Source organism: Rhipicephalus microplus, chromosome X (genome assembly GCF_043290135.1).
Source record: "Rhipicephalus microplus isolate Deutch F79 chromosome X, USDA_Rmic, whole genome shotgun sequence".
NCBI lineage: Eukaryota > Metazoa > Arthropoda > Arachnida > Ixodida > Ixodidae > Rhipicephalus > Rhipicephalus microplus.
In genome coordinates this window covers 415,301,052-415,445,230 of record NC_134710.1, presented here as the reverse complement: position 1 = coordinate 415,445,230, position 144,179 = coordinate 415,301,052, and the positions used below count along the sequence as shown (strand labels likewise).

The 144,179-nt window shown below is 44.1% G+C and overlaps 2 protein-coding genes across 3 annotated transcripts in view; one reads left to right on the top strand and one right to left on the bottom strand.

Moving 5' to 3' along the window:
- LOC119161893 (tachykinin-like peptides receptor 86C) overlaps positions 1-20,120 on the top strand; it is a 705,859-nt gene extending 685,739 nt beyond the window's left edge. The window contains exon 5 of the mRNA XM_075880290.1: positions 19,691-20,120. Within this exon, the coding sequence (XP_075736405.1) occupies positions 19,691-19,940 (250 nt within the window). The 3' untranslated portion in view covers positions 19,941-20,120. The remainder of the gene's footprint in view (positions 1-19,690) is intronic.
- Positions 20,121-88,445: 68,325 nt separating this feature from the next.
- On the bottom strand, positions 88,446-143,928 carry LOC119161892 (uncharacterized). Of its 2 annotated transcripts, XM_075880288.1 has the most exons (8): positions 143,759-143,886; positions 141,420-141,524; positions 129,456-129,588; positions 128,999-129,104; positions 117,620-117,857; positions 106,163-106,451; positions 101,505-101,853; positions 88,446-90,183 (listed from the first exon to the last, which is right to left on the bottom strand). In XM_075880288.1, the coding sequence occupies exons 3-8, from the start codon at positions 129,562-129,564 to the stop codon at positions 89,775-89,777; spliced, it is 1,500 nt and encodes a 499-aa protein (XP_075736403.1). In that variant the 5' UTR covers positions 129,565-129,588; positions 141,420-141,524; positions 143,759-143,886; the 3' UTR covers positions 88,446-89,774. The 2 variants fall into 2 exon arrangements, with proteins under 2 accessions (XP_075736403.1, XP_037270294.2); XM_037414397.2 differs by lacking the exon at positions 141,420-141,524 and having other exon boundaries at positions 143,759-143,928.
- Between the last annotated feature and the right edge of the window lie 251 nt (positions 143,929-144,179).

Genomic DNA, 144,179 nt, shown 5'->3' with positions numbered 1-144,179 from the left:
TCCTTATTTTTTGCATGCTTGATGTTTCCAGAAATGTCTCCGAAACCCTAAGAAAGAAAAACAATATTTCCTTCATGCTTTCCCAACTACTTTTGTAGCCGCAGTCATCTTCGGGTGGCTAAAACATCATTTTAGACAGTACTTACAAACTTTGATTTGGTAGCCTTCTGTTTGAGGGAATTCGGTGGTTGTTTCAAGAAGTAAAATTGTAGTCCTTGATATGAAAAACGCATTCCAGCTTTGGCACTTCAAAGAAGCAGCCTTTTATAATGGTTGTGAAGTAATGCATTGAACCCAATTTCAGTGACGAAAGCAAAATAAAAACGTGGAAGAGTGCAGTTGCCTTATTCATCTGAGACGTCTAGAATAAGTGAGCTTCGTTATATCAACCATCAATTGAAGTCGTCAAGTGGGTGTGCGGGAGGCGCTTGAAATCACAGCACACATGGCGCACAAACGTTAACGAAGGCGAGAGAACAGCACCTCGGTAATCGTTGTCTTGAACAGTGGCGTCATTCTGGTTATCGGCAGGTAGCGCTTATTCGTGTGTTCGGTTTCGGGTTCGTTCACTATTAAAAAAAATGGAGTGACGTACTCTCCATTTAGGGAGGAATGGCGATGTCCCCAATGTTAATCTTTAAATAGAGAAACGTTGCTCCCTCATTCACGGAGAAACACGTTCCTCCTTATGAAAATCAACATGGCTGCCCCCCGGCGAAGCGAGTAGGCTTAGTAAATGCAACGATTCTCGACTGGTAAGGAGTACACGGCACTGAAAGTTACAAAAAACGGTCCCGCTGAGCTTGATATTGAACGAAATGATTATAAAAACAAGCAGACGAACCTGTGGCGGTGAACACATCGCGAAAGAGAACGACGGAGCAAGTACGTTTCGTTCGGTCAGCGAAGCCACGTTCACTCCGAAAGACACGGATTCTGCAGAGTCCTCACCTGAAGAGCGCATGCTAGGCTTGCTGTATTTATTTCTCGCAGATTCACATAGTGTAGCGACGTTATCCATGCGTTTACGGGTCCGCAGGTCACGAGATGCGCCTCCAAACCGTACACTCGATCGCAGCGAAACCATTCCGAATCCGTAGTGCAGCATTGATAGATAGATGTTCAACGTTATATAAATGACTGGAGGTGTGAGAGCGTCATAGCAATGAAGTAGGTGATAGGTGGCGCCATCTAGAGGGATTGAACAAAACTAAAAAAAGTTGAATGCCGCGACGTTTGTTGGTATTACCCACTATCACGGCTCCCTTGCGGATTGTTAACGCATGAACCCATTCAAGACCACTTACGGACACCGAAAGCCTATTATGTGCTGATGCAATCCAAATAGCTACACATGCACACATGGTCACATGGTAAACAAATAGTACGCAACAAGTACACAAGCGTATACGCTAACGAGTACGCAACAAGAGCACAATCAACCATTCAAACCAACGGCTCACACCTCGCCGTGTTTACTCACATTCTACTATGAAAGCGCATCAGCTTATATAGGGATGAATTTCGACTGACCTGAGTGGCACAAGTTACAAGTACGTTTTCTTACACTTTTTTTACGTTTTGTATCAATACCACAACATGCGCACCCGTAAATATATTGTATCTGATGGTTAGGCAGACCTTAGTTAATTAATGGTTGCACAATAATGAACGGAATAATTACTAGAGCTTATCAGGTTTTCACGAAGACAAATACCCCCAAGCCCACGGCATTTCGAACGCTGCGCCATCTGTCGACCACTGCCACAGTTACTTTTTTTTTTCTTGAAGCCTCTGAGAGTGGAAACACTTGCCGCGCGTTAGCCATTTCGGAGGTCACGTTTTTTTTTCTTCTTGTTACTTGGAGAGGGCGCAGCATGCTGACCAAAGTTTGTCTCCGTCGTGGTAGGTGTTCTGTGGTCACGTCGACCTCGTTTAGTTGTTTCGTCTTAACGTTTGCTTATATTCTTTTTACGTGCGTACCACAAGTATGACTGTTAGCCATGGATATAGTACACCACTAGCCCTTCAACGACAATGTTTTTGATGCGGTAACGACCGTCCTAGCAGTGTATACGTACGTTACAACGCTGGTCTTGCGAGAGAAATAAGTGATGACCTCGCATCCGACGGTATTTTTTCGTGAGCTATGACAGTGGCTGTTGGCATCGCGGCAGCTCTCATACTTGAGTGGAGGAACTATCGCTGCAGTGCGCAAGTTTACTATAACTTTATAGAATGTTGTGCCTGCATACTTTTCTGCTTCAGATGCCTCTCGCTATTCGCCTCGCGTGTCAACTTGCAATCATAGCGCGTGCCACAATATTGTTGTTAGCGCTGTGGCTGTGGTGGTTATTACTCTGGATTCGGAATACTCTTTTCACAAAGGTGAGTGAGCGTTAGTACTTATTTGCTGTGCACAGTTGTTACTAGAAGTGCATTTTGTGTTGAGTTTCTCGCGACAAAGGAGAATCATGGACGAGAAAGGCGTACTGCTCGCGTGCATAATTCCTTCCTACTTCTCAGTGCTGGCATGGGCAATTCAAAACCAATGCGATTGAGAATTTGGTTTAACCTACAGAAGTCATTGGTTCACTTTTCACAAAAGTTTAGTTATGATGATGTTTAAAATGTTTCTGATGGTTGTAATCTAGTCTGGCGAATAAACGCTCGGTGAAACTTCGCAGCCTGTTTCCCTTTGTGTTTTCACCTGCTGTGGTAGCATAGCCTTATTGGGTGTCGTGTGACTATGCTGGAGGACGCAGATTTGACTTCCGGCCACGGCGGCCGTATTCGAATGGGGGTAAACTGCAAAGAACATCCACATGGCGGTAGTGGCACGTATAACTCTATCAATTGTATATGATCGTACTTTCACGCATGGACTGTAGAGTGGTATCAGGTTTCCTACAATGTTGAAAAAATAAGTGTGATGCTTTTTTTACGCGCCTCGTTGAATTTATGAGTGTTGTTGGCGTGGAAACTAAAAATGCGTGGGCTTACCAAGTAGGTCGACACCGAAAAAATTCATTATTTGTTTTACACTCTAAGGTAATCAATAAAGCAAGACTGCTTGGGAAGCAGAGCTCCTTGTATTCGTGACAAATTGGTAGGATGAAACAACACGATACACACATGGAAGTGTGCGGAGCATCGTGCGAGTGCCTGACGATAAAAAAAGAGAGGCTTTTACTTTACACTAATAAAACAAAAGAAAACGTCACTCCTGCATTGCTTACAACAATTTCAGGTAAAAGCAATCGCTCGCGACTGGCCGCGGCCGGCTATAGGCTTGGCGTGCACATGTGCGCGAGCAAGACCCCCGTGATTGAGGAGAAACTTGAACGCTGAAGGAGGAACGTTGCTCCTTTGGTCCTTGCCGCGAGAGGGCGCGACGGGTAAAGCGCCCGAAAGGGAGGAAGTCGCTGCGCCGAAGGAGAAACGGAGCCCGTTTCTCCATTCTCGCTCCCTTTTTTTTAGAGTGTTGTTTACTTTCATTACGCCGCAATAATTACTAGAGGCCACTTTTTTATATCGGAAAGCGGTGATGGGTTCTTCGCATTGAGAACTTTAATTATCCCGTAGGACATGACTGCCTCACTCCGCTAATGAATGAGTAATTAGTTGAATTTCTTCCTTACTTTCCCAAAAGATGTCTTTGCCCTTCTTAAAATGCCTGCTGCTACACACAAAACAATTGTGAAGGCAGTGAGCAAGCATCACATTCTGCTGCTTGTTGAGAATTTAGTGCACATAATTCAGGAAAGACATTGTCGAGTCGCTTGAAATAACCGTTTGCCGACCGAGTTTCTGGCTCAAAACTGTGAAAAAATAGGAATTGTAATTCGCCTATTTTATTCCACGTCTCTCGAAACAACTCAAAAATATTTCTAAGCGCTTTGTTCGCAAGACACAAGAAAAATATTTTTTTCTCAAAAAATGCAGAGGAACGGATTCACTGTTCACTACCAGAAAATGTGCCATAACGAGGCTGTGGCACAGGAAATGTCTGGAAATTAATAAAAATATAGCCCGGGAACTGGCGCGTCCCTGAAAATAACGCATGTACGTGCCCTTGCTCGTTTAATTACATCTAACGGCGTCCTCTGCTGATAGACCGAAGTGCGGTTGTCTTTTGCATTCGTTGACTAAGAGAAAATATGCTGTTCAGTGTAGTCACTGCGACACACGCAGGAGAGCTCAATTTTCAGCCATTTTACGAGACTTTCGCAGACTAGCACGCTTTTCGTCTTTTTTTTCTCAAAAGAGTTGTTTCCGGTGTATACATGCACCGCTCTCACACAGACGAAAACATCTGCCCCAAGTTCCTTCTCATCCAAATTGCAAATTGTCTCATCTGTTCAAGCCAAAAAGAAAGCATCAACGCGAATTTCGTTAAATGAACTATGGCATCACAAAATGCTTGAAAGTAAAACAGGTATGCAAAAATAAACACCACTAGGACACGCATAACGGTAAACAGGGGGACAAGTGAAAATTTTCAACCATCAGTTATGGTCACCCTTCAATATACAGGTTGTTTGTAGAAATGTGTCCAATATTATTTAAAAATCACGGAAAGGAGGTATCTGCGTCCTACTTGCACCGTTGCCTTTCCTGTGACAGAAGGTAACTTCAGATGAGTACGAACCATGATTACGGCAGTAATTATAAAAATTAGCTACACAATTACCTTTTTAAGCAGCGGTAACAGCCAGTCGAGTCAAATGGGCAAATTCAAGCCCTTCCTAAGAAAAGCCCACGATCGGTTTGAAGTATTGGAAAAGCGGCCACAGGTGATTACCGCGGTGCGATGCAATGGGGCCAATTTACCTGGCGAAACCAAAACCGACGCGCCGAAATGCGAGTCTACAATTTACTTTGACAGAACTCTCCATGACTATTCTGTTTTCCTCGCAGTGGGGGAGAAAAATAAGCGAGCGTAAATAAGTGGCCTCGAATAGAAGTGTCAAAATCGAAAGTTGATAACGACGAGGGAAACAGTGTCGTCATTGAGGGTGTTGCCGAAGTGAATGATAGATGCACTGCGTGCTGCGTCGGTTTAGGTTTCTCCAGCTAAATTAGGCTTATTGCATCACTCTGCGATCATTACCAGTGGCCGATTTTCAGAAATTTCAAAGTGGCTATGGAATATTCGTAAGAAGGACTTGAATTCGCCTGTTGGACTTCACCAGATATCACCACTGGTTGAAAAATTAATTTGGTTAACTTCTGTATTTACTGCCATAATTAATGTTGTACACATCTGAAGGTGCCTTCTGTCAGGGGAAAGGCAACGGTGCATGTAGCGGCAGATATCTCGTTTTTGTGATTTTTAAGGAATATTCGGCACATTTCTTGAAACACCCTGTATACTCGTGAAACATTCGTGTGTAAGTGAAAGTGGTTTCGTTCATACGCTGTTGTGGACTTCGGGTTTCGGATCTCGACTACTGACCAGTAGGTTCGAATCCCGGCCGTGGCGACCGCATTTTTGATGGAGGCGTAAAAGCTTGACACCCGGGTACTTAGATTTAGGTGCTCGTTAAAAATCTCCAGGTGGTCCATGTTTCCAGAGTCGTCGTACGGTGTCGCTCATAATCCTACCGTGGTTTTGGGGCTTTAAACGCGAGAGACTATTCTGTTATAAACTCCAAAGCGGCACGACGACACAAAAGAAAAGTGTCGTGAGACTTATTTGCGCACGCCAATGAAGTAAGTGAACCTATCAAATCAGCACTCATGGAAGTCTACAAAAAATTATAACTGTTAAGATTTGATTTCTTTTTGTGAAAGCTAATTAACACTTTACTTAAACATGCACTGCCCGTATTATCATTATGTAATGCATTAATCATTAGACACGACACATTTTTCATTCCTTCACAGGAAGAATTTTTGACTTCATTAAACAATGGTTTTCTAAATGACAATAACTGATGACTTTAGTTCGCATAGAGCAAAATATTTTCAGCGGTATATTGTACGCTGCTCTATTATATGTGATCAACTGTTGTCATTAGTGCAGTTAAAACACTTATGTAATGTTATTGCGTATTGTAAAAATATTTGCGTCGTTAGCACTTTCATGATTCTCGGTATCACAAAAATAGCTGTTGGACGTGTTCGTGTGCACGTGAAGCCGCCAATGTTTAGATAATTTGCCATGGGCGTGAGCAACAAAGTATTATAGGCTTGCCCTAACAGCTAAACCATGATGAGGTCTTACACGACTAATGTAAGCACCTTTAACAGCCGCATGAACGCTCTTCTGAGGGTTTGCTGGGCCCTCGGTAGGTGCTTTGGTTGAAGCGTGACTCCGCACTTAATTATGCACGCGCTTCCTACCCGCCTAATTTTAAGAGTCCCTCGCCATTTGGTGTCAGATTTTTGCTTTAACTGAGAGACTTGATGAAGAGCAGGCGCTGCACGCTGGGGTGTCACGCAATTACGGAGACAGAAAAAGGGGAAATCAGATAAAAGCAACATTTAATTAGCTAGACTGGTGGCGCATATATCTCAGCGATTTCCAGGGCAACACAATAAAAAAAAACCGGTAGTGCTAAAAACGGTGTGTACAGCCCAAGTTAACGGTTTCTTGCTGTGACTAATTAACCGATAATTGTACCGCTAATATGGGTAAATTATTTTTCATAATGTTTTGGACTTTGCTTGATGAGATGGTGCTTATGGGGACAAAAAGCGCTGTTTAGCACACTTGATGACCTCGCCGTCATCTGTTGTAGATGGCGGCTTTGACCGCGGAACCTGGGGTGCTTTAGATTATGTAAATATAGACGAAATGATTAATGAACTAGATAGACAGTATAGAGAAACTTTTTGCTGGGTATAGTTTCTCAAGTCTTTCGCTGACAATAATGTACGAAGAACTGTAATTAGAGATCAGGAGAAGTGCCACCCTTTAGGGCGACACCGTGAGCTGCCCCCACGGGGGGACAGTTAGACTTAACCTAACCGCCACATTGCAGGATCTCTGGACAGCCTAAAGTCAATGCTGATATTTCAAGCTTCATTTGTGCTCTGCGAGGTGTTTATTTGCACGTAACGAAGAACACTGCCAAAGCATGTGCTCTAAATCACATGATCCCCCACAGCGAAGGTACTGTGAGCTGAAGTCACTTGAAAATAAATAGTGAATGCAAGCAAAATTCGGATAAGAATTAGTTTGTCGCACCCTAAGGGCCATCACCTGTGGCCTCGTGACCTTTTTGTGTAATGAAGGAAATACTCTTCTCTCTATATTGTAAAGCTTTGTGAATTCATTAAATATAAATAAAATGTCTCGAAACTCTTGAACTTTGCACTGTGACAAGGCTTCTCATTCCGGGTGAACAGTTATAACGCGCGCTTGGGAGTGGGCGATGCCAATGAGATAGGATAGCGTGCACAAATTTCGACCTAATTGTGCCGGGAACCAAGTGATCGTGTGCATAGTTTTGGTCCTGTTCTTAAGGACGTCATGTGCCTCTTCCGCTGTAAAATCCGAGCCAAACGTTCTGACTTCCAATCTAGAACCTGAGTAGATTCGCGTCTTCTCGTCATGTAAGGGTGCCAATGCAATAGCAACCTGCTGTTCTTTAGAAGAGGTACTCTCAGAGAGGAAGGCTGACGAGATGATTTGACCTGTGTTTTTTTATTGAGACCACGGCATAGTTAGATTAGCGGCGATATTGTGCCGCTTCTGCGAAGCAAACCAATTGGGGATCATCCTTGATCCTATTGAGGATCGCAATCTCTCTTGTACGCCTTCCCTCATTTAGCTCTGGACGCATATTGTGAGGAATTGGTAGATAACTAGAAATAGTTCCATTAATCGTCTTGTATGAGCAAATGGTTAGTGAACGGTGCCATTCTTTGAAAAGTGTGTTACGAAGTTTGTCTAGAAGAATTTGAGTGCTATTTGCAAGATGTATTTTTGTATTTTAGTAACACGCGCCTATTTAAGTTTTCTAAAAAATTGTTATGTTTAATGTATCGCACCCACGGATGACAATTAATTTTCTTATCACGTTGAAGCTACGCGGAATTCATTAGACGCTTTTATAAATTTTGACTTCACGGTATTTGGTGCGGCAATATTAAGGTGGCATCGCCACCAAACTTTTTTCTTTTCGCCCGTTTTCTCGCTTACCAAGACTCATCTTGTGGTAGGAGTGGTGGTTTCTCCACTGCAAAACTCATCATTATAAATTGTTTTTCTCTTTAGTGTATTTACGAGGCAGAACGTGCAGTAACGGTTGTGCTTTTTGTATTGGGTGCACAGCTTTAAATCTTGCATTCGTAATGATAATCACATGTTCTGACTTCCTATGGCAATGTACGCTTGTACCATGCAATATCACTGCAATATTACATACGTTGTGAACACTGCGTACATCACATGTGTCTTTGTAAAGCCCTTTATAAAAGCAGCGGTGTAAGCGAAAAAAGGCGCCAAATAATATTAACGCCTGTGGCTTGTTTTTCTGGAAGATAGATATTTCACACTGCCGGGCAAATTTATTGTAACTTTACCAGAAATAACTTTGTGTAGGAACGTTAATAAAGTGATTTTTTACGAGTTTCCAGTGTTACGATGTTTTGATTTGCATAAGTTGTGTTGGCAGATCATATCTATCACATTTACTAGAAATATTTCTGACAGCCTTCCGCTGAATTTTTTCAATCAAGGCATTATCTTTTTTTTACATTGAAATCCTAAACAGGGTTACCTTTTGGTGGCTAGTTTGCGACCCTGTCTGCAGACAACAATTTCAGATTGGCGCCATAACAACTTTTGGCAGAGCTGAGCAGTATCGCGCGACAGGAGTATACTGATAGTATTTGAAAGGTACTCGTCTCTGTATTTTTGTGTCGAGTTACATTTAAAACATGTATTTTTATCTAAGTAGTGGCGTACTTTAACGTTGTATCGATTGTACTGCGGTACTATGCAGGATCCAGATATTGCGTTGCTATTTTTCGGTCGGTAATCAGCTGATGCATGTTTCTAAAGGAAGATGAAAGTACTCGTTTGCACCAAAAGAAACAAAAGTGCGCCGTCGGTGGGTGATATTGCAAGGTTAGTAATGGTTTCCCATCAAGTCCAGAATGAATCATGAGGTAAAGCGCGCGACGCCACTGAAAGCGGAATCTTTGTTGCAGCCTCTTCCAACACACTTTGTCGCGAGATCAGTGCTTCGCGTGTAATTTTTACATGTGGGAAGCCATTACTTCTTTAGAGGCTTTGCAGCACTTTGCAAGCGCTCATTTCTCAATGCGACGACACTTTCAATGTGATTATTACCACTTATGATTTTTGTAACCTCAATCGACCGTTAGTGCTCTATTGGCGCTGAAGGTGCTGCACCAAACGAACAAAAATAAATAAACAACAGCCTGTAATGCACTACAACTTTATTTACAACATTATTCTGCACTGAAAAATGTCTCTGCAAACTACGAGCATGCCCTGAAAACAAAAAAAGTATTCCAGTATCTATATTTCGGTATCTGTATTCTGCAATACTTTTTTAGTTTTTTGTGAAAGTACCTCGAAAATTCACCATTTCGTGAAATGCAAATGCATCTCAGTATTTGTGTTTTAGGCTTTCAACCTATCTATTTTGATATTTGTATGCCATAATACTTTTCTGATATCTGCGGCCAGCCGTGCTTTGTGGCTATTTAGAACTTATATATCGATAGATTTGCTTGTCAATTCTGCATAATAGTTGAAGGTGAAGCAGGAAGTAAATATAAATTATAAAAACCATTATTTGCAAGCTTTACAGTCCTGTGGGCCTATGCGCTCACATGCCCTGGCCCCACTATAGCCTGAGTGTGTGAACCAAACGAGCGTACACCTCCGTCTGAGAACAATGTGGGAAGCGGGCATGTAAGCAAACGTGTGCTTTTATGGCACAATGGTGCTCACAAGAGGTTTTCAATCTCAAACACAACTGGTCAAAAAGATTCCTGCAAGAAGACTAATATAGACTGTCCATCTTCGATCATACTTCACTACTTGAAGCCCAGTGGGTTAGTTTGTTGCTTTGCACCAGTGTTAGTCTACCGCGTCATAAAAATAGGCTTCAACGTTTATTGTTCCTGCTGAGTTACTGGCTAAGAGCTCTGCTCTTGATGCACCTGCATGCAGTTTGTATATCTTAAGTGTAATATTTCATTCATTTGCTTGAAACTTAACTGCGGCTTCAAGACCAAGCAACACTGAAAAATATTGGGCGTGCTATACTGATTTCTTGCTTACTGAAAACGATAAAGTTTGCTGTTGAATACTAAGAACTGTGTATATACATCACGTTTTTCTACTTCGTTTAGATTTGGCGGTGATAATATATGTGATGGCTACCTTAAGAATATTTAGCTTGAGTTTTAACTGCTTTCAAAATTTACCCTACGGTATAACCCTAGTCCAAAACAACCAAGGCATACTCAAGTTTTAGTGTAATATAGGGGTTGTATAAAAGTGTTTGTTCTCCTTTATTTAGTTCTTTACTTAACGTTTAAGAGACCAGTTTCCTATGGGCAGCCGCGCATATGCTTTTAATGGTGCCTTACTACTTAAGTGGGCTTGTCAAAGGTACTCCAAGGTATTCGTAATTTTTTACATCTCAGAGCTGATAGATGCGGGGACAATAAGTATAAAGGCCGGGAGCTCGCTATACTGTTGCTCTGAAAACAACTGTTTTATTTGTATTGCGTTTCATGCCCCAGTTTTGACACCAGTCATCTATATGTGTGAGAGCTTCTTGGAATAGCAAGACGTTTTCCTCGGAACATAGTTGGTTTAAAACAAAGCACAATCAACCGCAAATAATTGAATAGATGTTTCTTTATGTACAACATCAAATGAATGTATAAGAAAAATTAAGAATAGTGAGCATACACACTACTTTGTCGCACACTGGAAAAAACACTTAGAGAGAAAGCACAACCCATAGCCTCAGCGAAATAACTTCTGTTTTATATGTACGCGTGAATACACTTAGCAATACCCGAAGAAGCCCAATAATTTTGAACTTAAACAAAAGTTTTCTGTGAGCCACTTTGTGAGAGGCACCACTAAAATCTAAAGAAAACCCATCAGTCTGCATATTTTTATCTAAAACCCGTGTGAATTCAGGCACGTTTGACACAAGCTGAGTTACTGTAGGTGCGTTTTTTCGGAAACAGTGTTGATATGACGATCAATTGTTGCTTTCCGACAAAAATATCTTGGCACTATTTACAAGCATCTTACTGCAGCTACAAGGGATTAGAAAACGATCGTCAGTTTTTTGTTAGCTACGTGGTAAAACACTCATTCTTTCATGGTCTGTATGAAGTCCTAATCGATAAAATTGTCTTATGAACCATGTGTGCCCCGCGCGAGTAATGGCGCGCAGCGCTGGGCACTAACGCGGCTGAAGCTTTGACGAAACGAGCCGACTCCCTCCATCTCGGCGGGAATGGCGGCTCGATTCATCTCGGCTTCAGCAGGAGAGGGTGCATGCAATACAATCTACACGCGTGCAGGGTTTATCGTTCTATAAGGAGGGATAAAGAGCAGGCAGGGCACCGGTTGTAGAGGGGGATGAGGGGGCAGGGGGACTGCCTAGCTTCAGTAGAAACTGAAAACTTTCATCAAATGGACGTGGTCACCAGTGTTGGTGCACCCGCTGTCACGACAGGCATTATTGCGTAGCTTGCTGTAGCCCCTGTACTCGCTGTCTACTTCTCGTTGATACAACAGGTAGCAGGAAATACGCTCTGCTTGCTCCCTGGACTGCCCGTATTTCCTTTCACCATCGTTTTGCAGAGTTGTGAGAGATCAGGTGTAAAAGGGCTAGCCTTCCTTGATATTACTTTCTATCCGTTGCAGAGACGCGCGCGGTGATTCTGGTAGTTATCGTTCTCCATTGCTGAACCGTAGGTTGCGGCATCGAGTTTCGGCTGTGGCGGCCGCATTTTTGGTCGAAGCCAAAACCTTATAAGGCATTCTTTTTTTATTTATAGGCGCTGACATCTGATATTTCTTGACCCATATTTTTTTATGGCGCGACAAAAACTACACCTTTCGTAGTGTTTGCAGCTCCAGTAGATAAACCAAAAAGCACGTACTTATTTTACAAGCAGTGTTTTCTATCTGAAAGGCTCCGAACCTCGATGTACATTTCCCCAACTGACACTAAGAGTTTATAGCAACGCTGTCAGCTTTCCTCGAGATTTGTGAAAGCAGGTGTCGTAGTGTTTCGCAGGTGTTCCTGTAGCTATGCAAAACCACCTGTATTTTTAACTTTTCTCCTATTTTGGAAAAGAGCAAGCTCTTTCATTGAGATTACGTGGCATTATACACTTTCCCTGTGTTTGTACCATGCTGCGTGCGCCCGAGTCTAAGGTAGCCTGCGCCTGTGTCATGAACGGTTTGTCCTGGTATCGTGACTCTCGATACTAGAGGTAAAAGAAGTCACCGAAGACATCACTACGCGTATGTATGGGTGTGCCTAGTAGCAGTGCATGTTCTGTCTGAGACGAGGTGTAGGTAGTAAAACTATGTCCTTCCAAATCATAACGACCTCAGAACTGCATGCACACGTTGCATGAGCACGCTCAAAAGTTGTTCAAGACGTAGTGGGTGCATTGTACCATTACGTCACGCGAAGGCAGCGCCAATTTCTCGCGTATTGTATAGATGCGATCGGTTTATTTATACGATGAAAGTATTAGCGATGCGTTGTCCAGCACAAAGGGCAGGACGGTCAGCCCCGCAACTGCTCGCTCTTCGTGCCCCCTTCTTCTTCCTCGTCTTCGTGGCTCCAGTGAATTCCTGCGGCGTAACAATTTGCCTCGGTGCAGACGAAGCTCTCAGAACGAGTTACGTGGACTGGTGGCGGTAATTTTTCAGCCGGGCAACGTACACTGCTTGGATTTGACGTAACCGCCGGTAGTCAGAGGTCACTTTAACAATGACAAAGGTTACGTCAAATAAACGCTGCAATATGAAGTATGGTCCAGTATATACTTGGGCTAAAACTTCGTGTATACACATTTTTCCGCAAAGGTGTCCAAAGCGAAACAGTCTCGTGTGTCAAATGTTGCAGGCATGTGTCGAGCGTCGTAAAGAGTTTTGGCACGGTCCTATGATGAAATAGTCTTGAGGCGAGGCAATCGAGGAGCTTCTTCAGCGCGACATATAGTCTAGGCTATTCAGAAATTTTCGTGTGTAGACAGAGCCAGTATCGCGTCAATGAAACATTGCGGATGGCGAGCGTAGAGCAAGAAAAAAGGTGCATACCCAGTCACTTTGTGCTTGGTTGTATTGTATGTGTACGTAACAAACAGCAAGATAAGAGTGCCAGTTTTAGTGATCAATAGACACATACAGGCAAGCATTTTGGTCAATGTGCGATTCCTGCGCTCAGTGAGGTCGTTGGTTTGAGAGTGGTATGTGACGAGTGTCGATAGTAAAACCCACACAGTCGTAATAGTTCCTCAACAACATCCGCTGTAAACTGCCATCCTCGGTCACTAATTACCGCACGTGGACCACCATGGTGGAGAATGACAGATTGTAGAAGAAACAACGAGACGTCAGCTGCTGTAAATGAAACAAATGCTGCGGTCTCAGTGTATCGCGTAAGGTAGACCACGCACACCATAGTACAGCACACCCGGTAGACGACTTTGGTAAGGGGCCAAGCAGGTCAATACCAATCTCTTTAAAGGGAAGGGTTGGCTGTTTACTTGGCTGCAAGGCACCTGCTGAAGGCATCATTGGTTGTTGTGACCCTGGCGTACAGCACAGCTGGCAACTTACTGTTTTGTCCTCTTCCGGAGCTTGACTGATTTATTGATTGATTGATTGATTTGTGGTGTTTAACGCCCCAAAACCACCATATGATTATGAGAGACGCCGTAGTGGAGGGCTCCGGAAATTCCGACCACCTGGGGTTCTTTAACGTGCACCCAAATCTGAGCACACGGGCCTACAACATTTCCGCCTCCATCGGAAATGCAGCCACCGAAGCGTGGATTTCAACCCGCGACCTGCTGGTCAGCAGCCGAGTACCTTAGTCACTAGATCACCGCGGCGGGGCGTCTTCCGGAGCTTGGGCCAGCAGAAACGCTGACGCACTCGGTGAAACGTTCGAGTAAAGCCAAGGTGACCTGACATGAAGTCATCGGGCATGGCGTGGAGGATATCGCATCTAAGATTCAAGGGCATGACGAGAAGCGGAGCACCATCAGTGGTGTAGTTTTCTTGTAGAGTAAACCTGCGAATATGCTGAAAGGCGAACTTTGTGGTGGTGATCGAATGACTTCAAGAAATGCCCTTATTGAAGTGTATTGCTCCTGCTCACGCTTGAAGGTTACCACATTAGAAAATTTTGTGGATATCGCGAAAATATATTTTTCCAAGTCGTCAGCCCAATCTCTTGTGCTCATTGATGGAAGCCTTGATAAACAGTGAGCGTCGGTACAACAACGATTACTTTTATAGGTGACAGAAAAGTCATATTATTGTAGCTGTAGCGATGAACAAGCTTAGCGGCTGGTGGGGTCGCGTAATCCGACCAACCAGCTAATTTAATCGTGGTCAGTGACTATCCTGAAGTGATGGCCGTACAGGTATGGTCGAAACTTACGAATAGCGAACACGATGGCGAGGCATTCCATTTCGGTGACATTGTAATCCCGTTCTGGCTTTGTAAGTGTGTGGCTTGCAAAAGCGATCACTTGTTGGCGCGCACTGTGTATTGGTGCAAGCATCGCTCCTATTCCTAGACGACTAGCATAGGTGTGAAACTCAGTTGACGCTTCGGGATGGAAATGGCGTAAAATCGGAGCAGAAGTGAAAAAAAATTTAGATCGCTGTACGAAGACTCGCACTTAGCAGTCCATGTGAAAGGAGTGTCCTTGCGAAGCAGCGACGTAAATGGATGAGCTAAACGTGCAAAGTCTTTGATAAAACGACAGAAAAACGAGCGTAACTTCTTTGGTTGATCAAAGTGACAGACGGGAGCAAGTTTGCCAGGGGCGGCATAGATATGGTTCTTGTCGACAAGAAAACCCAATAAATGCGTTTGACGCTCATCAAAAGGGCACTTTTTGAGTTAGGGATGAGTCCCACATGGCGGATGCAGTCAAGAGCAACTTCAAGCCGTTCAATATGCTCTTGAAACCACCAACCATAGGTGTACAGCTGGTATAGGTAGCACATGCATATTTTCTATCGGAGTCCACGAAGAATGGTGTCCATGAACCACTCGACGGTCGCCGGAGCATTACACACACTAAATGGTATCACAATAAACTCAAAGAGGCCATCCGGGGTAATGAAAGTGGTTTTTTTTTACTTGTGGGTTCATAGGTATCTGCCAGTAGCCTGAGCGCAATCTGACGGACGAGAAGTGCGAAGCGGAGTGCAAGCAGTCTATAGAATAGTCTATTCGTAGAAACGACAGATGCTTGGGCTAGTTCGTGATTGGTAATCAACATTTTTGCACAGCGCAAGACTACGAGTCATTACGTCCTAACTACTCGTAGTCTTGCACTGCACAAATATGTTTCTTCGGGGAAGCTGGTAGACGTCCTTTTCAGTTACTGTGTTCAGACGTCTGTAGTTGACGCAGAATCACTACGAATTATCTTTCTTCCTCACAAATATAACTGGAGCAGCCCAAAGACTACAGGACTCTTGAATGACATCTTTTTGCAGCATATCCTTTACTTGGTGATCGATTACTTCCCTTTTTTTTGGGGGGGGGGGGACGCGATAAGGCATTTTTCGAATGGAAGCCACAACTACAATATTGATGCAGTGGTGCACTCGGCATCGTGGTGGTGTACGCATCGGTTCAGTTTGAAAAAAGTCGAAGATGGCGGAATAGCGCACAAGCAGCTCTTGGAGGATGCGTTGGTCAGACGAGGGGATTTGTTAATCATGCCTTTGAGCTTCGACGTGTGGTCAGACGGAGACGGAGTTTTGTTGGTCGTGACAGCAATTGCTCGAATACTCACAGCCATATCTTCTTCAAAGTATGCTAGCTTAAACCCAGCAGGTAAGTCAACCGACTAGGATGACACGTTCAGCGTCCATATGTGAGTATAGAACCGCCAACAAGGTTGACAAGTAAACGAGGCACAATAACCTACTTTTTCAACGTGTTCGATTAGACTGGCTCAATCAATATACAAGACAGATCCTCACGGGGGGGAGATGAAAGACTGGAACAAACGTTCCTGTTTCAGCAGGCAAAATAAGTCCATCATCCAGTATGGAAAATGCCTTAAATGTAAGGAATGGCACATTGTTGAACGCATGTGGCATTGTATCATCTCTCATATAAATTTCCCCAGCTCCGCAATCTAGTGTTGCTCCACAGGCTTGCTGAAAATTAATACCAAGAGTTATGCCACGAGTAGCATTTCCTAGTACGGCGAATTTAGATTGGAAGGCCTGTTCACCCAGGTTAGCCAATACTGAAAACACTCCGACAAGTCGTAAAATCTCGCCACTAACTCCTGAAAATGTAGAGTACCCGCTTCAAGCAAACACAACTTTATTTCCTAAGTGATTCTTGAAATGAAGGGACATCACAGACATAGAAACACCAGTATCTACCAAGGGAACAGTGCTAATGCCATAAGCACAAACACAAACTTTGTTCTTTGACATAATGACAAGCGGAAGAATTGGTAAAGAAGACCGTCCGGCGACCTCCCCTCCATCGGTCTCACCAGCTAGTTTCCCATCAGGAACGGTGTAGGCAGCCGGCGACGTGGCGATGGTGATCGATGCATCCCGGACGGAGGCAGAGTCAGGCTGGAGACGCAGTCCTGGGCATGTAATCTTGAGGTGGTGGATTAAAAGGGGCAGATGGAGCAGACGGTTGCAAGGCTTCGACGCCTTGCATGCGAGACGGGTACGCAAGACCTCTTGCATTGCGTTGTGACTTACGTCTGTGGTACCTCGAAATGTGTTTAGAAATTTCGCAATTAAAGTAGACAGGTGGGTTGTGGTAGTTTCCATTGTTGTAGAACACAGACCGTCGGGACATTTCATAATCGAGAGGCAATCGCCGAGGTGGCATGTCTTGGCGACATGTAAAACCCATCGCGCGAAGCTGCGTCACGGAGTCCTCCATGATGACGTCATCACTGACTGGTTGGTTGGTATATGCAGGTCGCGACCAAGTGACTGGTACTTCCGAATAGCGTTCATCCAATGTACACTTGTGATACGAGTTTGGCATCGGCAGCGTAGAAGTTAGCTAGTTCGTCTCTGACAACGCGCTGTACCATTGCGGCGAAGTCGGCAAGGGGAGAGGTGTCCACAATTGCTATGCTTGTGACGTTGTCAGTTCGACCAAACTTCGGAAGTGTCTGCCAAGTTGTAAGCGCTTCAAACGCACGACAGTGACGCCTCAATTCGGATGGCGTCTTGGCGTCTTCCTTGGAGATAATAAAATTATACACATCTTCGGCAATTCCCTTGAGCAAATGACCGAACTTATCCTCGTCTGTCATGTTTGCATTCACTATTTCGCAGAGCTTCAGAATCTCTTCTATGTAGGTCGTGCAGGTCTCGCCAGGTAACTGCGCTCACCAGGAAAGTACCTGCTCGGTCTTTTTCCTTTTCAAAAGCTAGGTGCCGAAGCACCCTTTCAACTCGGTGACAAAGTTTTCCCAACTTGTTAGTATACTCGAATTGTTGTCGAACCACAGAGGTGCAGTTTCCGCGAGGTACAACACAACGTCAGAGAGTTACGCAGAGGTATTTAGTTCATTGAGATCCTTTTATAGTGTTTCAGCCCGTCATTGTCGTCATCAGCTTCCCTTCCTGGAAAGTGTGGGGCTCCCGATTAGGTGTGCCGCCCGCCTGTCTTGGGTGAGCACTCTCTTGCGCGGCTCCTTCATTCGCGTCGTTCATGGCAACACCGTCTGGTGGTATCCTGGCCAAGCATTTACTGCGTCGAGGGAATTAGAGGTTGTTCGTCCATGGTGATTTACCTAGCTCCTCCACCAAAACTGTAACGATGCGATGAGTTTATTTACAAAATTCAAATGTTAGCGATGCGTTGTCCAGAACAAAGGGCAGAACGGTCAGCACCACGATTGCTCGATCCTCGCGCCCCCTTCTTCCTCGTCGTCTTCGTAGCTGTAACGATCTCCTGCTGCGTTACAATGTTACTAACACGAACCTATAGGAGCATTTTTCTGTAAGCCTGTGTGCTCATATTTGGGTGCATAATAAAGAACCTCACGTGGTCGAAATTTCCAGACTCCTCCACTACGGCGTCTCTCGTAATTGTATGTGGTGGTTTTGGGACGTTACACCCCACATATCAATAAATCATATAGGTGCATTTGTATGAAGTAATATCTTTTATACAAAGTAACCAACCATATTTCAATGAAATCGTTGACCGCGTAGAGCAATCAACGGTCAAGTAGCCAGGTATATCGGATCTTTCATGATTTTGCCACCAGAGGCACCACAGTTCAATTTTGGCGCCATTGAATGAATAAATAAAAAAACACAACTTCACCTCTCACGAAAAAACAGCGTTGGTTGAGTCAAAGCGGCGGGCCATCTTTCCATTAGTTGAGTCTTCTTATTTCAAGTTTTGGGCTGTTATCTGTCCCTCGAAGTGCGCGTTAATAACTGCAGATAGCCACAATTTCCGTAGCTTACCGCTACAACGCCTTTCCTCGAAATCATTTTACATGCCATGTTTTGGAACATTAAACCCCAACGATTATTAATATTGTCAGTGTGGCATGCATTGATTCATTCTTCCAGAAAAATTGTTATCTTTTTTTTCTTTTTCCGCTGCCCACAAGCACTATTGTCCATTGCCTTGAATGCCGCATTTTCCAAAGGTGCTACAGTGGTAACCAATAAAGCGGTATATATTACTACCTTGTTATTGGCGCCTGCAAATTTAGTTCACAGAACTTATTTCACAGTTGTGCAATAAATGTGACCAGCTGTTTCATGAAAGCTTAGCGCTGCGCTTACGGTCTGGTAATGCCCACTATAAAGAATGAACAGGTTTCTTTATTTTGATTTATTTATTTTATTCCCGTTAAACTCAATCCCCGAAGCATTACACAGGGAAGTGGGTTACAACATGAAAAATACGGAACAGCAAAACAAAACGTTCTATATATGAATGAGACTAAAGCAAAATAACAACTCTATTCAGTGAAACAGAACACAATGAAACGTAAAAAGAGGTGCTGTTTAGTCTGTTTTTTTTAAGTTCTGTTTATTGAGCACACGCTGTCTTATTGTGTCGTGTCCATTTGAAGTTTGTGTCAACCCATATCAGTGCCTCACTAAACATATATGCCATGTACGTGTGTGTGTGTGCTTGTGTGTGTTTGTCGTGAGGGCAACGTACATTTTTACGTTTGTGAATAAACGATCACGGCCTCATCAACCAAAAGAGATTTTTTTTTTATTTTTGGTGGAAGCTTTGTAAAGACAATTTTTGTTGCCATTTTTTTTCTAAACTTCTTCTTCCTTGCAGCCCGAAGTTTTTTGTTTACATGTCAGTATATACTAAATACCGTCCTGTAAAACGACCTTTTTCTGTGCTTGTGTCAGGTAGGGTGTCTGCTGTAAACTTTTCCAAAAGTGCTCTAATGCCAGATACCGGACTTTCTTTGTGTGACGCAGGTTCAAGGGATACTTCCGCGCATTCCTGTGTGGCCGCTGCTGGTCGAAGGCGGGAACCGCGGACAATCAAAGCGCAACCACAAGCCCGCACGGCCAGCTGCGTTCTGTGCGCTGCTCGTCAGCGAAGGGCACGCAGAGCTTCAAGCTCCACAGTTTTCCCACAAGGGCTGCCCTAGTGGACCGACGACGGGTCACGTGCCGCAACGGCACCACGACCCAGCCTTCGAGAGTGGCCATCAACGACGGATGAGGGCAAATGCTTTGCCCCTCTGGAGAGACCAAGCAAGAATGGGCAGCGCGAAGACGCGGCGCGCACTCACTTAGTGATCCGTGCTTTTAGAAGGCACCCTGTAGCGAGTGTGTTTGGGCGTGCGTGAAATAAATTGATGTAGAATAAAGAGCATCAAGAGTTTTATATTTTTTTGAAAAACGCACTCAACTGGGGGTTCTAGCAACCCGCCGCGATGGCAGAGTGCATACATTCTGCTGCCGACATCGAGGTCGTATAGGTCTGACTCTCGACGATGCTGGCAGTGCTATTTATTGGCAGTGCCGATGCAGGATCCTCTTGTGCACTCAGATTTAAGTGAGAATCATCGGTGGGAGCGAGTGCCCAGTGCTTTCAAAAGCGCAAGCACATTTTAAGTTTTCTGACGTTTACTGACAGCCTCGCTACATTAAAATCGCCTTAGCATTTCGTGCAAATTTTCTAGATGCGTCTAGGCACACTTCGGAAGCACAATTTTGGAACCTAATGATTGTAATTGCAGGCTACACAGAGTAAATATAAACACATTTTTGTATTTACTCGCTTAATGATGTATAAATGACTCTTGCGTAAATACGATTACATGTAATCACAGGCTACACACAGTTCTGTATTTACTCGCATATTAGTGCATAAATTACACGAATATATACGGACTAGTTCATTTTTGCATTTTTAAATTATTTCGCATGTTAATTTCCAAGAGCACAAAAATGTTATGCGCGAAACTATTGTGTCTGTTTACATAGGTAGGCGTACTTCTACATGAGATGGAATGGAAAAACTTCAATTATGCCCTGCAAGACACACTTGCCCCACCGCGGAGTCCTAGTGGCTAACGTACTCGGCTGCTGACCCGCAGTTCACGGGATTGAATCCTGGCTGCGGCGGCTGCATTGCCGATGGAGGCGAAAATGCTGTAGGCCCGTGTGCTACTACTTGTGTGCACGTTAAAGAGCCCCAGGTGGTCAAAATTTCCGGACCCCTACACTATGGCGTCTTTAATAATCATATGGTCGTTTAGGGACATGAAACCCCACATATCAATCAATCAATATAAGATGCACATAGCGTGTAGTGGGCGTTTCCTACGTAGGGACCGACAGGGAATAGCTGGCGGCCGCTTTGTGTGCCTGCTGGACGTCTCATTCCTGCTCGGCGAGAAGTGAGCTTTTGTAGCACGTCTCCCATTTGTAGAGTCGGATGAGCGTTTCTATACTCCAATAGCATCAATAGCATATGTGTGAGTGTAGCGGTGTGTCCCCCCGACGGGCACGTGTTGCTGGAGTACGCATCGGGATTAAAAATGTGAAGCTTTGAGAGGTTTGCGCACGTGTGCCTTTGTAATAAGCGTTTGGTTAGCGCCAGCAGTCTGTTAAATTTGGGATGTGGGGCAAAAAGGCGGCGTTCAAGGTAAAGGTGCTTTGTTATGTCGTTGTACGTAATGGGTGCATAATCGGTCTCTAACTAGGCGAGCTGAGATTGTCCTGTGATGGCGTGGTCGGTGATTGCGCACGCTGCATCATAGGCAACCTTGTTGACATCAAAACTTAGAATAGCAACTCTGGTGTTCACTGGGATGCAGTGCATTGCACTTGAGAAAAAACTGCCTGGTCGGCTTTCAAATGGGCGGTGTTGCATTTAAGGGACAATCGTCTGACCACGTTTTCTTCTTCCATGAAGCGTAGAGGTAGCAAATACCTGCCAGGATCCCTTCAGTGTTCTAAAAAACGAGTCACTATTAGTCCAGTATTGAGGCTGACTCTGTCAAAAAGATGAATATGAAACACCACAAAGTGCAAAACTGAATGCATACGCAGAGAACATGACGATGACACAGCTCATCTGCAAGAGGGAAAGCTCCCCTTCCACTCCCCAGGCTGTTTGCATAATAGGGAGAAAGTTTAGATTGCGGTGATTGCGCCGGTATGTAATATAATATTGTTTACAGTGTCACAGGAAAATCTGTTATGAGAACACACAAAGGGTGCCATATAAAAAAAAACATGGCTGATTCCTCAGCAGTAGGAATCGGTCTATCATAAAAGTGAAACGTGTTTTCTTAGATGTAGTTGCACGTTTATTTGGTATTGTTTCGCCTCAAGGGCAAAGAAGTAAATGTTGCACACAACAAATCGCAATGTCTCACGAAGAGCAGCAAGCCGCTCAAAACTTGCAGCACGCACCTTAAAAAGAAAGCACACACAAAATGAGCATACACAGCACGAGCGTGCACTGACAACTGCCACTGCTCGACAGTTGAAGCGCACTTCTCAAACAAAACGAAGGACGCTCGAAAAAAACGCACAAGTATTTACAGGAGAGGCGCGAACTGCCCCAGTTGTTAGTTTTTGTAGTGTGAGCAGCACGCATCTATCGCAAATGCGGTCGCTGCAGTGAGCGAACTGACCATGCTTTCTGTAACTTTAGCGAAAACTTGGGCGGGGGAAGCAGAAGGCGGACAAAAGTGCCCCCGCTGGCCACAGAGATAAGTGCACGTGCATGAATGACCATGCTCAAAACAGGCGCGCGTGCCGCACGCGCAAAACTAGCTCTAAGCGCACCTTTGCTGCAGCCAAGTCATAACGCTAGTGGTGACGTAAATGCCCAGAAACTCTGAAGCTTTGAGGACATCCAACGGTATATAGTGTACACAGATAGATTGCCGTTAGCGAGCTGAGGAACGAACACTCTGTGGCCTAGTGGTATCGCGCCGCGCGCGGTGGAGCGAGATGGCGTAGGTTCTCGACACGAGGTGGTGGATTTATTGCTCTATTTTTTGTAATATGTCTGCTTACAATTTATATTGTAATATCCGTTTAGGAACTACGTCAGTAGAACCATGGAAGAACCCAGCATAAAACAATTTTTTGTTAAAGAAGGCGCCAAGTCTGTGCCAAGGGCGCAGCACAGTCACAGCGAAAGCTAGAAGATCAGTCTTTGCGAGTCTTTTCTGAATATCCATTGGGTAACTGCTGCAAGCACAGTTCCTGCGTACCCACTACAGCCTTTATATTCATATGTCTCGGTAGTAGGCTGTCATTACCTATACTATTCTTCGTCGCTCTTCTGAGAAGCATGGTATCCGATAAACACAAGCAAGAAATTTCGTGCCAATTGTGCATGCAGTGGCTGACCTTTATGAAAATGCACATTGAGTTTTAATAGACCTGGATGTGAGCGCATATTGAGTCAATAGCAGGTCAATTCAACCTTAATATTTATTGAGTCAGCTCAGTAGAGAGTTTATTGACTATAGATAAGAAATCGTCCATTGATATAAACTATATATCCTTTCAATTAACTTCAGGAGCCTAAGTGTGAATTGACTCACGCTGAATGTAAGCTGTATTGGCCTGCTATTGAGCCCTCTCAATATATAGGCTGGCCAACATAATTTTAGCCATGACTGAAAATAAAAGACCCTTCACAGGCCATTTTAATCAAACAAATACTATTCGCATTAGCCAATAGATACTCAGGAATTATTTTTTATTTTTCCTTAATCAAAATAAATTTAGTTACATAACTTCTTTTATCATAGGCTGAAACCCCAAATATTAACACTGCGAAGGAGATCCCTTCCAGAAACCACCGATTGAATTTTTTCCTGTACAATACGTCTCACCTTGTTATTTTTTACGTGTTTTAAAGAACCTGTATAGCAGTGCGCTAGTAGTTTTTTAACCATTCTGAGGGCCTTCTTCACAACGAGAAAAAAATTCAGTCAGTGGTTTCTGTAAAGTGCTCAATTGTAGCCCAGGCTTCATACTATGGATTTTCAGGCAATATTTAAAAAGTTAGGTAACTAATTAAAATTGATTAGTTTAGGGAAAAATGAAAAATAGTTTGCGTTTGGTTCAATTTGCCACTGAAGTGCCTTTCATTTTCAAAGTCTTGGCTCTAGTTATGAGGGGCAACCTGTAGAATGGGAAACCAGTAATTTTGCATCACAGAAGGGTGAAGTCTTCATGTCCCTTAAGCTAGTTTTCTTCTTTGTTATTCGAGCTACAGAAATACCATGAAGCCCTTATGCTTGTGCATGGTTCTGCATCAGGTGGGGCCAAGTTTTTGTTGCATGTCCTCCTCCCCCCCCATACTATTTATCTCACCCCCCCCACAAAGACAAAAAGTATGTATTGAGTGCAAAAACGAAAGGTAAGCCCTCAGGGCCTGCTGCCATTGGTCCAGCCCAGTTTTCCAGGGCGAAGGTGCGAAGTATTATGAACAGTTTTTGAACGCAACATGAAGTGTTTTAGTTCACAGTTATTGTAAAAATGCATGCATAGCCATGCCCTTAGCTATTAGCCAAACACGAGAAACGTACGACTGTAAAGCTATGAGGCTAAGTTATTGCACCCTGTTTTGACAGTTTGTGTGGGCGTGGTCATATATTCCATCTACATCAGCATCACTTCTTTTGCAGCTCTCTCCTGCTCCTGATGTATTGCTGATGATTATCACAAGTCTACAAAAAGGAGCCATGCTTTGTTTCTACTCTCGAAAATTCCGACGAGTTTGCTTTAAGTAGCCTCTTTTTCTCCATGTTTGTCACAGCATTCATTGCACGTGCACAAAGAACATGCTGCATTGATTTATATGTGACGCTTAACGTTCCAAAACAAAGGACCATGCTGCAATGAGTCTCGTGTCAGGTGACTGTCAGATTTTCAGGCCTGCACTTCTTTATTATTGCTTAGGATGACAACTAAACACAAAAGTAAAGCTTTGTCTATTCTTATCCTTCCGAGTACACAAATTGAAGTGAGAAGATTTATTTAGTCCACTGCGTTTAACAGAAATATGTTAGACATTGGTAGCTAGTGGGTATGGAGAATGAAGAGCATAAGTACTAAACGATAATTCAGCGTCGCTAAAAAGCTCAACAGAAATAAGAGCACCTTAGCACACCACAAGTCCAAGGCATTCGTGACACAAAGTAAGCGAGAATATTGGCTTGTTACCGGCTGATATCATCGAGTATTGAAAGCATACCTAACAGATGTAATATGGCATAGTTAGCACAATCTGAGTGATAAACAAAAGTGGCAGAAACAGAAGTGTAGATTCATAAATGTATTCCCCAGACGTGCCCCCCGGAAGAGAGGTATGGAGCATACTAGTACACGCACCACACCTTGTAAGCGAGGAGAGACAAAAAATGGAAGTAAAACAGACAAACAATAATAGAATAGATAGAATAATTGGATCACTTTTTGAATAGTGTTGTTGCATTTGCACTGTGCAGCCAGGAATATGTTGAAATTCCCAGACTCAACCTGCAAGAAGATGACGATGAGGTTTGTGAGAGCAAGCGCGTGCGCTTATTTTACAAGCTCCACGCTGCTATTTTTGTTTCGTTCTGGGCTCATTGTGACGCTTAAAAACGTCGGTTTGAGTCCCTAAGTCAATTTCGGCTGTTCTTTTTGCCAATATTTTTATTTGGTGCCGTTAAACCTGGGAAGTGACAGCTGGTAACTACCGTCAAAGAACATCGCTGATGGCTAGAGACTGGATCAACAGTTGCGAACTACAGGGGTCTACCAATCGGCTGACCGCTACTGACAAATTCAAGATGAAGAGGACCACGTGAAAGGTCAGGAACACCATGCTCTTTCATGAGGCAAGTGCGCTACTTGAGCATGACTCGACCGTCCAACAAACTGAATTGATGTACGAGAGACTCAAGAACAACAATTACGAGCTGAAAAAGATTAATGATATGTCAGAGAGCCACAAAAGTGTAAAGACCTTCGAAGCGGAAGACGCAACTGTTGTTGAGTACGAAAATAATGTGACCCGCATATTGGCTAAGCTCCAGACAAGACGCCGCCAGCATAGCGGTATATTCGCTGTTGCAGCACCTATCAAAGTTCGCGAAGTGCCAGTGGCTATGGGACAGGCGGAAAAGCCAGGAGCCAAGTTACCAAAGCTGACAATATTTTCACTGGAGACTAGTGCAAATGAAACGATGTTTTGGGAACAATTCGGTCAGATCACCAACCAGAACATAAGTCTTACATCGACCGACAAATTCAACTGCTTGTATGCTATTCCGGATAGAGACGCGGCGTCAGCTACAGTGGGGATTCATACCACCGAAGCGTGTTAAGCAGATGCTTTAGACATGCTGAAGCAACATTTCGGCGACAAAAATTGCTTGGAGCAAGAGTACTCGAAGCTGCCAAGGCTCACTCCTGTGTGCTCTTCCAATAAAATTTCCTAACTGGGGAAGCTGTATGACCACGTGCTATTCAAAACATGATGCCTGGAGGCACTTGGCGTCACAAAGTCGTCTTTTTATTCGATGCTATGCAACGTTGTGCTGAGGGCATTGCTACGTGACATTGTTGTCGCCTACCAAATATTTTGCGTCACACATCCTACATGTTTCATCTTCAATTACCTGAAATTCAGCACACCACGGAACTAGATCATCTTTTTCAGTTCGTCTCCGTTGAAGTTGAAAGCCTCGAAAAGAGCGACTTCGAGGAACAGAAAAGATTCGCCGAGGCAGGTCATTCTACGGACAGTAGGCTTTTCTGTTGCATTGCAGAACCAACGTCTTCAGTGCTTCACTGCCAAGTTGCTATGACTCCAACGAATTTGAACTGTTAATTCTGCAAATCAACACAGCATTTCACGGAGTCATGCAACCTGAACTTGCCGTTCCTGGAGAAAAGAAAAACATCTTTCTGCCGACATGCACTGGTTTTGGTGCCACATTAAAGATAATCAAGCAAGACACTGCAGGCAAAGAATTGCGTGCTTCAGTCACAACGATTGCCATGCGTCCAGTGTGTGCTACGCAGACAAGCCAAGACAAATGCATCATGAAAACGTCAAAGTGACCGTTGAATGCTTGAGACCTGGAAACGAGAATGCACAGACTATGACGGAAAAGTTCCGGTGGGCGATTCAAGAGACCTGCGAGCCTTCCCTGTCAAAACCGTCAGACTACCGCTTCATGGAGATTACCACCGTACCTGACAAGGCGAACCGCAGAAAATTGCATGAAATTATGCACAAGAAGAAAAGAAGACTTGAGCGCCATGAGACTTGCCTCGGAGACCTTGTTCGTACACGCAAGTCACAGCCTCCACCCTCCCCTTTATACTAACCATAAGGAAATTGTCAAGAAGAAAAGCATGGGTGAGCACGGTACTTCAACGACAACTAAATGACTGAGCCGCTATGAAAGTTGCACGGGGAATAAAGAGACCATGAACTATGCTGAAGAAAATTCGAGACCAGCTTACGGATGAAAGAACTCATCGTGCGAACTTCGAATGCAAACCTGCGGAAGATGAGAAGAGCTGCACAGATGGACCTGGAGAAAGTGTACAAGTTGAAAGTAGATACTTACCCAGGAGTTAGACTTGGTAAACAAGTGCCTGCTTGCATCACACGAGCACCTACGATTAATTTTTCCCTGCATTTCATGACAAAGCAGGTGGTCAAGTAAAAGCACCAGGCATAATCAGAGCAACGAAAGAGGCATCCAAACAAGTCGTGGAGCATCAGCAGACGACTAGAAATGGCACTCAACTGGGTAGCCTGGAGACTCCTCTGAAGGAGCAGTCTCGGGGAATGAAAACACACGGTTGTTTGAGCGCGCAAAGTTTTGTGGCCATTAGGAGGCTGCTAGAGTATGTTTTGTAGCTCACCCTAAAAAACAGACCTCTAGAAAGTACTGTGGACCTAAAACCAAGACTACAGATCTGCCACACCAGCATGGAAAACCTACTCATGCGCGCATCGCTGGGCTATTCTGGCAAGTGGAGTTTAAGGCTGAACCCGTATAAATGGCTGTGGAGTGGGATCAACTCATCACCTACATTCTTGAGCTGGTAAGAAAAGATCATCTTCGTGTCCATGCGAAGTTGCGTGAGAGGCCTCAGAAAATGGATAATCATATCGAAATGAACAAGGACTTCGAAGATTCGAGGTCATGTCGAGGTAAGTGGAGCATCAACGCTTAAAGAAGACTTTTGGAGAATGCAACACGGTAAGCACTTCACCGTACAAAAGAGACCCAACCTCACCACTGGGAATATGTTGACTTTCCACTGTGTGGCCGGCAATATGTTGAATTTATCATGCTAAGCCTGCAAGACGATGCCGACGAGTTTTGTTAGAGCGGGCGGCAGTGCTCGTTTCACGAGACACACACCACTATTTTCGTTCTGGGCCCATGCTGACGTTAACAAACGTCTGTTTAGGTCCCTAAACCGGTGCCGGCTGTTTGGTTCGCCATATATTTTACAATCTCACAAACAAAACACCTCGTGATGCTGCTCTTGCTTTACTGGAGTAATTATACCCAATAAAAATGCATGACACCAATATAAGGTAAGCAAGTAAAATCTGCAGCACATTTGATATTTTTCAGTTCAGTTATAATGCAAAAACGCATCACGTATTTTCACATAAAAACATACTATATTACAACACTACGAAACAAACACCAAAAAATATGCCTTGCTACATACTCAATGGGCATGCTTTGAAGGGAAGAGACTTATCTCTGTTTACATACATTACCAAATTCAGTAAGTCATGTATCAAAAACATTGATATGCGCCATGCAATTGAAAATAAAAAGTAGGTCTTACACATAAATACGCAGAACACATATGGTAGGAAACTTTCGCTCACAGCCAAGTTTCTGCCAGTGTTCTGCTTAATTAAGTAGGTTTGTATCATAAATACCCAAAGCATCTATTTGGCAAAAAGCAGTGGATATCGAAGACAACTATTTTACAGAACACCCAGAGTAAAACACCTCTGGCTACCGTACTTGTGTACCGAAGTATTGCCTGGTGAGTATAAAGCAGAGCACAACTGGGCTATAACCCTGTGCACTAAATCTTATTACAATGAAAGCCAGGTGGTTACGCCATATGCATTACACATATCGCAATCGATGAAACGCTTACACGTTCAATAAACTCCGACACAATACATGTACGCCATAACACTTTCACAGAAAGACAAGCCTACATTTTATCATGACAGAACAATAATAGTTAAAACTAACAGCTATTATGAAGGCATTTTCAAGACATTTACAACATAATCGTACAGCGAATACCGCAACAGCACCACCATCCCGCCATTTCCTCTAGACGTAAGAAAAAATTGTTCTTAAGCAAATAAAATATTCTCTAAGCAGTAAACTACAAAAAAAACAAAAGCCGCGTGCACATCACCTTCCTCTTTTTTTTGGTCTACATTCTCATTTACCTTGACTGCATTCCACGGTTTTGAATTCATTCTGTACTTTCCCATGGCTACACAGACTGGCATCCTCTTTCCTTCCCTCTACTACACATCGGTCTTGAATGCGGTTATTCAATTCCTTGGAGTCATTAGACGAGACAAACAGCCGTCAATCCGCCGCGTCCACGGCAATCGACGCCACTCTCTTCCTCTTCCGGCTTTTTATTGCCTTCTTGTTCTTCTGCATACGCTGAGACGTTCTCCCACTTAAGGTTACAAAAATAGCTTTTTTCCCCCTTCTAAACCTCTTCTCCTCCCCAGCCGCTTGTGCCACGTTAGCGCGGCGGTGATCTCAGGTAAATGTTGTCCGATAACACAAATAACGGTCTCAAGCTGCACACGCAACGAAAATGCACGTTAGGAAGTACTCGAATAGGTGCCAATTTTCAAAATATGCATGTTTCTAACCTCTAATTCCCATGCTGATATGTCAAAATGACACGATGAAAACACAAGAAACAAAATAGGCATTTGGCGGAATTCTGGTCTCTAATAATGACTTATCACAAATAGTGTCAACAAATTGCTTAAGTCGAAGTTTGTGACAAATAACTCAAAAAGCCAAATCTATTCGGAGTCTCCCGTTATGGCATGACTCAAAACCACATTGCCACGTGTGCTGGTACGACACAGCTTTTTTCCGAGAAACTGACTGCTATGCCCTTGCTAAGATAGTTGCTTTCGGAGCTGAAGTTGGAGATTACATCTTCTGCGTGGTCTTGAAACAGGCTTACCACCTCACGTGTGATGCCTACTTCACGGCTCAGCAAGAACTGCTTGTTCGTTTCAATACGAGCTTCTCGCCTTGAGCTCGTGCCCTCAATCATGGAGACCAAGATGCTGGCATGGGCGCGAATGCTGACTTGCTCGTCAACAATGGCAACAGTGGCACGAGGTTGGTCTCTCTCAGCTGACACTGACTGCTGGGTAGACATACAGACCAAGACTGCAAGTTAATTACGGCATCGTTTTCGCCGATGAAGTCCATGCCAAGAAAAACGTTTCCAAGGCACTGTTGCAGGATCACGAGGATAGCTGGGCAAATGTAACCACGGATAGTCACCCGCTCAGGACATCTTCCTGACGGCGTTATGAAAGGACCTCCCTCTGCATGAGTGTGCGGGCCATTTCATGTGTTTATGAATTTTTCTCCCACTGCATCAGCGTGCTGGCCATTCCATGTTGTCTTCTTCCTGAGATTCAGCACAAATTGTTCGCTCATCACTGCATATTGAGGTCCAATGTCTCGAGGGTGGTAATCAGATGTCGATCAATGATCCTGTGCAACTTGGCGCTTGGTGTCTTGCTTCGGCGTTGTTCGGACATCCACTGCGTGGTGTGCGGTTTTGTTCAATCACAGCTACGTCTGGTGTATGCTGCAGAGAAGTGTGGTGGTGCAGAGTTAAATTGAACAATCGCCCACGTCTCGCGCTCCGTTGTCATGTCTTGTAGGACATCGTTTTTGGTTCCAGTGTTAGTGCTGGCATCGTTCTTGCAGGCATACTTGAGTTTTGCATACAAGCAGCATCTGGCGAAGATGGGTGATTCGTACCAGGACATATGGCAATCTTGTGCTTTGATTGGAAGCAGCGTGCTACATCGGTGGAAATCAGAATGCAAAAGGGCTAGTTCATTCATGCCCATATTTATGCTGCATTTTTAAGTTTATTACTATTGCTCACACCACTTTTCAATAAATGTTTTTCAAAATCTATCCCAGGAGGCCATAAGGAACAAGTTGCAATAAAAAAGCAAGCGGGTGGAATTTCAGTGCATGGCGCCTTTAAGATTGATAATCAAAACCCGGCATGACCTTACACAGCCAGCAGCTTTACGATAATGTTGACTCCAATGAAATATGTTCAGTAAGAACTGAAGGGAAAGTACTTGTGTCATTTCTGACAGCAAGGCACTTAGACACCATTGTTGCAGGCTCTATGACAATGTTCTCTGATGGCTCAACCTTGACGAATTGAACACTAGAATCTTCGCTAAATGTGCTAAAGATACTCTGCCTCTTATTGAAGACTTCAAGCTTTACAGAGACAGTCACAATGAAGTTACAAATGGCATATAATTACGACAACTAACAATTTTATCACAAATCCTGCCAAACACGTTGCCACAAAAAAGGAGTGGCACCGCCTAGCTTAATCTAGGCTTGACACAAAAAGACGAAAAGAGCCTGTCTCCACTTTCTTGAAGCATACGACAGTCCCTATTTTGATACCCTTCTTTTACACCATTACATCCATAAGCTGTGGTATGTGATGTTTCAGGTGGTATCCTTGCAAGATACCTTATATTGGCCATTTGTGAAGCTGTGCTCTCCAGTGACATGCATGCAGAATTTAGGCAGAAACTGCAGAGCAGTGAATTTTTCAATATTCTGCAGTTCGGCATACCTCGTACCATTCACAAACTTTCCAAGTTGCCCATTGACTGATTCAAATGGAAACAATGAATATCTCTCCAGTGGTCCCCAGTCACACACCCTATCAACAAGGTGCAACAAAAAATGTGCATTGTATGTCATATACTTTTTACCATACAGGTTCTGATACTCATGTGAAAAGCCCAGCATTTGTCTCTTTATCTTAACGAGGGCCTGCCCAGAAACTGATGCATTTAGCAAGTAGTGCATAACGTCCACAAATTCCAGCTAATTGGACTATTAACATCATAAAACATTGTTTTTAAGGATCACTGGAGAGTAGAAAAGCAGCCAGTTACTGCTTTAGCCAGTTTATGTTAACATAAAATAAAAACAAATAAAACGTATTGCAAAAAAAACAGAACTAAAAAATTTATATTTATGCAAAACAAATTCAAAATACTTTAAAAAACGTTGTTTATAAAAATGTACATTCATATATTGTGATGGTTATACAGTACGCAGTATGAAGTAACTAGTAACCACACAATGTATTTTCGAATAACATGGCAGTGTATCTACAATACTATAGCCACACTCAATGTTCACGACATACTTTTATGCACTCTTCAAAAGTTTCTATGCTCTTCGAATTCAGTACTGGTACTGGTAACTGATTCCACTTTTTTATCATTAGCGGAAAAAAAGGAATACACAGACACGTCAAGATTGCATTTTCGAACATAAAACACAAATTGATTGCATGATCTGACATTGATGGAGGGCCTGGGAACAAGATTAGGTTTAGTTTCAATATTTAGGTGTCCTTTTGATAAGAAAAAAAAAGAAATTTAGGCCTACCAACTTTCCGACATTGAGCCAGCGTAGGCAATTCAAACAACTGAAACATTTCAGAAACGGAATCATTTCGAGAATAACGTGATAAAATTAGCCTTACGGATTTTCTTTGTACTTTTAATTCAGTTTATTAACCCTGACTTGAAGGGATCTCACACTGCACTGGCGTATTTTAGTGTTAACCTTACGTAGGATAAATATGCAGCAGCTTAACGCATTGTGTCGCTAGCTTTTGTCGGCGACGAAGGAACCACACCTTTTTTTTCTGAAGCTGCCTAAACGCTGTTCACGCGTGGTTTTCAACTTAAGTCATTTGCAATGATTAAACCTACGTAGTTTATTCAGTCAGCTTTGTTTAGAGTTGTGAAATTCATCTCAAAAAGACATTTATTTACATGTTTTTTTTTTCTTTTCGTAACTCTGAGCATAACTTATTTGAATTCATTGATATTGATTTGCTATTTTGTGATTTAGTGGCCCATTATTCTACAGCTCTAAGAGCTTGCTTAAGTGACACCTGAGTATTCTGGTTATTGATTTCACGGTATATTAGGCAATCATCTGCGAAAAACTTGACGGTCATGTCGTAACTTATGTCATTAGCAATATAATTTATGTATATAAAAAAGCAGAAGTCCGAAAACGGATCCCTGTGGTACGCCTGTACTAATGTTTAGCAGATACGATTTGTTATCATTTATTTTGACGTGTTGTATCCAAACTGTGTGATATGAGCGGATTCACGCTACAATTTCGCAAATAATATTTATTTTTACTAACTTACTTATTACCTTGGTGTGCAAAATCCACCCAAAACCCTTCGATAAATGTAAACATATAGCGTCGATTTGTTTTCTGCTACTTAGTGCAGTCAAAAAGTCATAATTTGTTTCTCCCAATTGTGGTTTTTGTTGTTCAGTGCAGTCAAAAAGTCAATAATTGTTTTTTTACAATTGTGTAACGTGGATAGGTTCCGTCGAAAGCCGTGCTGAATAGAAAAAATTGCCCTCTTGTTTTCAAGATAACCGTAGGTTGGCTTTGGTATTACGTGCTCAAGAAGCTTGCAGCACATACACAGCAATGAAACGGGCCAGTAGTTTCCTATGTCTTGCTTTCCACTTAATTCGTGTATTGGAACAACTTTTGCAACGAGCCAATAACCTGGGACTTGTTTCTGTGCTAGCGATACCTTAAATATAATCTCAAGATACCGGCCTACCCATTCTGAATACCTGCGTAAGAATGAATTTGGTAACCCATCAGGGCCAAAAGATTTCTTATCTTTAATATTAAGCAAAAGTGCTACAATACTTTCATATGACACCTCAATCTCAGGCATTGTCGAAATGTATGGGAATTGTAGCGCAAACAGTGAAAAATATTTGCTGCACAATCAGTAAACTCAGATAGAAAAAGGCATTAAAACAAGTTGCAATACGAGAGAATTCAGTCACGAGTTCATCATTTACGACAATCTCTCTAGCACTCTTTTTATCTAGTGACAAATTGCGCCAAAACACGTGTCATTAGCCCTTCATAAAACCAGTCAGTTTAACATCCTAGAAGGTTTCCTTAGCAGCAGTCAGCTTTGTGCACAAGGCAGTGCTTAGTGCGGAATCATTACTGTGATCTTTTCTTGACTTTTTTCGTTCAGGCGGGGTACTGGTGCAAAACGTCACAATTAGTGTTTGGTTGGCACTTCTGTTTTATCACGCCTGATTTTTATTCTTTGAACTTGTGTCACCTGCAGGTCTTTTCTACCCTCGAGGAGCTCAGCTTCAGTCAGGCCAAGCAAGTCTTGATCGGACACAACGCGTCGTGAAAGGTTGAGGGAACGGCGTGGTGAAATTGAGATAGGAATGTTCCCAAACGGTTCTAGTTTTGAGAGGTTAACATACTGGGCCTGACTTTTTACCTTAGGGAGGAGATCCCCACTGGCGATTCTTGTGGCCTGGTAACCTAGACCAAGTGCAGTTGTGAGGTTTTTGGTGACAACAAAAGGCGAGATTGTTCTTGCGTTCTTTTCAGCAGTTTTGGAGTGCATTACATGGCAGCAGGGGAAAGTTTTTTTGCTTTTTTGAAATAACTTGAAATGCCTTTGGTCGGCCATCCCTTCGAGAGAGGACGATCGCGCAGTTAAAGAAGAGAATCAAAATTCATAAATTACGTGTAAATTTAGCAGCCATGCCAGCCACCCTCCTCGGAGCCCAACACGGGGACGTGACAGGCCCTAAAATTGTATGGGGCATGTCAACGTCAGCTGTACACAGTCGCTATAACCGAATATACTTTGCCCAAGAAAGAGCACATACACAAGATTAACCCTTCCCGCCAGGAAAAATTGGAAGTAAACAGAAGAGAGAAGATGACAGGACAGATAAAATGTGAGAGATAAAATATGTAGGGAGGAAGAGATAGGAAAAGGTGACTGGATTTCCCCTCGGTGGGTCAGCCCAGGGGTGCCGTCTCCATGAAGCCAGGGCCAAAGGGGTGTGTTGTCTCTACCGGAAGGCCTCAAAGGTCCAATCACCCAGTGTTGGCTCAACCCCCATGATCCCTTTTTCTCCGGACGGGGCAAAGCCACGCAACGACGGGGCAAGCCAGAATCCCCCCCTCCCCCCGTTAGCTCGGGTCCGTGGTGTCGCTGCACACAAAACGCCTGCTTGCGCAGGCGCCCCTGCAGTGATCCAGCAGAGAGTGTCTGTATAATTGCTATCGCAATAAAATTAAGTTTCACCTCAAGGGCGAAAAAATGAATGTCATATAAAGAATTTCTCATGTCATACGAAGTGACGCTTACTTCTAACTGTTCCGCAACCAATCTCATGCAGCTCTAAATAATCTGACGCAGCTCTGAATTCGCGCACTAGCAAAACCTCTGACGTCATACTTCAAAACTTCTGTTCAAGTTGCTCCTCTCGCCTTTCATGCTTGTCAAAGACGAGCGGAGCATTGCGCTTTCTGCTGTGACAGCCGGCCTCCCGTGTATGTGCTGTTATTGCATGCGCGCTCCGAGGAACAGATATAGGCTGCCTAATTTGCTCTCTACTTAAACCACGTTCATTGCCACCCCCTCACGCGCGCTGTCACGCGAGAACAAAACGTACAATAGATGCAAGTATTTTATCAAATTGATAAGAAAGCCAAGTCAACGTTCGGTGGCTGCGAGAGGCCTTGCTCACAGAAGCTTACGATGATAACCTTCTAGAATGGGTCGAACAAAGAAAAGTGAATGAAAGATGCGACATGCAGTTACCGTATAATTTTGCGAGTCGTTTTGTGTAAAAAGTGTAATAGGTGATATTATTTTTTAAGGTATCACATACCAAAGCCCCAATGTCACTATAAAAGAAATCGTAGCTGAATGCATCGGAGATTTCAACCATACGGTGTTTTTTTAATGTAAACTTTGATCTAAATGAACGGAACTCAAAAATGTCGGCTCCATAAAACTTCGGCTACCGCATTTCAATGGTTCAGCCAAACATACTTCAGAACACCTTGCCATTCGCAAGCTGTATGGAACTGATTGATCGATATGTGAGCTTCAACGTAGAACTCTCTCGCCTCTAAGGAAAATGCAGCTGCCGTAGCTAAAGATTCGATCTCGCGACCTGCGGTTCAGCAGCCGAGTACCTTAGCCACTAGGCCACCACGGCGAGGTAAACAGTATAGAACTGTACAGCGTAAACTTTATATTTAGGTGCAAATGATCGATATTGTGTACCAGTTCCAGTGTTCTCTCCCGTGGCCCCTGTAATAATATTAGAGTTATTCGTTTTTGATGAACGTGAATTTTGCCATGGTTCTTAGATGAATACAGGTTTCAACAAACACGAATTTGGGAAAATTTACTTTTAGTAAACGGTATTTTGTATAGAGCGTGCAGCATTTCGAAGTAGTTGATGAACCCAGAGACGTCCAGCGTGCATGAACGATGCCCGCATAGAGATGGTGTATGCCCCTAATGTAGTTACAGTAATTTATTACACGAGAGTGAAGTACGTTGAAACAACGCAAGAGCTGCCGACTCACTACTAAGACGTTCACTTGAAGGATCACAGTTTTCTCTATTATGTTTAATGCGCAACGACGTCGTAAAGCATAAACAAAAGGGGAACGAGGCATCTATGCAGTATATTGTCATCATCAAGGGTTCGAAAAAACGTAACTACCAAATGCCGCTTAAGGTACTTAAGCCTGTCTTCAAGATGAATTTGAACCACAGAAGGGTTGACAGGTGGGCTAGTTAAGCATAAGGGTGACAGTCGGGCTGCGCTTGTTTGTCTCTTTCTTGTGTCCTGTTGGTTTGCGCTTCCAATTATTTCATTATGAATTTGAACCAACTTGCCTGAATTTCCGTTGTGCTATACAGTATATTTCTGACGGAGCCTCACTCAAAAACTGCTTGATTAGAAGGTGAAACGCCATCTCAGATGCAGGCAGACCACAAAACGAATAATTCGTTCCGACGTGAGATCGGAGAGTGTGGTAACGACTTTCACCGCCATCACCACAGAGATGAGTGCCGTCGAAAATCTGTTAGCTTAGAGCTAGGTCGTGCATAACTTTTCACTTCATCTCACGTCCCATGCGAGCTGTGTCGAATTCTCTCCATTATGAAAAATTTTGCAAAAAGATTCACGAAGGAAGGCAATTGGTATAAGTAATGGCTCGTTCCTCTTTGTTCACCGATGGGGTTTTCGCGTTGTTTGTTTCCATATTGAGCTTAGCTACAACGGCTAATTTTGTGTTCCACGGCACAGTGTTTGATTTCATTGACAGCGGCCGGACGAGCTCCAAGTGCGTAACTGTACATCTTAGTGCTTTGTTTGAAAAACTGTCTTCAATAAACGAAAGCTGATACGTTTAGATTGTTGAGGTGCTCTCCACACGTATTTTCCTTCATTTCACGTTTGCAAGGGAGGGGGGAGTCACACACTGTTGCCTCAAGATGGCTTTGTTGAGATAATATTGCTGAGTGTTTTCAGTGCTTTCTTCCAAAGCTCACAACAACAAAGCTTTTACGTAGCGGAACTCCGATATGCATATGAGTAATGCTATAGTGGAGTGCTCTGAAAAGTTTCTGATTATTTTGTGTTCTTAAACGGGCGCTTATACTGCACAGTACAAATGGCTCTATCAATTTGTCTACATCAATATGCGATCGCTGTAGCTGCGACTGAAGTAGTGACTGTCCGGTCAGGAGCCAAGCCCCGTAACAACAAAACCCCCGCCAAACACTAGCTGTAAAACCTAGCCCCACTCCTAATCGAGAAGGCGATTTGGTTTTGTACGTAAGACAAAAGTAAGAAAAAACAATACATGGCGCGTGAAGAAGCGCACTTGAAAAGATAAATACCAGGCTTGCGCGGAAGGCGCAGCACAGTCAGAGCGAAAGCTAGAAGAGTGGTCTTTCAGAGCCTCTACTAGACACTCATTGGATGATTGCTGCAAACACACTTGTTTGATATCCACTACAGCATTTATAATGAAAATTTTCGGTTAATTTGAAAGCCGGTGTTTGCTATACTACTTTTTGTCATTCTTCTTAGAAGCGTGGTATCTGCTAAACCGTTGCAAGGAATTTTGTGCACTTTGTTTATGCAATGGCGGTCGACGTTGAAGAATTATGCCTGAAGTGGGTATGCGCCACAATTTATAGTAAAACAAGAACAAGCTTTTGTAATACGTTGGAGCATTAGACAGCCCACTCGTTACGCTATTTGCATTGTGCTACGACTGGTTGTTCTTTCGCCGTTTTAAAACACTTTATAAGTCGTGATAACGCGATTGCTTTCCCAATATTAAGCCTGCCTAAGACAAGCTTACAAACAATTCCCAAACACCGGCATGGCTGAGTGGTAGAATGCTTGGCTGGCACCCAGCGGATCCGGCTTTGGGTCCTACTGTGTCATTGGTACTAGTTTTTTTTTCTTGTTTCGTGCGACAGTGGTCACGGACACCGGTGGCGCTGGCGGCGGCAGACAACTACGGCACTGCGTAAGACCCTAGTTGCGATCCCATGAAAGCTTTTGCTGTAAAAAGGCGCTGAGCCACGGAGAGGAGCAGAGAGTGTTAGAGTGTCTGATGTACACTCTGAAGAATTGGCCGCGTGTCTGTGGGATTGGCTGCAAATGTCGAAGCACAATAGTTTTCTGGCAGAATTTTCGGTGCATTGCATTGTATTTTTGGCGCAGCGTACTAAACATTGCGGTAGTCTATGGTAATATGAATTACGGATGTCTACTTTCTAGTAAAAAAAAACACGCCACCTGATGTTTACATATTGAGGTTGTGACTTAGATATACTTAATATTTGTTTTTCTGGGATCGACAATGTTCACAAGTATGAACGCAGCCACCAGTTGAAGATTGTTGAGCGCTCAGCAAGTGTTTTAACACTGGCCGGGTGGCTGAATCGTGTGACAGACAGACAGACAGACAGACAGACAGACAGACAGACAGACAGACAGACAGACAGACAGACAGACAGACAGACAGACAGACAGACAGACAGACAGACAGACAGACAGACGGACGGACGGACGGAAGGATGGACGGACAGACAGACAGACAGACAGACAGACAGACAGACAGACAGACAGACAGACAGACAGACAGACAGACAGACAGGCAGGCAGGCAGGCAGGCAGGCAGGCAGGCAGGCAGGCAGGCAGGCAGGCAAACCAAAACTTCTGTATTCTTGAACCCCAAGAAAGAGTTTCGCCTTCAAAAGCAAGCAGTAGCAGAGCGCCAATAAAAAAAGCCGTGTATGATTGGGAATTGCGTCTGTGCTTCTTTATTGCGTCATGCAGCAGTGAATTATGACTGCTCCTATTTATACGGTTTAAGACTGAAATAATTGGTGCTGCTAATAAAAGACATAAATATCCACCTGTTCAAATGACATCACGGTGGTAGTAAAAAGAAACTCGTGAATATGTGGTTTTTTGCAATTGCGACAAACTTCCTCGTAGCAGAGAAGCAGAACGTGCACCGATCAATCGAAATGGCCAGGCAAATGTCCTAGGAGAGTATTGTAATCTTTCTACTAAACGACTTCTTTTCGAAAAATGAAACAAAAAAAGGAAGGAAGATGGTTTTATGTGGTCGATATTGGGGGTCACGTTCTACGTTACGCGGTAGACGTGCTATTCGGTGGTGCCTTTAAAAGGTGCTCGTCGAACATTCCACAATTTGTTTACTTCATTGCTACAGTACGTAGAAAGAACACGCAGAAGCCACAGGAATATGGACACGCGGAGGCCGCGGAAAATTTTGGACGTTCTGTGCAAGACGGCTGGCAGGCAAGAATGCTAAAGGATTGAAAACATGCCGGACGTAGAAAATAGCCGTATTCTTTTCGAAATCGAATTGAATGGAGGGGAATAATAACAATATCTATCGCCGTGGATTAACTTCCTGAAACCACAATATGGTTGAGAGAAATGGCGTACTCGAGGGCTCCGGAAATTCAGACCATCTAGTGCTCTTTGACGTGCACTGACATCACGCAGTACTCGGCGCTTTGCATATCACCTACCTCAGAATGCTACCGTCGCCGCCAGGATCAAACCAGTGACTTTCGGGTCAGCACTCGAGCAACCTAACAACTACACTACCACGGTGGCTGGAAGAAAATATCTTTTTAGTGCAATCAAGTGCGCTCAGATAAAACTAGTGTCTATTATTGGTATAAATATTACAAATACGTGCAGCATACTTACCTACAGTTCAGAACCATTTCTACGCAGAAAAATTGAAAGACCCTCCAAGTGTCAAACCCTGAGTATAGTCACATATGCACAAGCGCCATTGAGGTCATATTAACCTATTTTTATGAACAAGAAGCCTAAGCATAAAAATGTTGAAACTAATTATTCATCACTGCTTCACATTCATACGTGAATTAAGTGGAAAACGTGTAACTTTGATGCCAGTGTCAACTCAGTTGAAAATGATGAAATAAAATAGGCTTATTCCTCTCTGAAAACTGTGGGATCACACTGCGAATGCAAAACCCCAAAACACCCTCATCGGAACAGCTGCTGGTTGGCAAGTTCCGCCGTGAATATTTTTCTGCGCAGCATTGTTTCGATAGAGGTATTTGCAAATTGCTGCTTTCTGAAGTCAAGGCACCTAAAACAAAGAGTCACAGCCCAAATATGGGCAGTATGCGGTGACTTGCTTGAGGCAGACGTGTACAGCCCCAAGTAAGGTCTAAAGTATCTTTCAGAAAAGAAAGTTCCAATTTTAACTGTGTCAAAACAATGCAGTTTTTACTAAGTGACTGCTGTTTGAACAAAAAAACATTTGCGATGCATAGATATTTATGCACTCCATTTCCGTGGCTACATGTGCACTGTAGTTTAAGTTATGAGCAGCATTGACGCGAACATCGTATTGCACTGCCTTAAGCGAAGTCGCGGATTAGATAAAATCACGTTTTTTTTTTATTTCTGCCATGTACAATTCTACCAGTCAAAAACAACAAAAAAAGCCGCCAAAAGGCGGCTTGACTTGTCCGCATCTGAAAGCAATCTATGACATGTGGGCAACAGCAACGAAAAGCTGTTGACAAACAAAAATAGGAAAAGATATCATTTGTGCAAAATAACAGCAGTATACAATAGCCTGCAAAAGCGCACAAGAATACAATGCCAGGATCTATAAAAGTAGTTTGATAAAAACATAGATTGAGAACAGCTGACGAACAGCAAAACAAATCCAGATCGACTAACTTAAAATGCTTCAACAATTAAGGGAAATAATAACATAAACTCTATACCGGTATTCAAATAGAGTAGGACAACTTTCCCATTCTCTCAAAGTCTCGTTGTATGGTACTGCTCGTTTGTTAGCAATTATTCTGGGGTGTCTAAATTATGTATGTTGTGCCTCATTTCATAATAATATTTAAGACTGCGCTCATATTATTGTAATTTATGAGTGGTTATATTACCAACTTTATGAAAGAAGCCTATAGTTGGTGCATTATATTCAGCGTTATAAACATTTCATAATTTTCTTATAAATATTTCGTATAAACACTTGCATTTTAGGTTATGAAGGGGGAATGTATTGGATGCGACTGACTATTCACGTTATTCGAGCTAATTTTGTTAGCACTAAGCTCACACGAGCTTCTCAAGACATGTGCTCACTAAATACTACGCCAAGGCACTTGAAGGGGTCGACGATACTAATTGGGCGGGAAATGTATTTTCGCATGAGGAGGGATTGGCGTATTCTCAACTAAAAATGTAACCGCCACTGCTTTAGCTTCAATAATAATAATAGAGTTTAAGAAAGGTGTCGTTATATTTGAGATGAGGTGTTCGATGCCGTTTTCAGAAAAGTATTTGCTTGTGGCGTCTACATATATGATAAACATGTCATTATTATTAATGTTAACAATGTCAATATTGGATATAAATTTTGAAGAACAAAAGTCCCAGAATGCTGTTCTGAGCAAAACGATATTGCAGCATTTGAATTTGGGATCACGAGCTAATAATTTGGACAACTTGTCACCGATTGTAAAGTTATAACCACAGCATATTTAACAAACAACCAGGAACGCCATGAATATCTAACTTACTCAACGAGACCTCAAGGTTCTCCAAGTAAAAACTCTTGCAAAAATTAACCAATAAACGAATTACTAATTTCTTGCTTTGAAATTCTTGTAAAATAAGTTATTTCTGGTGAAGCAACGTAGATCTATTCGGTAGGTCTCTTCTTCCGGAACCAAAACTAATGTGGTAATATATCGGAGTTCTCGAAAAAATTTTTGAGAGTCTACATCCAATGAATAAGTTTCTCAAAAGGTTTTGAAAAAAAAATAACTATTATGGACAGAGGGTGGTAACTTTCTTATTCATTTTGATTCCTCTTTTCGTATGGCACTGGCAGCTTCGCTATTTGAAGTTTTACTGAGAAAGCTGATGAAGTTGTGCAGGTATTGATTATATGTGCAAGAACTTGCACTTTTATGTCTACAAGTTTTAAAGGTTTTATGTGGATTTTATCTATATCTCTACTGCTGCTGTTTTTTAACTTTGCAATAGTTGAGATCACTTCCTGAGCTATGACTGGTGGCATAAATAATGATAGCATGTTAAACACAATAATTGATTTATGGACAAAGTATAATGTGTGGTTACTTGGTATTGTACACCAAGTGCATGTTATCACACCTAATTTGCTTCTTTACCTTTTATGCGGAACCATGGAATCTGCATTTTCACTTATCTTATTCGAAGAGGAAATGAACCATTTATTTCACATTCTGCGCAAGAATACTAGCGAGTGCTGCGTGAGATCTGGTGCCATTTGGCAGTTGTGGGAAGAAACGAAAGTAAATTTAGAATGAAGAGCTACCGGTAGACGGCAACACACTGTCGTTTTAGCGAAAAGTAGGAAACACCCGTACTTTCATTGATAGAGTCACATTGTCAGCGCAGCGTAATAAACACTGTGGCTTTTAGAGTTACGTATGTTTACATTTATTAAATAAATAAACACTGCCTAATATTTACGTAGGGATGTTGCGTCTCGAATATGCGGAGCATTCGCTTCTTGATTCACGATGTGCAGAAGTATGAACAGAGCCCCCTGATCAAGATGGGTAGGCATTGAGCACGGGCTCAAATATTCGTGGTGTGCCTGAATTTCTGGACTCAAAAAGCAAGCGATTGACCGAGCAATGAACGGATGGACGGACGAATAGATGAATGGACTGACAGACAGCGAGAGGGAGAGAGAGACGGACAGAACAAAACTTCTGCAATGGAGTAATCAATGAAATAGTATCGTCTTTAAAAGCCTTCTCCGGGGACAACACGACTGGAATAAGCTGAGCCAGCTGCGGAAGTGTTTTGCCAATTAGTGTCGCTGCACATGTGCTCGCGAGGCAACGCAGTGACGCAGACGCTGTGGTGTGACATACTCCGGAAAAGTTAAATTTGCACTGTATGCATAGATAGCTTTTGGGTGGGCATGGCGGCATTGCTGTGACTAGTATAGTATCCACCTAATCAAAATACAGCAGCATGCATCTAATAATGCGTCCTGCTGTAATTTGATTTTGTATTTTAGTTGTGTTTCTTGGTGTCTTTGAAAGCCTAGTATGTTGTGATGTGCTCAACTTCCCAAGTGCGAATGACATAGTTCATGATGCAATCTTCGAACACCTGAGAGCGTTGCGATTCTCGGTTGGCCAAAGAACTGATTTTTAAAAGGTTTGCCCGCGAAAGGTGTGGCAATTCATCGGTGTTGTACATAGCAGTATGCCTAATTGACATCAATTCAAGTGACGATCCCAAAGCAAACTTGGCTGACCATTGCTTTTTGGCCAGTGTCATGCCGATCTCGGCTGCAGACTTGCTGCCGACTTAGTCGGCCCTAGAAAATTGGGCATTAAACACGCTTATCGAAGCTGCCAACTGCACCACTACGTCTAGCTCTCTGTACCAACGTCGGGATGTGGTTGCAGCCCAGCATACCGCCAAGCACGTGGTTGCTTGCTGGCCAGAAAGTTCGGCTGCTCCTTGGCTTAGCGCTCTCCACAGAGCGTGGGAGTGGACAACATTTTTCTATCTAATGAATGGTTGCTTGCATTTCTAATCGATTAAGCGTTAATAAATCGTCGATCTTGTCTATGCTTGATTGCTTTTGACGTGATGTCCGAATCGATTAATTGATTATTAAGCATTTTGGATGAATGTAATAAAAGGGTGTCTCTTTGTTTGAGAAGCATTTTTTCGTGTTTGATCTCGACCGAACTTTATCAAACGCGCAAGAGATCACATGTGAACATCTGTGGCTTCGTGAAAATTTACACTTTCGCCTACAGTGGACCCAGCAAAACTGTAGTCTATGGGTGATGTAATGAATTAAAGAATTTGTGGCCCTCATTCAGGGACAAGTTGGCAGTGATCGTCTTTCCTCGAAGCCTGCCTACTTGAGAGCCCTGAAATCGGAAGGCAGTTTTGGCGACCGCACTGGTTCAAAAGGTGCGCTGAAGATGTTCTGTGTAGCCGAAGGTTAGAAAATTCTGCGTAAGGCAAATCAGACATGAGTAGGAAGAAAAAGTAAATAAGACGCTCGCACTTTGGGACAGCTTTTTTTTTCTCCGTTGGTCTGTTAGATATAACAAAAGGCCCCAATAATGCTATAATTGCCGACTGACGTGATCTCGTCCTTGAGTTTACCCATGCGACATTGTACAACAACATTTTGGCCTCAAACAGACTATCGCTACACAGGCATTTGCAGGAAGTAGAGCGACATGAGCTTTTCTTTTTTTGGGTCCGCTGCTTAAATTAACGGCAGTTGGGCGAGTTCCCTTAACATACTTGACCTCGCATTTGCCTCGACTTGGCGTTACACGTACACATTCACTCGATCGTACAGCCTGAAGTGGCATAATAATAATAATAATAATAATAATAATAATAATAATAATAATAATAATAATAATAATAATAATAATAATAATAATAATAATAATGATAATAATAATAATAATAATTTGGCATTTGGCATCATAGAGCCACCATATCATTATGAAGAATGAAGTGATGGAGGACTCAAGGAATCTCATCACCTAGGAATCTTTAACGCGTGCCTAACTCTAAGTACAAAGGCTTCAGGTCTCAGGCATCTTTAGATCCATTGAGAAAGTGGCCACTGCAGCAAGGATTCGATGGCGCTACCTTCAGGTTAGCTGTGAAGCACCGCAATCACTATAAAGTACCGTGGAACCTGAACTGCGAGTGTTAGGGCTCCACGTTGTATCACTAGAACGTACAGTATTTCGGGATGATTTCATTCCGCGTTACAGCAGAAGAACGGGGGCCTCTAGATTGGCTGACGTCAGAGTCATCTGAAAGTCAAATTTCTACCCTTTCTGTTGGAACATTTTTATCATCCGAGAGTACGCTTTCTTGCGCAAAACATTCGCTCAAGTAATGGTAGCACATGTTGTGCTTCTTTGTCAGCCTCAGTGGAACAGTGACCAGGGTGTTCGGCTGCTGACCCCAAGGTCGCAGGTTCCATACCGGCCTTGGCGATCGCATTATTATTCAGGTTAGAAGGCAAAGGCCCGTGTACTGTGCGATGTCCGTGCAAGGTAACTCTTCCGTTACTGCGCGAAAAAGATTATTTTTCATAGGTCTCGGGAAGGAGGTATTCGCCAGTTGGAAAAATACTCCAGCACGCATTGCACCATACCAAACTTTGCCCAAAGAAATGATCTTTGAAATGAATTCTTTAAAGCAACAAAAGTATTTTAGAATCAATAAAATGTGAAAAATGTGTAACTTTGGTTTCCAGCTGGTAAATTGCGCAACACAAAGCACTGTATAGGCCTCGATAAAAAACCATAAAAAAACACTGTGTATGCCTATGTATTCTAAACAAAGAGAATTAGGTATATGCAATTTGAAGCTAAATAACACAGAAAGAATATATAAAATAATAAGTGCTGTACAACGTTCCTATTCACATGGTCAAGGAAAATCAGAACCTAGGTGCTGCTTTTTTCCTCATTCAATGCGGTGAAGCATCGCTTAGTTTTTCTGAGACAAATTAAAACTCGTACACTTTTCTCAGTATAGATTTGTTTTTCTGGACAATAAGAGCTGCCAGTTCTTCAATTGTAGACACATGCTCATGATTTGAAATATCGCCGCATAAATCAGATGTACAATCAACTTCACTATTTCTTCTAGCGTCAGCTCTTTCCAGGAGCGACCTCACTCTGCATAGATTGGAGTTCCTATATAGCATGCAAGAATATTTCTTAGCATTTCGCTGATCGCCTAAACAAATAAGAAAAATATCATGCACAGTCCAAAAACCTTGCACGCTGCTTCGTAGTCCGGACAAGATGTGCTCCGGTGGCCTTAATTTTGTTAGGAGAATCTCTGCAGCCGGCACCAGCACACCGCATCCCAGCGAAGTGTGGACTTCGCACGCTAACCGGAGTTGCTATAACAGTGTGCACAAAGGTCAACAGCTATATATTTGCGATGGAGGAGGCAGCTTGAGGCCATAAATAAAACAAACCTATGAATGGTTGCGGATGTTTCAGGCTGACGTAAAACATTGTCATTATAAAACTTAAGGCTAAGGTGCTGTCATTTGTTAAAACTCTGGCTTGTCCCTATTGTTTTAAGGTGGGGTTTTAAGAAAGTTTCGAGTGGCGCGTGCGTTTTGCAGCGCTAGTGCACACCTATGCGCTTGTGACGATGCCGCCATTGGATTGACTAGTAACTTCTAACGTAGCCCTGTGTCTAATATAGCAAAACAAGCGAACCCTAAGCTGCTGTAAGTTGGCTAAGGTGGTCACCTCGACACTCTAAACACGTTGTGGATCTTTAGAAATATATTTGAGGTTTGAAATATCCTAACTTCTAGCAATAATATTCCATTATATATCTGACATCAATTTCTGGCGATTCTTAACACTCAACACAATCAAATAGGAAAGCTGACAGTTTTCTTCTGTGGTTGGCTTGCAAAGTTTCTTTTTATTACAGCAATTTGATGTTACTTTAGCATAGCAATGAGGGGCACGAACTTCTAGCAGGTTCACCAGCTTAGTGCATTTTTCCAACACACGCACATTGGTTCGCGCGAAAGGCCTGTCAGAAATCAATATTTCAAAGCAGGCAAATTCAAATTGACTCTGAAAATTGTGTGGCGGAACCAACAACTAAAAAGAGCTGAGGGCACGATAAACTAACTTATTATGCCAAAAATAACAATACAAAGCATCGATCGTAGGTGACTGATTTGAATAGGCGTGGTAACTACACAGTTAAAGAACACCAAACGATCTAAATTTCTAGAGCCGTCTCCTACCCCTCTCTTATTCATACAATGATTCTAGGCGACATAAAACCCAAGCTTTTATATTGCAGTTTTTGTGGAGTGAAGAGCCGTTTTGGATGCCCTTGGCTTTTTCTAGTACTAGTGATCGTGTCAGAAGAGCTGCTAGCTTTTGTGTCCATATTTTAAGCTCCGTTCATCAAAGTACGCTTGAACACGTTGTTTGCTTGTATTCGGTCCAAAGACTGGGCAGCGAACAGACAAGCTTATGATGATGGTGATGACAACCGGTAGAATTGAGGAAAGAGTGTTAGTGAATTGTGATGATTATGACGAGGTAAAGTTAAGAACAAGCACATAAAAATGCGCACACTTATCCCACCCCCCACGTATAAGAGGGCGACCTGGCAATCACTATTAAAACTGACAAAGATCGTCACGTGAAAAGCTTCATGCGAAAAACGTGCACCGTCTCTGTACTGCTATGACGGTAGTCCGTGGGACGTCATGTGGTCACGCGATAATAAACCGGTGAAGTATGCTCGACAACTATATCAGGTCCAATGACGCATGGCTGGAACTTGTCGCACAGGCCTGGTGTGCGAATAGGTGTGAATAAGAGCACCTCATCACCCGGTCGGGAAAACACAACATAGTTGGAAGCGTCATAAGTGATATTTCGCTTTTGCTTTCTTGCATCTGTGTTCAATCGAGCATGATGGTGACCCCGCGCTAGACTTGAAATGTATTCTTCGTTTGAAGATGAAGACTGCAATTTTGATGGGGGTGAAATCGCTGCAGGATCATGTCCTCAAACTTTGGTGCTGGGAAAAGAACCCCAGGTGATTTAAAATTCCGGAGCCCTCCTCTACGGAATCTCTCATAATCGTATGGCTGTTTTGGGACGTTAAACCTCACATATTAATCAATCCAATTGATGTCGGTGTTGAGAAAACAAAAATCGAGGAAGTATGTTGGCAGACGTGCATAAACTTTGTATAGAATGGTGAACATCTTCTGGTACGCTAAAGAGCCGTGTTGTAAGTGAAGCTGAGGAATTGAAGGAGGTTGTTCCAATTTTCGTTATCTGGATTGGCGTAGACGGCTATCATATCAGCAAGAGTTTGGTGAAATCTCTCGCTGAGACTGTTGGTCGGAGGGTGGTAGCTTGAGGCTGTTTTGTGTGTTGTTCCAGAAGCACGTAGTACTTCAGTTAGGAGTTGTCACAGAAACACCCTTCCAAGGTCCCTCAGCAATATACGAGGAGCCCCATGGCACAGAAATATGCCGTGAAGAACGAAGTCATATACTCCCTAAACTGAGACAGTAATCACACAGATTGTCTCGGCACAGCGCGTCAGGTGCCTTGCGGCAGTCACTATCTATCACTTGCCAGTAGATGTGACGGCAAGAGGGCGGCAGAGGTCGATACTTACAACCTCAAATGACGTTGTGGCGCACAGAATTGGCTGCAGATACCTACCTAGTGCTGATGTCAGGACTTTTCAATGCTAGCTTAAGAAGCAGAGAGCGAGGTACCGCGCTATGCTTTTAGAAATTCCAGGCCAGTAAAAGAGACTTCCAATGCGGTCGCAAAAATTTGTGAAGACCAATATGGTCTCCAGTGAAGTCGTTGAGAAGGCTTTAAGCACGCAAAGTCAAAGAGAACGTGGAATTACAGAAACCCAGACTTGACTGTCAGGGTTGCAAGTTGTGCTGGTTCTTGGGCCCTCATACGCAGAAACCCCAGACAAGGACAAGAAAAAAATATTTATCAACTTTACACACAAAGCAATCCCAACCCTTTGGCTGCCGGTACAACACAATGGCCTCATAACTCAGTCCTACAGTTCTTATATCTACTCGAACGTGAGCAACCCAAGCATCCTCACTACTCGGAAGTCTAATTCCATCGAGTGCCACTCACGCCCCCGCTGAAGACGATAGCGTTGACGACGCAACCTCGCCACGGAAAGGTTGCCAAGTGCACGAAAACTCACGAGCAGACCATCAGCTGCTCACGCTGGACCAGGTGGCCCCACGCTGTGGCCAACGCAACACTGAAGTCGCACCTTCAAGTGGCGGTAGTGCCGGACCGGTACCGACGTGGCACCCCGGCCACGATCACAGTGGCTGGCCTAGTCGGATCTGAGTCTGGACAGGATCAGCCGCTTGCCGTGACCCTCACGCTCATCCGCTATAGGAACAGCTTGTCAGGCCCGGCCCGGAACCGCCATTCGCCTGAGAAACACACCACGCTCGTTCCGGTGGGCTGGTGACACCGGCTCGTCCGTTCGGTTCCCTGAGGCCTAACGCATAGCGCTCCTGCTAGCTGGCAGCGTTCATCCTCGGCCCGTCGCTATTTAGAAGCTCACGCACTCATGTTCATCTGACCCCGCGCACATCTTCAACTTCATCGGTTGTTTTTCACTGTCGGCTACTTCAAGCTTCAATTTCGGTTGGGGGAAGAACTTTACCACACTCCTCCCAACGTTCAGTACGTTGTACACGCGTAACACGCACGTAACACACAGTGTCCGAATATAACAAAGGCACAACACACTTTGAATGTCTAAAGATGTAAAAAAATAATTGCATCATGATGACAACATAAAAAATGTGTACAACAGCAATGAGTCGCTGCTCGGGTAAAGCTTCACGACTCATGCAGTCGGCACAAACGTTGTTCACACCACGAATGTGTCCTACGTGAAAGTCAAATTCCATAAGAAGGAGACTACACCGCAGGACTCTATTATTTCGGTGCCTATATCACTGAATATAAGTCAATGCCTGGTGGTCACATGAAAACATGATTGGCTTGCCATAGAGCAAAATGTGGTATATACGAACTGCCCAGACTACCGCAAGGCCTTCTCTTTCAATTGTGGAGTTGGCTGATTCGCTGGGTAGTAACGTACGGCTCGCGAAGGAAACTGTGTGCAGACGGCCTTGCTTTTCTTGGAGCAATAGTGCTTCTAAGGTCCGCGAAGACGCATCCGTGCGCCGAACAAATGGCTTACGCAAGTCGGATGATTTCAGCACAGTCTGCGGGGATAATAGATTCTGCACGTGTTGAAACGCTCTCTCATTTTATTCACCCCATATTAGCCTAATGTGGTGGCCTTTCTTTGTAATTTCCGTGAGCGAACATGTCAACTCAGCGTAATTGGGCAAAAAATAGCGGTAAAAACTTGAGAGGCCAAGAATGGCTTGAAGTTCCTTCTTGGTGCTTGGCGGCACAGCTGCGTGGATTTTATTAGTAATGCTCTTACTCAAGTGCACCATTCCTTGCACAACAATGTGGCCCCAAAAACTGGTAGTCAGGGAGCCCTCCTCACATTTCGCCGGTTTTATAGTTAGACGAGTCACTATAGCGCGCTCAAACAATCTCTTTAGAGTTACCAAGTGTTGTCCCAAAGTTTCAGTAGGGACGAGCACGTCGTCAAAATATAGCACATGGGAATCTCCTCGGAGACGACTGGCTTTACCAAATAAACACTACCAGTGCAGTCATGATGCCGAAGAGCATGAAGTTAAACTGGTGCAAGCCAGATTCACATGAAAAGGCCATGATCTACTTCGACTGACTGGCCATAGGTACCTGCTATTATCCTTTAGTAAAATCAAAGTGCGAGAAGTAGTTGCATCTTCTAAGGTTAGCGAATATCGTATCTGTGCAAGGGATTGGCTTACAATGCGGAAGTATGACCTTGTTCAATTGTCGGGAGTCAATGCACAAAAGCATGGTGCCGTCTTTCTCCTTGATGACCCCTATAGGCGAGTGATACGGGGACGTTGACGTTTCAATGACACCTAACTGCAGCATGCCCTTCACTTCCTCCTCCACGGCATCTTTGACAGCGAAATGTAGCGGGTACTGTCGCACCTGCATGGGAGGCTCCGATGTAAGCTTCAACTCACATTGAACAATGACAGTCTTACCAGGTACATCTGAAAAAACGTCTCTGAATTCTTTAGGCACCACTGTGAACTTGCTGTCATGCATCAGCAATGATAACCGGTGCTATAGTAATATTTGTTTAGTAGATTGTATTTTCTATTGTGATATGAGGCACTTCGTAGGACTGAACCTTCACTGTGTCACTTGGCAGTGTCATGGTAACGCCTGCAACCGTTTGTTGGCTTAGTGGCTTGCGCTCTTCATACATCTTTAACATGTTGATACGAAAGAGTGTAACCTTGTGGCCCAGGTTTGACGATGTATCCCAGTTAACTGTGTTTCTCAATTGTAGGGCAGGGGATTTTCCAGGAAAGCACCAGATTGTTTGCATCAGCTGTTAACAACACCAGCACCTCGTCACCACGTACAAGTTCGCACTTTCTCGCTTTCTTGTCGTAGTACCCTTTCTGCAGCTTTTTGGCCTTCTTCAATTCTTTGTGTGCGAGCGTTCTAAACGTTGCCGCCGCTCTACGTTATGTTTGTAGGTCGTCTTGGTCTCGTCGTCCAGGCGAGCGTTCATCCAGAGCCCTTGAGAACAGGCACTGGCCTTCACACGTATCTCCAAATAATTAATTAAAATGAAGAGAATCCAGTACTGCAATTGAGAAGTGCTCGGTGGGCGAAGAGTAACGGACCAATGTAATAGTCCCAGGTTTTCGGACGCTCTAAGCAAATACGCCCTATCATGGGTTTTAACGTCCCATTAAAACGATCAATGAAGCCATTGGCCATCGAATGATATGGCGTATTTCAAATTAAAGCATTCGGCGAAATTCCTTCATAACTGCTGACGTAAAATACGTGCCTCGATCTCTGATGATCTCTTTAGGTATGCCAACGTGATAGAAGATTTCTAGGAGACCTTCTGCAACCTGTCTCGATTCAATGGAGGGAAGTGCGACCGCGTCGGGATATAGCGTCGCGAAATCTATCATTTTCAGTACGTAGCGATTGCACTTTTCAGATGTGGGTGACAATGGACCGATAATATCAATGCCAACTCTCGTAAATGGTGTCCCAATGATAGGCGTGGTTCCCAAGAGAGCGCGTCCCACCAGGTGGCGTGGCACCGTCCGTTGGCACGGTGGATGGACGTGTTTTTTGAGCGCTCCCAATCGACTGTGCAGGTAGTTGTTTTTGCAAGTTTTGAGCTTGCCTTTATAATAATTAGGGCAGCAACTAAAATCTTTGTAGCACTTATTACATTGTACGACTTTTGGGGGGGTCAGTCACCAGGTATTTACTAGTTTGTGCATGTGTGCGTGTTTGTTTTTTTGTGTTTTATTCTCTTGCCGCCCAGCGGGGGAGGTGCCCGTACATTGAACACGCAAATGTTTGTAGCAGAGCTTACACTTTCTCTTTTTCGTAGGGCAGGGATTGTGTTTTGTAAATATCAAATGAGACGCCATAAGGATATTTTGTGTCAGAAATACAGGGTTAAAAAAGCTGTAAAGTGTTCAGGATTCAGAAGGGGTTCGAAAATAGACCCAAGTGAAGAAACAAATGGAGAGGAGACAGATGTAAAATATAGGCACTGTGAGGTCGATGAAAAATAGAGAAAATGATGGTTGCCCAGAGTGAACTGCTGATGAGAATCACCGAGCTGGGGACTGCGCTGGCGACAGAGCAAGAGAAAACGAGGGCTACGGGAAAAAGGCTGAAGTTCGCCGGGAAAGCGCTAGCGAAGGTTAACAAAAGAGCGACCGGCGGAGAGAACAGTAGAGCACCGGCAACCAGAACGGCGGACAAGAAAGAGCAAGCAAGTTTACTAAAAACTGGTTCAGCTGGTTCAATTGTCGCAAGGCCCAGCTTCAGCGAAGTAGTGGTGGGGCAGAGAGGGGACAAATCAGCCGGCGCTACAGGTGCAAGTAACCGCCAGGTGCAGGATGCTTCAGCTGAAAAGTCACAGCATGTGATAATTGCCAGGAACTCGAATTTCAATCGATGCGCAGAAGCAATCAAAGGGAGGGTAAGAGGTGACAAGAGGGTTGCAATAGGGACGTTCCCAGGACGCAAGCTGGAAGCAGTCATGAGGCAAGCAAGCGCAAAACTCAAAACTAGAGCTGATAGACGAAACCTCGTGATAATTGCAGTTGGTTTAAACGATGTCTTAAATGAAGATACGGCAGGAAGAGCGACCATACTGGCGAAAGGGGCCGACAACATGCGCGCCACTTCCCCTCAAGTACAGGTAGTGATATGCACGATACCAGAGGTACCAGTGCGTGACGGCAACCTGCAAAGAGCAGTTGTAAACACTCAAGCAAAGAGATATGGCGGATGAGTCGAGAGAAAGGCTTTGAGGTGGTGGAAATAAACAGAGAGGTGCGTAGGTGGGGTGGTTTTCAACGAGACAGAATTAACTTTGATGAGCGGCTAGGTCATGAGGTGGGTTGGCGACTTGCAGAACGCGCAGTAGCTTTTTTTTTTTGGGGGGGGGGTGGCACGCAGGTCCTTCGGAGTGCAGGATAGCTAGTAACGAGGAAAACAATCAGGAAGACTTTTTGACAGGTGGTATGGACAGATACGATTCCAAAGCGGCACCAGTATCTGAATTTTTGTAAATGAGCTATCTCGATCGCTTTGCAAGGTTTCCCAGCATATGCGAGAAAAAAAGCTGTCGTTTGATTCTGCCACACCGCATAAATATATGTCTGGCCATGCTTATCCTTCTACTTACTTCAGGTAAGAGTTAGAAATGTTCCGAAGCTCCAATGTAGAATCTTCAACCATCCCAACTGAAAGCGTCGAGAGCGGTCTTACCCAGTGCCCGGTCCAGCGTGCATTAAACGTGTCGTACCAGCCGCGTTGGTATACATGTTACCGGCGCTTCTTACCTCGTGTACACAAAACTTTAAAGTGTGAGAATAACTGTAAAGTATAGTTAATACATCCACGAACTTAAATCAACTATTTTGTATTGTGTCGATGTTCGCTCAAGGAGCGCTGACGATCGAACGTCGCGCTTTCAGCTGCGCAGGCTGTCACCGAAAGCTGCCGGCCACACTTAGCCGGTAATTCTCTGACTGATATGTAACAACACGCAATTTTCAGTTGGTAATTAGGTGCCTTCGTGAACTGACTCCCTGGCTTGCGTTTTCTGCGGATTGCATTGGTATTTCTATGGGTGTTTTTTCAACTGTTGGTATTGATATAACTGTATATATCTGCACACTGGCACACCCGCTGTGTACTGCAAGCGGAGGCCAGAAAAACGGCTGCCGCTCGACATCGCCACTCCATAAATGCATTTCTGGCAATTATTGACCTTCCACTTACTTCAGGTATAGTTTAGGTAATGGTTAGAAATGTTGCAAAGCCCAAATGCAGAAACTTCGTATTGCAACTCAGCTGCTTTGAAAGCGGCCTTACCCGGTGAGTGCCTCGTCCCCACGAGGCCTATCGGGCTGGCCACGTCGATGAACTTGCTGCCGGTGCTTTTTACTATAAGTAAGCACAAATATAAAGTGTAAAAATGACTGTAGAGCACAGTTTAGACATCCCTGAGTTTATATCGACCATTTATTTGCGTGTGCGGTGCCCGCGCAAGGAGCGGCGACGATCGATGTGTCATGAGCAACGTGCGCTGTCACCGAAAGCTTCCTTCTGAGCGCAGGAGCCGGTACTTCTCCTACTCGTATGTAAGAACACGCAGTTCTGAGTGTGCAATTGGGTACGCGTTAGTTAAATAACATACTGGCGTACTTTTTTTGCAGATTGCATCAGTCATTTCTTCTGCGGTTTCTTAGTTGCAGGTATCCATATAACTGCAGATAAATAATCGGGCACGCCGAATGTGCACTGCTACACCGTCGCTTGAGCGGAAAAAAATACTCAATATGCACTCGTGTGTGCGGATATCTACCGAACAAGACATTTCAATCATTTGTACATGTTGATCAGTAGCTAGTGCGAGAACCGACTACCAAAGGAAAAAAACTATCGGTAGCGAGAGCTGACAATCTGTGGCTGCTCCTCCAGTCAGTTGGGGATTTTTCAGAGTTAACATGTGTATGCTTCAAAAACCTTTGCGCTATTGCTAATATGCGCACGTCATTCGGTGCCCGGAAGCCGTTCGTAACTGACTAACCAAGACTCAATTGTTATTTGGAAATGAATATTGTGTCCGTCTTGACTGTGGTACTTGTAAACATGAAGTTGAACGGCGCATTCTTAGGTTAGATAGTCAATTTAGCCCAACGCCCAACGATTATGTTTGGCGTGGTATAGTGTAGCGTACTCGGTTCAAAATCTAAAAGCGGCGAGTTCAAATCCGGTCAAAAGGTGGTATATTTTGTTTACTTTTTCATTTTTATTGAGAATGCGCGTTTTACTTATATATTTATTTAATTATGGCGAATGGGCACCCTCGTTTTAACCATGTGAAGTCATTTTGCGCAGAATACTGGGACGCTGCCGCTCCAGCGCCCCAGTACCTGCGCTGGGATACGCTGGTACCAGTGCCATACTGGGCCCATAATAAGGCATGGCTCTTGACACTGGTACCTAGTGGCGCTTGTTTTTGCAATAGGGCACACCTACGCGGTGCAAGGCGCACATGTGGTTAGGCCTTTGAGCCCTGACGACACGTACGCATTGCAGCATACGAGTGCGGGTCTTTTTGACACTGCGACACTTTCTCTCCCTTTCGAAAGTGAGCGCACGTGGCTATGCAGAGGTGCACGCCCTCTCTCCCAATAGAGAAAGGGCGCGATGCCGAGTCATAAAGCCTCGCAGTGACACGCTGCAAAGCGTACGTGTGTTGAGGCCTTTACTGAGAGATTCCGCACAACATGCCTCGTGGTGGCCGCAGTGCAGTGCACTTAGCGGTGTAATGCAGTTGTTTTAAAATTTTCATGTCTAAAAACACAAATTATTTTGCATCTAAGGAAGTACAAGAAGCTCTTTTATCATTTCTCGCGTGCATCAAGGTGCCCAAATAAAATCATCTGAATATTAAGTGCGTCTTCCCACATCAAAGCAATCGAAATGCCTGGCTGATTATTCCATACCGTGTGATGAAGCGTCACCTCCAGTCACTAAAATAGCCGGCGTATGTTGCTGAAAACCAAAAACAATGCCGTCTTTCCGTGAAAATGAATTATAACGTATTTAATTTTCATGTTATCACTAGCGCAACGGTATCACTGCCTGTAACAGTTAGAGAAAAAGCGATAGAAATGGCACGCTCATTTAGTATCTCAGAAACCCTTCAGGAGTTATATAGGTAGCTCTATCTTTATCCCGCACCTGGCTCGAAATATGGGGGAAAATACAGATAGTCACCGAGGTTTCTAATATGAGCTAATCCTTCAATTTTCTCTCGAAATATATTTATTCCTGATTGTAAAAATTTTCAAACGATCACGCCGCAGTTCATCTTTTGTAATCCGAGAAAAAAAATACAGCTACAATTGTGTGACGGTGAACGAGTTTTATGCTTTTGTTTTTTTGGGAGATTTCTCATGCGAGTGTTTACTTTGTCTTTTGTTTTAATTTTCAGTTGAAAGAATCATCTTTAAGCTGATTCTTTAAACAGGAAATGAAAATAGTGCAGGACATTTCACTTCTTAGAGCCGGACAAACCAGGTGTGCGCAAAGCGTACGCGACATTATAAGTTTGCTTTCGCTGACTGAATTTTCCCAATGAGCCTGGCTGGTAAATAAAAGAGCACCAACTTTTAGGCTAGTTTGTTTTGCATATATCGTGCGTATTTTATTGATTTCACCTCCATGACCTCTTTGCGTGCGTTTCACAGAGTTCTTATGTGCTTTTTTTCTTGTGTCAACGTACGCCTATGCATGAAGACTGCGCCAGTAAATGGCTTGTTTTGTTCTTCGAACATACAGGGTTTTATGTTGAGAACACATGATATAAAATTTATTAGAAGCCAGCCACAAAAAACAAAATGTGCGCTATGACGGTAGAGCACTTGCAAGCAAACAACAATCATTGAAAACTGAGGCAGCAGCTCACTTCGCACAGACAGCTCGTAAACGGCTATGCGGGCCTGTTTTGCTCAGGCCCGCATAGCCGCCGAGTGCACCTGCGCATATGCGGCTATATGTAACGGCTATATGTGAGGGCATTGCGGCCGCATGTGCGCACCTGCGCGCATGTATGGCGGCAACATCGTGACAAATACAACACACAGTTTACAATCGCCACAATTACAAACACAAAGATACATTTTCTACTTCGTTTACAATTGACTTGAAATTCGTCCGGTGTCGTACGAGTGCAGTGTGTGTCAATGAAGTGGGTACCTCACTAACGTATCACTTTCTGTGGGCACTCTGGTGCTGTAGTCTATGATTCTTCCTGCAAAAATACGTAACGGCGAAGGAAAACAAAAAAAGCAAGGCGTTTATTAAACATCTCCAACTATTCCATAGTCCGCTAGGCTGGTGCAGTGGATGCGTATGAATTGAAAGAACGTACTGCTGGGGCGTGAGACAGAGAGAGATGCTCGCATAGTGCACGCCTTTGAATTCCGAATGAACTCGGGAGTGGCAGCGCGCGTCCAGCGGCGGGCTAATTGTCGACGTGCAGCAGAGGCTCAAATGGGACTCGCGTGCCCTGTCCACGTGAGGTTTGAACGCACCGCAGGCAGCGGGTGTGCGTTCATCGTGGGTACGCACGCAGATCACGCCAAGCGCACTCACGCGTGGATCCCAGTGGTCGCCGTGTGAGACCGTCGCGTGCTGCCCAGCGGGATTTAATGAGCGCCGGCGCCCGTACGGGGGCCGGGCTTTAACGGTGTCGGCGATGCGCGGAGTCGATTATGGCGGAAGTACCACGTGGCGGTGGCTTTACTGGTCGCCACCGAAAAGGATTCTCGGAATCAGTGGATTGTGGCGAATGCACGCAGGCATTGCCGGGAACGCTATTGACAGAGATTTCGTGAGCTCTAACGCCACGCAGCCCAGACTCGTAGCGAAAATTGGAATAGTTTGTGCCACGTGCGATGGAGTCATTAATATTGCCGGGATGAAGAGGAACGCGCCGGAAGCGGGGTCGATTCATATTTCCGCTCCTGCACATCCTCCACCTCCTTAGTTCCAAGCCAAAGCCAAAGCCGATTTCCTTGGGTTACGCTATGAACAGTTTTGCAAAGTGAGTTTCTGTAGTCTAATGGCTGCATACGTAAGCTGTACGTACGTAGCACTTATGCGAAAGTGCTTAAGGAGATTCCGTCACGCGTTGCTTCTGAAACTGCACTTTAAAATATTTTTTGTCACCACTTTCTCCTGTCTATACTTATTTTGTAAATATGCTTGTAGATAAGTTTGTAGATATGTAGACAAAGACTTGCCATGTGCATAAGTTGGCGTGATCATGCGTGATGCTTGTGCCATGAAACCACACATATGACTTCTCTCTTTTCTCTGGAAGGGCCGACTGCATAAACCAACCCTAGGGAAAATTTAACGAGATCGTCAAACACGCCAAATTATTTTCACCTTTAGAACAACTGTAATAAATTGAGACAATCACGGATTGTAACTAGAATATAAAAATGCATGTTCGAGTATTAAAAACAAAGCCAAGTTTTGCCCTTATTTGGATCAAACTGAGCAAGGTACTATCACAGCCAAAGCTACAACAGCGTCATTATTTGCTAATATTGCCTTTTCTCCTCCCTAATTAGTTTCTTTAGGACGAGCTCATACTTCGTGAACAATATGATGTAATAGGACCAAATTCGACTGCAAGAAGTATAAGGCCGATTTTGTTACCTTTTCCAGTCTCTAAGGTTTTTTTTTTTTTATTTGGAGTTTAGCACTGCCGTTTTTACGACCTTCTTTCGCTTCATGGTGGTATACTTCAGGCAGAATACAACTAAAATGAAGATACTGCGTGCCGATTCATTCTCTGAAAGAGAAGGAATCCGAAATGTTGTGGCATGAAAGGAGCTAAGTAGAGGACTGCTGAATAAGTTTTTGAAGGCCTGCAATATATGCCAGTCACCAGAAAACTTCGCCGACAATGCAGACTGCTGCGCCTTTATCTCGAAAGACCTACCACTTTACAAGTCTAGACATCGTCTTTACCCCTGTGCAAGAAAACACAAGCACGAGTTGGTAATTTCGTCGCATAATAATAAAGAGAAATAGGGGATCTTGAAGCTTCGTGTTTAAACAACGCGATAGCGATATTTTCTCCCTAGCGGGTAAATGAAACACCTAGTGCATGAAATCTTTTCGAAATTGCTAGTGGTCCACTTCACGTGTATCTTTCGTAGTAAGGGACCAGCTTTATTTTAAGAAGTCATTATGAGAAATATTCTGACGCCCGATGGCAATGTACACTTGCACCACGCAGTATGACTGCGATGTTAACGCGATAGCGTTAAAGATCCCCTTTCGCTTAAATTCCAGATTCGGAATCATTTATTGTGAATAAAAAGAAATCATCTTTGCCTCACTGAACACTCGACTAACATGCAAACAAAACAAGTATTAAAATTCTGGGTATGCGCGGGGATAGAACCCGCGTCGTTTTCGTGCGAAGCGAGTGTCCTACCAGACAGCCATGCTTGTGCTCGTCAAATACCTTTCACTGCTTATCCTAATTTTATATGGGAGCCGACAGATGAAAAAGCGTAGTGGGATAGTCAGGTTGAACAGTAGAAGTGCCCCAGGCAGGCAAGGTTACGCCGCATATGCATAGAAAAGGAAGATTAAGTAGACTTATAGCCCTAAAAGGAACACTATCAGAAGGAAACCACTCTAACACATTCCTTGCCAAAGCCTATGCGAACGCACTGGAACTGGACCGCAATGAAGCACTCAAACCATGCTCTGAAAGCACATCAACAGCAACCAGGCCTCTTCTCATTACAAAGTTTTCTATTTCACTCCCGAAGATAAGAAACATTCTCACAAAATACTATCCAATTCTAAGAACCAACCAGAAACTTCCTAAAGTCTTTCCGTACCACCTAACGCAACATTAACTTCCCAGACATGCTTGTTCACGCAAAAGTTAAAGCAATGACTAGGACAACGTTAGCCTCTGTAGCTGGCCCAGATGCTCCACCTGCAAACATATACATCTGGCTACCAACGTAAAAAGCATAACATCTGAGTACATTCACAAGGTGACATCGAGCTTCACCTGTACTTCAAACAACCTAGTATACTGTCTTGAGTGTGTCACTTGTAGAAAATAATATATGTAGGCGAAACTATGCAGCCAATTCACGTAAGACTGAACGTCCACCGTGCAGACACAAACACAGTTTACCAAAAGCGGTAACGGGCGACTTCAATCAACAGGGCCACAATTCCCACCAAGCAAAACCTTTACGTTCTACAAACTAAATTCCGGTCATCACGAGAAAGGAAATACACGGACTCACAACTGATACACCAACGTAAGTCCCTACACCCATCAGGACTCAACGTAGCACGTGGCAATTAAAAATCGCCGAAAGCCATAGCATAATTGCAGAAATATTTACGAAGACAAGCTTTGTTGAGCCTTCAAATACACATAACCGCTATTACATGAAATCTCTCCCGAGAACATATTGTACTAATATTATTCCCTTCAATTTATAAATTTTAATATAGATATGAATGTGTTTCTCTGCAACTACAAAGTTTTTACTTTCTAGAACTTTTTAACCACTCATTTCTCTCCTCTTTCCTCGCTTCTAAAACCACTTCTTCCACGCATCGTCAAAGTCACTGCCAACCCAGAATGTTCTCCGCGGCACTCCGCCCGCCTTTGTTTCCCGTTTGTCAGCTTTAACGTCGCACTTACGCCTTCATCCGCCTCTGCCTTTTCCTTTTTTTCTTTTGTTTTTTTTTTGGCGTTGCTCAAGTCTCTTGCATTCTCAATTTTTTTTTTCAGCCAACATACCGCCAAATGCTTTAGGCGATTCCGGGGAGTGGGCCACCTACGAGAATACCGAAAGCATATTTTCGCCAAGGACCGTCCCCATAAGCACGTGCTCTTCCGACCCCATCCGGCATTGCTTCTCTACTAGTTCGGCTCACTTTCAAGGATGGCCGTTGCTTCGAAATTTATCCGGTGATACAACGTATCAGCATGTTCGGCGACTGCGCTGTGCTATGTGTAGAGCTTCCGCACATCGTTGGCGTGCAGCTTCAGTTGTTTCGGTAGGTCTTTCGTCTCGCCGATATACGAAGAAGGGCACTCGACGCACGGAATTTAGTAAACGACACCGGGGGTCCTGTTCAGTGTTGGTTGGTCTTTCAAGCGGAGGAGAAGGTGGCCCAGCGTACACAAAAGCACGGACGCGATGCGAACCCCTTCCTTTTTCAAGATGCGCGCCTACATCTCGCTGGTTCCCTGAACGTATGGGACCGGTACGCGTTTCGGAGGGCTACCAATTAAGGGTGATTGAGGTTTTCGTACCCCCTGTTGCTCTGCGTGGCGGGTGGCAGCTCGGATGAAGTTTTTTGGGTATCCGTTTTTTCTGATTTCCACAACTACGCAGCCCTCTTCTTCTTTTCGCTCCATGTCATTAGAGAATAGGTTCTTATCTCCCTGGAGTAGCGTGGTCACAAGCGAGGCCTTATGGCAGGCGGGGTGCGAAAAATCAAATTAAAAGTAGCAGCCAGTGTGCGTTAGCTTCCTGTGAACGGAGAACTCCAGGCGTCTAAAGTATTCAATTTCAGACGTCTTCTTGACGCAAAAGCAATCGTCCAAATAACGGAGAAAAACCTTGGGTCGCGACGAGTAGGAGCTAAGAGCTTTATCTTCTATGTACTCCATGGCGAGGCTTGCCATCGTGACGGAGATGGAGGCTCCCATCATGGTTCCACCGTTCTGCCTGAAAATAGTTTCTTTGTAGGAGAACTACGTACTGGGCAGGCAGAACTCCAGTAGATGGCAGAGCTCGTCAACCGCCTTAGGATTGATTAATTGATTTGTGGGGTTTAACGTCCCAAAACCACCATATGATTATGAGAGACGCCGTAGTGGAGGGCTCCGGAAATTTCAACCACCTGGGGTTCTTTAACGTGCACCCAAATCTGAGCACAGGGGCCTACAACATTTCCGCCTCCATCGGAAATGCAGCCACCGCAGCCGGGATTTGAATCAACCGCCTAAGGAGTCCTTTCACTCAGGCTTGCGTCCCCTTCAAGCGCAGAACGGGCAGAGGAGACAGGTAAGGGCACTGGCACTAACTAAGGGCACTCTCCAGCTAAAGGCACTGGCAAGACGCTGCTGCTACGTATTTCTGCAGTCACCCATGAGAAAGGAACCAAGTCGGTTTTGAAACGGTTTCTTCAAAAACTTTTTGTTGGAGTCTAAATTCTCTCCCAGTTTCATACCTAACTAGACACACTTCTGTCGAATGTTTGCATTCAACACCCCTCCAAGTTTGCGTTTTTCTTCTTCCTCTTTTTTCTTCCCCTATCCTTTTTTCTCTTTTCTCCTTTCTCCTCCAAGAACATTTTTAACTTGAAATGAAGCGTGGACTGCACTCTTCTGCTGTATAGTTTTTTTTTTCTCTTTCAAAACAACAGTTGCCAAAAGGGACACGCGCCACCACCAAAAGATGACGTCACTATTGACTTTCTTAAAACAAACACGCCAAGGATGACAAGGTGATTTTGATGAAGATAGGTTCTCCTATCAAAACGTCGCCCAGCCTGTATAAGAAAAAAGGCCAGCCTGTCAAAAGGGCACTTTTAATGTTCAACCTGACTATCCCACTTCGTTAGCTTAGAAATTTAGTGAATATAACTCGTGTTTTACAAACAAATGTGTTCTGTATGCGTGCTTCACAATAAAATATGAAATATTTTCCTAATACTGCGTGGTGCAAACTGACATTGCCACCGGGCATCAAAACATGGGATTATCATTATGACTTCATAGTTCAAAACCCGTAACTCAATACGAAATGCGCACACGTTACTGCACTCTTTAGACTAAGTAACGAGTGATTAGTAAATTCGAAAAGAGTTTATGCTTTAAGTGTTAAAGGTTCGCAATAGGAAGATAATATTCCTATCTAGTTCATCTCTTGAACGCAAAGCTTAAAGGTGCCCCAATTCTTTCATGTTGCATTCTGAAGCCTATATACAGAACGTATGGGTTAGTAAGATTCGGGTACCTGTTCAGTAAAGAGACACTTCGTATATCGGGTGCTCAGTTTTCCTAACACGATTTCTCCGCCATCTTTCACCAGGTAAATTATCACCCTATACTCCCCAGTGGTACAACCTCTTTGCAGTTCTTCTACAGCTTTCGTTATTTCCCTGTCGTTACTGGTAGAATGCCAAATTCTTCTTGGTTATGATTGCTTTTTACAATATCATTTTGGATGTTTCGGCTTCTACAGAGAGTTGTACGCTCTCTGTAGAGCTCCAACGCCACCTAAAATATTATATCTATATTGGATATGATATTGCCTTCCTTGTTCCTAATGCATACATTCGATTTTCCTTCTGATGTACCAGTTTGCCTTCGCAACTTTAGGTTTCTGCCGCTTTTTACAGCCTGATCAATTCTCCTGATGTTATGTCTTTTGATGTCGGCTGCTTTACTCCTATTGATTAACTTCTAAGGCTTCACGTGCTCTATTTTGTTGGCTGCATTGCAGCTTTCATGGTTTGTCATTTTGTGATGGCATTTTTTGTTTCCTATCATAGTTTGCCAGTGTCCTGTCTGGTGACTGTACCTCCGACTTCCATTGCACACTCGCCCCGCCGCGGTGGTCTAGTGGCTAAGGTACTCGGCTGCTGACCCGCAGGTCGCGGGTTCGATTCCCGGCTGCGGCGGCTGCATTTCCGATGGAGGCGGAAATGTTGTAGGCCCGTGTACTCAGATTTGGGTGCACGTTAAAGAACCCCAGGTGGTCAAAATTTCCGGAGCCCTCCACTACGGCGTCTCTCATAATCAAATGGTGGTTTTGGGACGTTAAACCCCACAAATCAATCAATCAATCCATTGCACACTCTTTGATGACACTAGTGAGATTATCGCCTATTGCGTCAACGCTAGCATCGGTTACCTCATTCACAGCCATGAATCTATACTGAAGCAAATATATGAATTCCTGTAATTTCGCTCTGATCACTGGCTCATTAATTGGCTTCTTGCTTATCTGTTTATGTCATTGCTTTTTAAATATATGTGAATTTAAGCTCTTATCATTCTATGGTCAGTGTATAGGAACTTTTCAACTGCTTCTACATCCTGCAAAATGTCTGGGTGTGCACACAGAATAAAGTATATTTAATTTTATTTTCGCCAATGAAGCTTCACCATGTCCACTATGGCTGAGCTCGTTTTCTGTAGAAGGTATTCAAGATCTGTAAATTATTAAACTGCAGCTTTGGGCACTATGAAGTACGAATTGCGGGAATTCAACATGGGGACACAAAAGGGACGCCGATGAACCCAACCATATTGAGCAATAAGGTTCATAATGCTTCAGCATGGTATATGTATTTTCATCAACAAAAGAATCACCTTTCCAGGAAGAGCGTGAGTGATTCATATGGTACATTTGGGACGTTAAACCCCAGATATCAATCAATCAGTGCTTTTTCTGCATATATTTTTCTTCCGTGTGGAATAACATTCAGTTGATAGCCAGTGCTTGTCAGTGTCTTTCTTTCGTCCACGTGTTGAATTCGCACTGTTCGTACTTGATAGTCCGTAAATTATTATGTTCTGCGTATTCTACTAATAATTCAAGCATTTATACAGTTTCTAGCACTTCTGAACGTGGCTTCTGCGTGAAGCATGCATGTCGCCTAAACTTGTTAGGCGGCTGTTAGTGAAAACAATCCAAAAACTGTCTTTCTTCGGCATGCAGCAATTTGTCTTCGGCGTGCAGAAAACTGTCTTGCTTCAGCGTGCAGCAAATTCTACTTCACGTCTTATTTCCTTTGAAAGGAAGACAAAAACACGTGTTTCGGGAGCAGTAGCCGGAGCACCTGCTGGAAATGTCATCATATTGAAAAAATAAGAAGGGGCAAAGTTTATGAATTTTCTTTCTTCAACCAGCATTCCGAGATCCTCTCTGTGCGTTGGAAAAGATGCCGCAGTACGTCGGCATTGGAATTGCCAGTCGAATCACGCCTCGCATCGATAGCCTTATGTAAGCGTATACGTAAACACACGCAGACTGTGCGTACTGCGCCATGCTCCAGCGTATAACATGACAGCATGCAAACGACGGCCGACAAATGGCAGCATTTTTGCATGAAGACTATGCGGGTCTAAGCACATTGACCTAAATTATAATGGACCGCATAAGTGTTTTATAGGTGAGCACCTTCGTTGGAGTAGAAGCTTGCTTTGAATATCTCATAAAGTATAAACAAGTGAGTGCATTATTTTCTTTAGGTGCCCCACCGTAGTAGTCCAGTAGCTAAGGTGCTCGACTTCTGACCCGCAGGTCACGAAATCGAATCGCGGCTTTGGTGGCTGCATTTTTGATGGAGGCGAAAATACTGTAGGCCTATGTGCTCACATTTGGGTGCGCGTCAAATAACCCCAGGTGGTCGAAATTTTCGGAACCCTTCACTACGGCGTCTCTCATAATCATAAAGTGGTTTTGATACTTTCAATTAACCTCACATATCAATCATAGTATTCTGGAAAGTCTTGTCTTTTTGTGCACTTCGTGACGAAGGGACAGTGATTCAAGTGACGTCTGTAAAGTAGATGCTCTCGATTGCGCCGCAAACAAAAAATCTTATGTGTATTGTTTCCTGCACTGATTTGCCATTCAGTTGTCTATCCATTCTTCTTGTTTCACATGATTATATTAAGCGCGACAAACTTCTTTCACTCCGCTATGTGTTTCCGGCTGCATAATTGCGGTGGTAACATAATCTATTTGACAAGTGCGATATTCTACTCAGCCCAACGCTCAGGACTGACATTGAATAAGTCCGTTACACACACATACAAGTATATATATATATATATATATATATATATATATATATATATATATATATATACATATATATATATATATATATATATATATATAGAGAGAGAGAGAGAGAGAGAGAGAGAGAGAAGCTTTGTTTAGCTTGTATATACCTTGGTTTTTTCGCATGTGCGTTTTAACGTCATATTGTTAAAACAGCTAGCCAAGCCTCTCTAGTATTTTCTACTGCTTTATCGTGACGAGGCTTCATTAAGTGGCGTAGCCAGGGTTTGGCACAGCGGCTATGTGCTCTCTCCCTTCTAAACTTCGTTCAGCCATGGGGCAGAGCACAAAATGATCGTTTACCAAACTTGCCGGCCCAGAACTCCTTTCTAATGAGAAAAGAACTAGCCCCCCTCGGCACGTCTGCTAATGCCACTGGCTTCAATCCAACTCATGCAGAGAAACACCAAGCTGAACACAAGGCAACGCTCTCTGAATAGAGATGAAGCTAGTGGCGGCTGGAGTTTATTGTCCACGCAAATGCTTCCAACTCAACAGCACCTCTGTGGAGAGTTTCGTTATTTCCTTAATATTGATTGTCTACTCACAAGTTTCTTCCTCGGCCTACTGGCATGATGAATACATTCGTTCAGCCTGCGTTTGCATACCAGCAGCCTATCATGGCTTCATGTTACCGTCTTATACCTTGCCCCCATCTCTGGAGCATGAAAGGTTCCATGTCCTGGCGTGTGCAACCTCATTTCTGTTCGAAAGAGGAGACTGGCTCATTTCCCGGCCACCGTGGCAACTCTTCGATGCGAATGATACGTGTAGAATACGCGTGTGCTTAGATTTAGGTGGACAGTAACCTGCAATCTCACACTATAGCACGCCTCATAAGAGTCGTAGTCACTTCTTCGTGTTAGCACGTAAAACATTCATAATAATAATAATATGAATTCAACCTACGCAACTTATGCATTGTCACAGCATCGCTCTCTTAAACCCGACATTTATTTCCACGTCGGCCGCTAAACAGGAAAATACATATACGTCGACCCCATTATATACGAAGCAGCAGCTTCGCACATTGCAAGTGTTACGCAGTTATGCTGTAGGGACGCGTTTACGCACAGGAGAAGAAGAAATGACCGCATGGCGTGGATTCGAGACATCAATTTTTGGGGGGTTATGTGAAGATTACGGAGAGCAGCGGAGAGTGGCACTGCCTTGCGGATTGGCTTGGCTGCTGCCGCAACACTCCCCACCGTGTGAGTTGCCGAACGGAGTTAAAGGTTCAAATCAGTGGGTGTTCTTGATAGCCACCCACTGTGCGTCAGCCAGGAGGACACCTCGTGGACTTGGGCTGGCATTGGAGCTGGGGGTCCTGGCAATGATTTCCTTAGCGGCGGAAATAGAGCGTCGTCAAGGTTCATTTGCGCTGGCTTTACGCGGTCTAACAACACAAGCTCTTCCCGACCACTTCTCTTGATTGTGAATTGTTTGTTGCCACAGCGGAGGGCCTAAAACACCCCATCATAGGGTGACTAAAGAAGTCGCCGAACCACGTCTTGTCGTACAAACACATGAGCACGATGTGTGCTGTGAGTCGACGTGAACCACACGTGATCCTGGGGCCACGGAGGTACAGCGCATAGTTCGCTCATGGCGCTGCGTACGTCAACTTTACTACAGTAAACTCAGTTACAAAGCTCTGTATCTGCACCAGCAAAGTAGGGTGGGCTAAATGGCCATCGTGAGAACTAGCGTGGCGCTGCAGTCAGGTCTTGTGCTACTCTCGCCGTATCGTTTGCTGCGTACTGCGGCGGTCCACCGCGCTGTCGCTCGCGGCGGCTTTCGTGTAGTGATACTATCAAATGCTATAATACTATCTAACTTTACCATTCATCGTGCTTCCAGTCGACATTTTTTCATCGCATTTGTGGACTACTGATGCGGATACGCACAAGGTGGCCTTTATAGATTAACCCAGATGCGTTGCCTATAGCAAGTTGGCTAAGAATCGATGCCCTGTCTATATTTGAGTCGTCTGTATTGCGTTGAACCTCAGAGTACTGGAGGTTCTACGTAACGTAGCATTTTGGGCGTTGTTTTGGGGACTGCTACCGTTTTAACCAGTGTCATCTTGCGTAGACGAAGAACGGCTCAAGGAGTCTGTAAAAACCTCCATTAAGTTTTCTTACTGGACTACAAAAGTGGTCTTGTGAAACAGTACTCATGTTTTCTATCAGTTAACACTAATTCGTTCTCGAAAAAAAACAGTATCCATGCTTTACACTGCCCACCAGACAAGTCTTTGCGACGGTTATCAATCGAGAGCAAAGTGCAATGTGTTACAGCAACTTCGCCTTTTTTCGTATTTTCCACCTTTTGAGAAAGACCCGCCACCAAGCTCTGGTGGCTGAGTCACTCAGGTGCTGACCAGCAGGTTGCGGGATCGAATTCCGGCCAGAGCCGCGGTACTTTCAATGAAGACGAGAATGCTTGAGGCGCGTGTGCTCCGATTGAGGTGGATGATGAAGAACCCCAGGTGTCGAAATTTTCGAAGCCCTCCACAACGGCGTCTCTCATATCCATATGCTGGTTCTGGAACGCTAACCCCAGCGATTCTTATTACAATTTCAGAAAAATACTGATGAGCTTTCTTGGAAAAAAGACCAAGAAAAAATATTCTCGTCACAATGTGAAATGTACAGCACTACCCTAGATATCACGAAGAAGTGGTATAACTCAAAAGATGCAGTGGCATTTACTCCGACTTTTCCAGCATAATTTAAAAGAGGTCACCAACTATGGAGTTTTTGTGAAAGGTCGCTAGAGTGGTTTCCAAATTGGTTTTAATGTAGAAATAAGGCTGTGTAAGGGATGATGTAAGCAGCCTTCTTGAAAATACCTCATCGGTGTGAGAACACTTTTAAGTTGTTTGGGCGCGGCTACCACAGGGCTGCTTGTGAGAGATGCTAAGCCCTCTTTGCACACTGTCACCCATTGATTATTTCTTTGAACGTGCCTTGTAAGTAACACACTTACACTGTGTTACTTACTGGGGGACTACGCTGCACCGGGAAGAAGTGACACCGACATGCGCAACACTCCATTACCTGCTGTAAGATTCAGAAATGGTAAAACTGCGGTTGAGAAAAATATGTACTGCTGTAATATGAAGCAACTGTATAAAAACATGGTCGCTGGTAAACGACGGTAACTTGTATACAATTGTGTGTGTTCAGAAGGGAAATATATATGAAATCGGAAACATCCACTGCTGTGAAGTCACCGCAACACTTGTGAAAAAATCGAGTGCCAATTGGATGTAGCTCTCAAAGTACCGGCCGAGTAGTTCATCGCGTGCTTTTTATCTTGCTTATTTATTTATGGCGGCTCCTCCCAACTGGGAACTGAACATTCGAGAGGCACCCTGCATTTGGGGGGGGGGGGGAGTGGCGCTTTGCGTATGAACATTTCGGCTTCGATATATGGCATGTAATTTCTGGGATAAAGCGCAGAGTGGCAACGAGTGTGAGCTCCCACTGTCCCCATAAGATCAAAACTTCTTGTCCAGAAAAACATGACGGTAGTGCGTTACTGTGTCGTAAATGTACGATTGAACGTCATAGACCCTGTTTGGCAGTGAGCTTCAATCTCTGCGACGCGAATCTTGCTCCCATCTTTTGAATTGTGTCGCATTGCCTAGAATGTTTGTCACAGTAAACATTAGTTTGTATACACCGCAGTCTAGAATTAATCATGGCATGCAATTACCTTCCTTTGCATTGCCGGATTTAAAGATTCCGCTATAGTTACATGGTCAGAACTTGTGTCGCTCGCCCGCTCAATTACTCGGTGTATTTATGTGGAAGGTTACAACTACCTTTCAGGGTGTGCTGTGGTCATGCTTGCAAATTACATTGGCGGATAAACGATGTTCCTTATTCTATACTAGTATTTACATAATTATGCACTGTAGAGTATTTGGGCGCGAATGCATTAAAGAGCTTGCTTCCTAGGAAATCTGAAGTCGCTGTCTCCAGTTTCCAGCGAGAAGACATTCTCTTGGCCGTTGCAAAAAAACTGCCAATAAAATAAAGAATAAAGGACTTCAATACGAGTATGAATTGAACCGAGGCTTGCTTCGTGGTAATCAAGAGTTCTACCACAGAGGCACGCCATTGGGGAAAACTTATTCAATGAATGTCATGTAGTAGAAGTTCTCATTGATAATGTGTCTAACCAAAAAAGCGAGGCCGGACGTTTACACTTTTTTGTTCTTGTATTTGAAGTAAGTGGTATAAGAGTAGAATTGCGCCAGAAGTTTAAACAAGTGAAATGCGCAATGAGCTGGTGTTTGAAAGGCCCAAACACAGCAGAGCGTTCAAACACATGTTCGCGTGTTGCCTAACGCACGCGTAGAGGTATTTGCACGCATTCGCAAAAGGAACAATTATCCCGTAGTTGGCACCTAAGAATTGTACATTCGATATAAATCCCACAATATATTGAAAAGCCCGGTGGTTCACTAACAGTCGTTCGTTCCCTTACGGCATGGTTGAAGCATACATTGAGACCGAAGCTAGACGAGTAATTGAGAAGGTTATTCACACAGCGCCCGGTTACGCTATCGCAGTCTACTCTTGAAGGCGAAACTCAAGCGTCATCCAAGTGTTGGAATTGTTGTCACAAAATATATACATGATACTGAATGGCGTCATTTCTCTCATAACTGCCATGAGCTTCCGCGTCAAATAATATTAATAATAATATTATTAGTAATAATAATATATAATAAGGTTGTATGGTATAAAAAACTTTATTTAGGTCCATTGGGGCTTGAACTTGCACGTAGTGGGCCACTCCCGCGTCGGGACAGATGGGCTTAAATTGTCCGCCCCGTCGTGGGCCCGGTGGGCTTCCCATAGCTGCGTCTTTATATCCGTACTGGGTAGCACAGCATTCCACTTTGACGATGTAACATTTGCGACCCATAACGCAGTGCACCGCCAGAGGATATGGTCTAAGCTGGCAAAGTCTGAGCAAAGCGCGCAAGTGTTTGACGTCTGAATTTCAGGGTAAATTTTGTGCAAGAGTGCAGGACTGAGATATGCCCCGAAGTCCAGAAGTCTGAGCGTCAAGGTCTGAGGCCTGTCCAGTTTACTGTGCCGTGGTGGATACTTACGCCTCCTCGAATAAAAGCTCTTGCAAAGTTCATTTTATTTCATTAGAGGATCTTTGTTGCCCAGAACCTTGTCGTCACGTCGTTCAGTAGCTACGTGATTGATGACTCATTGCGCAAATCTGTGGTCCTTCTCGTGGATGTAGAACGAAGTGCCCTCAATCTGCCCCATGTGACCTGGGAACCAGATGATTGTGGGTTGTTGTACCTCCTTATTTCACAGGATACGAAAGGCTGATTTCGAGATGGCGCTCCTACCGAATGGCCGGACTGCTGATTTCGAGTCACTCCATGGTGTTCTTCTCCCGTCGTCTATCAGGGCCAAGGCTATAGCGACCTGTTCGGCAACCTCGACCACTGTGGTTCGGACCGACGAGGAATTCGTAACAATACCTACTTGATCAACAGTGACTGCAACGAATGCTTTTCTGCTTAGGTAGCACGTAGTGTCAACGAAGCAGAAGCTCCGGGTATGTGCATGGCCACACTCCAGGAGGACTTAAGTCCAAGCCCGTCGTCTGCCCATGTTGCTTTCAAGGTGGACATTCCAAGGTATTGGCGCCACCGTAATACGCTCTCTCTGTTCTCGAGGAACGCTGCAGTAGCTGGTATCAATTTCTACCGGTTGAACTCCAAGGTCTTTCAGGACGTTTCTCCCGACACTGATGGTAGAAGGTATCGCGAACTGAGCGCTTTCTTGAGACTCAGCTATGGCTTACAGCGTGTTGTGTACGCCGAGGAGAAGCAGCCTCTCAGAGCTCATATACATGGGAAGCCTGAGGGCTTTCTTTACCGCTTTTTTTTATCAGCGTATTCAATTTGTTCCACTCCTACCTCTGCCATTTGTGCATTACCACTACGTTGGTATTTGACACATCACGAAAGCATGCACTAACCTGATGAGGTTGTCCTCGCATAGTCCTTGCTATCGGTTAGCAACCCTTCCTAAAAACCTCAGAGCACTGTCTGTTATCGTTGTAAGCTTCTGTACAGTCCGCTCATTCGAAATGTTTGACTTAATAACCATACCCAGAACGCGGGGGGTGTCCACCCTGGAAACGATACCACCTTACTTCTTATATTGATGTTGATGTCCTGTACGGACCTTCAAGCTATCGTTTTGGGGCCCCTGCGCTTGGGGCTGTACAGTAGCAGCTCTGATTTTCGTGGTGAGCATCGGAGTCCAGTAGACCTGAGGTAACTTTCTGTGACCTTGATGATATCTTGAAGCGCAGCTTCCAAATGCCCATCGCTGGCCCCGGTGCACAATATGGTGACATCGTTTGCATATATGGTGTGAATTTCGCCGTCGACCTCCCAGAGTTTTCTGGACAGACCAATCATAGTGAGGTTAACGGGGGTCGAGGATATGACTGACCCCTGTGACGTACCTTTAAACCAAACTTATCGGAGTCTGAAATGAGGTCTCCAACTTTGAGGGTGCCTTCTCTGCCCGACAAAAAGGATCTCGTGTAGTCACAAAAGTTATTTTTTAGATCAAGGCTCGAGATCGTTCCCAAAACAAAGGAGTGTAGAACGTTTCAAAAGCCTTCTCCAGGTCAAGGCCAAGAATGGCTCTCGTGTCTTCCGCGTTGCCATCAATGATCTGATTCCTGATTAGCTTCATGTTCGCGTGTTGCCTAACGCACGCGTAGAGGTATTTGCACGCATTCGCAAAAGGAACAATTATCCCGTAGTTGGCACCTAAGAATTGTACATTCGATATAAATCCCACAATATATTGAAAAGCCCGGTGGTTCACTAACAGTCGTTCGTTCCCTTACGGCATGGTTGAAGCATACATTGAGACCGAAGCTAGACGAGTAATTGAGAAGGTTATTCACACAGCGCCCGGTTACGCTATCGCAGTCTACTCTTGAAGGCGAAACTCAAGCGTCATCCAAGTGTTGGAATTGTTGTCACAAAATATATACATGATACTGAATGGCGTCATTTCTCTCATAACTGCCATGAGCTTCCGCGTCAAATAATATTGACGCGGAAGCTCATGCCATGAAGCTTCAGATGCCATGAAGCTAATCAGAAAACTCTGATTAGCTTCATGGCATCTGAAGTAGAGAACCCAGGTCTGAAGCCTATCATGCTGTGGGCATACACATCATTGTCTTCCAAGTATCGGGAGAGCCTGTTGAGGATTGCGTGCTCGGCTACCGTCCCTCCACACGATATGAACGAGATGGGCCTAAGATTGTCGAGACAGGGTGGTTTTTTAGACTTGGGATTGACGATGATAGTGTCCTTCTTCCGTAGTGCTGAAACATTTCCGTTGCTCCAAAACTGGTTAATGAACTCAGTGAGGTGCTCTACTGATTTTTCATGAACGATCCTTAGGACCTTGTTGGTGATCTTGTGTGGACCGGGTGCTGATTTGCCGTTTAGCTCGAGTAGGGCGTGTTTTTCCTACCACCACATTCACTCTGGGTTCTCCGTGCTCTCATAATCCTTCGGGATACGATCATCCATTGAAATGAAATCCACCTATAAGTACTTGCTCACAAGCGTCCATCTAGCTTCATCATCCGTGGATTCCTGTCCGGCTGCAGGCAAAGTGCGTCTCAGCGTGCTTCGTTGATTTGACTTGGTATTTGCCTCATCTAGCAAGCGCTTCAGCATGTTTAGGGCCCGGCACAGCGTATTGGACCATCAACTGAATTAGAGACATCGTCTCAGTGCTGCCTGGAAAGGACCTGGCAATGCTCCTCTATTGTTTTGTTGACTTTGGCAATCTTCTCGCGAAGCCTTATGTTGAGACGCTGCCTCTTATATTTAGACTTGAGGGACCCCTTGGCCTCAATCAGATGTGCCAGCCTGCTATCCATCTTCTCAACTGGGAGGTCCGTGCTAACTTCCTTGGTGGCAGCCTTTACATCTCGTGCAATACGATCGGTCCGACGTTCGCGATCGAAATTTTCCTCGTCTTCCACATATACCTTTTTAATCTTGCGAATTTTGTGCCAGTCAGTGACCATAAACGTTTTCTCTGCTCTACCTGCAGGGTTGTTGTCAGGCTGTAGTTGTTACTACCTAAGTCTATGTTGTAGTTGACCCACTTAGTTTCGGCCGCTCTTTTGACGAAGGTTAAGTCAGTAGTAGTGTCCCTGCTAGCCTACGTACCAAATTCAGTGGGAATAATGGGTCGGTGACAAGCATCCGGTTCTAGTTGAGCGCCTCTTATCATAGGTCCTCTCCCTTGTGTGTATCATATGGATAGCCCCATTTATAATATGAAGCAATAAAATTGCCCGCAATGACCAGCGGGAAGTGTCTGGCGAGCTGTCAAGCCCTAGAGAAGAGGGTTTCAAAGTGCTGCCTAAAATATTTTCGGCTGCTAAAGGCATGTGGAATGATAATTTTCATTTGCACGACAATATAAATTCTCGGGTATTGTGCAAGCCTACAGAGGAAATGGTACAATCGTCCGTATGCTAGCCTGTCACCGCAAGACGAAAGTAACCGGGGGCTGCATGTATGAGGTTCTCAAGCTGCTTAAAGAACCTGTTATTATCTTGGCCATTTCCGCTGTGCAAATATGTTTACAAATAAATAAACAAATAAGTGACTGGAAGGGAAGTCGTCAGTGCAGTCACTGCTGTTGGAGCACTGCGCGAAGCAAGTCGGCATACCTGTTGTAGGTATATCTCCTGCTCTTCGGTAAGCTTTATACATAACAAACGCCTTTTCCTACAAGGGGCTATGCCGCGTCAAGATCAGCCCGAGAATTGACGGGTGAGTACAGCGCACTATTCGTGGAGACCTCTTGCCAAGGCCGCCGCCGATCACAACACGCCCGCCTCGGGCCGTGCGAGCAAAATCCGAATGCATTGCCACTAGTTCTCCCGACCGCCACCCAGCCCGCCTCTCCAGCGAAGCTTTGAAACTGAGCTTATTCTAGAAACGTTGCATAGATGAAGTGCATAGTGACAACAAGCTATGAGACCTCATCTGAGCTGCACGCAAAGAGCTTTCCCGGCAGCCTAAGTGTCGTTCCGTCGTAGACCAGCTCAGCCGCGCTGCAGCAAATTTCTTCTTTCAAGTTGGTCCATATTATCGAAAGAACGAGTGGAGCGGCATCCACCTAGTTTTGTTCCTCGGATGCTGTGAGCGTAGCCTTCAGCTGGCGCTGAAAGTGCTCCACCATGATGTTGCTCATAAAGTGGTACGCCTTCGTGAGTATGCGTGGGGTGCTCATGAGCTGACCGATGGCGGTGAAAAGGGCTGATTCACATTGTCGTCCGTGGTTTTCTGTTATTGTGGAGGGCACCTTTAAACGGGCTCCCCAGTGGTACAGGAAAGCACTGGAAACTGTTCTGGCAGTGATCTTCACTAAAGGAATGGCCTTTGCTCTGCGCATGAACCTGTCGACAAAGTCAGTATGTAAGCTTTTCCCGGGGCAAAGTGGCAGGGGGGGATGATGTCCTGGTGGACATAAAAAAGTGAGAATGCGGAGTAGGGAGTGTTTCCTAAGCTATCAAGGTGTGGCGTTGTATCTTACAGCGCTGGCAAGCTACAAACTTACGTGCTCAGCGTCGGACGTTCTGAGTTACGGCCGGCGAGATAATTGTTGCCGTCTCCAGTTTTTGGCTGGCTCTAATAGCCGGATGAGACGGTCTATGCAAAGACTCGAACAAATGGCGGCAGAGGCTGTAACACACCAAGCTTTTATTTGGCCGTGTGTGCGTCCACGCCACGCTCCACTAAGCTGTTGAAAAAGATGCGCAGATGATTAACTTGTTATTCCGGAGTGCTGCTCGCGACAAGGAAGTCGTCCAGGTGGTCGTGGCAGAAGTATTGAGGCCACGTATAACCATCCATGAACCGCTGGAATATCTGATCCAACATTTGAAATTCGAATGGCATTCGGGAGAATTGAAAAAGTCCGAAAGGCGTTGCAATGACGGTTTTCAGGATGTCCACCGAGGCAACGGGAATCTGTTGGTATGCCCACAGCTGACCTTCGACTGACCTTCGAGAAAATAGTGGCACCGTGATGTCTCGTCGTGACATCGCGTATATGCGGCACCGGTTGACTGTCTGGAGTAGTTACTTGGTTCAGCACCCTATATACCCGCATGGTTGCCAGTCTCCCGATATTCAATTTGGTATCATGTGATGTGGAGATGCCCCTGCGCTCGACGAGGGCTTATGATCTCTAGCTGCATCAAGTGTTCAAATTCCTCTCGTATGACCTTCAACTTCTTCAGGGGCCACCGGCGAGACCACGCGTGCACTGGTAGGCTGATGGTGCGATGTAGTAGCATACCTCGTGCTTCGCCGCGGTGCTTGCTGGCGGTTGCTTCTCAACTCGGGAAAATGCTGCAGAATGCGAGTAAAACGTTCTGCACCGGGTGATACGAGCATAGAGGGGCTCAGCGGAGGCTGTTGTGAAGGTTCGCCTTGCACAGTTACCTGCGAAACGCGAAGGTGACGCCCCGCAGCGGTGCTCTAGGGTGTAAGGTACTCTGCTGCTGGCCCGAAAGTCGCGGGATCGAAATCCAGCTGTGGCGGCTGCATTACCGGTGCGGGCGGAAATGTGGTAGGCCCGTGTGCTCAGATTTGGGTGCATGTAAAAAAATCCCCAGTGGTTGAATTTTCCGGAGCCTTCCTCTACGGCGTCTCTCATAATCATTAGATGGTTTAGTGATGTTAAATCCTACATATAAATCAACGGGATGGTGAAGGCGGTGGTTGCGCATGTCGACGAGAATGCCAAAATGCCAACCAAAGTCCACTCTCAAGATGGTGAACTTCACTGCTGCCACATGAAACTCCCATGGAACGTCCTGTTCAAGACATAATTTGGTGGCAGTGAGCGATTTACTTGAGGGGGGATGGTTGAGTTGTTAACCACGTGAGGGGGTGATGCACCGAGGACGCGGCAATCGGTGGACGCAACCAGCAACACGCTCACCTCTGTGCCGGTGTCCGCAAAAAATGGAAGGCCGCTGTCGTGGTCGGTAAGGAAAAACACCGATGGACGGCATTTGGAGGCGCCTGTAATACTGGTCGTTCTCAGTGTCGACCGCTCTCGTTTCCCCTATAGTCACAAGGAACAATGCAATTGCAAGCAGCATTGCCATGCTTCCTGTAGTACGAGGATATTCTCAGTTGCGCTCCTGGGCACTGGTGCTCGCCGGGAGCGCTGCGGGCCTGCATCGTTGCGGTGGTATCGCTGATGCGGGATACTTTTTCTCAAATGTCACGCAGTGTGGTAGTAGGTGCGGCAGGCGATGCCTGGCTGTAGCGAAACAGCAGGAGTCTAATGTCAACGGCGGAGATTGCCGGAGCGTCAGGGGAAGTCTCCATGGCGTCGATCGCTTGAGAAATGCGGTAAGCCTCGTCCGGGTAGCCACTGTTGGGACGCGTGTATGCACGGGAGAAGCAGACACGACTGCGCGTTTTGAGCCCAACCATAAGCTGCTTGTATTCAGGTTCTCTTGGAGGTTCCGAAGAGCAGTGAAGGTTGGCGTTGCCTGGTGGTATGGCTTGCTTCGCGGGCGCCACGATGCTATTTATGAGTGAAAAGTGGTTCCCTACCGACGAACAATGAAGGGTTTAATAGTATATGTTGCCGGTAGGGTAATTAGAAGTGTTGTCTTCTTAGAGTGTCTACGTGTTCACACTGGCTTAAAATGTGAAGAACTGTTGGTGCTTCACAGCATCTGTCACACAATGGTGGATCGCCACCAAACAAAAGATATGAGTGTGTCGTGTGTGTGAGTCTTATCCTGAGCCTTGTTACTGCTACCTCTGTGCGACGTGATATTGATACTGGTGGCCAATGACCAAGGTGTGGCTTATTAACTTGTTTGTTTTGTGTGTGTCTATCCCACTGGCTCTGTCAGTAGTCGCCGAGCTTTCTTTCGAGAGCCGGTTTCAGGTCAAGGGCCGAGATTGATATTAGTGTGGTTGTCAGTGCTTTTGTGGACGAATGCAGCAACCTGATCCACCATCACATTGCCTTGGATCTCACGGTTCCATGGCACCCAGCACACTACGACTTGTTGTTTAAATGTGTAGAGCGTGCATAAAATAAAGTGAGACGAGGACTGCGGGTATTGTTTTTTTACGTTTGCAGAGCTTTCACCACACTGTGGGAGTCGGTATAAATTACTGCTTTTATAGTTGTAATTCTTTGATATGTTCAGCGGCCACAAGTATCGCGTAAGCTTCCGCTGTGAAGACACTTGTGCCTGGTTGTAGAGGGCCAGCATCCGAAAAGAATGGGTCGCAAGCAGCTTTGGAAACAGGGTAGTCGGACTAAGAGGCATCTGTAAAGAACACAGTATATGTGTATTTGTGTGGAAGTTCCAGGTAGCATGTTCTGATATGAATAATGAGTGCCTGCTTTGTAACTTCAAAGAAAGACACATCGCAGTCTGTAGGCTGCCACTGCCATGGAGGCGGGTATGCTGCAAGAGTCATTTAAGTGTGTTCAAGTGACACACCAGTTTCTTGAGCTAGACCCTTCAGACGAACTGAATAGGGCTACCTCATTGAAGGCCTGTCTTGAAACAGAATGGAGCTCAAGAAATCATTAATAGTGGAGTGTGAGGGGTGCTTCTCCTCTGCTTTCACTTTAAAGAAATATACAAAGAACATGTAAGTTCTCTTCAGATTAAGAGACCACTCATTTGACTCAACATAGAGGCTTTTAGGGGCTGGTGCGAAAAGCACCCGTAGAACGGGCGGACGCCCAAATGGTGGACAGGGTCGAGCATTTGCAGGGCACTTGATTCTGCAGACTTATAAATGATCGCCTCGTACTCAAGCCATGCGCTTATATGGCTTTTATGATGATTCATCAGGCATTTTCTATCTATGCCTCAAGATGTCCGCGATAAAAGTTTTAGTACATTATTTGCTTTAAGGCACTTGTTTTGTGTTGTTTAATGTGAGGAATGAACGTTGGTGTCTTGTCTAAAATGATGCCTAAAAATTTTTCATCGGATTAAAATTATAGCTTTTTACCGTTCAGATCAATGTCTGGATCTGGATGGAGACCTCTATTTTTTAGAATAAAACGCAAGTGCTCTTTTGTGGGTTAAGGATGAATTCATTCTCGTATGCCCCCTTGGTTACCTTATTCAAGCCAAGTTAAACCTGCCGCTCGCACAATGCAAGGTTGAATGATTTGTAACCTATCTGCACGTCGTCGACGTATGAGCAATAGAACATGTTTCGTGAAATACAGGTATGCAAAGTATTCATATTTATAATAAATATGTTGAGTTCAGCACAACGCTTTGCGGCACTTACGTCTCTTGTACAAAAGTTCGAGAGAAAAGCATTCCCCACTCGAACAAAGAAAGTGAGATTGAATAGACAACTCTGTATCATGTTCTCCATATTACCTGAGACAACTAAGTGTTTGCAATATCACAAAGGTTCATGTGGTGTCATTGGCTTTTTTCATATTGAGAAAGACAGATAGAAAAAAAATGCTTATGAAGTAAAGCTTATCGCATCAGTGCTTGGATACGTACCAGGTGGTCAATCGTGTATCTGCCTTCGCGAAACCTTCACTGGTGCGGATCAAGTAGGCTGTTAGTTTCAAGGAAGTGTACAAGTTGGCGATTTATCATCTTTTTGAAAAATGTGCATAGGCAGCTTGTCAGTGCTAGGGGCCTATAATTCGTAATTAAGAATACTTGATTGATTTATATGTGGGGCTTAACGTCCCAAAACCACCATCTGATTATGAAAGACGCCGTAGTGGAGGAATTCGAAATTTCGACCACCTGGGGTTCTTTAAGGTGCAACCAAATCTGAGCACATGGGCCTACAACATTTCCGCCTCTATCGGAAATGCAGCCGCCGCAGCCGGGATTCAAACCCGTGACCCGCGGGTCAGCAGCCGAGTACCTTAGCCACTAGACCTCCACGGCGGTGCAATCGAGAATGGATCCTTGCCTTCGTTCGAATTGGGAATAACAGTGGCGTTCTTCCAGCTCGAGGGGATGCCGCCGACAAACCAGATGCGACTGTAGAGGTAAACTAAGGTTTTGTTGCGTTTAGAGAGGTAGGTTCTCCAACATTTCGTTGACCACATGGTCAGAACCCGGAGCGAAAGTGCTGCAGTAGTTTATAGATGCCTGTCGTTCAGCTATGGAGAAAGTATGATTGTATGCCTCGTATTTTGTACATTTAGTATCTAGTTTTTGATTCTTCACTCATGTCTTATACCATTGAAACTCTTCGGAACAGTGGGACGAGCTGGAAACTTGCTCAAAGTGTGCTCCTAGGTAATTTTCCTGGTTTTCCAAGCTATCAACTATGTGCTTCCACCACAGGAAGTGCATATGCTTGTTTTTCTTTTACCCTTCTCACCCACTTTTCACCTTCTCACCCACTTTTACCCTTCTCACCCACTTTTACCCTTCTCACCCACTTTTCACCAAATGATCTGTCATCACATCATGTGTATATGATGTGATGACAGATCATTTTTTCAGCTTTCCCTTCTTGTCTGTCTACGCGTCCACCTACTCTAAGACTTTATGTTTTTAAAATTTTTGAGATTCTCGGCCGTCGGTGATTCGCGGAGAAATATCTACGCTTTGTTTTGTTTTTATGCACTTTTCGGCACTCATTATTTCACCAAGGGACACGTTGTTGGCCGGCTAGTCCATTTGTTTGAGAAATACAACTGGTGGCAATGTCAAGTAGAAAAGCTGTGGAGTAGTCCACTGCAGCCTCTATGCTTTACGAGAACAAGTCAGTACAGGTTAAGAAGGTATCTTTTCGAAACTGTTCTCAATCGGCTTTTTCAGTGAGCCATTTGGGAAGCTGCGTAGGACATTTATATGATATTGGTGTACTCAAGACTGCTGGGAAATGGTAGATTCCATAAGAAATATTTATTATTTTCCACGTGAGTAAAGGTAGCAGCGATGAAGATTTAATTATGACGTGTATGGAGAATCAGGTATTGTTAACAAGGTTGCAATATGTAGGTTCTTTCCGAATCAGGAGACAAGTGTCGGGAGAGAAAACACTTCTCAATAAAGTGACCTCACGCGTCGCAACGATGACTAGTATGCGCATCGCCCCATAGACTAATATGCGCAATATAATCCACTAGATCAAGATAGAGTTCGGGAAGTTCATCTATGAAGGACTGGAATTGATATCTGGCGTTTAACGTCCCAAAACCACCTTTTTATTATGAGAGACGCTGTAGTTGAGGGCTCCGGAAATTTGGACCTCCTGAGGTTTTTTAACGAGCACCTAAATTGGAGCACACGTGCCAACAGCATTTTCGTCTCCATGAGAAATGCAGCCGCTGCAGCAGGGATTGGATCCCGCGATCTGCGGGTCAGCAGCCGAGTACCTTAGACACTAGACCATCGCGGCGGGGCTCAAAAACTAGAATTCATGTTTGTGCAGTTGAAATTGTGGAGGTATGCATATAGAGCGAATAGTGACGAGTTTGCATAGAAGCACTACTCCAACAGCCACTATGTCGAGAGACGTTTGGAGCTTTAGGTGCTTACATGCTATCCCTTCCTTAACTATAACATTTACACCTCCAGATGGTGCCACGGCATCACCGCGGTCCTTTCGAAAAATAATGTATCTGCGTAGAAAGTTCGTGTCTAGATTTTAAGTGTGTTTCATTTACAAACAGTACTTTTGATGAGTGTTTGTGTAGACGTTCTTGGACATCGTCGATGTTTGCAAAAAGGCCTCTGACGTTCCAGTATAATCTGTGTTTCCATATTGGATGGAAAGTAGTGCTGTGTGTACGAAAATGAATAGGCTGTTCAGGTGGGAAGTTGTAGCTTAAGTAGCAGGGCCGTCATCGGGCCCTGGTATTGGTTTCTTAGTTTTCTTAGCGCACTCCAGAGAGCCACGCCGCACTTCTGGCACCTGGATTATCGTGTTTGTGTCCATTTCCTCGTGGGGTTATTGCCTCATGCCCTCGTACGCGAACTGTGGTTGCGCATTTGTGATCTTGCCTGGTCGGACATGGTCGGATGACCAGACGACCCTGGAGTCACTTGCTTGGTAGGTGGAGCAGGCTTGGCTTTTTCCACCACACAGGCGGCCGCCACACCCAATGGCTTACTTTGCGTGGGCCTAAGTAGTGGCGGAGGGTGATGCGACGCTGCCCCATGACGCGCCATATCAGCGTAAGTTGTGCCGTGAAAAGCCGAAGACCTTCGGCGTGCGCCTTTAAATGAGAAGTTTTCGCGGATCGTCAGTGTATTGTATTTTTCTTTTTTCTACAGTGGACAAAAATGTGAATATGCCGCGTAATCTCCGTTATAGTTTACACAATGTGAAGTTTCATTGCATTTGTCAGAGACAGGGCTATAGCCACCACATTTTTCTCAAGCTGGTCGACCACGACAGCTCTGAGAGCCATGGTCGAAGCTTTGAAACTGGTAACATCAGCGAGGGTTTGGCATGTAGGGTCTGATCGGCGTCTTAGTATAACCAGTTTCCATTGTTTGTGGTAGATCACTGGTGGCCAAGGTCAGTACCAAGGGGTTTGTTGGGGTTTCTTGATTGTTCTCTCGAATGACGATATGCTACACATCGCTCACATTCTGTTATTTCCAGCCCTCGAGGAGTTCAGCCTCCTTCAGATCAAGGAGGTCTGTGTCAGAAGAACTCCACGTGCGGAGTTCATCGATCAAAGGGGTGTTACGCTGATGGGAATATCCCCGAATGTTGCAATGTTCTTTAGCTTGTCAAATCAATTTTTGTCACAGACTTTTAAAGAAGGTCTCCACTAGCCATTTTTGTAACTTTATTGCCATCACTTAACGTGGCCGTCAGTGACCGCGATCCTATAAAAGGTGACATTGTCCTGGCTGTTTTCTTTGACTTCTCGCTATATACAACATGACAGCGGTGGAATAATTCTTTCAGTCAGCTGAAAAAGAAAAAAATTCTTCGGTACGCACGCAATTTTGAGCAAAACGATCACTGAAAAGTGGAAAAGTTTTGTGAATTATAGTGGAATATTATTCAGTAATGATGGTGGCCACCCACCATGGAGCATAATGAGGGGACGCTACAAGATTCGTGAAATGAGAACCATGCAGACGCCAGCCGTACACCACTACGATAACCTATTGCGCGTAGGCCAAGGTTGGCTAGTTGCACAAGGTCAACTCAAGCCGCCTATCAAAATGGGGAAGTAACAAAAGAGACTAGAAGACTGGACAGATGAGAAAGAGTACCGGAAAGAAAAAGATCAGAGGGGGGATAGGAAAAGGCGACTGCCGATTTCTCTTGGGTGGGTCAGCCCAGGGGTGCCATCTGCGTGAAGCCAAGAAGAAAGGGGTCCGTTGCCTCGGCTGGGGAGCCATAAAGGTCCCACCCGGCATCAACTCAACCCCCAGGATCCCCTTTTCCCCGGACACGGCAAAGCCACGCACGGCTAGGCATGGGAGGGGGTAAAAACCCGCCTGTTAGCTCATGTCCGTGGTGTCGCTACACACCAAACGCCTGCTTACGCAGATGGCCCATCAGAATATCTGGATTGCTGGAACCACTAAACGTGCCAGGATCCCGTGAGAGTCGGAGCACGATGGTTGTAGTCGCAGGAGCAGACGTAGTCGCCTGATCATTTTCAGCCGCAGGAACACCAGGGAGCAGATGCAGACCCCGTATTTTTCGTCATCATTGCAGAGTGACCCCTCAAACGACGGCCGTTGCGAGGCAGTGTACCCAGCACGTCCACCAAGTGTGACGTAGGCGAGATATAGCTTTATTCAAACAGCTGATCGACAGCCACCAGACGATTTGGCTGTTGAGTATCATGCGCAAGGTTTATGTTCACTCGTCGTCTTCATATTCGGCGACCGCCATCCTGATTCATGTCAATGTTGCACAGTAACAATATGCGGATGGATGCCTTGTTTGACCTTGATCAATATGGTTCCCAACAGTACTGAAGCAGCAAATTGGTTTTAGTTCACTTGTCAATGGCTCTGGTACTGTTGCGATTTTAAGAAGCGGGTTTGAAATGGTCTGGTGAAACTGGCTTTGCTGTAACTTTAAAGCTGGTGTGACAGCATCTTCAGGTTCTTTATTTTGTTCAAAAAAATATAGGTGCACCATTTTAATGCATAGGAGTATGTATAGGTCACTCGTTTTTGCAAATTTCAAATGTGTACTACGGGAAAAACATCCAGAAACTTCTAAGAGAACTTGTCACGGGTATAGCGTATAATTAAAACAGTGCTATAGGTTCACCTCTTGACGCATTATACTCACGTTCTCCACATGTTGTATTTGTCATAGTCACCTACAGCCCCAGAGATGCAGAAGTACCGCTTTTTGCTAAACTAGGTGGTATTTTCATAGACGTTTTGCAGATTTCCATTCAGATACTACAATGTGATTGTGCCTTATTGTGACTGTGCTTGAAGTGGGCTTGAATGTATGTACTTCAGTTTGTTTTAACTTTGCAATCGTATGAAGGCATTATCTGATAAGCTTATATGTACTCCTACTTTAATCATAGATTGATAAGGGGGTTTTAACGTCCCAAAACCACCATATGATTATGAGAAACGCCGTAGTGGAGGGCTCCGGAAATTTCGACCAACTAGGCTTTTTTAACGTGCACCCAACTCTGAGCACACAGGCCTACAGCGTTTTCGCCTCCATTGAAAATGCAGCCGCTCCAGCCGGGATTCGATCCCACGGCCTGATGTTAGTACTTTAGGTGTTTTATGTGATGGCAGTCGGTGTGCTTGTGCTGTACAAGTCATGTGCTCCATAATTATTCCCACTCCTGTAAAATGAGCAAAAGCTCAGCACTATGCGAGTAATTTTCGCTCTATATTAAGTATTTTGCCAATCTTCAGTCTGTGTGTTTTTATATGCATAAACAGGAACTCTGAAAGTTTCCTTCTTTCGCCTTGGTGTTTGGGCAGTAATAAAGTTTTGTTTGCGACAAATTTCTTTACAATGCAGGCTTCCAAGAATGCATGTTCAAAAAAAATACTGTGGCTGTAGTAGTTGCTTCCACGCAATACCACAGGTATTTCTAAAAGAGGCAAGCTTAAACACCTGAGATGTCACCTATTGTTTTCAATGTTGAACAAAAAGAGGAAAAAACGAGTATTCACGTGACTAAAATACTCCCTTTGTGCCCTTTTAAAAGGCCTAAAACAAGGCAAAATTATCGTTCTAATTACGCCAAAGATACTCGCAAGTAAGAGCCTTAACACCCCATTTTTTCACTGAGCCACAATGTCAGTTATGTTTTTGCCCAATGTTCGCCCTATATAACCCTTGCCATAAGCGTTTTTCTTGACTCCCAATTCCTTGTTGATTAATTTACTGTTATGTGAGGTTTATCATGCCGAAACCACTATATGATTATGAGAGATGCCGTAGTAGAGAGCTCGAGAAATTTCGACCACTTGGGGTTCTTTAACGTCACCCAAATCTGTACACACGAATTAACAGCATTTCCACCTCCATCGGAAATGCATCCGCCGTAGCCGGGATTCAATCCCGCCACCTGCGGGTCAGCAGCCGAGTACCTTAGCCACTGGACCACCGCGGCGGGACTGCTTCCGTTTCTTGGGCGTAAAAAGATCACTACCGAATTTACCTTTGCTCATTTGCAGCGCCAAGACATAATTACTCAACACAATATTATGTCGAATTGTAAAGCTGTACGTGAGCACAAATTTCATCCAATCTTCAAACCAATATGTTGTGGTCAGTGATGCACAAGAGCCTCATTCGATGCACTCTAAAGCAAAAGGGTGCTGAAAAGGATGTGTGCTTTGTGCTTTTGGAGACTAATGGGGCTGCCACAACCATTAATCCCTTTAAGGACAAACGGCACTGGGTCTAACAGTTAGTCCCCACAGACAAACGTAAGGGACTAATATTTAGTCCTCACATTTACACCTTAGTGAGTAACCGTTAGTCTCACAATTCACCTCAAAGGACTAACATTTAGTCCTCACAATTGCACCTTATAGAGCAACTGTTAATCCCCACATTTACACCTTACCGGGCAATCGATAGTCTTCACAGTTGCACCTTGTCGGACCAACGGTTGATCCACTCAAATACTCCCATCGGATGAACTTTTTGTCCCCGGTTCAAACATTCTTCTTGTTTATTTTCCGCCAGGCCTAATACTTTTTGCGCCTGTTTTTCTGCGCAGTGAGCAACAAATTGCACAGAAAAGAACACGCGAAAAAGTAGTCAGCCACCTATGTGTAACTGCTTTCGCAGTCACGGTAACAAAGAAAGACAAAAGTGAGACGTCGAAATCTTTTATTTTTCTACATACATATGAAGCTTCTCTATTTAAGTGAATTCATGGTGAAGTGTACAAGTCCAGTCTCGTTGCCAAATCTTGTTGACTCCTTGGGAAGCTCCTACGACGGAAGCGATAGATGACGGGCATTGCAAACGCCAGCGCACGCAACCTTCTGCCTGTTGTGTTCCCACGGCTGCACCTACATTATAGGAAAAATAGTTAGACACATGTGACAGAAAATGAACATGCACGCGTATGACAAGTACGTGCACATTAATATAAAAACAAGCGTTAAAATATCACACACAAATAACTTTACCTTCACATCTCGCACAGTCCTTCTGAAGCTGCTCTGACGAAATAAATGAATGACACGCATCGCAGAGGCCAGCGACACAGTCTTCGGCACGGTGTGGGCCCACGGCTGCACAATAAGTTGTGTTAAAATAGTTAAACGTGGCAGAAGATGAATACAAAGGCATAAGAGAAATACGTGCAAGGTGAAATGAAAACATACGTGAGATATGACATATTAATAATTTCACCGTGATGTCACACATCGTCGAGGACTCATTTCGATCCCCGTAGCGCAACAGCTTAGGAACGGCGGTCACACCCACTACTCTGCGAACCACCGTGCCGCTAACAAGTCGGCGAGTCCTAAGCGAGCGACGTCGTTCAGCTCGAGCAAGCGAACGCGACACCAAGCTTGGCCCTGCACGCGGAGTGTCTGCCGCCAGTGAACTTCGAACAGGAGAGCAAGCGTACGCTTGGCCAACGCCACAAACAGCGCCGAGCTGGTTTGGAGCTAGCGCCGATGCAATCGACGGTAATGCAGTCCTTTTCCACAAACTCGAGCGAGTGCAGAGCGCAAACGCGAGTCCGCCCCGCGGCCAACAGACGGCGCCGAGCTGCTTTCAACCGACTGACAGTAAAGCCAACTGTGATGGCGACCAATTTTCAGTGAGTTCCGACGCTAGCGAAAGCCCCGCCAGCCCGTGCTGGTGCACTTACAGCACGCGACATACTACAACCAAGCTCTTTACGAGAACCCGCAACGTGTTTTCGATGACTCCCAGCACAGAGGCGAGGTCTCAGCCCAATATCATCAGTCTGGAGCTCATCGTGGCGGCGAAGACAGGCGAGCACTTGGTGAGCGGGCGTACGGGAGGGCAACAACAATGGCGGCCTATTTCCAGGGGGTCGCAAAGCACAGGTGAACTGCAGACGCCGAATCTGACCGTCGCGATGCATTTCGTGCGTGCGATATGGAACACGACCAAGCCCGTTGACCGCAAGCGCGATCCGTAATGCACACGCGACAAGTAGAGAAGAATAAAGAATGATAACCTACTTGCCTTAAAATCCAGCGCTGTTTTCTGCCCCGAGTCGGACCGAATTATATATCCGATAGGCCTGTTGTCTTCTTGACCGCCAAATCGGCCTTCCCAACTGTTGCTGTCGTGTGTTGGTCATGACTATCTTGAAGCCAGAGATAAACAGCGCGGCGTGGTGACGTGTCGAGACTTGCTCCAGACTTCAAGGGTGCAGCCAAACGCAAAAGCAGCAGCCAACGCTCATCAAAGCGTACACACAAGCACCACGTCGTAATTCTCAGATCGTCGAATCCAGGCGGCCGTGGTCGAGCACTCCGAGCGTGACGCAGCGCCAACCGTCGCTGGCAAAATATGAGGAAAGACTGAGCCAGCAGACGAGAAGAAAGGAGAAGGAGAGCTGGTCACCTTGGCAACGCTTTTCGCGCTGCCTGCGATGCTTGGGTGGTACATCCCTTGGTGTCGCGCGGTCCGCTTCCCTCTGTGGTTGCTCTTCAATGGTCTATCCGTTAATCGCGCGCGCCTATTGGGCTCCGTTACTTCCTTTACGGGTAATTTTGCGTTAGAGTGTGGGCCCTCTTCTCACCGGGACACGCCAGACTATGCGCGCTTGCTCACTCTGTAATCGCGCACTCATGGCCGCTCCCTTGACAAAATAGTTTTGTAATTGGTACCCTCAGTGCCGCCAACAAATATTTCAGTGCTGCTTGCCTTCTAAAAACCTTGGGTATAGACCTGCGTTTTATAATAAGCGGGTAGTAAATCCAATATTAAATTCCCTGTCCTTACGCAAAGCCATAATTTGACGGTCCATAACTGCTAGTGAAACCACATTTTGCAACACGTTTTTATTTATTGTTAAAGCTTATGTGCAAGAGCAAATGTGGGCAATCTTTAACAAATATCAAAGTTGTTTTTAATATTCGTGTTAAGTTTGCACGAGTATATCTTTGTTAGTTTTTAAGCTTTGTTAGTTTTAAAATTAGGCAAAGTGAGAAAAAACTGCAGAATGTTTGCTGCTCTGTGAAAAACTTTTTGAAATAAAGGCCTTCAAAAGAAACAAAAAACTTTTCTTGGTCAAATTCAAGATTTTTATAGAAGTATGTGCACTAAACAGAGAAGAGTGAAATAACTGAACGTAAGCACAATTGCTCATTTACTTACCTAAATAAATTTGGAACTCGTAACTTTTTGTATTTTGAGTGTTTCATCACTAAATTAGAAAAAAAAAACAGAAGAGCAAGTAAGCGTACTACTCCGCCTCTTCACCATTATTGATTTACTGTGCTTCGAAAAAAGTTTTTGCCGGCAAAAGCAATTGCAGTTCTCTTCTTTCCGCTCATCAGGCAAAAATCTTTAAATTTTTGAAAGAAATTTCACAGGTCGACCGGCAATGCTTTGTTTGATCCTACGTGAAATCACCCTTCTCTTTTTCCATGTAGTCGTGTTTATCACCTATTCTGTCGCTCTTTTTTTCTTTCTTTCTCGCTCTCTCTTTGTATTATCATTAATCAGAGTTATTGCATAACACGCCAAAAAATTAACAAACGTGCCTTTTTTGAAACTCTCATTATTTTGCGCAATGGCGAATAAACTGGGCACCTTTGAATAAATGAAATGACCCAAAGCTAGAAACTTTTCATGAAGCGCGGAAACTTCTGTCACTAATTACAATCAAACATCAATGCCTATTGAAACTATGGTTTTGATGACCTTGCCACGAGGTATACTTCCATCGAGATGTGCTCTAGTTACTAGGTAAAGACGACGGCACGACGACATTTAACCTTGATGTTTAGGCAGGTTTTTTCTCAAGTAAATTTTATGCGTTCGGTGAATCAAGCTCATTGTCTTCACGCATCCGCACCAGTGAAGTAACGTCGATAACGTAATGCGGTGATGAATTCTGTTCAAGCGTAATTATGCAGCTCTCCTGATGGGTACCAGAGCGTCTCGGTTCGCGAAATGTGTGTCGTGTAGGTAGTAGTAAAACCCTGTCAGTGGCAACCGCTGTGCTGACTTGGCGGGTATTGTCACTTTTGCAATGCATTAGGCCTTGGAGGTTTTCATTGACCACATAGTTCAAACGGCAACGTTGCGAGTCACCGATGTGGGTCATATGCAATACGAACTGGTGAGGTACAGGTGGTCCTGTACCAGTGTTGTCGACGCATATTGAAATCTCCCGCAAAGATGGCATATACATTGTTGAATCCAGCAGTCCAAAAAATCTGCGAGAATTGTTGAAACGAGACTCGTCACTTTTAATGAATTATATCAGTTATGCACAAGTATTTACTGTTCATAAAAGACGCACAAACTAGCTAGCCCTCATTGTCGAGTAGAACATTCACACCATAAAATGAACTGATTTATAGTAGTTGGCTCGTTATGAAACTAAACAGTAATGTGTTAACAAATGGAGAGTAGCATTGGGTATGCACGACAAGGTATCGACAATTTCACAAGAAGTCTACTTGTGTGAACTATATAGCGCCATTAGCTCAGCAACATTGACCATAAATGAAAACTGTGGAGTAAGTAAACAATCGTCACCTTCACTAGGAACGTAAAACAACAACCACCCACACAATAATGTTGAACAGCTAAAACCAGTATATTCTCATAGAAAGCATTTATGTGGAATAACTTCCACGTGGTTCTGCATTGTTTGCACCTTAACTTTGCAGACGGCAACAATGAGGTGTATGTTATGCTTGCTTTACCCACGCCGAGCTTTCTCATAAAAGTGGCCTGATCCTTGAAGCAACGCAGCAGCGGGTCAGATGCAGAAAGCTTCAGGATAAGGCGAATCACTTCAGGAGACGTTATGGCACCGGTTACGGTGAAGACAGCTTAAACTGTAGTGCTTTTAGGTCCCAAAGCCACAGTGCTATTATGAGGGACACCCGAGTAAGTGAGATAAAAAAGTTTTGCTCCCTTGGGGTTTAACGTGCACCAAACAATACGAACAGCTAGCTTGCCACGTATATTGAATCTTGGCTGCGACAGCTACGATTTATTCTCATGGCCTTCGGACTCCGTAGTCGAGAACCATAACCACTATACCACCGTGGTGGGTCAGATAGATTCAAGGGGGGGGGAGGTATAATTACTCGCGAATAATTACCAAATGCAAAGCGTTCCTTCGCATTAAGTAATGTCAACGTATATATCCATCAAGCCGCTTACGTCTGGGTGCTTTGGTGATCCCCTTCTTAACTTGAGTGAACCAAAATTACTATGGGAGAGTAAGATGCATGGTTAGATCAATATGATTTGCTGGTCAGGACATAAAAGATGTCACTATCCTGTCGCGTACGTGTCAGACCCTCTTCTCTAGACGTGTGCCACACACCCTCGGGCTGGTATGTGCCACAGCTATGCGGGTTTGCGTAACAGATAATTGACAGTTTATATCTACCTAGTATTGGCGAGCACAGACACAGGTAATTTTAACGCGTTAGCGTCAACAAAAAGCAAGCATCGGCAGCGATGACCGGACAAATGCAGGAAATAGAATTCAGGGTCCCAGCAGGAATATAACCGCGGAATTCTGCTTGGCAATCAAGTATTCTACCACAGAGCCACGCCAGGTTTCTCAACTACTTTTCAGATACAACCGAATGTTCGTGAAACGTCCATTTTGGTTGCAGTGCTGGTTATCTAATCTGATAAACGTTATATATGTACTCATTTGACACAGCCGTCACGTCGGCCTAACGTCAATCGCAGTTAAGCGCATTGCCCCGAAGTTGACTTAGGTAGCAGTGTCCATGACTACCATCCTCGCGGGCACCAGTGCTTCATATCAGATTACCGTTTCGGAAGTTTTTAATATCCATGTTGCTCTTGGCATCGTTATGCCACTGTAAACAACGGGCTATATAGAACATACGTCACGGTGTAACGTATGTCTATGGATAGATTTGTACAAATCTTTAGCGTCCCCTCGTAATATTTCATCAAGTAATAGATATAATACAGTTACGTTCCTTACGCCTGCTTCGCATAACACCGATTCCTAAGGTTAGCGACATCAGGAGAATTCGGTCTAATATGTAAATTTAAACAAGACTTTCACACATTTCGTCGGGTACCATTTGAGTTCTGTATGAATTGCTTTGTTGTCTTTTTATTATCTTGAAGTTTCGTTTTTCATTTCTAACTTAGTTTTTCCAAGCGACATGAAAAAAATTCCGACCAACTATGAACCAGAATACAGCGAACTTCATGCGTCCCGCCATATTCACAAGCGCGTCGCTTCATCTATGGCAAACGTGACGACGTAACCTCCCTGGAATGCCATGCGAAGAGACGCTGCACCAGTGTTTTAAGGAGTGGCGTTCCAAAAACGACCTTCAAGGAACTGCTTCCTTTTTTGGAGGAATGAAGGTACGCCAACCTTCCATTCATTATTGGTGGAACAGTAACGGTAACTTGTTACGTTTACGAGAGAATAGCATAGGGAACGTCTTTACTTTTGTAAACGTTTCACGACAGTGAACAGGTGCATGGGCGCAATGCACGCAGTCCTTAGCTGAGAGACCATGCCAATGAAGTGGGGAGTTTAGAAATTTATTGTCTCTGCGTTTCTCTGCAGCGTGCGCGCACGCTAGAAGAGCATAGCAAAAGTTTTCTATTGTATAATAATCAATGGGGTAGAAAACGAAAGTGAGGGTGAGGAAGATAGAAAATAGGAGAGCAGAACGAGTCTAGAGAAACTCAGAGAAATAAAAGATACAAAGAGAAATAGAAATGTAGAGGGAAATAAATCGAAGGGAGACAAAGAGACAGAACGAAATATATACAGACATGTGTTCGCCGACTGCAAACTGGGTATTTACCTTACTTGAAAATGTACATCCTATTCAATATTTTCTTCTCACACTGAAATTTGAAATCACACTGTACAAGTGTACGAGCATTATCCCTTTTTGGGTACTTTTTGATCAAAATTTTTAATATTTGTACATATGAGTTTATATTTTGTTGGAATATTAGAACAAGTATAGCAAACCCAAGTATACCAAAATATAGCAAAACGTTATAGATAAAGGAGAGAAATAAAAAAAGCTGAGCAAATTAATCTAATCGGAAAGAACAGAAGACAGAAGAAAACATATACAGGAATAGGTTCGCTGACTGCAAACAGGATACTACACTGAGTTAAAAATGTATATCCTGGACAATATTTTACACTCACATTTAATTTAATGATATTGGTACATTGGTCAATATTGCTATTTCATTATCTGAAGCGTAGTATTATGACTGCGCCTTTTAAGCCGAAGTGTAATGGGCCACGTGAATTTGACTTGAAATAGGCGAGCACAACAGTCGCATTTTTCAAGTGGCCTCTAAAAAAATTATCAAAATACGTTAATTTAGATTAATTTTGCGTAAAAATAGCCGGCTGGCAATCTTAAATTCGTTAAATATACGTAGCTCATTATGATACTTGAATTATTCACTTTATTTTGCCTCAAGATTATTCGACACTATATACTTATGAACCCCTTACCTGCTTCGGATGAGCAGAGTTCGTCTTGCCTAAGCTGTCCCCAAACACCTTAAAACGAGTAGAAAGTCGTTCTAGTGGAATAGGTACTGCCATCTAGCATTCAAGCAGTGAAGCGCAAATTAGCGGGTTACATTGCGGGCGAGTGCCTAGATGGCAGCACATGCTAAATGATTTTGTTTCTCCTATGGCAGGAGCGATGTTTTAGTATAAAAAGACGACGTGCAGTGGCGGCAACGCGTGCATAGCTGGCACGTGAACATGATGAAGACGCCATTTCTTTTCGTCATGTTCTTCAAGTGATGATAATTCGAGTTCACATATTTAGGTCTCTTCGATTTGGCTTGCACTGCCTGCACTACTTCTGAAAAGTGTCACAGCAGTGCCATCGGCGCTGTGGGCGCGCAGCACCGGTTCAGCAAATTCAGGTGCAGCCGTGACACTACAGCCCTGCGGCTACTGCCAAAACGAAGATGAAACTGCAGGCAGAGTTCGTCGAATAGCCAACGTGGCGTTTATGGATGGTCTTGTTTACCAAAACACTGCCATAATGGCTGTGTTCATGCCGTATAAAAAAAACTGCTTGACAGCGTCCATGATTCCGACAATGCCGATCTGAACAGTAACAGAGAATGTGTTGACAGAGTTTATGTTTTCATTCATCCTTTGCTCATTGTACGTGTATATGTCAGTCATACGTTCTCAGGTACAGAAACTTTGTTGGACACTTCCACGAGTATGATTTCAAGAGGTGGTTAATACTGTCTATAACGACCATTCAGCGGTTTAGTAGTGAATCCCGTACTGTCGGCCTTCTATTGAAGTGCGTGCGAGACCATAGAGCAAGAAAAATCGAAAAATCCCGGGTGTTCTTTCATCAACAGAGCCACTCTTCTTCACGCTATTTCATTATAAGACACGCGAGCAAGCTCCCTTGAATACATATTTTAAAGCTGTCTTCTTGATAGCTACCTGCCGCATCATCTTCTCGCTTTCGTAAAGACAAAGTGAGCGCGCTGCTTGTGCCTCGAGCTGCATTTTTATTATTTAACCTTTTTTTCTACGATTCTTACTGCAGTCAGCCACGGAGGATTTTTCTGCTCATGAGACACACATGTACCAAAATACACTTTAATAGCTGCCAATAAGACACGGCTAAGATTACCCATCAGTGGCAGGAGCTTGAATTAACTGTTTGCACTTACACGCATGCCCTGAACAACACACAATGTCGACGTCGTCTGCTCTAAGCTTGGGAAGAGGAACGGGCGCACGCCATGCTCCACCTCTCTGCACTTCCTTTTGAGCAAGAGCGGGCCGGCAGAGAACTCGTGCAACACGACGCTTGAACCGTGACAAGACGATGAAACCAGTGCAGAGTACGCACGAGGCACCAGTAAATCGAGAAGAATGAATGGTGTTGCACCCGTTAAACTGGTGCCACAGGTGCACCAAAATCAAAGATACCTTTTATCTTGTGTCCGAAAATACACACAGCGATTACGATGAAGGAGCGGCTCCATCGGTAATGATGAAGGCAGCTCAGATGCGAGCATTGCTCGTGCACGCCAGGGAAGCCACTTTGCATTATTCCGCGTTTTGAAATTTTCCACACAGCTTTTAGGCTTCCCAGATGAAATACGCGAAGCGTATACTTAGCCTATAAAGTGAAGTGAGTTGTGGCACTCGTAACTATTTTGTTTATAAGGTTTTTAATTTTATTAGCGGCAGGTCCCGAGTTGCATATGTATTGTTTAAAAATTAACTTTTATTCCGTAGATTTGACTAAGTTTGTGGGTAAAGTATTTTGATCATTGAGTAAAACCAAAATCGAAATCAGCAATGAAAAATGTGCACTTTCTCACTGGGATTCGTTTTTATGAACTATATAGGGTTAAAATATCGCATGTAATGTTGGTGTAACGACGCGTTCCAATTATCAAAATGTAACTGTAACGAGTTCCTTTTGCATTTAAGGAACCTGTAACGGGAAGTCGTTCCGAAATTCGGAAAGAACGAAGAAGTAGATTTCGTTACAATTTTAGGGGAACGTGTAAAACATTGCACTACACCAAGTGAACGCTCAAGTTCCAACGCTCAGTCCTCCAGATCGCGTGTTTCGCAGTTTTTTCTAACCTAAAAACTTTCGCTGTTTTTATGGGAACGTCAAGAAAACTTTGCTCATATAAGTCCACATTGCATGCAGTACGTCCTGAGGGGGCCGCGGAAGCAATTCCGTGAAGTACATACGCTCCTACGTTTGTAAGAAAAGAAAGGGAAAAAAACACGTCCTTTTTGTGTTACGAGTGAGTCGTAATAGCAGTACAGTGCCTGAAAAAGTAAAACCATGTTTGGCCGCATATGTCAAGTTGCGTAGAGCATTTTTGAAAACATATCAGTTCAACATGCATCACGCTATAAGTACAGCATGCTTTGCGGGTAGTTTCACGAGCGCTCTTGGAAACACTTCTCACTCACAAAAGCTTTCTGTCATGGTATCAACAGTAGTATTCATCTCTGATTATTTTTGGAAGTTAAATGTTCGATTTCAATTTCATGAGTATGATGCTTTACAAACGCAAATGTGATGATCCCATTTAGGCTGATATTGAAATGAACAGAACATACACCGCAGCCTTTCGTTGCGTGGAAGCTGGGTAAATGTAAAAAATATCGTGGTTGGAGCTAGCGCTAGGTCTACGTCTACCCCGTAAACTACATTTAGCAAGTATACTGGCTCTTTACGGACCAAAAAGTATTCTGTGCAGATTCATATATCTTGTGTCCAAACATAATTTGGGACATCAAACACTGAAATGAAGGCATGACGTTCTAGCCAGCTGTTCAGAAACCTGGTGACATTACTACCATTCGAATACGAAAGCTCGTAATCTTGAAGGCATGGATGGTATAGAAATAATTAAAGCTTAATACTGCGTTAAAAGTCGCAAAGCATGCCATTTTCTTGTGCTTGAAAGCACTACTTTGTGCACTAAATTTTTGTTAGAGATACTTCCAAATTCAGTACGAGCCCTCCCGCACAAAGGTGGTGTCTGCCTTCAACACGGCTTTGTGTCACACTAGTGAGGTTAGTAAAATGGACTCCATGGGCTTTATCTAGAAGAGACGCAGTTAGTGTGCTTACTCGAGTATTTTCATTCGTCCCCCGATTTTTAATCGTCTGAATTGCATGTATCCACTCAGAGTGAAGATGAAAAGTCTGCCCCATAGGGTTTTATACAATAATACCTAGAAAGAAATTTGGTGCTGCGATCGTGTACCTCCATTATAATTATGGGAAGTACAGGCTTCGGATTGGATAAGGTTAGCTAGAGAACGGTCTACGAACTTTGTCCTACAGTTGGGTTCTTTGCTCAGCGCGTGTAGTGGGGTGTGGTGAAAAAGGCTGAAGCAGTGCTTTTCTTGTTCCAAGAGGCTTCTGACTACTACATCTCCTGATTTTCGGCGACGTTGGAGCCTACGAGTCGTATTTGACAGTTTAAAATAAGCGTCGTCCACTCACCACTGCGTTTAGATGTAGTGCCTCATGCCAGTGCAGGATATTGCCTCGAGTTCATGTTTTCCACTAGCGCGTCTTCCATAAACTCATTTTAAATTTACTTCAAAGCGATTCCAAAACTAAGTAGACGCACCGTCACGCTCCGCTAACTCAACTTCACACCAGAACCAGAGGTGCGTGGGGGCAGACCTCTGAGACAGACGCACCTCACGTCACGGAAGACGAAACAATAAGTGTTTCATTTATTACTGTAATGGTATTTTCATAAATCAATAATACATTCGAGAAAAGACAAGCATGTTTGTTTTCAAGTGTTGTAATAAAATGATTCATAAACTCTTGATGCCAAATCTGGAACTCAATGGCGGAAAGATGCATACCCTGATGATTGAGTTTCCCCAGGTTTCCGTTTTGCCGCCTGGTCACCACAACTTTTTGCAATAAAGTTTGCGTACAAATAATTGAAGAAAGTTTATAATAAATATAAGTTCATATTACTTTGTATTACACTTGAAAAGGAAACGTCGCTAATTTCAAGAATGTAATCCATCCGAAGCGGATCCGAAGCCTGCCCTTCCCATAATTCCCATAGCCCCGCCGCGCTGGTCTAGTGGCTAAGGTACTCGGCTGCTGACCCGCAGGGCGCGGGTTCGAATCCCGGCTGCGGCGGCTGCATTTCCGATGGAGGCGGAAATGTTGTAGGCCCGTGTACTCAGATTTGGGTGCACGTTAAAGAACCCCAGGTGGTCTAAATTTCCGGAGCCCTCCACTACGGCGTCTCTCATAATCATATAGTGGTTTTGGGACGTTAAACCCCACATATCAATCAATATCCCATAATTCCCATAGGGGTACAAGCGCCACTGAAGAAGCCCACGTAGACACTAGCCCCAGATTTGCCTCATTCCCTTCTCGGTATTATTGTATGAAACTCTATGCACTGCCCTGACACGATTCCCGTGTCTGATCGTCGCAGGCAGCGCTAATATACTGCGCGGCTGCGCCTGCTTGTCCCGGGCACGAATACCAAATGTGAGCTTATTCTCGCGTCAATTTCCGATGTGGCCACGTGATCAAATGTGGCGTGACCACAGTACAGGTGATCGAGCGGCAGCGCTGCCACGTGGGCAGCGCGGCGGCCTTTGCACTAGTTTAGAACTGGCAGGCTTTGTACATATTTTGAATCACACTCGATACTGGTGCTAATAATAAATATGAAATATGTTTATTCACCTTTTTTATAAATATGTTTACTCACCTTGAGTAGCGAACTGTTACTAGGGGTTTGGTAACTACACGTGGATGCAGAAAACATGGCATGCGTAAATTTGCTGTCACTGGTTCTTTAAGGTAAATGAGTTAACATGTCCACGTATAAAGTCAAATATTTTGTATGGCTTGTCAGGTGCAACAAAGCAAACAAATACATATAACTAAACACGCGATGTCAACAATATTCGTTTGACAAATTTTAAAGCTTTTTCAGGTGGTCAAGCGCTATTTTTTTCACACCCAATGCGGGCGATGGGACAATTCTTTTCTTTTAGGCACAATGATACTTTATAATTAAGTAACATATTTGTTCCTAATTTGTCATGCCTTCGAGAATTGCACGGTGCGCATCTACATCAGTGTTGCTGTAGAAGTGTAACGAAAAGGCTGTGCCAAGTTGTAGGCCCTGCACCGTCACTTAAATTTTTTAGAGATAATACATGGCTGCGGTAAAAAACACAGAACAAAGAAGAGACGGGAAAAACCCTCACTTCTAGACAGATCCTCAGACTTGTTTTCAACAGTGATGGTAAGCAGTGAAAGATAGCGAGAAGACAAGCGAAATAGCTGCTGAATAAGCCAATTTCTGTTTTATAAGTGCGTTGTGAACTTCCAAAAGTGAAGAGATTGGTTTCCTTCATACATGCTGTGACCGGGTCGGCGAAGTATGTCTATAATGGCGTTGACTTGATTTGATATTTCTAGTAAAGTTGACGTCCATGACAACTATTGGTAATAGATAGTCACAAAATTCATGTTCGTTTACGAAAACCAGCACCTGTTCTTCCGTCGCAAGATATAACTTTTTCAGCTGCCATCTCGTGAGGAGTATTACGGTGGTCGTTGAGTATTGTAAACTCAAACGTCCTTGCTTGAGAAGTTGTTACTGCAAAAACTTCCGGCAGCGTTCCTTGGATCACTCTTGTATGCGAAACAGAAGCCTCTCTGAATTTGTGTGAGCACAGCGAAGACTGCTGTCCCGATAAAAGCTTTTGCGATAGTAATATTACACAACTCAATATAAACGGACGTACCTCGGTACGCACGCTTCTACGAAGGACATTTGTTAGCGTGCTAAATGCCCCATGTTACGATATGATAATTAACTTTGGCCCTAAACTTTTGTGGAAACTTCGGCGACATTGAGCGTATCTATCTATCTATCTATCTATCTATCTATCTATCTATCTATCTATCTATCTATCTATCTATCTATCTATCTATCTATCTATCTATCTATCTATCTATCTATCTATCTATCTATCTATCTATCTATCTATCTATCTATCTATCTATCTATCTATCTATCTATCTATCTATCTATCTATCTATCTATCTATCTATCTATCTATCTATCTATCTATCTATCTAGCAACCTCTAAGCTCTCCTGGCCGTTTCAATAATGGTATCGATACGAAAATTGGCACGACATATCATAACTGTATGACGAGCATAAGTGACTAGTCATAACATGAAAATTAAGAAATGTATGCATGAATGTTATGATTTACATATCATTATCTTGCTGCTCTTGCGGTGGCTCCGTTCACTTGACATATTGCAACTGGTATAGTATGACATGACTGCACGGCAAATATAAGCGGCCCACTGTAATGCGGAAATCATGACATGCATGCCATGTCAATTATGACCACACTTCACGCTCATGGTGCGCTCGTGGTTGGTTCATTTGCCTCACATATCACAATTGTATTTGGTATTACGGAACGTGAATTAGTGATGAAGGCATAAGACTGGTGCAATCATGTTAATAATAAGATGCGTGTCATACAAGAACACGAATACTTGCTACGCTCAAGATGCGATTGCGGCCATTTCGATAACATCACATATACTAAATTTGGTATTACGTGACGTGAATGAACGACGAGGGTAAATGACACGCCCAAACAGGATAATCATGATATGCGTGTCATGTAAAACATGAGTACGTTATACGCTCATAGTGCACTCGTAGTCGTTTCGCTAGCTTCGTATACAAAATTCGGTGTTTGGTGACCTGAACAGATGGCAAGAAAACATGACTGGTACAAACATGATAATCATGAGATGCTTGTCATAAGAACAAAACAATATACCACGCTCATGATGCGCTCGTGGTCGTTTCGCTAGGTTCCCATATGCCAAATTTGGTTTTAAATGCCGTGAATTGACGACAAAAAGAAATTCCAGATGCAAATAGGATGATAACGACATGGATGTCATGTACAGCGTAATTTACGTCCACCTCTTAACGTTGTGCTGATTTTAAAGTGACGTATAAATCTTCCTCATTAATGTTTAAGATATTATCAACTACCACTGTACGTGGGCTCTGCACTTTTTTAATTTACTATAAAATTCTGGATCTATATCAGCGTATTACCACATAGGCCAATCTAACAACTCAACAACCATGTGTATGTAATTTGCATTCCACAAAGCATGCCCATTACTTGGCACTACTGCAATTTTAACATTTGCCCAACATTTTTCGTTCTCGACGTGCGTGAGAATGACCAACACTGCATCCACACCCCATCACATAAAAAAAAACTCTGTGATCTAGCTCAACAACTCATTTATGTATTATACCACCATTGTGTCGGGTTTTCAAAAAATTTTCACCATTAGCTCACAAACACAGTTGGCGAGATTCATGGGATGGAAGGAGAAAATATCAGTGCGATAGTTTACTGGTTTATGTACTTAAAATACACGAGCTAATTTTCATTAATCTGGGAGAGCTTCCTAAATTTAGATAACAATAAATATCTCTAAAAGTGTTGTTCTTTCTGGTCAAATGTTCATGAAAATCATATGCGTAACATCATCTGAAACCGCAGCTTTGTAAGGCATGACGAAAGAGCTAGGACATTTCGATTTGTCTAAACTAAACTGAGCCGTGTTGACGGTTCTTGGATATAAAACAAGCTGCTACTAAATGTTAATTTGAGTGCGTAGTATATATTGCGTACGCGAAATGACATCAATGCAGGTAATCAAAGGTGATACATTCGCCAAGCCGCATTATGGACACCTCGAAAGCATAATATATAGTCAGGGTATTAACAATCATAAAAACAGCAAAGAATGAAGTGGCAATGCTCACGTTTTGTTCTTTGGCGTATGTATTCTTTTCATACATTTTCATATGTAATTCGTTATTGCAACCATAATAATTTCTTTGCGACTGTATACCCTATACCCTAGTGAAAAAGAAAGGAGGATGAAGTACCTGTTGTCGCCAAGTTCCGGAAGTCCGTCACCGACAATCACTGATGCATACACGTCGTTGGGTATATCGTCAGGATGTGGGGCACATTTGCGTTCAACGTATATAGAAGTCATGCGGGCATTCCTTATTCGACACAGGTACTGCAAGTACGGCATCATGAAGTCCATGGAAGGGTCTTCGAATGCAGAGACCTCAATTCTGAGTAGCGCGGTTCCTTTTTGTAAACTAAAGCTCTGGTAGAAGTGTCCAGGAGGTCGGGTGACAGCCGAGATATGCAGGTGCAAGTGATAAACGCAATGGTGCACACTCAGCAGTGCCCTGGTAAATGTCTCCCACTCTGCGAGATCATCTGCAAATATCGAGAGGTTACTTCATCAAAAAACACTGCAATTGTTCCCAAGCTAAGTGTACGCATTCAAAGCTCATTTCAAGTTACAAAAGTTGTTCATTATCTCTCACTTCAGAAAGCTATAGCCAATAGCATTGTCGCATTGTTACGTTGGGAAGAACACAAGCAAGACCACGGCGGTTGGCCAGACGCACGTTCACATTGCTACCGTGCGCTGAAGAACAGATGCAGGGGGCGAAGAAAACGAGAACTCATAAAACCTGGGAGGGCGCTGCAGCTTGGCAATTAGTTGCATAACGCGACAGCGTAATCGGGCCGCATGCGATTCAGCTTAATTTGCTTGTCTGACTTGGTGTCTCGGTGGGCACTCAACCATGCCGAAAGAATACGAACGTCTCTGTCCGTAATATGGACAGTTTGAAACAATCCTAGAATGCCTTTTGCAAGTACAATTGCGCACTTCTCACAACGCCATAATTATTCGTTTTGCAAATTACCGAAGGGCCTACTATGTGCCCGCAGAGCAACACGCAAACGTATGCAACTTCTGTATTGTTTGAGGGTTTCGCTTATATTAATGGCTAAATATGTGAGCGCTTTCTTATGGTTGGGCCTTCGAGACACTCATTCGTTGCGCAAGTCGCATGCTTCGGCACCTAGCACTATCCGACGCTTATACCACTCAATATTGCATGAATAAGGCAGCTGCTCCCACTATCTGACTCTCATATAGTGGCTTAATTCGAAGCAATCAAGTGGTTCTCTGGTTTAAACCTCGTTTGCCACATGGAAGAGTTTGGTTTCATTCTTACTGAAACCCAATATTTTAGTATTTACCTTATTTGCATAATTTACGATTTTTAGGTTATTGAAAACTCGTATTGTTTGCTCACAACCAACGAAGCCGACACTGGCAATTTTCCGCAATAAGCTGTTTAACAGTTTCGCATTGAAAATCTTGTAAGGCTTCTATTTCAGTACACTAATGCCTTCTTTGAGAGAGAGAAAAAGCGAGAGAGAAAAACAAACGAAGTGCGGGGAAGTTAAGCAGGTTGCACCCGGTTTACTTCCTTACAGTGGAAGGGGGAATAGTAGGAAAATGTTAAGTAAGGAGAGAAGAAAAGGAAGGAAAAGGCTCGTAAGGCCAAGGGAACTAATACACTTGACTCAAAACAAAGCCTGAGTAGCCTTTATTCTACATTTACTCAAACAATACAAGTATGGCTTTTGTGAAAACTCAGCCTGACCATTCTCCTCACACTTTCCAGCGTGAAAATTCACTTCTGTATTTTATTGCACAATCTGCTATTCCTAGCAACTAGAAAGAAGAAGTGTTTAGATCAACTTACGCGCATCGCCCCACTGCTATCCCAAAGCGGTGTATCCCATACGCAGATATACAAATGCTTTCCTGAACACATAACAGCCAAGCCATTCAAGCTTTAGGATATGCAGGCTGTCGTTTAAGATACTTAGGCGGGTACGTGGCGGATCGTAAGAAGATCCTAGCATAGCATATTTATGAACAGAACAGTATAGCAAGAGGGCGATGAAGGAAAGTTTGAAGAGGAAGCCAATCTATTTGTCAGGAGGAAGAAATAAAAGGACGGGAGAGGATACACAAAGTATAGCCCTATATAGTAATTGAGTATTGAATAGATACGCGCACTATAAAATAAATAATGGAATGGTAAAGAAACTGAGCATGGGGAGGAAGAAAAATAAGGGGAACAAGGGTAAAGCAGGAGATTTCGTTGCAGAGTACACTTCATCAATTGAATGAGAAAGGGAAATGGAAGTGAGGAGAATCGATGAGGTTAGGAACAGGTGAGAAAGCGCATCATAGTACCTCCTGGCATTACATTGCCATGCATAGTATACATAACAAGGTGTTCAGTAAAGACAAATACAGCGTGATGAAGAAGGGAAGGAGGAGAGCGTATGGCATCGCATCAGCAATGCTATAAAGAACAGAATGGAGGAGTGAGTGTTATGTAGAGAGATAACAGCGTAGGGACATGATCAAACTCTCATGTGGTGGCATGCTAAAGATGCAAGTTATTGCCTAAAGACGGGTAAACCTATTTTGTAGCATACGAACAAGTGCGACGTGGGGATTTACTACTTATGTCGATTTCACAGATATAATTTATGACCCTCGCCAAAATTGATGACACCCAAGTACATTACCTAACAAGCAAAGCTCATCACTTCATTATTTGCGGCGGTGTGAGAAGTTATACTTTAGCTCCATTACCGCGCAAAAACAAAGCTTTGTGGAATCCTGTGCGTGCTACAGAAAACTACATGAACTAGAATTGTGTAAACTGAGTGGCACTATGAGTTAGCATGTACCTAGCCTGCCCGAAGGATTCGCCGCAGCTGTAGGCCGCAAACGAGTAGTGCCATCGGTGCTGCACGGGACCGAATGTTTAAAGTCGTCGCCATAATTTGTGTTGTCCGGAAATAAAGTGTTTTTCGTTTAACGAAACGGAAGCATTGGACAATCGAAATATTTGCAGTATTGGAGCACTTCCCTGCTCAGACTTAAGCCATGCTCGATTCACTGTACTCTTATGTTACAGGTTCGATCAGCACAATCAAAAAACCAAATCGGAAATTAACAAACACGTATGCTTTTCACAACGTTGAATTCTGTGACGTTGCGAAAATTCGTCTAACAAAGACGTTATAAAAGTACCGGTGAAGTACATTAGTAAGCTCATAGGCGTCAGTTGTGGCCGTGACTGCACGTTTTTTTCGCTCCATAGCCATTGCGCTCCCTGTTCAAGCTCAGGCGTATTGGTTCCATAGGGCACCCCGTATAATGCAACATAATTGCGTTACATGCCATGTACCAGAAAACATACGCTTTATTTTGATATCGTGAAAGGAAAATTTACAATAAATGCAATCAAACTGACATGTAAGTGCGAAAAAACATTAACGCATGAGGGAAAGGAACTGCCACTCGCTCCTCGTGAGTTAGCAGCTGACAGGGCATCGTCGCTCTCACTGCCGTTGCTTTAACAGCCTTCTACGCCCAGTGAAAGATCCTCGTCATCAAGATGGTTTCTTTTTGCACCACAGCTGAAAGCCATTTGATAACCTTGCTCCGCCGAACGACCTCGTGAGCATACTGTGAGCCCAGTTTACCTGGGCGTGGAGAAGATTTTGCTCTCAAACTTGTCGAGAAGAAAATCGCTTGCACTGTGCGGTCATCTATGAACAAACTTGCAAACAGAAGTGGTGCAGCGCTAGCCAATTTGAGATTGCTCAGTTACGGAAGAGCGAATCACTACGTCGCGCGAATTCCTGCGTATAATGTTATGGGATCCATGCGGTACAAAGCATTGACGACTGCTATGTGCAAATAAAACAAGGTGTTTCAATTGAAAAGGTGAGAGGATAGCGGTTAACTAACCTACATGGCTGCGAAAACCTTGAGAAGCTGCCTTGTGTACTCTGTGAACTATTTCATAAATTTTTCTGGTAGGCTAGTTGGTACATGCTTACTGAAATACACAATGACGTGTACCATCAAGGAAGAAAAATTATGAATAGAACAGAAAGGGGACACGTATTTTACGTAAACCTCGCGTCTCGCAGCACGAATCAGATTATGCTTGTGATAAAGGGCCAGGCAACATGCTAAGTCGTATTGTTCGTCAGTCAGGCTACCACGTTGAACAAGCAAGCGACTGTGTAGTGATGCCATTGTGTCCTCAGCAGACCACTTTGATAGGACGCTTCTGAATTCCGCTTGGCGGTGCGACAGTCTAAGGGCCTTGCGGATAACCTATATATTAGGTATATTCGCACAAAAACAGAACATTCATGAATAGTGTAATCAACAGAGACCGTTGGGCCAGTTGGTTCAAATTAATATGTGAAAAAAGCGCAAAAAAAGAACTAAGAAAATGAAGGCGTCGTGTTGTGCCCTTCGTTTCTGTTGTATTGTAGTACGGCAAGGGAGAGGCAAAGGGAAGTGAGCATGAAGAGCAGTGAAAGGAAGGTGAGGGGGGAAAGTTGGAAAGAAGGAAGAGATCAAACGATGGCATAGCCATGCACAGTGTAGCATGCCAGGGGTGGGAATGAGTAGTTCTAGTTATTATGAATATTGTGAAGGTTTGCCGTGGGAACGGAGGATTGAGGGTAATGTAGAGAGAGATAACAGTGAAGAGGCATGATCAAACACTCATGTGAATTTGCCTGGTTGCGGCGCTTAATTTCTCCGTCTCCGCTACTAAATATGACTTCGCAGGCATGCAACTGGCTATAAGTAGATATTTAAACATATAATCTTTACGTGAGTCTTCTGGGGCATAAGCAGCACCAATAATGGCTTCTTTAGCAGCAGGAGTCAACTCGAAGCTGCACAGCTTCTGCATCGACACACTGAGATCTCGGGGAGCGTGCACCCATATTAGCTCTTGATCCCTGTGCATGAGCGTTCTCCTTCGCGCAATTGCAGTCAGCCGTACCCCGGTCTCTACTATGGTGGCTGCGGAAGAGTCCACTTCATGAGCCCGTCGGCGAGTAAGTGCCAGTGCTCTGTAGCAGCCACACACTTCCCCCACCCGAACTTTTTCTTCGTCCTGGAATATACGGCATAAGGTGTTCATTAGCAACGCGATCATTTATCAAAACTTCAGCCGCAAAAGTCACCTTAAGCGCTGAGGTATGAAACAGCAGGTGACATGACATTACAAAAATTTTATCGGTGATTTTCCATGAGTATCCCGTACGCTCAGAAATTTATTTGGCTATGTCGAGCAACGTGTATACGGGAGAGATATGATTTGCTCGAATGCATATTAACTGAAGTTCATCTTTCTAAAAAGACATAGCCCAAGAGAGAGAAGGTACAAAGCCGCTCCTACCATTCGGTTGTTCGGCCAGCCCGAAACCAAGCTTTAAAAAGGACGAAAGAGCAGAAATGAGGGCTTGTTTAGAGATGCATAATGATGAGCAGTGGACAAAAAACTGAGCCACAAAAAAGCACTTGCCTTGTGTAGTTCTTCCTCGTTTTGTTTCTCTAACTTTCCAGCTGTCCAGTATTATGCCCTAACGAGGGCATACCTACTTGAAGGCATGTCGTCATCGGTACTCATGCCCAGCACTTTACAAAGTAGCTACCGTTGGTAGCTACTTTGCAAGAAATCGGCTTTTTTCGACCTCGTCTCCGGACAAGAACTTTAGGTGTTCCTTGTATTATTTGTTCCTTGTATTAAACTCCTAATAGTGTCTTTAAAAGCCATTCACCTTATTTGAAAAAAATAAAATAATGAGCAAGCCCAACGGCTACCCTTTGTTTACAAGCTTTCCCGACGTGTCAGATGATGAATGCGCATGCCCTTAGCCCGCCAGTTGTCTGGGCCTCTTATTGGCACCTCGGCAAGTAGTGTTTTGTCAAGCCAACGCGAGCGAATACTGCCATTATGTTCTTGTTCATGTATTCGCTGCGACTCCCACCGACAGCAGGAGATTAACAAAAAATTCATTGGTGTAAATATTTCGCAATAGGTTTTAGAAAATGCGTAAGTTATGCAAGAATACTTACAAATTAAACAAGAAATTTAAGTGTGGCTTTCGTATATAAAACTCGCAAAGTTGAGCGAATATTGGCAAACGCATGGCTAGCACGCTGCTCACGCTGTCCGCCATCAAAGGTCACACTACAAGACAATTTCTCATACAGATACACAGTGCCTGTTCGTGCTTGAGTGGGACAAACTCATATCTGCAAAAAAGGTAGCAGGACTGGTATTTCAGCCAGACATCCCAAGGTAAAGCTAGATAAGCATAATGGCATCTTGAAATTTTAGCGCTAGCACACAGGGACACAGAAGAGAGCACAAACAGGCGTAATGCAACAACTGGTTTATTTTTCAGAGCACATTAAATTTATACCCCTCAGATCTGCGCTTTCTGTTCACCAAAAACACACACGCACAGCGCACATATCCAAAAAACGATGAGAAGTTCACAGAATAACAGTCATGAGCAAAATTTCTGTCGCCAGTAAGGCTACCGAAGAGAGGCTAACACAGCTATCTTTCTGTTTGTCTATGAGATAGGCCTGCAATACTTCTCTTGACGTCCTGTTTTGATTCTTATATATCAAGGTGGTGTTGCTAAAAGAAAGAGAGCATGCGCACTCATTGCAATGCATTGCCAAATGGGTGTTAGGAATTGAACACTTGAGCTTGTGTTTTATGCTGCATTCCTTGTGTACGCTGGTCACACTCTCACATTTCTGGTTCACCAACGCGCACACTCCTCCGTTTAGGTTTTAGCTGAAAACACCACCTTTACATAATACTTTCCGGCCACCTTTTATATTCTGTGCGAAAGCCTATGTACATAAGGAATTAAGCTCTGCCGCGGTGGTCTAGTGGCTATGTTACTCGGCTGCAGACCCGCAGGTCGCGGGTTCGAATCCCGGCTACGGCGGCTGCATTTCCAATGCAGGCGGAAATGTTGTAGGCCCGTTGGCTCAGATTTGGGTGCACGTTAAAGAATCCCAGGTGGTCGAAATTTCCAGAGCCCTTCACTACGGCGTCTCTCATAATCATATGGTGGTTTTGGGACGTTAAACCCCACATATCAATACATAATGAATCGATGCCACCTCAGAACTACAACCAGTTATCCCACCTGTTCGAAACATGGCGCCGTTGTATGTTTGAGCTTCTTTAATAGCGTGATACCTACAGACAACATCACAGAGAACAGGTACCCTGCATCCTGGAGCCTAGAAGCCTGTTCATGAAACGATGTATGATGACGTCATTTATTGTTGAACAATAAAAACTGTTTACAATACTGCTTTCCTAATTATAGCTGCAAATCTGGCAGTGAAATTGAGTGGTTTGACATCTTTTAATTGATTCGTATGTGGGGTTTGATGTCCAGAAACCGCCCAATGATTATAAGAGACGCCATAGTGGAAGGTTCCAAAAATTTTGACCACCTGGGGTTTTTAATGTGCACCTAAGTCTGAGCACACAGGCCTACAGCATTTTCGCCTCCATCGAAAATGCAGCCGCTGCAATTTGTATTTGATCCCGTGACCTGCAGCTCGACATCTTTTGCCACCTTTAGCAGAGAGTTGCGGCTCCTTTTTGAACATACCTAAGAGCAACCCTGACTGCACACAAAGCAGGGAGCTTTACCTTTTGCCTATTTACTGCTTACAAAGCAGAAAGAGGCTTAGAATGTCAATATAGACCGAAAACATGCCCACGGGTACTTTTTTGTGCATTAGCATATGCAAGAGGTTTATTGGTGTTTGATTTCATTCATGAAAACGTAATTAATCAAAGCCTTCAACCATTTCAAATGCCACTTGTGTGAAGTGATGCATTACGTTCATGTTGAAGCAATTATAACATTTTGGATGGCTTTGATTAGGATTCGTTGATGCACACACCTCTACATCGTGGTAATAACCCATTTCATGCCACTTCACTTTAACGCGATAGTATTAACTCCCATTGTCGCAGAACATACGGTGTCTACAACCATGTGTTAGACACCCCGATGGATACAAAGAACAGAAAAGAAGTGTTCTTGTCCAAATTACCCCCGATTTCTTGCGAGATAACAGAGCATTGTACCACAGAGCTATATGCCAGTGCTTGAAGGATCTCTGTATAAGCACCGAAGTTTCAAATTGCGGGTAATACAGGGGTAACGTCCACTCAGTCATAGCGTTAAGAGATGTAGTATTGTACAATAAAAAACCAGAGTTACATCAAGCGTCACGTCATATCAAGTTGGTAACGATAGGGATGATTAAACTAGACCATCTGCTATGGAGTGCGCAGCTCCTGTCGAAAACATTACTATTAGTCACATCATAAACAAAGCACACTGCTACACATGTGCCCGCGCTTGACTACATGTTTGCAGTGCGTATTTCTGTAGAAGCGAAAGTTGTGCTACTTTAGAAAGTATATAACTGCGCAAAAAAGAAACACAAGAACGAAATAGACAGGACGATCGCAAAAAAAAAAGAATGTGATCGTCCTGTCTACTTCGTTCTCGTGTTTCGTTTTTTGCGCAGTTACAATTTTCCTAAATATATTATCAACTAGCCCCCCCCCCCCCCGTCATAGGCTTGTCGTGCTGTGCTTGTTGCTGGTTCATGCTTGGAAAGTCAGCGCCCTATCTTCTCTTCCTCAGTCCTTGTCTGTATTTCTGCACTGTTTTTACTTCTCAAGTACTTTCATATAACGTGGAAAGCTGGATGTCGCCAACACGCTCAGTCTTCAAATGCAAAGCATGAACATATACTAAATCATTCTTTGCGTGCATAGAGTGCATAGAAAGACTGAGCTGATGCATACTAATAAGTATACCTAATTTATTACCATAAAAAATGTCTACTTTCTGACACATACTCTTTCGCGCTTAAATTAGGCGACAGCTCTAAATAAAGAAAATTCGATAAACATGGGCGCTCTCATCTCTTATTTTTTTGTGCGTCCTGAATAATCGCTGCACGCAACCCGTACTTTCAAGCCTATACCAGGCACCATTACTCGCCTCCCAACGGTACAATGTGATGCACACGAGATCCAGTGCTCCTATGAATGGCAGCAGTGTTTTTAAATGCCACAAACATTTTTAGCGAACTTCGGCAAGTTTGACCGTATCTACCTATCCATCTAGCCATTTATCTATCTGGCGGCGTAAGACTTTTTGCTCTCGTGGACATTTGGATACTGGGATTTAACAAAATTGATATGACATATTCTGATTCTATGACGAGCGTCAGTGACTAGTCATAACCTGACTATCATGACAGTTATGCCACAATTGATATAATTTACATGTCATGGTCTTGCTGTCGTTTCGGTGGTTTCGTTCACCTGATATAATGGTATGGCATGGCATGACTGCATGGCAAACGTAAGTGGCAGGGCCGCAACAAGTAAATCATTACATGCATGGCATGTAAGTCTTGACAACATGCCACGCTCATGGTTAGCTCGTGGTCGTTTCGCCAGCTTCACATACGCCAAATTTTGTATAATGATGATGTATGGTGTTTTGTGGCGCAAGGGCCATATGACGGCCAAAGAGCGCCAGGTCATAAGACGACATGTGAACAACGAATATGTTGGGTGGCTGTATAAGGACCTTGAAATTCCTCGCCCTAAAGTGGGTAAAACTTAGAAGTAATAAAATACGGACAGGGAGGTGAAATTTATAGTAAAATTGGGTGGCGAAAGATTCCGATAATAAAAGCATGTGCGATGATATATGGCACTAGCGCGAGTGCCTTCTCAGTACCCTTGTGTCCAAGGGCAGTGAGGCAAGTGCTTTTTAATGTTCCACCGCAATGCCTCGGTATATTACATTATAGAAGCGGAAATTTCCTAAAAAAAGCTAGCACAGGCTTATGAGTGAAAAGTGGTTCCCTACCGACGAACATTGCAGGGTGTAATGGTATATGTTGTCGGTAGTGTAATAGAAAGTATTGTCTTCTTAGAGTGTCTAACTGTTAGACACTTAATGCTTCACCTGTTAGCGCTTCACCACATCTGTCACACAATGGTAGATCGCCACTAGACAAAAAATGTGAGTTTGTAGTATACGTGTGTCCTATCCTGAGCCTTGTTAGTGGTACCTCTATCGAGTAAAGTGAGATGAGGACAGCTTTTTTGTTTTTTAAGAGTTTGCAAAGCTGTTAGCAAAGTGAGGGAGCCCGTATAAATTACTGCTTTTTGTTTTTGTAATTGTTTGATGTGTTTAGCGACCACAAGTATCGCATAAGCTTCCTCTGTGAAGATACTTGTGTCTGGATGTAGAAGGCCAGCTTCCGAAAAGGATGGGCCGACAGCAGCGTAAGGCCGACACAGAGAAGTCGACTTAGAGTCATCTGTAAATAAGTCAGGACGTGTGTGTGTTGAAGTTCCACGAAGTATGTTGGGATATGGGCAATGGGTGCGTGTTTTGTAACGTCTAGGAAAGAAACATCGCGGTCTGTAGTCTACCACTACCATCGTGGTGGGTATGCTACAGGAGCCACTAAACTGTGTTCAAGTGACACACCAGTTTGCTCAGCTAGATTCTTCGGGTGAACTGAGTAGGGCTGCCTCACCGAAGGCCTGTTTTGAAACAAAATGGTGCTCGGCAAAACTTTAATAGTGTAGTATGAGGGGTGCGTCTTGTCTGATTTCAAGTTAAGGGAATATATAAAGGACACGTAAGTTCTCCACAGATGAAGCGACCACTCATTTGACTCAGCGTAGATGATTTCTACGGGGCTGGAGCGAAAAGCACCCGTAGAAAGGCGAATGCCAAAATGGTGCATGGGGCCTAGCATCTTCTAAGCACATTGAGCCGCAGACTGTTAAACTACGGCCCCATAGTCTAAACGGGTGTGAATGAGGCTTCTATACCTATTATTGAGACAGTGCCTGCGACTACCGCATGTTGTACGTGACAACACATTTAGAACATTTATGGCTTTTACACATTGTTATTAAATACTTAATGTGCGGTATGAAAGTTAGTTTGTTGTCCAAGAATAGGCCTAAGAATTTATGCTCGGCATTAACAGGCAGAAGTTGACCATTCAGTTGAATGTCAGGTTCTAAGTGGATGCCTCGGTTTTGGGAGAACAAGGCACGTGTGCTTTTTTGCGGGTTCAGTCGGATTCTATTTTCCTCTCCCCATTTGGAGACCTTGTTTAAACCTAGCTGAGCCTGCCACTCACACAATGCCAGGTTTCATGATTTAAAGCCAAGCTGGACGTCAACGACAGATGTACAATAGAACATAATGCGGGGTATAGACAGGTGCAAGGAATTCATTTTGGTAATAAATAGTGTGCAAATAAGTACACCGCCTTGCGGTACTCCCGTTTCTTGTACAAATATTTGGGAGAGAACACTTCCCACATGGACACGAAATGTCCGATTGGACAAGTAACTCTCGATTATGAAAAGCATTCTATCACGCACACCTGGTGAGAAAAGTGTCTTAATATGCCAAAACACCATGTTGTGTCGTAAGCCTTCTCGATATCGAGGAAAACAGAGAGGAAGTATTGTTTGTGGACGAAAGCGTCTCGGATCTCTACCTGAATACGCACCAGATGGTCGGTGGTGGATCTATCCTCTCGAAACCCACTCTGGAATCGGTAGAGCAGATTGTGTGCTTCAAGCAAATGTAACAGTCGGCGGTTCATCATCTTTTCAAAAAGTTTGAAAAGGCAGCTTGTAAGTGCAATGGGCCAATAACTCGAAACTTAGGAAGGTTCCTTGCCCTGTTTCAAAATAGGAATAATAATAGCCTCTTTCCAGGAAGTAGGAATGGTGCCAGAAAGCAAGATAGCATTGTATAGAGGAGAGCAAAGTTTTTTGTGTTGTGAATGGCAGGTTTTTCAACATTTTATATGTGACGCGGGGAAATATTACTGCAGAAGTTAAGTGATGTTTGCAGCTCCGCTAAGTTGAAAGGTTGGTTGTTTGCCTCGAATGTTGTACACTTGTGTTCTAGTTTCTGCTTTTATCTTCTTGCTTTATATGTTTGGAAAGCTACAGTATAGTGTGGACAGTTAGACACCTGCTCGTAGTGTGCACCGAGGAAGTTTGCCGGATCTTCCAGGCTGTCACTGTGTTTTTACGAGCGGGAGTGAGTACACTTGACTTCCTGCTACCGTACCAACCATGTTCCAGACTTTACCTTCTTGTGTATATCAATTGATCCCTTATCAAAAGTTGTGCCAGCTTTCTCTTCTGGCCTGCCGACGCGTTCTCCTGCCATGAGACTTGATTTTCTAAACGCTGTCAAGATTTTCGGCTGTCAGTTAGTTCCGAAGCAACCTCTTCACCTTGTTCCACTCTTTTCGCGCATTACGACACCCAGTATTTCACCACGGGACATGTCGCTTGCCGGGCAATCCAGATGTTTGCGGAATGAACTTAGTTGCTGCATCAATATGGAAAGCTTTGAAGTACAGCACAGCTTCATCAATGCTTAACCAACATATGTCAGTCCAACCTAAATAAGTAATGTTATGAAGCTTATCCCAGTCGGTTTTGTATGTCACCCATTTCGGAACACGTGAAAGACATTCTTATGATATTGGTGTACTCAAAACGGCAGGAGAATGGTCACTTCCGTAGGGACTTTTATAAGTTTCCATTGGAGTAATGGTACAAATGGAGAATATGCGATACTGAGGTCTATGGAGGAACAAGTTTGGTTGGCAAGGGTATAATATGTTGCTTTTTTACTATTCAAAAAACAGACACCGTAAGAAAAAAAGGAACTTTTCAATGAGACGACCTCGGCTGTCGCAGCGAGAATCACTCCACAGACCACTATGACCATTCAGGTCCCCAAGGACTAGATAGGGTTCAGGTAGTTGATCTATTAAGGACTGGAACTCTCGTTTTTCAAGACGGTGGTGTAGGGGTGTGTAAAGAGAGCAGATGGTGAGGAGTTTGTTTTAAAGAACTGTTCGAACAGCCACTGCCTAAGGGATGTTTGTAGTGGTAGATGTGTACGTGATACGTCCTGATCAACTATAATGACCACACCACCAGATGACGCTAAAGCGTCATTGTGGTCCTTTCTGGATATTACATAAAGGCGTAGAAAATTGGTTTTCCTGGAATTTATGTGTGGCTCTTGTACACAAGCACTTTTGTTGAATGTTTGTATAGGAGTTCCTGGATATCATTGATGTTTCTAAGCAGCCCTCTGACGTTCCATCGTATAATTTGTGTATCCATTATGAGTGCAAATGAGTGATGTGTGTACTAAACGAAGTTTTACATTAAGTCAAGAGCCCTTGTCAGGCCCAGCGATGATGACTTTTGACTTTCTGGCGTGCTCCAAACTTTGGAGTCACTCGGAGCCGCACCTATCCTTCAGCGCCGAAGACATCAATGGACTTGCTGTTGTGTCTATCACCTCGGGCGAGGTGCTGGATGCCCGCTCGCGGTTCACGCGTGTGGGCACAGAAGTCTTAGGGATATCTGTCAAAACAGAAGGCCCTGAAGCTTCAGTTCTGGAGACCTGGAAGCCTTTTGGTGGCGAAAGAGCCCTTGCTACTTCCGCTGAGGGGGTGAATGGCGCTGCCACCCGTCCACTTTGTGTGCTACGTGAGGGCGCCGCGGATCTTCGTGGCACTGCCCCCTTTCGTGCCACCTCAATGAACGAAGCATCCTGCAAACGTAGATGTTTTCGTGCCTCCCTAAACGAGATGTTTCAATTTACATTGAGTGTATTCCTTTTTCGTGTTTAATGTAGGACGCGTGCGAGAGTAAGCAGAATGTCCACCGTAGCAGTTTGCGCAGTGGCGAGTTTCATCTTCCGATTTATCTGTAGCGTTTTCGTGCGAACTACACCTTGCACAGGTTTGACTGCCGCGGCAGCTCTGAGAGCCGTGTCCGAAACCCTGCCACCTAAAACAATATCGGGGGTTGGGGATGTAGGGTCAGGCCTTTAACTTTAAGTAACCTGTTTCGATATATTGTGGAAGTGTGCTTGTACAAAATGTAAAATGAGGTGCTTTGGCGGGGTTTTTTTGTTGCCACGCCTAATTCTAATCTCTCTCATGCGTTACGAGCTATACGTTCCAGCCCTCAAGGAGCTCACTCTGTGTCAGGGTAATTAGGCTTTAATCAGACACTACGCCTCCAAGACTGTTCCGGGAACGGTGTGGTGTGATAGATATATGTTTGGTTCCAAAAAAGTTGAGTTTTGTTAGGTTTTTACACTGGGCCTTGCTTTGGACTTCAAGAAGAATGTACTTACTTACTACACGTGTTGCTTGATAACCTGGAGCAATGGTATTGGTCAGACACTTTGATACGACAAATGGAGAGATTTTTCTTGCGTTCTTTTATGTTTCACAGTGATCACCTGGAAGCACGGGAGGATTCTTCAAGATTTATGAAGACATTCAGTGTTCCTTCAGTGCACTGCCTCTTATAGGAAGGCGATCAGACAGTTTGGGAAATAGAAAAAAGGCCATAAGGTATATATAAATTCGGCAGCCATGCCAGCCGCCCACCATGAAGCCCAACGTGGGGACGCAGCAGGAAAATTATAAAAAGGCATGCCAGCGCCAGATATGCAAGGCCACGATAACCCAATATTATGTGACCAAGAGAGGGCACATACACAAGATTAACCCTTGCCACCTGAAAAATGGAAGTAAACAGAAGCGAGGAGATCACAGAGAAGATTGAAAGAGAGAAAAAGACGAAGATCAGGGGAAAGAAAGACAGGAAAAGGTGACTGCCGAGTTCCCCTGGGTGGGTCGGCCCAGGGATAGCCTCTACGTGAAGCCGGGGCAAAGGAACTCGCTCACTGGATTTCGTGCCGACCAGTTGTGCCCTCACAATTTTTGACGTCGGCGTAGCTGGCCACTGGACTTGCCGTATGCCATGTCCTGGTGCCGACAAGAGCTCTCTCCAGTAGTGCCCCGTCCTCGGACTCCTGCAACCATGTCCATCTTTCCTGTCTTCTCTTTACTTCCATCGTTCGCTGGTCCTGCGCCCCGCTCTCTTTACCTTTTAATCCTATCGTTTTAATTCCTTCTCTACCCCCATCCCTCTTGAGCTACTGTTGAGGTGTACTCCTCCTGAGAGACAGTTACAGGGCTCACTTTTTTCTTCTTTTCAATTAAAATCACTTCCCTCCCCTGGGCAAAAGTGGTATGTTGCCTTTGCTGGGGGGCCTTAAACAATTCAATCAACCGGCGTCGGCTCAACCCCCAGGACCTCCTTTTCCCTGGACACGGCAAAGTCACGTACGGCTAAGCGTGGGAGGGAGTTGACATGCCTCCGTTAGCTTGGGTCCGCGGTGTCACTTCACACCAAACACCTACTTGCGACGTCGCCCCTTCGGCGACCAAATTTCGTATAAAGTGACGTGAATTGACGATGAAAGTATATGTCTGGTGCAAACATGACAGCTATGACATGCTGTCATGTTAGAGCATAACTAAATTTCATGCTCATGATGTGCTCGCGGCCGTTTCGCTAGCTTCACATATACCAAATTTTGTATTACATGAGGCGAATATTCGACGCAGGTAAATTGCACGTCCAAACATAATAATCATGACATGCGTGTCATGTAAGAACATGACTAGATGCCACGGCCATGAGGCGCTTGCGGCGACTAAGGTAAATGGCACGTCCAAACGTAAGGAGCATGACATACGTGTCATGTAAAACATGAGTACACGCTACGCTCATAGTGCTGTGGCGGCCGTTTCACTAACTTTACACATAACCATTTTGGTATTAGGTTAAGTGAATGGATAACGAACACAAATGCCAGGCGCTAACATGATAATTATCACCTGCAAGTAATGCAAGCCATAATTTCCTTCCGCCTCGTAACGCTGTGCTGATTTCAATGAAATATTGAACCTTCCTCATTCGCGCTTCGCATATCATTGATTTCTATGGTTCGTGGAACCTACGAATTGTTGATTCTGTCTTCTGTTTCTCTATCCTAATCGCTCGATCACTACTACTTCCCCGGCGTACAATAGCAATCTGGATGCTTCTTTGGCTGAGCTTCTTGCCTTTCCTTCCTTTTCACCTTCCGTCCTTTTAACCTATAACTATCTAACCTAACACTCTTTAACTTTTCACAGTGATTTTTCCCCATAATGTGTCAACCACGAAAGGTGCAAAAAGAAAAACAGTGTTTTTTTTTCAGATGCGACTTTTTGTGTCTATTGACTGCGATAGTGAATTGACTTTCTACATCCGCTTACCTCTGTTCCACTGGACGATGAATCGAAACTGTCATTTGAAGAATCTGGTTGCTCCACAGACGTACAACACCCAGAAAAAGCAGCTCTAAGCGTCGCCTTATTCACATCAAGGCTCTCGTTACACGTAGCCACCTTTGGGGATGATCCAGATTGTCTACCACGGAAGGGGTACTTTCGTCTTGATCTGATTCCAGCCAAGTTTTTACCCAGTGTTATATAGGTGTGGTGAAGAAGCTTCCTGGAACAGAAAGTTTATGCTTTCATGTTCATTGCTTGAAGCAGTACGTTCCATTAAGTGATAAATAGTGAGTAAACCCTATGAAATATCTACCAATGCAATAATTATATCTAAATCAACATTCTATCAATGCGCATTTATGCTAAGTGGAAACGTGGTCCAAAACCAAATTCAAGCATGAACTGTTTTTGCTGAGGAATGGTCCTCAATTCTACGATCACACACGACGATTGATCTTACATCTCGAGGTCAACCAATATATGGTTTTGGTTAGCGGTTATCGTAAACACTTGGTGACCACAGGGTGCTAGTGGAAGGGTGGTCACAAAAATGCTTTAAATCAGCCATGGCTGTAGGCGTTTAGAGCGTGTTTATACAGAAATAAAAAATAAAACAGAGAGTGCTTCCCGGACCACACATCACTAGCGAGATGTGTCATGTTGCATGCAACCCGCGAACCATGTGTCTAAGGCCCCCACACTCTATAGTTCGGGAGCTACGTGGTACAGCCACAACCACATTGGAATGCACATGAATAGCGTACGTTAAACAAGGCGTGAGGCAAAGTAAATGCGCTTGACAAAATGTGTTCTTTCAAAGACAACAATTATGAATTCAATGCCGAGATATGTCCTCCGATCTCGAGGCTTGTGCATTCAATGAGTGAGCGTCGAGGAGCTTAGTCGCACCGTATTTTTTTTACCAAACTCAAACGAACCCTTAGAATACGAGTACATCAAAATCCCTTCGTTTACATTCCGCCAGCCCAACGCGCTTTGTCGAATGGCTAATTTCTACCTTGCAATCATCGCTAGAAAGACATGGACTAATATGTTAGGCAATACAAAAAAGAAAGAGCGAGGTACAAATCATGCATAACATACACCGCTAAAATGTTCAGTGTGAAGGCCTAAAAGGGGAGTTTTATAAACAATTTTCCAAATTGGCCTATCGTTCGAGAACAGTAGAAATGAAGGAATGAGCCTAACAGCTATCCTTTTTCTACGGAGGTACACAAGTATGTCCTACATTTGCTTCAGTGGCGAAAGTTAGGAACAATGAGTAGTGATGCCTGCAGCATAACAAAGTAGATAATATGCTCTCCTGTGGCTAGTGAAAGCACTGCAAGAAAGTTTAGTGCAGCAGGATATGTGATACAAATGCGCATGGAGCGCCTAAAGCGTCATTATCTTGATGATTGTTTTGTAATAACATGCGAAGAAAGGTATACACTACGTAACAAAAGCTTACAGACTGTGTTTACTAACCGTGGTGGTTTGTGTGAAAAAGTATGACAAATGAAGTTTTTTTTTTTCTTCCGGCTGCCTATACGTATTCCTAAAAGCTGCACAAGGTTAATGCACCTGGTCTACCTTTAACTAGGTAAGTGCGATTACAACAAAATTTTAAGAAATGATTTTTTTTCTCTTCATTTACCATTTATCGCAAGATACTACTATGCTGAAGGGAGGTGCTACTTAACGAGAAGAGTGCACAATTGGCTTGGTTGTTAGAACATGTTATAAATAATAGAAATGGCCGTCAAAAGAAAAAGAAGAGCCTTCTGTTCTTGTTAGATGTGATATATTCGTGTCAAAGGTGCCCGCGGCTGTTTACCCGATGGTTGCTAGTTTGATCTCGGCGACGGCGGTCACCCGTCAATATAGGCAAATTGATAGAGGTCCTTGTTCTGTGCTAGGTCCATGCACGTTAAACAGCAGAAGATCAGAGTTTCTGTAGCCCTCCTTCACGGCGCCTCTTGAAATGTTCTCATGGTTTTGGAAGATAAAAGCGCATATATCTTATAACATAACCACTGGATCCTTGTCTTCTTTCTTCTGGTGTATTGTGCTCCCTATCAAAATTAAACCCATTCTGCAAAATTTTTTCCATGCTACAACACCTGCTATAAAACGCCCTCAATGACCTCTATTGCACTTGTAGAAAAAATAAGTGCAGTGCACCACTGCCAAACAAGCGTTCTTCATACCCGGTATGTCCGCTAAGCCGTTTTCATCATGGGCGCCCTTTTTGCGAAACATTACCGTTGGTTAAAGCATAATACCCTATTCAAAAAACGTCCATCATAAGAATGGGGGTTCCACAATCCACCATTTTGGTGGATTATAGCGGTGGAAATGTTGGTGGCACATGGTGTATGGTGGCGTATGATGGAGCGGAAGGTTGATGGAGCGCTCCAGCCGGCAATGGTGGAGCGCGAAGCAGCGTCAGAACCACCTTGACGAGCTGCCACTAAAGAAATAATAAAAATATTTGTATAAAAACGATGTAGAAAGCACCCGTAAAAAAAGGTGCGACAGCGTGGAATCGAACCTGCTACCTTCGAATTTCTAACTAAGCACACTAACCACTGCGCCATGCCGACAGATGACAACTTGGGTGTTGAAGAAATAGTCAACGCACAAAATCACTGTTTAACTTCAGTTCTGTTTGTCACTTATTCGGGAAGAACGGGACCTGCACCTGTAACGATTGCCACTGCGATAATGGTAACAGCGCTATGTTTCTGTTACAATTTACATCCGAAAGAAAAAACCAACTTAGTGGACTGAGGAGCAGGTAGAGTTTATCGGCGGCTACTGCCAAGTTTATTATGTGTTTCTTGCTGCTTGCAAAGGGCGATATCAGTTCAGACTTTATGAAGCTTCTATGCTCATTTGATAGATACGCCTACACAATTGATCTTGATGTTTTTGTTCGCGCAACGCACAGCGCAGTCGTGCCAGTGCACCGTTGTTACTCTGTCGTTAGGAACAACTATATAACGGCTTGGCGCAAACGAATGCAGTGCACCAAAAGCATTATATTATGTTGGTTTAGTAAGCAGACGACTTGATGTGTCTATGTTCTCGCATGGGAGCCTTTGAAGTGCTGGCGAGTGCGAGCCGCGGCTGTCGGTAAGGAGAGGCGTACATTTGGTGGAAATGCTGCAAGCGCATCGCATCGATGTTTGTTGCTTCTTGCGCGGACACCATACACAATAAAAAAGGCTTTCTTTAGGTTGAGTGATGCCGCAGCTGTGCTGTATTGTCATTTTTATCGTCAAAATTGTGTATTCTGAAACCCAGAAGTGCCGATAAGACTTGTACGGGCTTGGTCGGTATGACTTACCTATGGCGCAAATCATGGTGGTAGATCAGAAGGGTGAAGGTCAAATTCGCTGCGGCTCGTCTCGACGCAAGTCTAAAGTGAAAGTTTATGCATATTCGCACGCGCTTCGTTAACTTAAAAGTATGACTCAAACAATAGAGTGTGCAAGAATCACCAGAGTTGCAATTCTAGCATGGCGAGGTCAAGTGACTGCTGTGTTCTGCTCTAACATTGAAAGGGGCAATTGCGAACTGGAGCCCAAATATTTGTAACCTGCGCGCCGATGTAAATCATTTATTCTCATGCTCACAGTGACACCTCTACTCTTCTAAACATCACATGAAAGAAACACATCGCGGATATTGAACTTCCAGCATCCACCATCATCCCAGGATTTTCAATAGGGTAGTTATCGAGTAATTCGCCAAAAAAGCTTAAATATTTGCTACTTCAAAATACTCGAACTCGATTCCAACACCCTCTAAACGCCTTGCTGTCGACACCACATAGATTATTAGATCTGGCCTCTGTCGGGATAGACTAGTGGTAGGGCCCGGTTGGGCTATGTAGGTGGAACTTTTCTGGGGGCTCTGGCCGGGATCGGGTTTCCTAGTCGTGGGCCCAGTCCGCGCGGCTTTACCTGAACAAGCTCTGAACTCGGGCCGACACAAACGGTCAGATGAACACACAAAAACCATGAATTTGTATCGGACAGGACTTGAAGAAATCTCCTAATTGGCTGAATGCAAAATCATCAGAATTATCATGAAACATCATGCAGGTGTATATTACATCCATGAATTTACATTTTCTCGGTGAAAGTACCCTATACATTTGTGTAATAGCTGCGTACAAGCCGTAATATTTCTCATTTCTTGTTGTCATTCGCGAATTATCTGGTCGTGTTTTGGATATAAAGCCACATATTATTCTCATTCGTGACTATGGTCGCAATGTGACAAGTCCTTAAATCTCTGTGTATTTTGAAAAAAAAAAACGTGCTATGAACCAGGATTGTTAGCAGAGGGTGACACACAGGGCTGGTGCCCCTAGAGAATAGTAGCATTTGAGCAAAAAATGACACTCGACCATATTTGCCTGCCTAGCGAGCACGTGCTCCCACCGAAATGCATTTCGGTCTAAACTACTGCTGTGAACTCATTGTCTATCACGTGCCGCAACCATCAATTTTTGTGGCGCAAGAAATGCGCTGGAAACTGACCAGTGAGCTATTACCACTCAGCAAGCCAGCTTGCCTACGCCGGCATTCGCTCCGCAGCACTTGATATTCAAGAGCTTCCAGTGCGTTTCAGTTGCATGTTATTCCTCGCACATTGCCCGAGGTTAAAAAGAGCTTACCGAGTGCTGCATTTGCTGTGAAAGAAACCACAGCTTTGACGCCATTTGCTATCGACCCACTCAAGGGTGGAGCCCATGCGATTTTTGCCCACGTGCCGAGCATCATGAAAAAAAATGGCAGCAAATTCCCGGGGGGAATGATGGAGAGTGGGGCGAACATCCGTCCGCCCATTCGTTCTTGCTTCTGTCCTTCCATGCGTCCATCTGTGCGACCATGCGTCCATCCGCCCGTCCGTGCGTGCGTCCGTTCCTGCGTCCGCCCGTCCATCCGTGCATCCGTTACTGCGTTAGTCTATGCATCCGCCCCGGCATCCGTCCATGCGTCCATCCGTCCGTGCAGCCAACCATGGATCCGTCCATGCATATGTCTGTCTGCCATTCGTACATCTTGTCAACACTTGAAGTACCACCATGCCACATCTTTTCATCTTATATTCCGCATCTAGAAGCACCGCCATCCAGCGGACATTCCAAGGACTACACGAGAGGTGGCACACGCACACTTTCTTACGGCTTGCGTTTCATGTCTACTTCCCACCTTTAACCACCTCGAGTTCATGGTATATAATAGCTCACTGTATTCATGGCTTGCGGCCCAACGCTCGCTAAACCTTTCTAAAACCAAGGTGGTTACGTCCAGCGAGTATAACGCAGCAACCCTTTCTTGTCAGATAGTGCTCAATGTACATGCCAATTGCTACTATTGGGGAATGAGAGACAGGAGAATTCGGCTTTTAGTTACGCGCACGCTGTGAATTTTTTATGGTTAAACAATTCACAGGAGAAATCTTCCACCACCACCACCTTGCAGGTCAAAGCGTAAGACATGTTACGTACTACGACGAGGGGCGAACAGGTGCCGCTTTAAGGAGCTTCTCCCCTAAAAAAACAAAAACAAATCTATTCGAGCCGCGGAAGTGCTGGTCGTCAATAAGCAATAATGCTATTGTGGTTTGTGAGTGGTCACCACGCCTTTCTGAAGGCGCACGGCTGCTGTTTGCGACTGCCTCTTTTACACTGCTGCGTCGCACGTTTGTCGTGCTTCGTGCTTGACGCGCTCCGAGTATCAGTCCACGCAACTGTTTACCGGCCAAATATGTCCCGATTAGCGAGAGTTTGGTGTTATTAAACAATAATTATGCTTGACGGGACCAAAAAACAGGCCAGAATTTTCGACTTTTGGAAATAATTGAGGGTCGTATTAACCAGATTTTACCGTAATATCATGAGCAATATGGGCTCCAAGACGCGAGTGCGTGGCTAATAGCCATGAAGTCGAGATAACGTGATACGTTGATGGCGCTGCCGAAATCCAATAGGAAAGGTAGGCGCTCTTACACTGAGTATTGGCACTCCCGCATGATCATCGCTGTGAAACGGCTGGTTACCGCGTGCCGACGGCCAATTGCAATGTTAACACGCAGTTATAAGTCACCATAAACAATGTAAGAGACGGATGCGCATATATATGCAAAGAAAGCCCCTTCACCATGGTAAACTGCGTCCCAGCCGATAAGCTGCACAGCCCGAGTAGATTTGACAGTAAGCGTTCACATGTGCTCATATGATTGCTAGCAGCAGATTACATGTTATAGGCTGCGTTTTAGGAGCGAAGCTCCTTAAAGCGTGGCTCGTGCGTCTGCTGTATGCAGTAGCCTTCTCTCGTTTTAGTCATTGAAATGTCCACTGGATAGGGGTAGTTATACATGATGATTATAAGATGAAAAGATGCGAGATGGCGGTACTTGGAGTGTTCACTAGATAGATGGACGGACGGATGTACAGACAGACAGGCAGGCAGGCACACAGACAGACAGATGCGGCCAGCGGATAATTTACGCTATCCGGATACAACTCTTCGAAGCTTCACCCGACTCATCATCATTCACTGCGTGGGTAAGCTGCAAATTTTTTCAGCAATGCTATCGCAGTGGGAGTGTCAACAGTAAACGGCCTCGTGCCACCCTTCCCCTTTGTTTCCGGAAGCGGCCGCTGCAATAAGTCGATGTATAGGGTTCGAGGCTATTCGCCACGCACTCGCTTGTCGGAGCTGATATTGCTCTCTATAGTACATCGAAACATAGCCATTAAAAGGCGTGAAAATGTCTGTGTACGTGTGCGTGTGTGTAGGTGTGTGGGCGAGGGAGAGAGAAAGAGATCATGGTACTAAACTGCGATAGCCCTAAGGTCATTTCAAAGCCGCTTTTTAACGCAACTAGCAAAGCATCCTCAAATTAGAGACATTGCTACGGTTGGCTTGGGAATATAGATAGACACATGAGTACTACGTATGTGTTCATTTAAATTTACCAAGAACTTGTGTTTAAAAATATGTTCTCTACTTATGAACACTAAAAAATGAATTAGAACCAGCTGGTGGTTGGATAAGTAGTAAAAATGCTACTTCCTTCTGGCGTCCAGTTCAGAACAGTGTAACGATATGAAGAAGAGTAAGTGGCTCGCACGTCCATTAAAGCTGGGTGAGACACGACCGTACAAAACGAGCATACGTGTGCTATGCGCGTGTAGGTCTTATTCAAAGCCGGGAGAGTAACATATGTTCAACTAGTTTTTGATCTTGGTAGCCAGTTACAGACGTATAGCTCAATAACGTTTAACTAATTTACTTTAAATGACCCAATTGCGAGTAAGCCCCGATATTTTATTTAGGTTGTTTTTGAGCCCACAAAGGTGAATAAACTAAGGTTGTTAGTTACGTTAAAGTCACTTTATTTACTGCAAAGTGTTTGCGCCTCGAGGTAGCTCATGTCCGAAACTACCGGCACTTGACTGCCTCAAAATAATTTTTTTATTTGTCTATGTAAGTACTTTTTAAAGTACCCCAAGTTATTTTGTAAAAGTACAGACAAATTTTCTGATTACGAATACCTATTTACACACATACCACGTAAAGGAGCCACGCAACACGCTTTAAACAATGCTTAAGAATGCGGCTGATTGGTAATCGACGCTCCTGCGAAGCCTAAAGTCCACCATTGTAGAGCAGCACGCGCCAAAAAAACTGGAAATCATGTTTCCAATACGCACATAAAACAAGTGATCTTTTAATGTCAACTGGTGCGACAGGTGTAATTTAGCTGATGGCGTCAATTTGATTAACGCTGATTGGCTGATTAGTGCATGACGAGCTCCATAGTTTCCACAACCATCGTGGGATTACGTGCTCGCGCTGTGCTCGATAGTACCATTACTGCACACAATATATAGTAGAACTAGGCTACGCCAGCGCGTTCTCAATATCGCTGAAAGTTAGCTGCGGGTTTAGAAAAAGGAATAAAAGTAATAATAATTAATAGGATTTAACAACTAAAACCACGATATAATTATCAGACGCCATAGTGGTGAGCTCCGGAAATTTAGACCACTTGGGTTTCTTGAACATGCACGAAGACCTATAAACGTGGTACTCGAGCGTATTCGCTTCTACCAAAAATGCGGCTTGATCCCTTGACCCTCGACCTTCCCTTGATCCCTTCACCTTCCAGGTGAACAGCATATGATCCCTTGACCTTCCAGGTGAACAGCATAACTACTAGACCACTGTGGCCGATCAGTGAAATAAAGTAGAAACCATCATGACGGAAACAGACAAAGGAAACAACGGGGACAACCGATTGCCCTCGTTTTTTTCTTAGTTCATTGTGACTCGTTTTTGCGCTTCAGCTGTTTAGGAGAATAAATACCTACTAGCCCGCTCTCAAACTTGCTTTTTGTCCGTTTATCAACACTGCTCCCTTGATGGGTTCTCAAAGTGCTTGCGGCCGTCGATCAAAGAGGTAATGAATTTCAGTTGTGAACTGATTCAACGATTACTTGTAGAAGTGATCCAGGACCTTTAAATGGGGCTGCTCTATATAAAAATCCTACAGCTTTGAGCGAGGCGGCTTCATTGTGATGGAGAAAAACTGGCTGACGCCAGCGTGCTTACAAGTAGGAGCGGCTTAAAAACGCATGTGTTCTAAACTTCCCGAGCCTCCCATTACGGTGTCTCTCAATCATACAGTGGTTTTGAAAAATGAAGCCGCATCGAATAATAATAATAATAAACACTGCAATGTAGCTGCAGCGATTGTTTTTCATTTGCACTCCTATACAAACACACACACTGTAGAATACTCTTTTATATGCTTTCGCAGATGGAAAAGTAGACGCATTGCTTTTTTTTTTCTGGTACAATGTAAGCAGCAAATTACTCGTTTGATGACATCTTTTGAAGTGTGTAGAAAGAACATCCCATTCTTGAATGATTTCTTTTATTTATAAACCTTCGTCTTTAGAAGCAAAAAAAATTATTAACTATCGAAGCGAACAACCAACAGCACAACATAACAAGACGGTAAGATCCGATTGATGAAATTCAGCATTCACTCTTCGTCATGAGCTGTTCAACGCTGTTGAATTTTTCCCTTAAAGCAATGTCACGGTCACTTGTCTTGTGCTAATGAAGATTTTGTGACTGTTTTAAAAGATGGGCAAGGAAACAAGTTATTGCAAGATGTGACTCCGTATTTTGTCGTACGTGTGCAAGGCGGCAAGCATGTTCCGCGGAGCTCTATTTTTGTTGGTCGTTGTTCACCCTCATGCATCTGAACTAACAATGGGCTGCTTAAAATGCGGACACTGATTGAGCATTATTGGAACGCTTGGGTATTAAGCTGAAATTTACCCATATTCAAGCGTTTAGTGAAACATAATTCCTCAGCAGCAGGCATGCTGCCGTCCTCAAGAACAAGTCTAGCGACACTGCACTCATGTCAGTGCAGTCAAGCTTGCAGAAATGATGATGATGATGATGTATGGTGTTTTTTGGCGCAAGGGCCATTTGATGGGCAAAGAGCGCCAGTTCATGGGACAAGGAATGTGGACAATGATTTTGATTAGCGGCTGTATAAGGGTCATAAAATTCCTCGCGGTAAGGCGGGTAAAAACATACAAGAAATAAAATCATGACCATGCCGTGAATGGTGTGTGTGGTGCGAATAGATGAAAAAAGTTTGTGATAATAAAAACGATGGTGGACATGTATGGCATTAGCAAAAGTGCCTCACTTGTTCAAACCCTTGCGGCCACGGGCCGTGAGACAAGTGCTTTGTTGTGTAGCCACCGCAGCGAAAACCTCTCTGGAGAGGTCGTGCTACGGAATGCCCGGGTATATGATATGAAAATTAAGAATTTCATTTAAAAACGCTAACAATGATTTATAACTAAAAAGCGGTTCCCTACCAACGAACATTGCAGGATGAAAAGGTATATGTTGTGGTAGGGTAATGGAAAGTGTTGTTTTCTTAGAGTGTCCAATTGTTTGCACTGAATTAAAATGTGAAGAACTGTTAGTGCTTCACCACATCTGTCACACAATGGTGGATCGCCACCGGACAAATGATATGAGTGTGTCGTGTATGTGTGTCCTATCCTGAGCCTCGTTAGTATTACCTCTGTATGACGCGATTTTGATACTGGCAGCCAATGACCAAGGTGTGGCTTAATAATGTGTAGTTTGTTTTGTGTGTGTGTATCCCACTTGCTCTGCCAGTAGTCCCTGAGGTTTCGTTTGAGAGACGGCTTGAGATCAAGGGCCGGGATTAATATGGGTGTAGGGGCAGTGCTTTTGTGGACGGATGCAGCGAGCTGATCCGCCCTCACGTTGCCTTGGATCTCACGGTGCCCTGGCACCCAGCACACAACATGTTGTTTGAGTGTGTAGAGTGTGCACACAATGAAGTAAAGCGAGACAAGGACCGTGTTTTTTTGTTTTTTAAGACTGGGCAGAGCCGTTATCACACTGAGGGAGTCTGTATAAATTACTGCTTTTTGTATTTGTAATTGTTTGATGTGTTTAGCTGTCACAAGTATCGCGTAAGCTTCCGCTGTGAAGATACTTGTGCCTGGATGTAGAGGGCCAGCATCCGAAAAGGATGGGCCGAGAGCAGCAAAGGACACAGAGGAGTTGGACTTGGAGGCATCTGTAAAGAACTCAGGACGTGTGTATTTGTGTTGAATTTCCAGGAAGTATGTTCGGATATGGGCAATAGGCGCATGTTTTGTAACTTCTAGGAAGGATACATCGCAGTCTATAGTATGCCATTGCCACGGTGGCGGATATGCTACAGAAGCCATTAAACTGTGTTCAAGTGAGACTCCAGTTTCCTCAGCTAGAATTTTTTTCTTTGCTCTCTTTTTTATAACTCTATTGTGCTACCTTTTATGGGCTCCTCCTGCAAAGATCTCGAATGGGATCTGCAGTATTGTTGAGTAAATCATATCAACAGTTGACGTTTAACATCCTGAAACCACCATATGATTATAAGGGACACCGTAGTGGAGGGCTCCGGAAATTCTGACTAAATGGGGTTCTTTAACGTGCTAATATATCTAAGCACACGGGCCTCAAGCCATTCTCACCATTATCAAAATTGCGGCCGCCTTGACCGAAATTCGATCACGCGACCTGCGTGTCAGCAGTCGAGTGTCTATAGGCCACTAGACCATCATGATGGAATAATGGATGAATAAATAAATAAATAAATAAATAATAAAAACGAATAAATAAATAAATAAATAAATAAGAAACGTGTTACTGAAGTAGGTATTAAGCATTTACTGAACAGTGTTAATCCAAAATAACAGAGCAATATAAAATCGGAACGTACCGTATCGACGTAATACTTAGGGTAGCCCTGAAGTTGGAAAGGAAGAGAGCTGCACTTGAGTGAGCTTTCTCTTGGTTCGCAGGGTCCCGAGGAGGTGGTTGCGTTCCTGAGGCCAAGGCAATGGAAGTAGAGCGGTGCGAACATGGTTCTACAACACGTTCATTTGCGAAGAGACTTCCATAAAAAGATGGCGTGTGCAAAATAAATTGGAAGAATTTTAGATAGTGATTCTCACTGTAAGTAAACTTCAACTAGCTTCACGGCCAAAATTAGCAATAATATTTGATGTCGAGGCCTTATTGAGGCAGGCTAGACTTATGACTACCTGGGGTTTCAAATCATGTGCCCATGGGCAAGCACACAAATTTCCAGGGGAGATTTAACTGTAAATTCGTGGTGCTTGCTTTTCCTGTACTCTGATGAAAATATACTGTGGATGCGGAAACAAAATGCTCACTTTGTGCATTTGTGCTCCGAGTCTCTGCTGTGATGCTCTGGTGACGTTCTTGGTTCCCATTTCGTGGCACCGGGTATATCTCTGCATGGGTCGGTGCACTAAGTGGCATTTGAAGGCCGGTTGTTTGACAAGCCTGTGATATGTCGATGAAAATCTCAGTTATGATGGGCCCGAAAACACAAAAAGCTGATAATATTGTAAGAAAACAATCCTGTGCACCCTCACAGTGGCTCACGGTGTCTTCTTCCTAAATCAGCAGATATAGCGTGACACAATGTGCTACTAGTGTGCAGAATTTAAAACCTTCTTTTAGGTAGAAGCATATAAAATTGTTTGCATCAGGGCCAGAAGCTTCATCTACTTTTAAGCCGGCAAGCTGTCATTAAGGATAACAATATTAGCAATAATTTTTTATGTTCAAGGTCTCAAACTAGGATATGATTATGAGAGATACCGTAGTACAACGATGGTCTAGAAAATGTTGAACATCAGGGGTTAGTGTAGACGGAATGAAAGCTGGGCCAGTTGATGTCAGTATTTGAACATATTTCAACACAGCGCATGATTACGCGGACACAAGGGAAGAAGGGACAAAACGCAGAGCTCACTCGCATCTGAATAATTATTGGAAAACAAAAACGAAAAAGAAAAACAATACTTCGGCCATAGTATATATAGCAAATACTTAGTAGTACTTCCATACATACACAGATTATCCCACAAATTAAAGAATATTGCTAGCCGGTTCGGAGTAAGTATTTTTTTCGCCGCCTTATAGGTTGAATAAGAATTGCGGGGTTATTGAGCGGAAACTTGAAAAGCACGAGTCAGAAGTGTCTAAAGAATGATGCGGAGTCAGACAGTGACTTCTTTTGTACACTGTAGAAAATATATCGTGCATCTGTTGCCATTTTTTGTGGTAGCGTATACATAGGCCAAACAAGTAGGTGCTTTAACATTAGATTATTGAGACACAGGCATTCTTTGCAAGGGAATGCATAGCCACATGTGTCTGAACATGTTCTGCCATGCGACTGGGCTTCTATTTTTTATGAAGCTTAGGTTCTCTCAACACGCAGAGATCAAATCACATAAACAAGTGAAGCATAATATATAAAAAAGAGGAGTGAACAATGCATTAGCGCACCTTCCATAGCCCTACTTGATAGCGAAGTCAGGTTCTTAGATAGCACGATATCTTAATTTCTCTGTCATTGGAGAGTACACGTGCGGTGTATCAAAGTTTTTTTTTTCTAGATGTCAGCTGACCTACTGTTTTCTTGCTCTAAAGGGTCACACGGGTAGGAAGGCTGAGGTGATTTTGGCTCTTTTTCTTTTTTGTTTTCCAATGAATATTTAGTAGCGAGTCCGCACGGCGCTTTGTCCCTTCTCTTATGTCCCCTTTCTCGCGTGCTGTGTTAAATAATGTTCAAGCACCAGTGGCTCTATAACAGCACCTAAGCCTACGTGCACAGGTCTAAAGCATTTTGCCACATAGAAAATGTGGCCGCAGCTACCGGGATTCAATCTCGTGACCTGCGTATCAGCAGTTGCATACCCTGACCATTAGGCCACCGTGGCATGTAGTCATTATGAAGCCACACCAGCTATTCAGAATAATGTACCTATTCACAAAACAACCTTGCCCTTACCTCACGTTTTTTGCATGTTTCTGTACTCTCTACAAGGGTTATATAGGCACTATTAAGGTAACGAGGTAAAAAATAACAAGATAGGTTGTTGAGTACTAGGCTACGTTGTTCAATAAGTGCAATTAGGGCCTAAAGCAAACAAAGTCACAGCTTTGACGGAAAGGCGAAGCAATGAACAAGGTAGCAACAAATTGAAAAGTTACGCGCCGAATAGAAATCAGATCGAAACGGGCCCCGCGTTTAACACGCACAAACGACACATGAAACGTACTCATAGGTACGGATGCACGCGAATAAGTGTCTCATTTGTTAATTTGCTGCGTCAGAAAATAGCGCGCTTATGAAAAACAGAGACTGCAATGATTGCAGTGACCTATTGTGCACCCGGTAAGTGCAGCAAAATCGTTCCAGGTAAGGCCGGAAGCCAGCCAAGGCGTACTATCTTCCACTCCTCGCCACCGCGAGATAAAGGCCCACGAGGGGGCGTCACTACCCTTCTCTAAGCCAGGCAAAGGGCGCGTAGGAGATTAGAGCGGATGCCACCTCGCGATGTCGTGACGCGCGCTCACTGCGCCATCTTGCTGGTATTGATAAAAACACGATTCCCCCCAAGATGCTCGTGAGCTGCGGTAAGTGGTAGATATAAATAGCTTGCCGTTCGAACGGTGAACGATGTGCTCCGGGGTGGCTCAGTAGTTAACGCCTTGCTTTCACGACGCAGAGGTCCAACGTTAGATTCTGCATGCCGCTGGATTTTTTCCCTTTTCGTATGTAAAGATATGTATACAAATACATATATGTATACATAGTTGAACTCAAGAAAGGGAAATGGACATGGGCCGGGCATGCATCACGTAGACAGGATAACCGCTGTCATTAAGGGTAATTACCTGAATTCCCAGAGAAGCAAGTGGGTTAGGGGGGGAGAGAGAGAGGGTTAGGTGGGTAGATGAGATTAAAAAGTTTGCGGGTATGAATTGGAAGCAGCAAGCACAGGACCGAGTTAACTGCGGAACATGGGAGAGGCCTTCGTCCTGCAGTGGAAGCAGTCAGGATGATGATGATGATAGATATACGGTGCATTACATCAACGCTGACGTCCACGCTGGATGCAGAATCCAGCCGAGAGTGCCCATATACATGCTATCGCAGCAATACTTGAAGGATGAATGAACGAACTTGAGTTATCCCTTGATAAAAGGAAGGGGGCAATACGACAGATTGTGCTGGGGAGGAACTACATTAAGTAGTTCTCCACTACCCTCTCAGCCAACTTCAAGATGGCCTGCTGAAGGTCGGACCCAGAGCTGCGGATGGTAGCCTCGCTCTGCTTTTCACTAGAAATCAGCGTTTCGCGAAACGGGGAAGACGGTGTTTAGGGCAGGGCCTAAATATGTGACTTAAGTCTACTGGGGCATATATATAGGCTTCACTATATCCAGCGAACTTGATCGGTGTTCACGTATTAACAGCGTCACAGCATCTGCTAACAAAAAGCTCGGTTTTTTTGAACGTCACCTAATGAAAGCCTCATCGCCCCCCCCCCCCCCCCCCCCCGTAAAACCTTTAGCATACACATCGTTCATCAGGCCCAAACTTGAATACGCTTCTTCAATCTGCTGTCCACACGAAGCATACCTTGCCAATGCCCTTGAACTCTTTAAAAATTGTGCTGCTAGATTCATTCATTCGCATATTGATACGACATCAGCATATCATCGTTAAAAACAGCCTCCCACATGTCTTCGCTTTCGTACCGACGTCGCATTTCTAGCTTAACAGTATTTCACGGAATTTTTTTCTACAGTGCCCTTGCCATCGCATTATACATCCCGCCGCCAGCACGAGTATCACATCGCACTGGTCACTCTTTGAATATTGCTCACCACAAAGTGCGCACTGTCACTTTTTCATCTTTTTTCCCTCTCGTGTAGCTGTAGATTAGAATGGTCTTCCCTACGACATCGCTAATATCACCTGCTTATCTGAGTTCACTGAAGTGTCTGCATTTCTGTCACCACATTTTTTTCTCTTTCTATTTTTCGTAAACCCATCTTTTATGTAATACCTCTTTTTGGAGCCTGTAGGGAACCCAATGAAAGAATGAATGAATTGGATCACCCGCAGTTTCTCATCGCAAAAAAAAGAAAGTTTACTGAGAGAAGTGTAGTTCATTTGTTTCTCAAAAAATGTAGCAATGCTTCGCCGCAAGGCACGAACATTGAAGCAGAACCTCAGTTTCAATTGTTTTTGTCTATGTGAAAAGAAACAGTTTGCACAACATTTATTATTTTATGCTGGAATATAGGTCATTTATCTTCAGAGTTTATAGTCAAAATGCTCTTTTGTTTGAATAATTTTGTATATGTAGTGTTTTATTGCACAGTTTAGCAGGTGGCAACCAGAAATAATACTCTTCTCGCAAGTTTATTGATTTCAAAATATTTTTGTTGCTCTGCAACAGAATTCGTGGAAAGAGCATTGCATTTTGCGAAATCTCGGGTGCTGGAATGCGTGGCGGACTGGCAAAAACTACTTTTACGAAACCAATGAAAAGTAACCATTTTTGCGCGGTAAAGGAAAAGTCGGGACGCCTACTGAACAAAACAATTTTCCTGTTATAATGGAAAAATTCACTGCACAAGCTATACGAAGACTGAGAATAATAAACAATGCCACCGCAAACCTACACGTAGAAAACCCACTACCGATTAAACCAAAAATGTCACTAACACACTTCATATACACATATATTACATGAATCTTTAGAGCGCATCCCAGTAAATAGCAAATTAGTTTTCAAGCAGGTTGTTATCAGTGACTGTAAAAAATGGTCAACCAGAAAAGCGGTAGCAAAATGATTCCTTTTAACGTAGAAATAAAAAGAAAAAGGCACTTTGGCTTCACTTGCAAAAGTTTTGTTCAGAAAATGCAAACGAAGGTTTCACCAACGGCACAAAAACGTTATCTCTCCGAGGGAGAAGATACAGTGCCAAGGTGGCAATGAATTGAAGCTCACTTACAGAGCGCTGTGGGTGCCTAAAGGTTGATATGTGGGGTTTAACGTCCCAAAACCACCTAATTATTATGAGACACGCCGTAGTGGAAGGCTCCGGAAGTTTCGACCACCTGGGGTTCTTTAACCTGTACCCAAATCTGAGCACACTGGTGTAAAGCATTTTCACCTCCGTCGAAAATGCAGCCACCGCAGCCGGGATTTGATCCCTTCAGCTGTGGGTCAGCAGCAGAGTACCTCAGCAAGATCACTGTCGTGGGTTGTGTGTGTTTAAATTGTCCTTAAACCACTCCAAGTTGAAAGACGAGGGAGTGGTGTCTTTCACGCTTTCGCCACCCTTCCTACCAATGCCTCCGTTATTTATTTAAATGCCTGTGCAAACGTGTGTGCCCGACCTGGAGCCAGCGGTCCGCTTTAGGTCAAGGAATAGTCATGATGTGACGCCGTGTTATGAGCAGGGCAGCTTGCGTGACACGAGCACCCGAGCACTTCCCCACGGAGATGAATTTGAGGTGCTTGCCTTTCCTATAGACCGTTTTCCTCAGCGGTGAACGGGCGGTGCCACGTTTGAAGTGATCGAACGGTGTTCTCCTTTACACTTCTGCGCTGTGGCTGATAGCCAGCCATTTCGCCAGTGCCGCTCCTGGGTTGAAGGCCAGCAAAGTGGGCGCCGCGCATGGTCCGTGCCACCAGTTGCTATTGTTTTTCTTCTTTTTTGTTCTCTTAGGCACTTCGCCGTGTCTCCTTATGGCTCACCAAAATTAGGTGCCATTTTTTTCTTCTCCAAAAGTCGCTACCACCATCATTTCTCGCCGTAGGCTAGCTGCAGGGCGACGTCCGCCACACGCCACATTGCGGTCGCACCACCAAGAAAAAGGCCGTGGTGCTTCGGTGCGGTGGCGCCATTTAGTTTTGCATACACAAACTAGCTGCTGAAAATGGTTCATATCATGCGTTTGTCAGAGTTGTTCCTTCGTGCTCCTTGTTTGTCACTCGAAGCAATGCCGTCGACTCGCAACTCAATTAAAGTCAGAGTTAGTAGCAGCGTCGCAGCGATGCTCCCCCAATGGCTGCCCGCATAGCGCCACAAACTGCAACACAGTATATCGAAACACCGTAGCTCTTGAAAGAGCTAGCGGGACCACCAACATTTTGAACACGAGAAACGCAAGATGCTGCCACGCGGATCTGTACACGAGTGAGCAAAAATTGCTTCCTATGTTACCGTCGTGAGGCACCACATAATGACTTCTCTCCCCCATGACAGCAAAGCCCACGCGAAGGCTCGGCGATGGGGGAGAGCAGGAAAGATCTAGAAGTGAGGGTGGTGAGCAACTAGATTGGGTGCATCTGGCGGGCATCGAAAAAACACAAGAGGCACAGTTTTTACAAGTGCTCTCTTTGATCGCCACTTATTTCTTTTTAAAAGGTAAGGAAAAGTTAGCAGAGAGCCTTGAGCTCATAAGCATTAGGCGTTTGTGTGTTACATACGGTAATCTCAAATTGAAAATGCACAAAACGAAGGGAACTCATTTGACCACACGCGCTAGTCATGGCACAAAAGAAGGAACGGGATTTAGCGACTGCATAACAAAGCACTGTAAGATGCTACTCACAACAGATATCTATCAAATACGAATCAATGCAGATGTTGCGATCTCGGGACGTCACGTCAACAACCTGCTGGTGTTACGAATTGTGCCGAAAAGACGGATAATGCCGAGAGTTGAATAACGCCCTAGTTTTTTTGTATTTTCAGAGGTTGCCTAGGAGCCATTTAATTTTGGGGTGCCGCCCTGGAGTGCTGTTTTCATGCTCAGTATGCACCAAGTTGTCCGCCTACAATAACTCATCTTTTTATTCACATAGATAAATCATGCACTAGATATCTACTTGTCACATTTGTTCTCTTGATTCCCTCGTCATAAAACACTAATAGAGCTTCTGTGGAAACTGGCATTTTATTATTATTAATATTATTATTATTATATTATTTAGCGTTTACGTCCTGAAATATTATGTGATTATGAGAGCCGCCGCAGTACAGAGCTTCGGAAATTTGGACCATCTCGTGTTCTTTAACTTGCACTCACATTGATCGCACAGTACAGCCCTCCGAAATCATCACTCTTCCGGAAAGTCATGTTTGAGTGTAAACCGATGGTGGTGAGCAAGTGCTGGCCGCAATAGCTCACTTTTTCTTATCTTCAGTTACTTTGCTTGTGGTGTAACACCTAAAGGTTACTTAGTCTATGAGAGGCGCCTTTGTGAAGGGCTCCAGTTAATTTCGTCAAACTGGAGTTATTTAACGTGCACTCATATCGCACCATGCACTAACCTCTGACCTTCCACCTACAACGAACGCTCATCCTTCCAACAGCAGCCAAGCACCCCGTAGCCTTTAGGCCACAGAGGCGGGTTATTTTCTTTTAATCTAGGTGTGATCTAGTGGCGTTCACGTGCAATGCTGAAATTGATTTTATCATATCAATATCTTTTTTTCATGGCAGAATAGAGCGATATCCGCTTTTGCAATGCATCATTGCCAAGGAAGGCAGACGTAATAGGGAAACTGATTAAACAGCAGTCCGGAACAAGTCTCGAGCACCATAAAAAAGGAAAAGAAAATAGTTTCGCGGCAAAGACGACTTTAGGAGTGCGACAGCAGCCAATCGTATTGTTATGCGAGGGAAGGCTAGCAGCTAGCTTTTTTGAGATTGGACCTCGTGTAAGTGTAGATTTTAGGCTTTAACTGAAATAACATCGTAAAAGCGAATCTAAAGCGAGACTGAAAGGAAGCCTCGGCGATGGAATTCAAAGTGTTGCAAAGCGAATCGAACATAGACAAGGGCTTCTAGCACTGAAGGACATCCAACACAATTGACCACCTGCTGTCGGTAACCTACAGCTCACCAACCAAGCCAAGCTTGGTTAAGCTCCCTGCCTTTCCTCTATTTCTGTCTCTCTATATCTCTCGTATTTAAAAGGTTTACAGGCTAATGTTCAACTTTATTTAATGCTCACATTCTGTATCCGCAGGTATATAGATCATCTTCCCTTAGGCAGCAATATCATGGGTGTGTAGCATCTCGTCACTCTTCTGCAGTGGTGTACTGCCTTCGCGGATGTACGCGAGAAAGTTTAGGCGTTTGTATTGCGCTCCACATTAGCTTGCAGCAAAAGTGACATTACGTGGTTATTATGAACAAGTGGTCACAGTAGTCCTTATATCAAGTGAATACTTCCCAAGTTTGAATTCGCGAGCAATAAATTTGGTTTGGCTGCCTGCATTCCGCAGGGCGGGAAAGCTTTGACACGTGTTGTTTCACCATCGAACAGATTCTACTGTGACTGAATGATTCGTGGACAAGCACCCACTATTCTCCACATTTATACACATTTGCACTTTTCAACATTATCATTGTTAGGAGAGACGGGTCGAGACATCTACCACTGCTACCACTGTTAGGAATGAGGTGTGGAAACATGCCACCACGTCTGTGACTGTGGTGTCGTTGGGTAGCGTGGTCCTGGATGGAGCCATCCGATTCTCAGGATGAGAGTCGAGGAGCCGGAGGAGATGAAAAGAAGCGTTTGTGTACAATATTTACATGTTTAGAGTAGCATGGAATAACATGAACCAGATGAAGCACACCCGAGCATCTCTGCGCTCGCGTTTTATACACTTTGTCTTCCCAAGATTACCTGCGAGATAAGACAATTGAGTTTAAGTCCTTCTAATAGAATTGTTCCCCTCCTCTCTGCCCCTAAGCGGGAAGTCAAACCTGCTTCTAGAAAAGTGCAAGAGCACGCACCCCTGGTTGCACAGGGAAGAGCACTAGGGCACCACTGGCTCATTTCAATGACCTTGAACTCTTTGTTAGGCTCCTCCGGCCCTGCTAGGTCCTCGCAGGTCCCGAACACAATGCACCAAAGCGCGGTCGCTGGCCGAGGAATGTGGAAAGCGTTCTCAGGAAACAACTTCAAATGCGAGGCCCATTGTCCGGTGTACAACACAGAGGAGGCGGCAGGTCGCGTTGGCGATGCAGCAGAAAATTGTATCCGCCAAACAACCGAACAAGAGGACACCGCCTTGGCAGCTGTTTCAAGTGCGAATCATGTCTTGACAGCTGGTGAAGTCAGAGAGGGGGTGGGCATCACGTAATAATAGCGCTGTCGGTAGATCGGTTTCTTGAATCAGCATTGAAGAATTTAAGTGCGGCCAAAGAACTGCTCGTTTTCAGCGAAGTGAAGGTGAAAAGACGTGCGTTAATTCAAGCTCATCTTAAGCGAGAATGATAGGGTAAATGGTATATATTAGTTTTAGCAAATTATCCTAGAAACGCCTGCAAGTATTCCTATAAAATTTTACTTGTTTACAAAAAATGCCACTTCATATCAAATGACGTGTTTTTGTATGCCTAGGTTGCTTATTCTACTTATGGCTCACTTCCGAATTTTAATGAGAGTCGACCTATTCAATGTGCTTTTTCTCTGCAACTACCGAATGGAGTGTAACCTTATGTAGCCGTGTTGTAGTATGAAATCATAGTTTAAATCTCAAATAAAACAATATTACAGTTGCCGTGAAGGTTTTGTAAGAAAAATAAAAGTACTGCTTGCAAAATACCACAGAGGGTGCATTTTGTTTGTGTATTCTTTTTACAGCCTCCCTTTTTTTGAAATCAACAATTTTTTCAGTTCAAACTGTTGCTATCTTCTTGTAGCTACCGCACACTAAGTTACAACGAAATCAATTTATTACATTTTAAGAAAAGATACATTAAATTCAAAAAGTTACAGTAAACGCAATTTGAGAAAACCGAAGATTTACGTGCGCATACTGCTTACACCCGAAAGCGCGCGGCACACATCGGCGTGGCATTTAAACCTCTTGGAGCGGTCGCTCGACATCGGGATTCCACAGCTTTGTTTCTTAGAGTACAGTAAATTTATCGGTGTCAGAATTGCAAACTCAATATTTTGGGCGTTTACCCTACCATACCCCATTAAATGCTGTGCCTATGAATGGACCTAAGTATTTTTTTTAAGAAGGAGTCTGCGTTATGTAGGCAGTGGAGCCAAAACAGGCCTACAGATTTAACCTCCTGTGGTGTGCAATATATTGAATTCTTTATTGGACACTTCTTTAGTTTTGTATTTATCTTCTCTTATATATAAATTGCTCTGCCTTAAACGAAGTATATAGGCACAAACATCGATAAATATTGCAATCTTTTGTCGAAGAAATGTGTGATGTTTTCCAGATTCAAGTGCCTCTACGATAATCAAATGATGGCTAGTGGGTGTTAAAGCCTTAAAGTGCACGAAGAAATGACGAGAAACATGTCATCCAGAAAGGTGTGAATTAAACAAGATAACTCGATTCCGTATAGCACAATTGATGTGTCACTGCCATAGGTGGGCCCCTTCTCTCTGATGTAAACACTTCTAATGAAACTCTCGCCGTTTGACCTCTTCTTTTCATTAAAATATCTTTTTATTGTTCTTTAACCCACAGCTTTCTGGAAGATCTGTATGTCGTTCCTCCTTCACGCATCGGCGCATGCTCGGATGTTTTGTTGGTTCGTAGTTTTTGTTGTCAATAAAGTTGGTAGTTGGCGCTTATCTGCCTTTCTTCCTTTCCAGTTTTTGTTCGAAGCTTTTCGCGACAAATAACATGTTTAGAATGAAGTGTTACTTGCTGCGACTAAATTGCCTCTTCATCAATTCTTATCGCAGCCTCGGTGACTAGAATATACAATACAAACATTGAATTGTTATATTTTTAAGACGAACTAACCTGCGCTATTGCGTCCATAATTTTTCATCGTGAAAACAAGCTTAACTCAATAAATTGATCAAATGAAAACAGCTCAGAAGATCACCCGTACCTTGGGAATCGACGTTATGCAAAGCATGCAGAGGGGAGGTGACCGTGTAGTAATATTTACATACCGCACGTCATGAAAAGACGCTAAATAAGTGTAGAAATGTTGAACGCACACATGTGTGTTGAAGAGTTGCAGAAGTTTAACTAACCAGTTTTTTGCACTTGGCAAGGATGCTAACAGTAACACGAGTATTATCAACACCTGAAGCGATAAAAGCGCTGGTTCTCGCGAAGGTAGTAGCTCTGGATGCTGCTACATAAATCAGCTTCCGCGCATAGCCCTTAAGTACAGTGGTGAGCACTGTTAGGGTGAACACGCGAGCGCGTGGCCGACGGCACTATCAGCGCCCCGTGGCGGTCATCACTGGAAACATTGCGCATGCGCATCACGCTCTCCGCGAAATAATTGTTCCACCGCGCGCATGACGTCATAAATGCACTTGTTCGTCGTCTGCTAGGCGCATTTTTGTTTTCTAAGCCCATGCATCCTGCATTTTAAGATTTCTTTAAACATATGTGCTTGAACAGGACAAGACAAAAAAACTTATATCTATGGGGGCGTGTCTATTCGTTCCCTTCAAAGTTGTTGTGCATGCAACGCCGTATATAAAACAACCAAACATCTCTTGCAGCCGTTCATTCTGTCGCACGATCGTATTATGGCTAGAGTTTCTGATGATGAACGGCGCTCAATTGTCGATCTTTCCCTGAAAGGTTATTCCCAGCGGTATATTGGCGCTTTAGTTATCAGGCCCCTGAAGACTGAACAGGATAATTCAAGCCTACAAGTATGAAGGTCGCATTCAGGATGCACCCGCCCTAAATCTACCACAGACGATGAAGACGCCCTCGTAGTTGCAGCTGCTGTTCGTAACCCTTTCTTGCCAGTCCCAGCAATACGCGAGGACTTGGATTTGGACGTTTCGGACACCACTGTTGGACGTCGCCTGCATACTGCGGGCCTTCGCACTCACGTAGCAGCAAAAAAGCCACTACTAACAGCGGCAAACAAGGACGCACGACGGCAGTTCGCTGAGTTGCACGAAGATGGACATCAGAAGAGTGGGGTCGCGTCATCTTTTCGGATGAGTCGACGTTTTCGACGCGACAAGACCAAAGATTGCGTGTTTGGAGACTACCAGGCACATGGTGAGGCAAACTTGCTGCTTTGAAAAGCAATTGTTTTAGTTAACGTCAAAATGCCATGCAGGAACGACCCATACAACGTGCAAGGTGTTTCTACCGGTGGGAGATCGAGTGTGAGCGTGTGGGATGCTGTTTCCAGATATGGTTTAGGGCCCCTGCTACATATACGTGGACACTTATCGTCGGAAGAATACTGAAACAATTTGAACAATGTGCTGTTACCATATGCGAGCAGTTTATTCCCAGACGGTGATTACCTGTTCCAACAGGACCGGTCACCGTTACACACAGCGCGGGCTGTCAAGGAGTTCCAGGCGGAGCAGCACATGCAGCTACTGGAATGGCCTCCGAAAGGAGCGGACCTGAATGTGATAGAAAACGTGTGGGTCGTCTGAAAGCTTCTTTGGCAAGGAAGCCCCTTTATTTCGCGACTTTGAACCAGTTGTGGGCGCAAGTCAGCAACGAGTGGGAAAGGTTGAAAGCCGATCGGGAATATGTTCGATCACTTTACGACTCGTTACCGTCCAGAATACCTGCAGTCGTTGTTGTAAGTGGTCACATGACTCGCTATAAGATTTGCTTATGTTTTTATAATTGTTCTCATGGCGTTGTTTAACTTGAATTGCAAAAGTGCAATTTTCTTGAATAAAAAGTTTAATAATTATCCCTCGTACACTCACCCTTTTCCTTCACGCGCCAATCTTCAAACCAGATGGACCTTGAAATGCAGAAGGTATCAGCTCAGCGAACAAAAAATGCGGCAAGCAGACGACGAACAAGCGTATCGATGACGTGATGCGCCCAATAAAAAGAGTGTTTCGCAAAGCACATGCTGCGCATGTGCAATGTTTCCAACGATGGCTGTTACGTGGCGCTGATAATGCCGTCGGCCACGCGCTCGCGTGTTCACCCTAACAGTGCTCACCACTGTACAATAGACGGTAACCTGACGTCATGGCTGTATCATAGGAGTACATATGTAATGAATATAAAAATCAATAACCAGTACTTCAACCACAATGACACTAATAACCAATTCTAGGGTCTATTTGAAAAATAGGTCGGAGAGTTGGCGTCGTTTTGTGGTAGAATACTTAATTACCGCGCAGAATGCTTGGGTTCAATTTTTACTGGGATCCTGACATTTATTCTTTGCATTCGTCGGGTAAGCGCTGCCTATGTCAGGTTTTCCTCAACCCTCACGCGTTAAAATTACCCATGTGTGCTCTCGTCGTTCCCGACTAAATAATCAGGGTCAATCACCTGTGGCACATAACCACCCGCAAGTATATCCTACTGTCTGGCGGGAAGTGTTGGACGATGCATGAGACGGGATTGTGTCATTGTTCATATTTTGACCAGCACCTCATATTTTTCGAACGGTCTTACCCTCTGAAACTGATTTTGGTTACCGCGAAGTGCAAGGAGTGATCAAGAGAGCACCCAGGCGGAAGCGGATAGATAGATAAATACGCAGATAAACTCCAAAAGTGCTTGCAGCATGCAAAGAAATGCTTCACATTTAAAAGCAAATGATAACACTCATTGTGCGCCTACACTGTCGTGGTCGTCTGTTTGCATCTCTAGACTCTTCATGGTTTGTTTGTCAATTGTCGGTGAAAGGTGTTCACAACAAAAACTGAAAATAAGAAAGTGCCATTATTGTAAGAGGAAGTGAATCTGCCTAGAATAGTGGAGTACATCGGAAAGTATTTACATTTTATTCAATGTACTTCTTTGTACGCAGCTAATTACTAATGATTATTCGAATATCTGATGAAGGAAAGAACATATCAGAAGGCACTGGCAGTTAAGGGTGTTTTGTGTGCTTGCGCATCGTCGGCAGACCTCGTTGCTTTACGAGTAAATTGAAAGCGGCCATATCGCACTCTCAGTGATCACGGGATATTGTTAAAAGATTACAAAAGTGTACGCGTTACTCTGAAGTAGGTGACCGTTGTACACAACTACTACTAGAATTGCGAAGTACCCACTACGCATATGAATGTCATAGCCTGCAGGTTCGCAGTTTATTTTGTTCATGCTGTGAATAATGGCTAAGTATGCGGGTGAGCTGTAGTTATTGGTCGGACACTTCAACCACCCACTCAGTACGCGGTTTATATAGCTTGGTGTCTGGTGCGATACTGCCACCGAAACGTACAGCTCCTTATAACGTCGTTTGCACAAAATGATAACCTACAAGATTTTGGTGGACACGAGAAAAAAAACTAAGTTTTTTCAAACATAATTCACCTCGTTTATTAACGTCGACAAAAATGTCAAAACAATGTTACAATACTTAAGCATTTCGCGTCGCAGGCGGTGCTCTCACCTATCGTTTTAACATTCTCGCTGGCAAAAATTGTACATAAAAGTGTTAGGATTAATTGCTTGTTCAAGATATGAAGCACTTGAGCAAATGAAACGTGTGCCACGTAAGTACACATAAGCTAAAACAAAGTTAATTTTGATGGTAAATGAGTGATACACCCACCAAGATCAGGTGTGATTATGCTGAGAATAATGATAAGTACACGGGCTTACAGTGTTCGTGAATGCTGCCTACGGAATACAAAAAAGTATTGCTACTCACCCAAGGGGTTGCTGAGGCAATGGCTTCCGCGTTTTCGTCTTCCAAGACTTGACATCCCCGTCTCTCCATTAGAGCGGCTGGTTTGCCCACTGGGCTACTAGCTAAAACCGTTTCAAACGGAAGCTTTTTTCACTCGAAAAAGTACTGAAAGGGGCACCAGAATCACTAGATTGATGTACGTGTTAGTAATGTCACGTGTCGTGCACTTGTGAATATACAAACAAGAAGCCGACGCATGCGCAAGTGGAGGGAGACCAAGATAATATTTTGGCCTTCCATGACGGCTGAAAATTCAGGGGATAGAAGAACGGAGCATGAAATACTGTTCGATTGTCTAAAAAACTCCTGACACCAAGTTCGCAAACTCAAGACGCTTGCGTTGTTTGATACTAATGCATGCGGGGCCACTTCTGACTGATTA

Excerpts from the sequence above, each read along its gene's own strand:
- LOC119161892 (XM_037414397.2), bottom strand. The coding sequence starts at position 143,827 with ATGGAGAGACGGGGATGTCAAGTCTTGGAAGACGAAAACGCGGAAGCC. Across the intron at positions 117,858-128,998 it reads CTAAGTATTACGTCGATACG|GAAGCTTCTTCACCACACCT; the intron begins GTACGTTCCGAT and ends TTTCTGTTCCAG. Across the intron at positions 106,452-117,619 it reads CATCGTCCAGTGGAACAGAG|GACGAAGAAAAAGTTCGGGT; the intron begins GTAAGCGGATGT and ends CGTATATTCCAG.